Source organism: Peromyscus eremicus, chromosome 3, assembly GCF_949786415.1.
Source record: "Peromyscus eremicus chromosome 3, PerEre_H2_v1, whole genome shotgun sequence".
In the NCBI taxonomy this organism is placed as follows: Eukaryota; Metazoa; Chordata; class Mammalia; order Rodentia; family Cricetidae; genus Peromyscus; species Peromyscus eremicus.
Window position 1 is genome coordinate 78,846,189 of NC_081418.1, and position 127,878 is coordinate 78,974,066.

At 40.4% G+C, this 127,878-nt stretch overlaps 1 pseudogene; it reads right to left on the reverse strand.

Moving 5' to 3' along the window:
- Positions 1 to 49,771: 49,771 nt before the first annotated feature.
- Positions 49,772 to 111,288, reverse strand: LOC131906307 (transcription factor Spi-C-like; annotated as a pseudogene).
- Between the last annotated feature and the right edge of the window lie 16,590 nt (positions 111,289 to 127,878).

Sequence of the window (127,878 nt, forward strand, 5' to 3'; positions counted from 1 at the left end):
TGGCAACAGAAGCCTCAGACATAAGTGCAGACCCTGGCTACAGTAGGGCCACAGACCCAGACATGGCTCCAGCCACAGCTCAGGTCCAAATAATGACCTGGCCCAGGATGGCAGCACATGTCATTCAGGTCTGTATGGGTCCAGCAGTAGCACAGTTCTCAGGCACCATGGCGCTGGGTGGCGACATGGGTCATGCAGGTCTGTATGGTGCCCTCAGCAGCTAGACCCTCTAAGACTGACGTGGCCTGTGAGTCAGCAAACACTTGCAGGCCTCTGCACGGTTCTTGATGGCCATGGATGTCTACTCAGAGCCTAGCTACAGCAGGGCCACAGACCCAGACATGGCCCTCGGCAGCAGTCTGGGCTATGGATGTATTTTCTTAATTGAGGTTCCCTCCTCTCAGGTGACTTTAGCTCTTGTGAAATTGACATAAAACTGTCCAGAACACAGGGGAAGCAGCACCCTGTGCATCATTCACAGCATTAGACCATCTCTTTCTGCCCTGCTGGTGGCCTGGACAGCTACAATGGAGCTCTCTGCATACTACTACTAGGAGTTACCTTTCATCTCCACGATGAAGGGATACTGCTTCCCCTAGAAGATAAAGCTGGGAGATCCTGTTCACATGCCCAAATCCTGCTTTATCAGCTACTAGAGAGTTGTTTCTGCTACTTGAACTCTGGGCTGAGATCTCCTGTTGTTTTATTTTTAAACCTTTAAAAAAGATTTTTCTTTTATTTTTAAGTGTGTGTGTGTGTGTGTGTGTGTGTGTGTGTGTGTGTGTGTGTGTGATAAATGAGTGCAGGTGCTCATGGAGGCCAGAGGCATAGGATATCCCCAGAGCTAAAGTTACAGGTGGTTGTGAGTCACTCAATGTGGATGTGAGTCACTTCAACTTGGAAGAGCAGTACATGCTCTTCACTGCTGAGCCATTTTTCAGCTAACAAGATCTGTTATTTTCAATTAAGATGTTTAAACACTCAATAAAGTAAAGAAACAACCTACAGAATTGAGAACTGCCTGCACATGCCTGGGAAAAGAATATATATTATTGACACAGTATATAATACTGGTTATTATATTAATAGTATATATTGATTATATAACAGCTGTTACTACAGTTGGAAATTTGATTCTACTTCTATCATTACATGCACATCAGTATTTCTTCACTCTCCTGTTAAAGATATGAACAAGAGTCCTTAAACTCTGCAACTCAATGCCAACTTAAAGCACTAGCATTTCTTAAGAAGTGGAAATGTTGCCACACACAAACATTGGGTAAGGAAGGGTGTATGATCAAGCATTAACAGCAGTTGACAACAGTTGACAGAATAATAGGATGGACAGGTGAGTATTGACAAGCTATCAGGTCTACCTTCAAAGAAAAACATAATTTCTTCCTGTAAAGATCAACTTGTGGCATTTATTAAATGCTGCGAGGATTGTCAGTGCCTCAGAGATGTAGCCAAGCCTTGTAACTCGAGAGTTCCCTTGATGGTTACCTTTGTGTGTCAAACTGCCTAGGTCATGGCAGTAGTTGCTTATTCAAATGCAGTCCTAAATGTTACTGTGCAGCACCCTTTTAAAAAAGCCACAATTAACATTTAAGTCAGTAAGCTCTGAGAAAAGTGACTTGTTTTATCTTTATGATCATCACCACAGGGTTGGACCTTGTCTTAGGGTTTTTTATTGCTGTGAAGAGACACCATGACCACAGCAGCTATTAGAAATAAAACATTTACTTGGGGTGGCTTGCTTACAGTTTCAGAGGTCCATTATCATCATGATGGGGTGCATGGCAGCACTCAGGCAGATGTGGTGCTGGAGTAGTAGCTAAGAGTCCTACATCTTGAGGGCAACAGGAATTCAACTGACATCATACTGAAAGAAGCTTGAGCAAATGAGACCTCAAAGCCCATCCCACAGTAACACATTTCCTCCAAGAAGGCCATGCCTCCTAATAGTGCCACTCCCTTTGGGGGCTGTTTTCTTTCAGACCACCACAGGACTGAACAGGTGGTGTAGTAAATTCTCAGAAGGCCACCTGAGCACTCCCCACCTACCCCTCACTGTCCTGTGGAATTTGAGCTCAAAGGTGCAAAATCAGTCTGACTCAAATATCCAGCTTGCTGGTCTGCCCTACGGGAAAGCTAATGCCTTATAATACACCTACCTTTCCATTCGTCTGTGTCCATGTCTGTATCTGTATATCTACTTGTTGATAATTTCCCTGTGAAAATCCAAACACAATGTGGGGAAAAAAACCTTCACTCTGTAGTAAAGACATGAGTGAAAGTGAAGCAGTTTTTGATACACCACTCTGCAACAAGGGACACCATCAAGGCAAAAAGGCAATCAATCAATCAATCAATCAATCAATCAATCAATCAAAATGGCTGGCATGCTGATTTGTCACAAGACAGTGGTTTTCTCACCCTGATGGTGAGAAAATTTTTACCTTTTTTTGCCCATATGCTTGTCATTTAGACAGTCACAATCTTTATGTATTTCTACCATAGCCCCCATCCTTAATTCCTCCTCCTATTCAGGGCACAAAGTCTTACCTGACAAATGCTCTAAGCCTTGAGACTACCCCTTTTCTCATCATGGGCTCAGTCTTAATAGTTCTGAGACAAGCAAGCACGAGCCACCAGCTGTGGTAGACAGACCCAGGGCATCCTGCTTATTTCATCTCTGTGATGAGCTCCAAGCACATCTCATACTGAAAAGGGACCATAACAATTTGTCCCCTACATTTATGGCTTCAACTGTTGGTAACTCCCTCTTCAAAGATAGAAAGATGCAACTTGGCCCATGGACTGTCGTAGACCCCTGTCTTCTTCAGCTTGTAACCTGGTTTTCCTAGACCTGGCTACATAGCCTCCACTTTCTATCTCTAAATACAAATACAGATTTCCTTTTCACTTGAATTGACCCTCTGGTTTTGACACTTTTTTTTTAAAAGAAAGTTTCATTGGCAGTTGGAGTTCTTTTGTGTGTGTTTGTTTGTTTGTATGTTTTCAGACAAAAATCTCACTTTGTAGCTCTGGCTGACTTGGAACTGATCTTGAACTCTCAGAGATCTGCTTGCCTCTGACTCCAGAAGGCTGGGATTAAAGGCATGTGCTATCACAACTGGCCTCATCAGGAATGTTTTTCCTTGTTGTTGCAGACTTTCTGCTTTTACACTCATTTTCTCATTTCAGACTTTTGAAACAAAAAGACCATAGGATAGATAGCTTAAGGAGTGCGTTTCTTAGAGTTCCAGAGGCTGTGAAGTCTAAGATCAAGGGGCTGGCAGAGCTATTGTGTGGTGAAGGTCCATTTCCTAGCTGGCTTTCTCACTGTATCCTTGCGTGGCCTAGAACTGAGGAATAAAGGGAGGGAGGGAGGGAGGGAGAAAGGGAGAGAGGAAGGGTGAGGGAGGAAAAGAGGGAGAGAGAGAGAGGAAGAGAGAGAGTTATGTTTTCATAAGACCTCTGATCCCATTGTCAAGGACACCACCCTCATGGACTGATCACCTTTTAAAGACTCCTTATACTACACTGCAAGGGTTACAATGTCAACATATGAATTTCAGGGAAGTTCCTAAGTCAATCCCTATCATTTAGTTCTCAGTAACCTCACAAGCAGGGCTCTGTGGACTGGACTGCAGGGATGAAGCTGAGCTAGAACCAGGGTTGAGGGCTCCCAAGAACATTTTGACGTGGAGACCATGCTCAGAAAACACATCCTCCATATGGTTCTTACAGATTTCAAGACGCATGACTTCCCATGAACGCATGATTTCCATAAGAAAATGAAGCTTCTATGCTTTGCTCCTGTAGTCTATTTAAGACATAACACTATTAAATTTATTTATTCTTTAGCCTTTGTTCTTAATTAGCCTAAGCATCTCAGAGACTGGGAAAATATCGTTGTAGATAATAAATATTTGATTAAATTTGCAAATGAATGATTATCATCAAAGTATATATGAAGACAGAAATATCCACATTATGGTAATTGTGTCCACTTTGTATATACGAGGATGGGACTGGCTTCTGGAAGCAATATTTGATCAGTTAAATTAGAAATTCTTACAAAAACACCCAAAAGCCAACTCAAAGCAATTAAGAGTCCCTGGATAGTCACTTCCAATGGTTCATCAGAAGCTAGTTCTGAGCTGGGTGGATGCTGAGTGCTGCATCCCATACACTACAGGATAGTTGTACTGATGTGATTCCAGAGACAATGTGTGGCATGTGTGACTTTTCCAACAAGGGACTGTATTTTCAGTACAAATTACAGAACTCTAAACCCCTGCTAAAAAGAATGTAAGACATACCTTCTTTCCATAGCTGGAGAGATTATTAGGAGAGAATTAAGCTTGGAAAGGGAATCTAGATGCAGGAGAAATTTGCGAAGGATCCTGAGAGCAGTTCAAGCTGAGAACATTTGTGGTAGCTCAGAAGCAACAAGTCACATAAGCAAGTCACATCAGCCTGTCACACACACACAACACACACACACACACACACACACACACACACACCACACACACACACACACACACACACACACACACACACACACAGTGTTTTCTGATAATGAAACTTTGAAATATAATTTCAGAGAAGTGACACTGTTCTGTTATTTCAGACTCCCTAGGAAATGATGGAGCAATGATGGGAAGAAGTGTTTTAGGAGCGGATATTCACGAGCTGTCATGGCAAGCTGTGTGAGATAACCAGGAGGCTGGATAGCTGTGTGCTGGAAAGCTAGCTTTTGTGTACTTGGGGTCATTCATGGAAGTGGGAGCCAGTGATTTGTGCTTGGTGTGTGTGTGTGTTGGGGGCGGGGGCAGGAAACCCAGATCTTTCAGTATCTGGAAAAAGTTTACTATTGTCCCAAAGTCTTCTATTGCTAGCTAATCCTCTTCAGTAATCTTCCAAGGCCACTCTTGTGTGGCTGGAGGATAAAAGCACATGTGTGTCTGAGTTCAGATGCTTTGTTCTAGCCAGTTGTCTTATTCTGATAATTTAACTGCATATCTAAAACTCTGCATCTGAGTTAATTACACACCACAATGTGTGGCCCCTTCTAATAACTACCTTATTCTTCACATTCTAATGTCATTCTTCACGTTCTCTCCACCGCTGACTGTTAGGGGTGCCTACTGATTTCCTGTGTAGACAACCATCTCTTTCAGGTTTAGTTTACTCTTTTTTTTTTCAGTTCTTATGGCACCCTTTCTCTCTTTTTAAAAATGATAATGTTGCTGGCTAGCACCATCACAGGAAAATCAGATAGAAATGATGGTGGAGTTTCTTTCTGTATGGTTCCCACATTTAATGTTTCATCAGCAGGCACAAGGCTTCTCACAGTATTTTCTTACATAAGCCTCAGAAGTTGAAGATCCCTTTTCCTGGGAGCTAGGAGCTTTGTCAGCTGCTGAGTTGCGCTGAGCAAACTCTAATACTGCAGAGATAAACATATGATGCAGCTCCTTAACTTTGCTAATGTGGTAAATAGCAGGGAGTCAATTTTGTGTTGCTATGTTTTCATTGTAATCCCGAGTCATCAGGACTTGGTCATATTTTGTAGACTATTGAGTGAGTTATCTAATTTTTCTGTTTAGTATTTTTATACTTGTGCCTTACTTTGATAATATTCTATTACCCTTACCTTGCTTTTGGCATGAGTTTTGTGCAAATGCATTGTAAATTAAGTTGGTATCAGGTTAGATGTCTGTTATGAAGTGTCTGTAAAGTCCTCTGGGACTCTTTGACTTGTGTGAAGACTTTACTGTCATGGGGTTTCTATTTCTGTGATAAACACCATGACCAAGAGCGACTTGAGGAGGAAAGAGTTTATTTTAGCTTACAGCGCTAGCCCCCCACTCCCTCACTGACGGAGATCAGGGAAGCAACCTGGAGGGAGGAACTGAGTCAGAAACCATGCAGTGACACTATTTACTAGCTTGCTCACCAAGACTTGCTCAGCTTTCTTTCTTATATACCCCAGGACTCCTGCCCAGGGGTGGTATCACTCACAGTGAGCTGGCCTTCTTACATCAATTACAAATTAAGAAAGCCCTACAGACTTGCCTACAGATAATCTGATGGAGGCATTCTCTCAATTGAAGTTCCTTTTCCAGCTTGTGGCAAATTGGCAAAAGAAAAACAAACAAACAAAAAGCAAAAACAAAAAAAACCAAGACGTTGACATTCATAATGGCTCAGTCTAATCACATATTATAATGTTTTATGGTTGTTTTGATAAAATTTATTTTTCTGATGTTTTAGATTCATAGATGACATTTTGCAAGGGGTTTTATTAAGAAGGGTAGTATTATATGCTATATATAATTAAAATGCTTTCATTTAGGGGCCTTGTAAAGTCATTTTAAAGTACCATCTATCTTTTATTTATTCTTTAACATTTTGTATAGATTTGTTTATATAATGTATTTTGATCACATCTATTCACCACTAACCTCCCTCCAACTTCTTCTAGTGTCCCTACTCCAAATCCCTCCCAACTTGATGTCTTGTTATTAATAATCCCTGAGTCCAATTAGTTCTTCCCATATATATGAACATGGGTGTGGGGCCATCCTCTGGGGCATGGGCAACTTACCAGCAAACCAAGCCCCCAAAGGAGTTGACTCTCTCTTCCTCATTAACTATCAACTGCCAGCAATCTTCCTCCAAGAACTCCACCCTGAACCATGATGAAATTTTGACAGGCTTGATCTTGTGTGAATCTTATGCAGTTAACCATAGCTGCTGTGAGTTGATATGTTCTCCCCCTCTGCCAGTTTTTTTACATTCTTTTTGTTCTTCTTCCATAATGTTCCCTGAGCCCTGGATGGGAAAGGTGGAGTCAGAAGATTCATCTACAGCTGAACTCTCACAGTTACTTACACTTAGCACTGTGATCATGGGTCTCTGCTTTCCATTACAGAAAGAAACTGACAAAAGTTGAGAATAATACAAATCTATAGGAATAAAACAAATAGAATACAATCTAATGGCATGGCAATTTAGCAAAACAACACCAAGGCTGAAGGGCTTCCCAGTAATGGGCTTTTGACCAGGTGTGCAGTATCCAGCATGAAATCTCTCCTGTGATGCAGGCCTTATAGCCAGTCAGAAAGGCACTGGTTACCCCCGTAACAATAATGCCATTACTGCATCAGTAGGCACATGCAGGGTCTAGTTCTGGGTGATATTGATGTCTTTTCTCTTGCAGCAGTCTACATAGCACCTTCTAGCATTATATAATCTAGCCAGAGAGAAGAGAGTTGCCTGGAGAGTCAAGGCTGATTTATCCATGTTGTAAAACTATTTCTTGAAGGAAGGAATATTGACTGATAGCCTTTATCAGAACCGAGAGCCTTTTCTTGTTTCCTTTAAACCATAATGCACAGTAATTCAATTCACTTCAAATTGCATTTACCAACAGTCATATTCAATCCTGATAGTATTTTGTGTTTCCTTCCTCATGCATTATTTAATTTTTATCCTTTGACATCTTTATTTTGTTTTCCCAAAATGAATGTCAAATCATTTTGAACAAGGCTCTGGAAAATTCACTATGAATAGTTTGAGCTACGTGTATGAGTTCATGTTAAACAGAATCAAACCCCTGGGTTCAGAGTTACTCATCTTTATTTTCTTTTTGTTTTTCATGCTTTTTTTCTGAAGCTTTATTGTGCTGGTGTCTCAGTAGCCTATGTCATCCAAATAGGAAGGCCGCAACAAAGCACTGGTGTGCTCTATTTAGAGTTTATCCATGTGGTCTTGAGAAAAGAACATGTGTATGCCTTGATTTCTTATGGGAAACAAAGAGATAAAACAGCATTACTGATTTTGGGTATGATTTTTAAAGCATTATTTAATAGTAAGCATTCAAATTTATCCATTTATTCTATAAATCTCTTAACATCTAAAAATCAAATCTTTTCAAAGCTTCTTCCATGTAGTTTGGTGAAATCACTGTGGTATATAATTCTATTCCAAGTCAAATTCATGGAAGCTCTTTTTATTTTTGTGGCCACAATCACACTATTAAATTACATGCCACCTAATCTTTTCCATCTATTTACTTATTTATTATTTATTATTTTTTTTCAAGACAGGGTTTCTCTGTGTAGTTTTTCGTGCCTGCCCTGGGTCTCACTCTGTAGACCAGGATGGCCTTGAACTCACAGAAATACACCTGGCTCTGCCTCCGGAGTGCTGGGATTAAAGGCCTGTGCCACCATCGCCATTTATTTTTTTTAAAAGAATTATTTATTTATTATGTATACAGTGTTCTGTCTGAATGCATGCCTGCCAGAAGAATGGATGGATGTGTGGGTGGATTGATGGATGCTAACTTAGAGAGAAAACTTCATTGAAAAGATCCAAGGGCTTCAGCCCATTGTAACCTCTCTTGGTGGACTGAAAACATGATCTCATTATAGATGGTTGTGAGCCACCATGTGGGTCCTGGGAATTGAACTCAGGACCTCTGGAAAAATAGCCAGTACTCTTATCCTCTGAGCCATCTCTCCAGCCCTCCATTTATTTTTTTAATAAACTCAAATATTTGTAACCGTTTTAGATGTCCGGCAAAACTAGGGAGAAAACACAGTTCTCATATACTATACTTGCCAGACTAATATTGTCGTGGGCCACTGAACTATAATTATAGTTTCTTGTGAAAGCATTTTATTTTATTTTATTTATTTATTTATTTATTTATTTATTTATTTATTTATTTAGTTTTTCGAGACAGGGTTTCTCTGTGTAGCTTTGCGCCTTTCCTGGGACTCACTTGGTAGCCCAGGCTGGCCTCGAACTCACAGAGATCCGCCTGCCTCTGCCTCACGAGTGCTGGGATTAAAGGCGTGCGCCACCACCGCCCGGCATGAAAGCATTTAAAAGAATACTTTAGGTCCTAAAACTATCTTGGCTAAACTGATCTCTAGTCATGTAGATCAACCATAAATTCACTGGTCATGTAGACATGCCATAACTTCCTAGAATAAACTGATCTTTGGCCATATAAACTATTGAGAGTTGCTGGTAGCAAAAGGCCACAGGACAACTAGTGTTCATAAGGTCAACCTGTCAGATCCAAGGGTTCTATTGGAAGAAACCATCACATAAGGCATTTTGGAATTATTGCCTTTTGAATGAATTGACTATTTCTTGTTATAAACTTCTTATGCAATTACAGCTATGATATCTTCCCATTACTATGCATTTTCATAAATGTATGTATGCAATCTCATGATTACATCTCAATCTTTTTTTTTTTTTTTTTTTTTTTGGTTTTTCGAGACAGGGTTTCTCTGTGTAGCTTTGCGCCTTTCCTGGAACTCACTTGGTAGCCCAGGCTGGCCTCGAACTCACAGAGATCCACCTGCCTCTGCCTCGCGAGTGCTGGGATTAAAGGCGTGCGCCACCACCGCCCGGCTACATCTCAATCTTATGGGCATATATATCTGTAAGTGGTCAGGAAGATGACTTTTCATTTAGCTGTATAATTTTGATATGTAGAAAGTATACTAGGATATGCTTCATAGCCAGATCCATTTTCCCATGAGACCTCAGACACTTAAAGGCTGCTTTGTTCCTTTTGCTCAGACTGACACAGAAAAAAATAATCTCTCCTCAGTCTAACACAAACTGCACACATTTAGCTCATTTTTACCTCAGAGCAAGTTCAAACTAGACTAAAGGCCTTTGTAAGTAGACCATAAGTTTAAAACTTTACAGCTATGCACAAGGTCAGAGTTGCAGGTGTCTACCAAGGTTACTAACACAAAACACCCTAAGAAAAGCCCGCCAGTTATTCACTTGCCAAGTCTGCTGAAAAAAAGCTATATCTTAGAGTTTGTGGCGCTTGGCACTGCACCCCCTCCCTCTGATCCTGAGACCTTGGAACTTTGTGTTACTATGGTAATGGCTCTGCTCCTTATCATCTATTCTAGGAATGTGCTATGACCAAGAGGATTTTGCAACTTTTCTCAGGATTGCAAGGAGTCCCCTGTTAGAAATGTGAGGAGTCAGGTAAGAGAGGAGCTAAGAGGGTGAACCAATTTAGAACAATAAAGTGAATGGACTGAAAGAGCACAGTGTATGTAGATTCTTTTGATATTCCTAAGATTAGATTCCCAGCTGGTTGTAGATTCTTCCATGAACCCTGGGAGGAAATTATTGGAATGGGACCTAAATAGTTTTCCATAATAAGCCAGAGATAAATTCATTGGCCATGTAGACCACCCATAAATTCCTGTACAATGTGACCCTGACCTAAAGGTTGTGAGAACTGCATTACCACTTAACTGCTATCTCTCCTTTTCCATAAACAACGCTTGCTTGCTGCAGGTGTCCACAGCTGCCTTTCTATCTATGTCACAATGGCAGTTTTTTGCCTTTAAAAACTCAAACAAATTGGGGATCATGACTGTTTCCCGCTACTCTGCCCGCTACAGCCCTGCCAGTGGTAAGTAAAGGTCCTTATCCAGACCTTTCTGGTGGTCTGTTGTTCAGGTACCTCATAACAGTATTTCCACCAATATGCACACATCTTTATCATTCAAAGCCATTGCTTACTTTGAAATTCATTCTTGATGTTGTGCATTTTCACAAATATTAGTCTCCATGCTCCTCACATTTTATTTTGTTCCCCAATTCCACCTACTCAAAAGTGTTATTTATGTGTTAGCCATGGTGGGAGTGCTGGGTTATTGAGATAGAATATAATTCTTGCCTCAGTTACAGTCTAATGTGGAAGACTGAAAAACAAATCAGGAAAATGGTGGTTGCATTAAATGAGTTCTATGAATTAAAATGCATAGTGTTATAGGAGGTTAGATGGTTACATGTCCAGGCACAATCCAGGGTCTGGAAACCTAAGGGAAGACCCGATAATATCAAAGCTCGCTGAAGAATTAGCTAGAAAAGGAAGACATTTCGTGCAAATAGAACAGAACATGCAAGAAGAGAGATGAATTCACATAACAACAATGGTGAGGAGGAAGCGTCCTCATCAGAGGAAGAGATGCAGCTAGAGACCTGTGGAAGGACCATGACAGAAGAGGTCCACAGATGATAATAAGCCCCTGTGCTGGGTGATTCCAGCACTCACTGTGAAATTTTATGCAGAGAAGTAACACTATTAGGAATTCATTAAAAAAAAAAATCCTGTGTCCTCAGCAGAAACATGAGAAAGTTGCGTGCGTGCATCCTTGCGTGTGTGCATGTGTGTGTGTGTGTGTGTGTGTGTGTGTGTGTGTGTACACAGATGTGTGTGTGAAAGAGAGTGTTCTCAAAACACAGCTCATCTGTAGAGGTCAGAGCACAAGAAGCTTGCAAGAAGAAACAGCGAGTTCATTCATTCCATAGCACCTTTCGTGATAGTTTCCTCTAACAGAACCCTTAGTTCTGATAGGTTGACCTTCTGAACTCTAGTTGTCACCTGCTGTATACTCCCATGGTCTTTTGCTACCAGGGGCTCTCAATACCCCTGGCTCTTACAATCCTTCTTCCCACTCTTCTGGTTTCCGTGAGTTCCCCCTAATGTTTGGATGTGGTTCTCTGCTTCTGCCCCCATCAGCTGCTGGAGGAAACCTCTCTGATTTGGGCTAGGCACCAATCTATGAGTATAGCAGAATATTAGGAATCATTTCACTGACTTTTTTCCTTTTGGTCAGTGGTGTTTGGCTCTACCCTAGGTCTCTGAGCCATTCAGCTTCCAGTTTCTGGCCATCCAGGCAGTGTTGGGCATGGGCACCCTCTCATGGCTTGGACCTAGAGTTAGACGAGTCATTGGTTGGCCACTCTCAGAAGTTCTGAGCCACCATTGCCCCAGCACATCTTGTAGGCAGGGCAGGTGTGGGTTAAAGGCTTTGTGGCTGGGTTAGTGTCCCAGTCCCACCACTGGGAGCCTTGCCTCGTTATAGAAGATGGCCAGTTCAGGCTCCATATCTTTCATTATTAGGAGTCCTTGCTATAGTTATCCTCATAGATTTCAGGCAGTTTCCACTGCTCCAGGTCTCCACATTGCCCCCTAAATGTCCCCCTATTCCAGTCATCTCTCTTTGTACTCTCTCCATCCCTCCCTCCCCATCTGATCCCCCCTGTTCCCATCCCTGCCTGACCCTAATCCACCAGCAAAATCTACTCTGTTTTAGGAAGATCCATATGTTCCCTCATAGAGAGCCCTCCTTGTTACTTAGCCTCTCTGAGTCTGTCAATTATGATGCTGTTATCCTTTACTTAACAGTTTATATCAACTTATAAGTGAGTAAACCTGTTTGTCTTTCTGGGTCTGGGTTGCCTCACTCAGGATGATTTTTCTAGTTCCATACATTTGCCTATAAATTTCATGATGTCATTTTTTTTTTTCTAACAGCTGTAGAAATTATCCATTGTATAAATATACCACATTTTCTTTGGTTGACAGATATCTAGGTTGTTTCCAGTTTCTGGCTATTATGAATAAAGCCATTCTGAACATAGGTGAGCAAGTGTCCTTGTGGTAGGATGGAGTGTCTTTTGGGTATATGCCCAAGAGCAATGGAGCTGGGTCTTAAGATAGATTGATTCCCAGTTTTCTGAGAAACCACCATATTGATTTCCAAAGTGGCTGTACAAGTTTGCATTCCCACCAGCAACGGAGGAGTGTTCCCTTGCTCCACATCCTCTCCAGCATGAGCTGTCACTTGTGTTATTGACCTTAACCATTCTGACAGGTGTAAGATGGAATCTCAGTGTCATTTTGATTTGCATTTCCCTGACGGATAAGGATGTTGAACATTTCTTTAAGTGTTTCTCAGCTATTTGAGATTCCTCTATTGAGAATTCTGTTTAGATCGGTATCTCATTTTTTTTTAATTGGATTGTTTGGTTGACACCTAGCTTCTTGAGTTCTTTACATAATGATGATGATTATGATGATGATGATGATGATGATAATTTTCAGTTCAGGTCTTTTTTTTGTACCAAAAGAAATCCCAAATTGTTCTGATAACCCAAGGTCTTTTTTTTTTTTTTTTCTGGAGCTGGGTAACTTAGGTCTTACTAATCAGCCTGCTGAGCTTTTAGGCACATAGATGCCATCCAAAAATGTTCAGATAGCCTTGTTTTTGACTGTTGTGCCCCGCTGAATCACAGGCATTGAATTTTAAACAAGTTCAATGTCATTTCCTTCAAGGATTAACTCATCCTTCTGGACTTGAGAAACAAGTAATGTCTGTCCTCATCTGAACCCCGTGGATCTACTTCTCACTCAGGAAACCAGATTCCAACTAGAGATACATTCTTCTGAATAATGATGGTGATGGTGAAGTGAGTATGCCCAGACCTCATTGTAAGCTAGGGCACAATGAAAACCCTGAACTGGACCACTCCATGGATAGAAAGAAACGTTTATTTAGGAGAGGTTCAAAGCTGCCAAGGCTATTTATCAGGAAGCAGAGAGAATAGCAAACTGGCAGCTGGGTGAGGGTTGGGAGTAGGGAGGTGTGGGATGGTGCCAGTTTTTTTTTTTTTTAAGAGACGGGTGTTTCGGTTATGGGACAAAACATATAAGCAGGAGCAGTATGGAAGTTTGGGGGTGGGTGGGTGGGCAGTTTGTGGGCCAGAAGAGCTGCCAGCATGGGGACTTATATTAAAATTTTATTCTTATTTTTTATTTTGTTGTTTTTGAGACAGGATGTCTCTATATGGCCCTGACTGTCCTGGGTCTACTCACTATGTAGACCAGACTGGCCTTAAACTCACAAAGATCTGCCTGCTGATGCCTTTCAAGTGATAGGATTAAAGGCTTGAACCACTGCACTTAGCTATGTGGGGACTTTGATATGTGTTACAGGTATGAGTTAAGAGACAGAAGAGCCTGGGGGCTAGTGTGGGGGACTATTAGATGTTTTTACAGATATGTGAGTGTTAATAGGGAACTACATGCTGTAGGGACAGATAAAGGAAGTAGTGGCTCTTCCTGACAGATGGAAACCCGAATCACAAATTTCTGAGGAATGTTGATTTTTAGATTTTAGGCTTTTTGTTTATCTGCGAGCAATCCTTCTGTTTATCAGGTCAGACTTCAGCCTGAGCTGAGACTGTAGTTGAGGCATTGTTGGTGTCATGGCCATTTTGGGGACCCACTTTGGACTAACACTCATCCTGTAATGGAAGCCCAGGGTAGCATCCTGGGTCATGATCTGAACAGGCCTGTAGACCAGATAGTCTAGACAGTAGCCAGTCCCTTTCTGTGTCCTCACTTGCGCCAACCCGGAGCCTTTTCTTTTTCTTCCCAAGGAGACTCAGCTTTACCTTGCTGAGCTTGAAGTCCCTCTAAAGCAGTTGTTCTCAACCTGTGGGTTGCGACCCCTTTGGGGGGGTCAAAGGACCCTTTCACAGGGGTCACCTTAGACCACCAGAGAGCACAGATTCTTACGTTATGATTCATAACAGTAGCAAAATTACAGTTATGAAGTAGCAATGAAAATAATGTTACGGTTGGGGGTCACCACAGCATGAGGAACTGTATTAAAGGTCTGTATTAACTAGGAAGGTTGAGAACCACTGCTCTAGAGGGTTCCTGTGGCCCGCTCACTTTAAGAGTGCACTTCTTCAGGGCAATGCTGGCGTTTCTGGAAGTCACAGTCTATTTGCTGAGAATGGCTGCTGTTCTTGCAGTAGATGTGGCAAAGAGGGACTGGCTTTCATCATCAGGTTCTTGTAATCCCTAGTAACAAAAATTTTAAAAAGCAGTGTGGACAATGTGGAGAAGAGTTTTCTTTGTGTTTCATTCCTTCTCAATGAAATGATATGTTTCTAATACCATGAAAATCTTTTCAATATTTATGTAGCTCAAAAAAAAAGCCTACAAACTGAAACGAAAAACAGCAAATTGCTGTTAGCCTTCTTATTGCATACACAATGACTCCCAGTGACAATTAACAGTACATAAGATTTAGTGCTATGCAACTTGTACAAATATGTAAAAATACAATGCTGCCTGGAAATAAATTATCTCAAGACTACAGCAGTGCCAAAGTTATCACATAGCATTTGTCATTCTATCATAGAGTATCACACAGAACACATATTGTGTGTATGATTCAGTTTAGATTAGACAATGGAACTACTTCTCTATCTTGAAGATGAATGTGAACTGCGTTCAATGAGATTTAGTTTTGTAAACTCTCTTTGCTGTCTTAGAACTGGTGATTTATCACAGCAAGGATTCTGACTGGTTTTTATTTTCGTGATAATTCTTTTGGAGATAATTTTTTATGAGGAACTATTTATAATGGATATATTTTATGCACTAGGTGTTTATTTCCTATCACAGCAGGTTTCTTTGCTTTATAGGATGGATATAAAAACAATTAATTGTTTAAGCCACTTTTCCACTGTGTCTTATTCCAGATTCTTAGTGGTGAAAAAAAAAAAGCCTGTTTTATTAGTTTAGAGAGAACATACATTCATTAGGGCAAGTTATGTGACCCACAGACATCGCTGGCACATTGGGAAGCAGGGATGCCACATCATCTGTCTTTTTGATGAACGGATGTTACCCAGATCCTCCCTCTTCCTATTAGTCTGGCCCTGAGTACCCACAGCAGCTCCCTGAGTTCTGGCAAAGGTATCTTTTTTTTTTTTTTATTAAAAGATTTTCTATTCATTTTACATACCAACCACAGATTCCCCTCTCTTCCCTCCTCCCGCTCCCCAGCCTTCCTCCCCAACCCCCCCCCTCATTCCCACTTCCTCCAAGACAAAGTCTCCCATGGGGAGTCAGCAGAGCCTGGTACATTCAGATAAGGCAGGTCCAAGCCCCTCCTCCCTGCACCAAGGCTGCACAAAGTGTCTCACCATAGGCACTAGGCTCCAAAAAGCTGGCTTATGCACTAGGGACAGGTCCCATTCCCACTGTCTGGGGGCCCCCTAAATAGTTCAAGCTAAACAACTATCTTGCCTACCCAGAGGGCCTATTCCAGTCCCATGGGGGCTCCTCAGCTATTGGTCCACAGTTCACACATTTCCACTAGTTTGGCTAGTTGTCTTTGTACTTTTTCCCATCATGGTCTCCATGTCCCTTGCTCATAGAATCCCTCCTCTCTCTCTCATTGATTGGAGTCCTGGAGCTCAGCCTGGCACCTGGCCGTGGATCTCAGCATCTGCTTCCATCAGTCACTGGATGAGGGCTCTATGATGACAGTTAGGGTATTCAGTCATCTGATCACCAAAGTAGGCCAGTTCAGGCACCCTCTCCACTATCGGGCAAAGTTATCTTAAGGAGGTTAGACTTCTGGGGCTGCAAGTTCCTGTTCATCATGAGGATGTGCAGTGCGGACATGCAGCCACAAAGTGTGACAGATGCTTGCTCTTCAGTATTCTCTGATAGAGGAAGCAACTGGGCACAGACAAGGGGAAATGATTCTTTCTGAATTTCCTGTCTGTTCCATCGCTGCTTCTATCTGGCTCATTTTTGTTTTTTCAGCAGGTCAGGAGTGAAAAGCTAATGCAACTGTGATAGAGGCCCGTGGACATTTTGATCTTGATTGTACTATCATGATTATTAGTTTGCACATCAAGTACAGGCATGCCTACCATGAGGTAGAGAATGTATACAACAGTAGGTAAAGCAATGTGAAAGAGGATCTTCAAGATTCTTCCCCAGGCAGTTTCACAAAGCAGTCTAAAAAATATTGGTTGACTTTTTTGCTTTTTTGTTTTTTGAGACAGAGTTTCTGTGTGTAGCCCTGTCAGTCTTGGAACTCACTCTGTAGACCAGGCTAGCCTCAAACTGGGAGAGCTGCTTGTCTCTGCCTCCCCAGTGCTGAGACTAAAGGCGTGCTCCACCATTGCCCGGCTGACTTTATTCTTTTTAACTGAACCTCACCTCTGCAAAACTTTCAGGAATAACTGGCTTCATCTGCACCTTGCATCTCCCTTTCAGAATTCCAGGTCTTACTCTGGAGCTCCTGCAAGCAGCACTGAAACCACATGCTCCACCAAAAGCTGCTAAGGACCTTCCTGGACTTCATCACAGCTGGTGAGAACAGGTTTCCTACCAAGACCTACAATTAGATTCCTTCCCTAAATAGGAAGAATGACTGGATATCATGTGGCTAAAAGCAATGGTGTCAGCTTTGACAAATGTCTCACACTTTTTCCAATGTCACCCTTGAAGACCCTTATATTAACTTCACACTTAACTATTCCACATTCAGTTTAGGAAATAGACGTAAGTTTACACAATGTACCCAATGTGCTAAAGTACATTAGATTTTGTCTCAAATATTTGTCATGATCTAAAGTATCAGAAGTAAAAATCTCTAATCAAGATACATTCTGTCCTATGAAACACAGTCTGGACTATACAGATATTTGAGTATAGTTCTCTTATCTGACTAGGTCAGGCCTAGAGGCTGACTTTAATCTTCTTACAGGGACTTCAGACAGATCTTAGAGAATTTCTTTTAGAAAGAAAAACATAATCCAAGAAATAGTTATCAAATCTCATGCATTACAAAACTTCATGAAGCTAAGCTTGCTCCAGGTTATGGTTTGTGAGTGCCTTTGATAGAGTTTTATATATTTTATGTATATAACCATTAAGGGGAGAAATGAGGTATAACTTATTACTAGGATAGAATGTGGTCTGGGAAAATGTTGCAGTAACAGCTTTTTTTTGGGGGGGGATTTCCTACGACCCCTTTAAAACACTGCTGATAATCACTTTCCATTCTTGGGGTTTTTACATATGTGTACTGAGGGAGTCTCTACAGGTGTCACATACAGAGAAGCAAACCTTGAGAAGAGATAAGAGTAAAAATCCAGTGCAGACTGACTTCATCCACCTGGATCAGACTTCAGAGAGTCTAATGCCTGGTGATTCACTGGTGGCATATTTAAAACACAGTGCAAGTTGGAAAAAGATTTCCAGGCAACAATCAGTCTAATCAGTCCAATTCCAGGTGCATAATAAAGTTTAAAGTGTGACTACATAGAAACTCTTTACAAAGTTCATGTGACCAGAAGGGTGGGTTCTACAGCTAAAAGGCCTAGAACCTAGTGTGGTCTCACCTATATTATAGAGGTCAGCAGGCCATAAAGTATGTGTGACATCTTCCCTAAGGATGGGTAACAGTTCAGGGAGGGAGGAGTCTGGAATAATCATTCTGGGGAATTTGGGTGAGGTCTGCCTCCACAGAGAGCAAAAGGGGGTGAGGTCTGCTTCCACAGATAGCAAAAAGGTCACCAGGTTGCAGTGGGTAGCTAGCTGCTCCAGCTTTGACCTGGAAGTACTACTTCCAGTGATGCTTCCGGTAACTGTCATGCCTAGCTATGACCTACCCCTGAGGCAGGGCCAAGACAGGAGCCCTTAAGACCCGAGATCCAGATGTGCCAGCTCTCTTGGTTCCTGGTGATCCTGGATGCTGGATGGTAGACTGAGCAGAGTTCTCCAGAGAACACCACTGGACTGCACTTCACCTCTCCCGGATCCTGTAACCAATCCCTTTACTTGCTGTAAGTTACCCCAAAATAAACCTCCCTTTTAACTAACTAACTAAATAAATAAATAAAAATTGTGACAATATACAAAATAGCTAAAGCTATTGATTATTGGTCTCATTTCCATTTCTGGAGAGAAAGCGTGAGGAATTTCTGAAAGAAAGAAAATGGCAGATTACCCAGTTTCAGACTAGCAACTAAAGCAGGCGAGTGTTCAGCTGAAGGAAAGAAATGCTGTGTGGGATCTGGAAAGCTGAATGAAGCTGCAGCTGTCACTAGTCATCAGTAAGGTCCTGGCGAAGCCATCCCACCTTCCTGCACCTTACTTTCATCCTTTTCAAAAGGGAACAAAGAACAGTAGACTCATTATTCCTAAAACCACTTCCAGGTCTGACCATGAGACACGATTGACAGTGGACAAAAGCGCCAGACTTAACATGAGAAGACCAATGTCATTGTCCTGCTTGGTTCCTAATAAATGTGGCTGCAGTGAAGCATTTGGTCTGCCCCAGAGCTGAGCTCCCTCCTCCATCACTCTTGGGACCAATTCTGTACTGATACTCAATAAGCCTTTTGCTTCAGCTCCAGCCTCTTGAATTCTTCCACATACAGAAAGGAAATAAATTTATTTTCCTAGAGAATTTTCATTTTTGTTTTAATATAAAATATTTGCTAATGACACTGGAGTAGGTATAATGAGATGTTCACTTAATAAACTTACAAAAAACACACTCCTTTCTGCATTTTATTTTTCACTTTCCTCAAAACTCAGCCTCTTTGCCTTGCCATAGCAACCTACAGTCCACGACAAACATGAAGAAGGATAGGAAGAACAAGCATGTAGTCCGTGCTTACATGTTATCATTTCAAATGAAACATATCTTCATTAAGGGCACTAAGCGTGCTGTACAGAGAGCCTGGGTTCCTTTGTATCTTGGCACAAAGGATATCGCTTAGATCTTCTCATATACTCTTGTTACATAGTGAACAAATCCCTAGTAACCTAAATCTCACAAGGGTGAAATAGAAGAGAAATTTTTTTTATAATAATTTATTTATTTTTATTTTATTTATTTGTTTTGCCTGCATATATGTCTGTGTGAGGGTGTCAGATCTTGGAGTTACAGTCAGTTGTTAGCTGCCATGTGGGTGCTGGGAATTGAACCCAGGGCCTCCAGAAGAGCAGTCGATGCTCTTAACCACTGAGCCATCTCTCCAGCCCCGAAGAGAAATATTTTAAGTACAACGATAAGAACTACAGATTCTGTGTTCACATCTCAGATATATAATATCACATACATTAGTGGTGTCCAAGGCAGGTTAACAAGACTCTCTAGGACTCAATATCTCAACTGTAAAGTGAGGATAACTTTATAGTTATCCTTTATAGCTAACCTTGCTTCACAGGGTTGTCCTGGGAATTAAATGTTAATTCTCTCTTAGAGCACAATACACCAGGCATGATAGGTTTGATTGCAAATTCTGGCCGAGTAGGCAGAATTCCTCTGTATCTGACCCATTCTCTCACTCTTTCTATACAATCCCCTCTGTGTATCAACCTGTTGGCTACCTAACTGGTACCCCTCAACTGTTTTCTTTGCGAACTTCCACAACTGTCCTCAAGGTGGCTCCACCTATACGTCATTACCACTAACGAGCTTGTTTGGTATTCTGATAGCCTCAACAGAATCCTTCCATTCTTGCCTTACACTGACTTCATATGCTTATGTTTTAGTTTGTCTCCATAGAAAAGGCATCCAGGTACCATACCACCTTCAGATTTACATCTGTAGATCTTATAGGAGAGAGAGAGAAAAAAAAAAAAACTTTCTTTCCTTTGAAGTATGGGTAACTGAATCTATGAAAAGTTGTAGACAGATTAGCAAGAGGAAAATGTGTGTGCACTTATGGGAGTCTTACAAAATAGAGGTTCTATGAAGATCCCAATGACTGAAATTTAAGTAGCATCCTTAGCTGTAGAATGGAAGAGAGGCTTAGCACTTCTGCAAAGACACCGTGATACACAGGTAGAAAATCTCCCAGGTAACAGGTGAACTCAGTGCATCTGTTACAGATGCTTTACTCATGCATCTTTTCTGGATTGATGTAAATTCATTTTACAATAGGACAGCTTTTTAGAGATGGCTGTGCAGTCCCTCCAGATTATCAGCTTAGATTATGTGAAAGAAGGACACTCCTGTTTCTGCAGCAGGTCTGCAGTCGTGTTAGGACAAAGGAACCCAGGGCCTGGGTAATGATGGTAGTAGGACTGAAGGAAAGAATTCTAGATGAACATGGGCCTGGGTTAAGGCAGACAGTGATGGGGAGGGGCAACTTTAATCCGAGCCTCCTGCAGAACATTCGTAGGAAATAAAAGCTGGTATTAAGGAAAGGTTTTGCTGGGAGAGGGGTAAGAAGCCATTGAAATGAAAGTGAGGCTTGAAATCCTGACTGTGATGGTTTTGTAGAGATCATAAGTGAGAAAAAAGCCAAATAGACAAGAAAAGAAATGTTGAATCCTAATAATTAAGACAGGGTTCTCTGAAAAAAAAAATATTGAACCACTGACGATGCTGCCATGAAGCGACTGCTCTTAGAACATATTCTGCAGGAAATATGGGTGACATTTGAAGACACATTGCAGATGCAAAGCTCTCACCTTAGAGTAGGCGAGCATTTGTTTTGAAGCTAAATTTGAGTGGCCAGGGCTCACGAAAAAAGGAGCTCTGTTATCCTGGGTTCCATGCTAAGCAGTTTCATGGAGTTGTGTAGCAGCAGAATAAAGAAAGTCACAAATCAAGGCAACTTAAAAATACAGTGATGGAAACCTCAGAGAGGAGGATTAAAGCAAGATAGGGGACTCACTTCCATAGGCCTCAGATGCTAGCGGGTGACAGTCTCAGCTTTTGGGTTGGTAGAAATCAGTGGTCTGCTAAATTTAGCTTCCTCAATAGCAAAGATTATTATCTATTAGTCACAGGATATTAATGTTGACACAGACATAAATAAAGGCTATTTAGGGGGCTAAAACTAGCCCCAAGTAAGGTAATTAGGCTCTGGACCTGCAACATCCCTACCTCTCCACATCATAGCTGTTCTAATCAATCAGTCTTTGCAGATACAGCTTCATTCAATGAATTTTCGGTCATAACGCCCTTTAGATCTAAGCATGAAGATCATCTTTACAATGAAAACTTGGGGAATGAGGTCTATGTTATTTTATAGATGAGAGGCCTGGAGAAGGTTTAGGTACAGGAAGAGGGTCTTTTCAGAGTAGTTGTTGCTCTGTATTGTTTGGGGCTAATGATGCCAGATTTAGTGACGCCTGGAGCCATGTGACAGAGGCTGTGGTTCCAGATTTCAACATGCATTCAGCAAAGTGGAATGATCTTAGTTTAGTCCACCACTGTTAAGTAATCAACTCCTTTTCCACCTTATGGTCCTTGTAATGAAATGTAGAGGCACTGCAAAATTTTTCTTTTATCAATCAAAATCCTAGGAAATGCTGATAGTTAAAAAAAAAGAATGGAAATCAGGTAAGAAGAATGAGAAGAACCAGACAGAGTGAGGTGAAAACTAGGATGTCTGATGTCATGGAAACTGAAAAAGCAGTGTCACAGTTCCTTTTTCACTGCTGTGATGTGTTCTGTATGGCAAATGTGTTGCTGATTGGTCAATAAAACACTGATCGGCTGTGGTGGTATTTTACTTGTACTGAAATGTGATTTTAATTGTATGTTAATAAATAAAGAAAGCCAAGAGGTCAGAGCTAAGAGCCTCATCCTTCCTGCTTCAGTGATCCTCTTCAGTCAAGAAAGCTCTCAGAAAGGGATCTACTTTCTGTGTGTATGTCTTTATATAGTCTAGCTGTTCTGCCTTCTCATTGGTTGTAAACCTAAACACATGACTGCCTTGTCACTGCCTGTATGTACTGTCCTCCAGGTCCTTAAAGGCGTGCGCCACCACCGCCACGCACTTGCTATGGCTCTAATAGCTCTGACCCCCAGGCAACTTTATTTATTAACATACAATTAAAATCACATTTCAGTACAAGTAAAATACCACCACAATTGGCCATTGGCTAGGTAGGAAGTATAGGCGGGACAAGGAGGAGAATAAAGCTGGGAAGTGGAAGGCTGAGTCAGAGAGACACTGCCAGCTGCCATGATGACAAACAGCATGTGAAGATGCCGGTAAGCCACGAGCCACGTGGCAAGGTATAGATTAATGGAAATGGATTAATTTAAGCTGTAAGAACAGTTAGCAAGAAGCCTGCCATGGCCATACAGTTTGTAACCAATATAAGTCTCTGTGTTTACTGGGTCGGGTCTGAGCAGCTGTGGGACTGGCAGGTGATAGAAATTTGTCCTGATTGTGGGCCAGGCTGGAAAACTCCAGCTACAGTGATGAAACACCAAGACCAAAGCAACTTCTAGAAGGAAGGGTTCATTTGGAGCTTACGGTTCTAGAGGGATAAGAATCCTTGATCATGGCAGTGGCAAGAGGATGGCAGCAGGCAGGCATGGTGCTGGAGCAGTAGTGGAGGGCTTACATCTTTATTTTTTTAAATTTTATTTTTATTTTGCAATACAATTCAGTTCTACATATCAGCCACGGATTCCCTTGTTCTCCCACCTCCCGTCCCCCTCACCTTCCCCCCAGCCCGCTCCCCATTCCCATCTCCTCCAGGGCAAAGCCTTCCCCGCAGATTGAGATCAACCTGGTAGACTCAGTCCAGGTAGGTCCAGTCCCCCCCCTCCCAGGCCGAGCCAAGCCATTCTGCATAGGCCCCAGGTTTCAAACAGCCAACTCATGCAATGAGCACAGGACCCGGTCCCACTGCCTGGATGCCTCCCAAACAGATCAGGCCAATCAACTGTCTCACCCATTCAGAGGGCCTGATCCAGCTGGTGACCCCTCAGCCATTGGTTCATAGTTCATGTGTTTCCATTCGTTTGGCTATTTGTCCCTGTGCTTTATCCAACCTTGGTCTCGACAATTCTCGCTCATATAAACCCTCCTCATTCTCACTAATTGGATTCCCAGAGATCCACCCGGGGCCTAGCCATGGATCTTTGCATCCAGATCCCTCAGTAGTTGGATGAGGTTTCTAGCACGACAATTAGGGTGTTTGGCCATCCCATCACCAGAGTAGGTCAGTTTGGGCTGTCTCTCGACCATTGACAGCAGTCTGTTGTGGGGGTATCTTTGTGGATTTCTGTGGGCCTCTCTAGAGGGCTTACATCTTGATCCGCAAACAGGAAGCAGAAAGTTAACTCAATATGGCTGTCTTAGTTAACATTTCTGTTGCTGTGAAGAGACACCATGACCACGGCAACTCTTAGAAGTAAAATATTTAATTGGGGAGGCTCAATTACAGTTTCAGAGGTTCAATCCATTATCATCATGGTGGGGAGCATGGCAGCATGCAGGCAGCCATGGTGCTGGCTACATCTTGGCTTGTAGGCAAAAGGAAGTTGACTGAGACATGGGGCTACCTGGTATCCTGAGCATAGGAAATCTCAAAGTCAGCCCCCACAGTGACACACTTCCTCCAACAAGTATAGGGGTTGATGTACCTGCCCTCTGCCCCTACCCAGGTTTCCTTAAGAGAAATGCTTCCAGGAGTGAGGAGAAAAGCGGATTTCCATAATATTTCATACACATGGGCAAATGCTCTTCATTCTATGTGCTCTTTATTCTTCTATCTTTTTTCCATCTGTATTCTTCTCCGAAGTTCAGCTAGACACACTGGTATTTGCAGTATGAGGGGATCACAAGGGTGTGCTGAGAGCCAGAGGACAGTCTTGAACCCATGAGGTGGTCCCATGAGTTCTGTACTAATTCTTTCTGATGGTGATGCTCTGAGTAACCTAATGACTCATTTATTCTTTTTGCTAAATATAGGGTTTCAGGTAGTCCTGCTAGCCTGGAATTTACTATGTAGACGAGGCTGGCTGTGTGGTCCTGAACCTTCTGCCTTCTCCTCCCAAGTTCTAGGGTTAAAAATACTCCACTGCACTTCAATTGATCCCACTTCTTAAAAGCTTTACATTTCACATCATCATTGAGGATCAGGCCTCTAGCACATGAGCTCTTGGAGTGTAAACCACACCGTAACCAAGGGGTATGGCCTTGAGGTTTTTATCGTCTAAGAACTAGAGCAGGTGATGCCCTAAGCTGAAACGCATTTGGGCAAATGTTCCAATGTAGCTTACAAAAATTTGAGATATTAAAGATATCTACTTTATAATGTTATGAAAAATGATATTTGTAACAAACATCTGCTTATTATTATTTTAATTCTACTACATTTGTAGTTTATGTGCCTTTTGTAATTCCTACTACTTTTTATTTATGCATTTGTTCTTTTTGTCAGGATGAAAAAGTTGCAAAACAGCAGATTTGGTTATTTCAGCTTTTAAACAGGATCTGATGCTGCCTCCTAATGATCATAAAATAATTAGAAAAGGATAGGCCATAAAAAGCTATATTCCACACATCCTAATGTAGAGCCAGAAACAATGGCATTTGAGCTCTTTAAATATCCTGTATTTGACACCACATTGTAATCACATGTAGGTCTCACGTCAGCTCTGTAGTGAATTGTCCTATATGAAAATAGAGTCAGAAATGGGCATTAGCTGGACAACATGGAGCAAGATGGCAAGCACCTACCTTGTAAATGGCATAATGGAGAGTGAATTAACTGCATTTGTATTTTTCTGTTGCATTTGTCTTGGGTCATGGTATACCATCTCCAAGTAAAGGTAGAGATGAGAATATTAAAAAATGCTTTCCCTAAAAGCTAGAGTTGATTTGCATTGACATTTGCCCCTGTGTTCCAATCTCCTTGCAATCTCCTTTAGAGAAGGCAGTGAAGAGTACTTCTTTCTTAGGAAAGATAAACTTCCCACTCTTACCTCAAGTAAGTGTGCATGACTAAGGTAGGGAGCTCGGATACGAAGTTGGTTCAAAGTACAAAGTGTGGTGGCTCTCCGAAGTTCAGCTAGGCACACTGGTATTTGCAGGCTGCATTTTACTAGCTTTGTCAGTGAGAACCAACTTTAGAAACCACTGTTGCCTGACTTCCGGGCTGCAGCTTATAGTGAGGTACTGCGGAAGTCTGCAGAGTAGTGATGGTTACTTCTGCTCTTCTTCTGATTCTTTCTGTATGAAAATATTCCACATGACAAACACCGTCTGCTAGGGAAACTATCAATTATCTCCGTGCTGACTCATAATGATGACAAAGGTGGGTGTTGGAAAAATTCTGGAAACATTCTCAAAGATAGGAACCTGATTGCTTATCTAACTTGGTTGGATAGAAAGGAATGATAATCCTAGAAGCCTGTAAAATAGAACACCAGGTATCATGACACGAAGTCTCAAATGTTTACTTAAATTAGTACCTATAGTCACCTAGAATTTGGCAAATCTAGAGGCTTTTGTGTTTAAATACAAACAATACAAAACTGTGGAATGTGCTGGCTACTCCTGATGGCACTAACGACAGCCCAAGAGGTTCAAACTCTTTGCTGAGAAGGTTGTCAAGAGACCAAGGGAGGGGCTGGAGAGATGGCTCAGTGGTTAAGAGCACTGTCTGTTCTTCCAGAGGTCCTGAGTTCAACTCCCAGCAACCACATGGTGGCTCACAATCGTCTCTAGCAGGATCTGATGCCCTCTTCTGGCATAAAGTTGTACATGCAGATAAAGCACTCATATACATAAATAAATAATAAAAAAATCTTAAAAAAAAAAGAGACCAGGGGATTACCATGGTTAGATACAAAGGTTTTGGTCTTTTATAGACTAGGGTTGGTGTGGTCAAAAGCAGATTTGGGTCTGATCTTAAGGAGTGATATCTAAGAATTAGGACAATGATAGAAAAAAAAACAATAAGGTATTTGCAATGGAGGGGCTGTAGAGGGCTTGCTCTGCAACATTGAGAATCTGAGTTCAAATCCCTAGAAACCAGGTTTTAAAAAGTGGTCACGGCCACTTGTGTACCTGTAACCCCAGTCCTGTGGGAGACAGAGACAGGAGAATTACTTGAGCTTGCTAGCTCCAGGCTCAGCGAGAGACAGTAAGGTAGAACTAGAGCAGGACATTCAATGCTGTCTTCTCTAGTTTTTCTACTTGCATGGGTGCGTGCACCTATATAACATATACAACATGCACACACATATACAACACATATACACATATATAACCACATATTTACACAGACACATACAATATATATACACACACATACAACATATATAAGTGTACACACAACATATATACACTCAGCATATATATTCACAACATATATACAAATACAACATATGTACACATACAGCACACACACACACACACACACACACACACACACACACAAATTAAAATGCACTTGAAATGGAGATATGTGAGTAGATTCAGATGACTCCAGGTTTGCGAGTTCTATAGAGCATCCTGAAGACAAGTGATAAGAACCTGCCAGGAGCTGCCAGGAAGAGAGAGAGTATGAACACTCTGGAAGTGATGTCCTATCACTATTGCTGTATTCAGTTTGATGGAAGAAAATTATCAGGTCCAGTCCACCCTTATGTGGAGGACATCTCTTACAAGAAGACACACAACATATATATGAGATTTTACACAACGGTTTTATAAAATTTTTCAAAATCAAAAAACATTTAAAATGAATCATTTATCATTAAGGCCTTTTTTAAAAAGTGAAACTATGAAGAAAAGCATGATATAAAGGTCACTCATCACTTCTTTACTTCTGAGGAGGAAGAAGGATAATGTCCCTGAAAAGTTAAAAGGCACCATGTCTTAATGTAGACTCCATAGCAACTGTGTTTCTCAGGCCACCATGTTAGCACACAAGAGACACAAGTACAGTCCTCTATCATCCCTTGTGCTCTAATGCATGTGTAAGGTATTTCGTGATGGCAGGCTATTTTATTAGGTTTTTTTTTTTTGTGTGTGTGTGGTGTGAATGGTGTATATGTGGACGATATATGTGTGGGTGCAGTCTATGTGGTATATGTGTGGTGTATGTGTGTATAGTATATGTATATGATGTGTGTGTCATACATATGTGCATGGTATATGTATGTGTGCTGTCTTGTGGTGTATGTATGTGTGGTATATATATATGTGCTATATGTGTGTGTGGTATATATGTGTGGTGCATATGTGGTATAAGTGTGTGGTGTATTTATATGGTGTGTTTGTTATATGCATGTGATGTCAGTGTGTTGTTATGTGTATGTGGTTTATGTGTGTGGTGCGTGTATATGGCATACATGTGTAGTATGTGTGTGTGTGTATATTTGTGTGGTATATGTGAATATAGACTATGTACATGTGTGGGCAGAGGAAGTGTTCTAAAGTCTGGACCACTGGGTGCTGGCTTTCATTCACTCAGGCTTCTCCCATGAGACTATGATGTTAGCATCATGGATCCCAACATGGATCTTGGGATCACTGTACAGTTGGGAAGCGAGTGGGCAGGCCTGAACCTGGGGCCTTGAGGCCTGGCATAATATCAGGTATGGACATACAGTGCACAATAAAGTTGCATGCTCTTTCCTTGCTCTTTCTGCCACCTAGATGCCACTTCTGTACCTGACTGCCTACATGAGGGTGTTGTCAGGGATGCACTTGTAGAACTGTTCTCTCTCCATCTGCAGTGCATCTTTTATCTAGGTTGTTATGTTATCATCTGGATGCCTTAGCTCTTAGGATGCATGTTCATATTGATGTTATGCGAGAATTTGAGCACAAAGATCCCACTCTTGAAGTATCCTGTCTTTATTTGTTTATATCTCATGCTGTACCCTATGATATGATTTAATAAAGTTTATAAAGATGTAGAATGGCATTAAGGAAAAAATGAAGAAGGAAAATGGAGGTCCAAAGAAAAGCAAGGTGAAGCTATAGGTACATGGAGTTTGCAAGGCACATTGTAATTGATCAACGCAGCTGTTCGGTAGGTGGGGACACCTGCAGGGATTTTTGCAGCTTTTAAAAAATTTGTTTATGCTTCATTTTGCTTTGAGAAATCAATATGAAGGCAGCTATGGAAGCTATGGCATTCATGATCTATAAAATAGTCATTACTATTGTGCAGAAGTATAATGATGTCAGTCCCTTGAAAGATTTACATTATTTTTAGAACTTTAGTATCATATTCTGTTAATTTTAATACATACTGAGAAACATTTAAACATGTAGGAAGAATTGAGAAAAATATAAGCAGATTAAATAGGAATTTGTATGACACAAACTCATTGAATCTTTATCCTAAAGGAAATTTGGCCATCTAGTCAACCTCCTTACCTCACATATGAAGAAACTGATAGATATAGACAGAAATATGTCCAGGATCATGCAAATTGTCACTATACTAAACTCTAAAACCCTCAATGCCACTAACCAAATCTAGGGTTGGGACATTTTCAGTGAAAATAGTGAATGGATGAGGTCAACACTTGCAGTCTTGAAGGAAAACCAAAGGTGAATATCCTAGTTTGCCTCCTGTTGTGATAAACACTGTGATCAGAGGAGGCTGGTGAGGAAAAGTCTTACTTGACTTATAAGTTGGCTTAAGGCAAAGAGTGGGTTGATGTCAGTCCACAAGTCTGTCATGGAGGGAAGTTAGGGCAGGAACTCAAGGTAGGAACCCGGAGACAGGAACCGAAGCAGACACCATGGAAGAAAGTTGCTTCCTGATTTGCTCTCCATGGTTTGCTCAGCTTACATTTCTATGCAAACCAGAACCACCTGCCCAAGGTGGTACTGCCCACAGGAGACTGAACTCTCACATCAATTGTTAGTCAAGAAAATATCCCAAAGACATGACCATAGACCAATGTGATGGAAGCATTTTCACAAATGAGATTCCCTTTCACCAGAGGATTCTATCTGTGTCAAGCTGACAAAATCTAATCGCATGATGAATTTATTACGTTTTAGCTAAGGAAGAATTGGTTAGGTTAAGTTTTATAAAATAGGTTGATATTGTATATAAGAATTGAGGGAGTATTTGTTTAGGACTTAGTGGGTTTATGCCAGTCCAATGGGTACAGTTGAAATCTTAAACAAAGAAGTGAGCTGACAGTATTTGGCCATCAGCCTTTGAGGCAAGTTCCATGGAGCCAGATGGTTGCCAAGTGGTAGGTTTTCAGAGTGTGAGATGTCACTGACTTGGCCTTTAGAGGCCAGTTTCCTGAAACAAGTTGTCACTTACTGATTAGGAAGGTTAAACCAGCTCTGATGGTCCTTTATTACTATGGCTACAAAATCATCATCTCACAAGAGTATGGGGTTTTTGTTTTTAAAATAAACTTCCAGAAGAAAAAATATTCAAGATAGAGAATATGTAATTATGTAGAAGAGTTTGATTTCTTTATACCACACAGAGAAAAATATTGAGAAACAGAAGGAGGCCTAAGAAGAAAGCAGGCACAATGTTTCCTTCCAGGAGAGAGACCATTTTCCTCCTGTACAAGCAAGGAGCTGCAAATGGAGCTTCTTTTCTTCTAGTTGTACACTGGAGACTTACAATTTCTTTGCAATTGAGCCTTTTGGATCTTGGCACTGAATGCATATTTCTGCCCTGGACTCTCACTGTGCTTCTTCCAGAGGCATATTCAACATTCACTTGTCATTTTACAGAAGCATCCTAGGTCACAGCAGTGAATCAAGCTGCAGTCCTCAGCAGAAGATGCAAAAATGCATCTCTACTCTGCACTTTTCTTCTCGCCCAAACCTACTTCATGTAGTTCATAGCACATTGAATTAGACGTATCATCTCTGAAGTTAATCACAGAGAAGGGACTGCCGTTCTTCTTTCTTCCATGACTACATTCACCTAAGGGGCATGGTTAAAATATGAGTGACTTCCTGTGTCTAGTGTTTTACCCAGGTTCTTTGGTGATTACCCAGGTTTTTTGGCGAGAGCATTTATGCTCTTATCCAGCCTTCCGTGATTAGGTCTACATTGGGCTCCTTTTCATATCAAGAACCCATGCCTTCACTTTGAGTTTATTCCAGCTCCCACTTGAATTGATACCATTTCCCTTGTGTTTATTATCTGCTTCACTTAAGATGCTACAAAGAAAGCTGGTTTTGGTGTTGGTGGATGACGTGGCCACTTTCCTACACAGGGCTGTATTTTCAGCACCAGAAGCTTTGAAATCTGGCTTACAGACTTTACTCAGGTATTTTAAGTTTTTGGAAGCCCAAATTCTCTCTTTCTCTTGGGACATATACTATGACAACACGTAGGCTAACACATTAGTGGTGGCAAGTATGTGGTAGATGGCCAGTTACCTCAGAACACCAGTGCTAAACAAAAATTAAAGGAGACTGATGTTTTGAACTGACATGATTGAACTAGACACCATCATACTAGATTAGTTTAAAAGGGAATAATTCATACTAAATGCCATGTGAGCAAATGGAAACTTTAAGGGACATTTAAAGTCTATGAAAGAGACATATCCCTGCCCTGCCCCCAAGATGGGAGGTTCCAGTCTGTTTATCCTGCATAACAGTAGTCTTCCTTTTTTTCCTACCTGTGCAAGCATGCATGCACACAGGTGCACGCGCACACACATACACATGCTACACACACACACACACACACACACACACACACACACACACACAGAGAGAGAGAGAGAGAGAGAGAGAGAGAGAGAGAGAGAGAGAGAGAGAGAGAGAACTTGAAGTAACCACTACAGACTATAAAGTAGGATACACAAGGAGTCAAAGCTAGAAGATACCCAACTAAATAAGTCACACAGGGGCCCCTTTCTCTTCAAATGACCATGAGCATAGACTATTAAAATTTAGGAGCCTTGCTGGAGAGATGACTCAGTAGTTAAGAGTACTTGCCACTTTTACAGAGGACCTGTTAATCTCAATTCCCAGCACCCACACAGTAGCTCACAACCACTTGTAACTCCAATTCTAGCAGATCTGACACCCTTTTCTGACTTTTGTGGGAACTAGGCACACATGTAGTACACATGTAGAAAAGAAAGTACATGAAGGGCACCAGATCTCATTATAGATGGTTGTGAGCCACCATGTGGTTGCTGGGAATTGAACTCAGGACCTCTGGAAGAGCAGCCAGTGCTCTTAACCTCTGACCCATCTCTCCAGCCCTAACTTTCATTTCTTTATATCCTAATAGTTGGTAATAATAACATTCAAGGATCAGAAAATTGCATTGTTAAATGAACGGTATAAGTACAATTAGAAATATACATATAGCATTTTCTAACAATATCAATTTCAATATATATAATTTGTATACAACATAAAACAATCCAATCCAATGTAAAGTATTTAAAACTAGTAATTGTCTTTTTCTTCTTTTCTTTCTCTTTTTTTAAAAACAGGAACCTTAAATCTAATCTCCTTTGCTTAGCCTTTTTCCTAACACTTGACAACAATTTGTTACCAACCCCCCTAAACAATGAAAACTATCCCAGACCCAAAACCCATTAAAAAGACCAAAAAACCACTCGCCCCACACCACCTCTTTGGGAATGTGGGCGTCGTATTCTTAAAATTGCTTCTTGCTGGGTATGGGCGAAGTTATCTTTATCCTGAAAGAAAAATTTTAGGTTAATTGTCAAATTCTAGGAAAGGTAACTATATCCTTCATTATCCAGTCTGTGTATAATGCCAAAGTTCAGGGTTTATCTCAAGTCCTTATTCAAGTAGTCTTTGAGACTGGATCATCTCAGCTAGTCATCTCAAAATTGCTCTGAGCACCTTGTAGTTCAAAGCTGATCTGTAGATGATGTTTGTCAGCTTAGTGATATTATTATTGTCCACGTGGAATTGTTGTTGTTGTGGGGCCCCATCTTCCTCCTGGAGACTTCAGTTGATGTTAGGCCTGGCCGTGAATTCCTGCAGAAAACTGATAAGAGACTCGAACACAAAGAATCTCGAACACAATATATGCAGCTAATTGAAGCCTTTTTTCTAGAATTAATTAGTACTTTATATGACCATTTATATCTTAACAAAGTTTAAAATGTATATATATCTATATATATCTATATATCTATATATATTAATCTTGTAAATTTTGATATAAAATTTACACTTTAAGGAAAGTTTAAAGAATCAGAATAGAATCAAAGAGTTGAGATTAGTAATAGAATAGTCCCTTAATTAATTTGGCTTTTCTCCTGTCCCATAGCAGAAGATGGCTCTTTTATTCTGGCATGATACAGGGAGTTTGCATTTTCCTTTTAACAACATGCTTGAGTTTAAAGGAGAGAGCCATTCTCCAACTCCAAAGTCAGCTTTAAATTTTAATTGAACTGGGACTATTAGAAGACCAATAGTGCTAAATCTTTAGAGAAAAGCAGAAACAAACATTTAGGAAGACATAACATTTTTTAGATAATATATACTCATACGCCGTTTCACTCTGTTTCCTGGGATAGATGATTTGTCCCTTTTCTTCAGTTGTCTCATTTGTCCAATGTTCTTCAGATTCCTTAACCTTCATTCTCCTAAAAGACAAAAACAAAAACCTTTCCCCAAGACTAATTTTGGGGATGTTCCTTTTTGGCAAGTTATTATCTGATTAAATGAAAAGACATGTGTTACTGGTATAAGTTAGTTTAAATTGGATGTTCACGCTAGTTGAAAAACTATCACCTCCTCTAATTAAGAGGTTTCTCTTGTTCAAATCGAACCTTTATCAATTTTGATGGTACCCACAGCTTATCTTCTCCTGTAGAAACAAAAGCAAAACCTCGTCCCCAATGTAACACATACCCTGGTTTCCATTCTGAGGTCAGCACATCCTTAAAGTATATAGGCTGATTTAATTCTGTAGTTTTTTCCTATTATCCAATGTCTCTCTGCAGCTGTTGTTCCTTTCTCATTGGCATTAAGAAAATTCCAATAGAGCATTATGCAGTCTATTTCTGAGGGTTTTTGTTACCCCTTTCTGTTTATTTAGCATATCCTTTAGAGTTCTGTTTGATCTTTCTATAACTGCTTGGCCTGTAGGATTATGTGGTATCCCTGTAATATGCTTTATATTGTAATAAGCAAAAAACTGTTTCATTTTAACAGAGACATATGCTGGAGCATTGTCAGTTTTGATTTGTGCAGGTATACCCATGATGGCCATAACTTCTAGCAAATGAGTGATTACAAAATCAGTTTTTTCAGAACTCAAAGCAGTTGCCCACTGAAATCCTGAATAAGTATCGATAGTGTGGTGTACATATTTCAGTTTTCCAAATTCTGCAAAGTAAAACATGTCCATCTGCCAGATTTCATTCCTTTGAGTACCTTTTGGGTTACATCCTGCTGGTAATGGTGTTTGATTGTAGAAGGAACAAATAGAACATTTCTTTACTATTTCTTTGGCTTGTTGCCAGGTTATGGAAAAATCCTTTTTTAAACCTTTACTATTGACATGATGTTTTTTATGAAATTCTGAGGCCTCCAACACATTTTCTAACAATAATTTATCAATCTCATCATTGCCTTGTGCTAGAGGGCCTGGCAGACCAGTATGGGATCAGATGTGAGTTATATATAAAGGATGACTCCTTTTCCTGATTGTATCTTGTAATTGAATAAATAGTGAAGTTAATTCTGAAGCATCAGGGATAAATTCTGCAGTCTCAATATATAATACTACTCTTTCAGCATACTGAGAGTCAGTTACTATGTTGAGAGGTTCTGAAAAATCCATTAATACCAACAGAATAGCATACAATTCTGATTTTTGAACTGAATTATAAGGACTTTGAACCACTTTACTTAAATTTTCTGATTTGTAACCTGCCTTTCCCTGTTTGTTGGCATCTGTATAAAATGTACGAACTCGAGATATGGGTTTTTCCCGTACAATTTGAGGCAAGATCCAATCAGCTCTCTTTATAAGATCAATTCTATCGCTTTTGGGATATTTGCGGTTAATTTCTCCCAAAAAATTACTGCAAGCTCTTTGCCAAGGTTCACTTTCTGTCCATAATTTTTCAATGTCCTCCTTAGTTAAAGGTACGACAATTTCTGCTGGGTCTATTCATGCTAATTGACAAAGTCTCAATTTTCCTTTCCAAATCAAGTCAGAGATTTTTTCCACATAAGTTTTTAATTTTTTATTTGGTTTATTTGGTAAAAATATCCATTCCAATATAATATCTTCCCTCTGCATTAATATTCCTGTAGGAGAATGCCTAGAAGGTAAAATAACCAAAATGCAATCCAGCTTTGGATCAATACGATCCACGTGTCCTTGAAAAAAAAAAGGGGGGGAAGTGCTGTGGGATGGTCTGTTTGTCAAGTGTGTTGCTGATTGGTCAGTAAATAAATCACTGATTGGCCAGTGGCTAGGCAAGAAGTATAGGCGGGACAAGGAGAAGAATAAAGCTCGGAAGTGGAAGGCTGAGTCAGAGAGACACTGCCAGCTGCCATGATGACAAACAGCATGTGAAGATGCCAGTAAGCCGTGAGCCATGTGTCAAGGTATAGATTTATAGAAATGGATTAATTTAAGCTGTAAGAAAAGTTAGCAAGAAGCCTGCCAAGGCCATACAGTTTGTAACCAATATAAGTCTCTGTGTTTACTTGGTCGGGTCTGAGCGGCTGTGGGACTGGCAGGTGACAGAGATTTGTCCTGAATGTGGGCCAGGAAGGAAAACTATAGCTACAAATGGTGTCCAACGTGGTGGCAAGAGTTTCCACCTAAAACCTGAGAAAAAAGATTCTAAAATGAAGCTAAAAACAGTTCCTAATTGTCTCTCTCAAATGAGTGGCAGCTGCTGGTTTGAGCTACTTGTGGGTTCCTGGCCTGCGCGCCCAACCTGCTGTATGGCGGGAATGAGGCCTCTGCAAGTGGCACATTAAGCTGCATGGTGGATTTAGACTTTGCTAGTATAAAACAAAACAAAAAAAGAGGTTTCTGGGCTACACGTTGCTTGGATAAAAGCATAGACCCACGATAGCTCCCAGAGCTGGTGGAAAACGTACCACCGCCATGTTGCCATGTTGGGAAGCTGAGGTGGGCGGAGCTAGCAGACACAGCTGCTGCAGTTTAAAGCAATAGCTTCACAATAAGACAGATTCAGATGTAATAGTTTACAATGTGTGTAAAACATACGTAGGCTTGAAAGAGACAAAAAAGGTGATATATACAGTTATATAAACAAATATATAGTTTTAAAAAATAAAGTCTTTAAAGAGACAGTAAAATTAATATATAAAATAAGCCATGTAAAGATGAATATTACACAGAGAATCTGGATTGTGTTGTCTTTGGGATTCTTAACTGCAGAGAGATATTTGATTGTAAAGGAAGCTGAGTTAAACTAATATGTATATTTTAAAGATACCTTGACTTCAAAATTTGGATATAAGGATATGTTGCTTTGGAAAGGAGGCTCTGCTTTTATTCCCACAGAAAGCCAGAGGCTATGGATTTGTTCCAGTTTAAGATACATCAGGTTTGACCAGCCAAGACCCCCTGAAAGGTCTCCAGTGACACCATGGCCCAGATGATCCAACATCCAGAACCATTTCAAGGCAACTGGCTCAGACGATACACCCTCACGGACTACTCCATAATCCTAAAATTTTCTTTGTGTCCCCATAAGATACAGCACCCCCCTCCAGCAGGAAGTAGTAAGAGAAGCTATGCCCAAATTCCCAAATTATATGTAATTTTACTTTGTTAAGGTTAAAGCCTTCCTTTTTGAAAAAAAAAAGGGGGGAGGGAAGTGCTGTGGGATGGTCTGTTTTTCAAGTGTGTTGCTGATTGGTCAGTAAATAAATCACTGATTGGCCAGTGGCTAGGCAAGAAGTATAGGCGGGACAAGGAGGAGAATAAAGCTCGGAAGTGGAAGGCTGAGTCAGAGAGACACTGCCAGCTGCCATGATGACAAACAGCATGTGAAGATGCCAGTAAGCCATGAGCCATGTGTCAAGGTATAGATTTGTAGAAATGGATTAATTTAAGCTGAAAGAAAAGTTAGCAAGAAGCCTGCCAAGGCCATACAGTTTGTAACCAATATAAGTCTCTGTGTTTACTTGGTCGGGTCTGAGCGGCTGTGGGACTGGCAGGTGACAGAGATTTGTCCTGAATGTGGGCCAGGAAGGAAAACTATAGCTACAGACATACATGCAGGAGAACACTAATACACAAATTAAAAATACAAAATATTTAAAATAATTGGCGGGCCTGGAGGGTAAATGTGTTTTCTTCCAAGACTGACAACCTGAGCATGATCCCTGGAACCCACATAGTGGCAGGAAAGAAACTACTCCTGCAAGTTGTCCACTGATCTTCACTGTACACACACACACACACACACACACACACACACACACACACACACACGTAGCTGAAGTTTTCCTATGTCTCTCCCAGTCTGCAGCTGCTCAGACCCAGCTAAACACACAGAGGCTTATATTAATTAAAACTGCTTGGCCATTAATTCAGGTTAACTACTGACTAGCTCTTACACTTAAACTCAGTCAACACTCAAACTCAGCCAATTTTTGTTAATCTATATGTCGCCATGTGTTCCGTGGCTTTATCTGTGTGCCATCACATGCTGCTCCCTGGACAGTGGGCTGGTGTCTCCTGACTCTGCCTTCCTCTCCTAGAATTCTCCTTGTCTGCTTGCCTGCCCGTACTTCCTGCCTGGCTACTGGCCAGTCAGCATTTTATTTATCAACCAATCAGAGTAACACATATTCACAGCATACAGAACATCCACAACACACACACACACACACACACACACACACACACACGCACACGCACACGCACACGCACACACACACACACACACAGTTTAATTAAGGGGGGGTCAGTGAAAACATCTCATTTTTTTTCTTATCTCTATCTAGTGGGTAGCCCTTGTCACAATTATGGGCTTTGCTTTCTATGCAGAGGTATTTGGCAGAATCTTTTTGCTTCTGATACCAAAAACCCTTCTTGCTGGGCGGTGGTGGTACATACCTTTGATCCCAGCACTCGGTAGGCAGAGGCAGGCGAATTTCTGAGTTCAAGGCCAGCCTTGTCTACAGTAAGGTCCAGGACAGCCAAGGCTACACAGAGAACCCCAGCCTCAAAAAAAAAAAAAAAAATGAAAACAAGACAAACAAACAAAAAGAACCCTTCTTTGGTAACCTCTTGGCTGAACTTATGTTTTGGTGGAGCTCGCATGAGTCTCATTCTATTTTGATTCTGACAAATGCCCTTTGGTGTCAAGGAACTGTTTTCTCAGAAGATATCATTGATCAACCCCATGTGATCTGATGTTGATTGGCCTTTCATGCTGGGATGGACTTACTCTGATTGTTGGTCTGATGTGATCTCATACTGTAAGGGGGTGACAGACAACTGGAAGTCAAAGTCAAAACTCTTTAAGCCAATGCAGGCAACAAAGAGGTTTAGAAGACGATGCTCTTCAGCAGAGTTCGTCTGGAGTCCATTATTAGGCTGAACCCTCTCTGTCCTACAGACGATGGCAAACACTGTGCTACCACAGTCATACTCTCCAGATGAAAAATCTTACTGTGACCTTGCAAGTCATTTTGCTCTGAGAAGATTATATATGTTCCATACCTTAAGTTGCTCATTGACATTTTAGAATTTAAATGAGAGATTATACAAAGTACTTAGTTTTCAATTAAGAATGGCAAACAAAAACAAGGACACACATAAGCTCTGATCATGTAGACTGTTAAGATTTTAGACTGTTAATAGTGAGACAGAGTTATGTGGCAACAATTTTTTTTTAAGGTATGAGTGCTCTATCTGCATGTATGCCTACATGCCACCAGAGGGCTTCACATCACAATATAGATGGTTGTGAACCACCATGTAGTTGCTGGGAATTGAACTCAGGACCTCTGGAAGAGCAGCCAGTGCTCTTAACTACTGAGCCATCTCTCCAGCCCATGTATGGCAACAAATTTACCAGGCAGCTAAATGCCAATTATATTCACCACAGAATGAAACAAGGTCACCTGCCTACATCACCTGCCAAAACCATAAGGTTCTTGTTTGCAAGTCTTATATAAACATTAAATCAATGTTTATGTTTTAGATGAAGCAGTTTACACAGTTGCTTGTTTTAGCCTTGCACTTTTTTCTTCTAGGTGAGAAGTGAACAGTGTAACTTAGATGTTTAGATTCTAGCTAGCGAGGGCTAAAACAATAAACTTGAGCAATCCTGCATAGCAAACCCACCTTCATACAAGTAGAAAATCAACAGAAGTGGTAAATGGATAGATAGCCAAGAACGGTTTCATGTTAACTCCGATGTTACTGTTGAGACCCCAGGATCGGGCCTCTGGTTACGTTCCTTCTGTGTTCCTTACACCCCAGATATGTTTGTTTCATCTGTGAAATAAATGCTGCTTAGCAACTGCAATAAGCAAAATGGGTTAAAAAGCACTGATCTATTATTTATCACAGTTTCTTGGATCAGTTGTTTGTTTCTTTTGTTGGGTTAACCAAGGATTTTTCACTACCTTGGGTGGCAAGTGGCCTGGAAGGTCCAGAGAGGCTTATTTCCATGTCCTGCTTTTCACCTGAATTCTAGGGATTTGAACTCAGGTCCTCATGCTTGCTCAACACGTGCTCTTACCTACCAACTGTCTTCCCCTTTTAAAAATTTTACTTTCTGCCGGGCAGTGGTGGTGCACGCCTTTAATCCCAGCACTCGGGAGGCAGAGCCAGGCGGATCTCTGTGAGTTCGAGGCCAGCCTGGTCTCCAAAGTGAGTTCCAGGAAAGGCACAAAGCTACACAGAGAAACCCTGTCTCGAAAAACAAACAAACAAAAAAAAAAAAGAAAAATTTTACTTTCCAAATATACTTTGTGTACACCTTCTCTACTCAGTGTGTCCAAGGAGGTATTATCTAGTCTGTCTCAGTAGCTTCCAGTAGTGTATGCCAGTTCTACTTTTTCTACACTTATCTCTCCATACACACACACACACACACACACACACACACACACACACACCACACATGCATGTACTCATGCACTCATACACATGCATGTGAACTCATGCATATCCATGCACACACACATACATCCCTGCACTCACTACACATCCACCCATGCATGTACACACACACAATATGTGCACACATGCACCTCACACACATGTGCACACACACACACACACACACACACACACACACAGAGTGATTCTTCTAAATATATCAGATCATGCACTTTTCTTGTGCAAAGCTTTCCAGTGGTGTTTCCTTCTTTTTAGAACAAGATGTGACGTCTGTGCTAACATCGGGAGTCTGTGCATTTCTTCTGTTCCTCCTCATCTCTGCCTTTGATCATTCTCTCTGATCACTTTATTTCTGCACATTCAGCTGAAGCTCAGGGAACAAGACGTTCTGGCCTATTCTGTTTTCCTGAAGCTCTGAACATCTCACCGTCTGTTTTAACTTTGGGCCATTCCTTTGAACTTTCTGCACTCAGCATCCCATTGGCTCATTCCATTCCTCATGCATGTCTCACCAGATCAAACGTGAGCTGGCAGGGGGCTTTTGACTCTTTGAAAATATTTATTTTTCTTTTTGATACCATGTTTTATTTTCTCCAGTCTCTTTTTACCACCCCACCTGAGCATGCACTAATACATGTGATTTTTTTTTACCTTGTTAATAATACATTTAATGTTCTGTAAGATCAGGGCAAGAATTTTTTTTTTTAAAGATTTTTTTGGGCCCTTTCTATCCCGAGCATCTTGAACTGTGCCTGGTGCATGCTAAAACTTCAGTGAATTAATGAATGAATGAACCTCTCTTAGGTGATTCTCTGTATTATAGAACCCAAACTACCATTTCCTCTGCTATCAATGGGCAAGCCAGTTTAATGCACATAGGATGGCGCTGGGGGGCAAATCCTGCTCATTACCTTTGAAGCACACTGGAAGCCAGGCAGCTCCTTCATAACTTGCGATTTATCCTAGGAAAACTATGTTTGAAGTCCTCACCTCCATATTTCAAAGGACTGATGTAGGCGAAAATAAAGTAACTTTCAAGCCTCAGACAAAATTCCCTGTAAACCAGACACTACGTCAGCACTTTCTGTCTGCTTTAGTCATGATGAGTTGAAAACATGCGTTGCTGGCTAACAGATTGTCTGCAGGATCATGGGTTACCATGACTATGACACTTTTGAATAAAATAAAGGCACAAGTAGTATGTGCCTTTATGTTAGGAGTCCTAATATCTCCCTGGGATTTGTCTAAATGGTTGACAAATGTTTTAAGCAAGATAATTCCTTTACTGTAAAATCAGAGAAGTAACAAATAAAAACAAGACCTCTTTTTAGACATTATTTGAAATTTATTTAATTAAAAAATTATTTTTAACATGTATAGATATTTTTGCCTGCAGATATGTCTGTGCACTACCTGTGTGCCTGGTGCCTGCAGAGGCCAGAAGCTGCCATTAGAGTCCCTTGAACTGGAGCTGCAGGTGGTTGTGAGCTGACATGTGGGTGCTGGGAATCAAAACCAGGGTCCTCTGAGAGAGCGGCCGGTTCTCTTAACTGTGGATCCATCTCTCCAGCCCCATACATTTGTTTGATTCTTAAAAGCCTCAATTTTCCTTTAAAAGATGGCATACTCCTCCTGCTCCTGCCTGACTCTACCGGCTACCTCCTATAATACCAGGGGTCTACGCACCAGCCAGCACTGTGCAAAGTGAGGTATGCACTTGACACCAATAACCCTCTAGGTATTGTTTTTACTCTTGTTTTGACACAAGATGACTGAAGTTTCAATTGTCAAATTAACTTGCTCAGACTTCCCAGTGCAGTTAGAGTTTAAATCTCGACTTGTTTGATTCATTACAGCACAGGCCACAAAACCTCATACGATGTTGTTTTAACTTATTTTTCAAATGCTGAGATAAAGCACTCTATGGAGTGAAGGATTATTTCTGGATCACAATCTAAGGTATAATCCATCATGACAAGGGAGTCGAGGCAGCAGGAGCCTGAAACAGCTTGTCACATCACATCCACAATTAGGAAACAGGGAGAGATGAATTCATGCTCAGCTCCCCTTCTCGATTTATACAGCCTAGAATCCCAGCACAGGAATGGGGACAGTCACTGTGAGAAGATCTTCTCATTTTAATTAAGGCAATCAAGACCCCCCACAGGCATGCCCAGAGGCCCAGCTCCCAGGTGATTTTAGATTCTGTCAAGTTGACCTTTAATACTCACTATTACATATGTGTTTAGGTTAAGAACATAAATGATGCGAAGGGAGCATCAGGTACTATAGCCAACCTGTAGGGCATACAGCATTTTTAGAGGCATCTTGCTGTGGGAATCTTTTGGAATAAGTATGGATGAGAGTGGAAGAGAGATGTCATGGGTGGACTGAAGACAGGATAGCTCCTGAAAGGCCTTAGTATAGGATCCAGTTTTCATTTTCATTTTGTACTGGAAAACCATAAAGTGGGGTGGGTAAGCAAGTGAGATTCTACCGAAGTGTACATGGCTATCAGCAGGTTGTTAAGGGCAACAGCCCATTGTTTCAGTTATTTCTCCAGGCCTGTCTGTTCCAGATAGCAAGTGAAGTTGTGCTTGGCAATAGGCAGTACAGTCAGTGCTTTAAGTAAATCACTAAATCAGTACACAATAATTGGTTTTCTCTATCTTATTCTACTTCAATCCCAAATGAAATCAAACAGCTATAACAAAACTTCTGTACTATAACAGAAACACAGACCACTATTTGGAAACCATGTGGCCTGGAAACTGTTAAATACTGACCTTTGTTCACCATTTTATCCTCAGCCGTGATCACTTTGCCAGCATGCACATACTAGTGCTAAACAAGTACTTCTCTTTTACTTTTTTTTTTTGCCAAGTAAAAATGTTATAATTACTAATGACATGTTCTATCTATCACCACATGGAGGAATAAAAATGGCCAAGGTCCTTTCTCCAGCACATCATGGATTTCAGCGTGAGTGGGCCTGGGTGAGAAATCCAGGAGACAGAATGAACGGAAACCACACAGTTCTCCTAATGCAGGTGAAGGCAGGAACATGATGAGGGAAACCCTTCCTGATTCGGTGCGTTGCAGCCCTGTATCCAACCACAGGGCATGCCAGCTATGTGCTTTTAATTCTGGTGAGTGTCTGGCTAAGTAAAGTCACCACCAGTGCTTAAAGTAAAGAAACCAGTCTGAGCATCTTGCCCAAGCACAGGAGGGGCTTATTATTTATATTTATTTATTTATTTATTTATTTATTTATTTATTTATTTATTTATTTATTTATTTATTTATTTATGTTTTTACAGTGCTGGGTTAGAACTCAGGGCTTTGCAAATATTAGGCAAACATTCCACCACTGAGCTGCACCTTCAGCTCAGTACAGGATTTTTTTTTCCAAAATAATATTTTTATTTGTTTTTTTTTGGGAATTTCACATCAAATACCCTGATCATACTCACTTCCCAGTTCTTCTATGTCTGCCCCCTCTCTTGTGAACACCCTTCCTTGTGATTTTGGAGATTCAGCTGTATCTTAAAGCTATACTTTGACTGATCAAGGGTCCATCAAATGGGAAGCCATTTATCACAGAATATTTGGCATTATACAGCCTTAATATTCAGCTGCGCCTTGCTATGAATTTCTTGTGGACCCATATATTACTAGGCCATTTGGCAAACAGTTCAGCTCCTCAGACCTGCTGAACCTCTAGGTAACTAACTCCCCCTCTGAGCCTAGGAGACAAGCAGGCTGTAGATGCATAGCTTTGCTTCTTGTGCAAAGGAAGCTCAGACCATCCCCTTCCTTCAGGCCTAGGGGCATGGCAGAGAGATTGATTGAGGACAAGAGGGTTTTTTGCATAACCAGGTACAGTAAGGACTGGAGCGGAATTCCACAGGCAGACACAGAACTGCAGCAGAGAGAAGAGAGGAAGACAGAGATTCTGTAGAGGGTAAAGCGGATCTCTTGTAGAGTTTATCAGGGCCAGGGGTAAGGCGCCAGGAAGGATAGATGGAGGATGAAGGAACAGAGGACGAAGATGAGACCAAAAGCATAAGGACTTAGTTATGACCAGGGCTGTGAGGGACAGAAAAAGTAGGTACAAAGAGGAACTGAAGCTGTGTAGATAGAGTTTTGTCATAAAGGAATAAAGTAAACAGACAAAAGAGCGTAGTGTACCTAGATTCCTTCCCCTCAGATACCTCACGCTGGTCATAGCATCTTTCCTAGGACTCTGGGAGGAATTTTCTCAGGGCTGGAACTTGGGAAAATTCCGCTATCCCTCCCTCCCCCGCCCCCAACAAAATAAAAAATAGTAGTAAAGCAAGTCCAATTTGTGTTGTCCATATACTCACCGGAGTGTGGTCAAACTCCCAGTGGCCCACCCCCTAAAGACAACCGAGTCCTTTTCCACCCACACCCTCACCGGAAGTCATCAATTGTGGAGAGCTACACTTCAGCATTCTTATCACAATTTTAAGGAGTTCTCTTTGATGGCTTCCTTTTTAGGCTGTTACTTGGGGGCGGGGGAGGCTGGGGAGTAGGGGTTGTCACAGAAGCCTTTCATGTCCCTCTTTCCCAATTGCCACACAGGATTTTTATGAGGCAGAAGCAGTCCTTAAACTTCAATGTGCATGGGTCTGATCTCTTCTTCCCCAGTGAAGGGTGTGTTAGCTTTCCAGCCCTGTGACACAATACCAGAGAAATTGATTAAAAAAAAAAAGAAACAGCTTATTTAGGCTTTGTTTTCTACAGGTTTCACTCCAAGAACATTTGACTTGATTCTTTTTAGGGTTGTGGGGAGACAGTGTATCATGGTAGAAGCATGTGGTGGGGGGAAGAGAGAAAAGAGAGGTAGAGAAAAGGGGGCAAGGAACAAAATATACCCTTCAAGGGTGTGCTCCTCATTGCCCTACTTCCTCCAACTACAGTGTGCTTCCTAAAGTTTTCATCACCTCCCACTAGCCTATAAACCCTTAACTACATTCATGCATTGATGACCAGGTAGAATGAACTAAGGTGTACTTATAGATAAGTAGATTTATTAGAGAGCCTTACAGGCTGTGGTCTGAATAGTCCAAAAGTGGCTGCCTCCAAAGGAAAGACCAAGGATCCAGTAGTTGTTTAGTCCACAAGACAGATGTGTCAACAGTCCAATCTGCTGTTGTGGTACCAGAGAGGTCCTGGAGAGCTGCAGATTTTCAGTCTACTTGGATTCCTGAAGAAGTGGGTTCTCACACCAGCAAAGGAATGACTCAGGAACAGGATTGTAGCTGAACTTTTCTCCGGTCCTGCCCAGCCCATCAGCTGCTTATAAAATAATCATTCAGAAGCTTATATTAAATTATATTATATTAAAACTATTTGGCCATTAGCTCAGGCCTGTCACTGACTAGCTCTCACATTTAAACTCAGCCCATTTCTGTTAATCTATATGTCGCCACATGTTCTGTGGCTTTACCTGTGTGCCATTACATGCTGCTCCTTGGACAGTGGACTGGCATTTCCTGACTCAGCCTTCCTCTTCCCAGAATTCTTCTTGTCTGCTTATCCCACCTATACTTCCTGCCTGGCTACTGGCCAATCAGCATTTTATTTATCAACCAAATCAGAGCAACACACATTCATAGCATACAGAACAACATATCCATTATTTCTGTGTGTTTACTTGGGTCTGAGTGGCTGCCAGACCATGGGGCCAGGGGGCTGTGGGAGCCAGGCAGGACCAGAAAAACTTTCAGCTATGCAGGATAGATGAACTTGCCAGTGCAAATTAAGGGTGGGCAGGCAAGCAGCAAAAGCCTTCTTCTTTCATGCCCTTTTATGTGGGCTGCCACTAGAAAGTACAGGCAAGATTTAAGGTACATCTTCTGACCTCAGATGGTCCAGATTTAGGGTAGGTCTTCCCACCTCAGATAATCCAACCGAGAAAAATACCTCACAGGTGCATCCAGCTGCTTGGATTTTAGTTAATTCCATATGTGGTTCAGTTGACAACCAGCATTTACCATCACTGACCAGTCTGTGCCTTTCTACACAGTGCTCTCCTGGGTATTCAAGTTAAGAATTTCATCATTGGCTTTATTGACTTCAATTACTTATTCAAATTCTGTAAGAGTACTTTAAAACTTAGTACATTAGTCTATCCTTAATGATTCAGTGCTAACCCAGAAATACATTCTAAATAATACTATAATAGGGTGACAACATCAAGGTCAACTACTTTTGGAACCCAGTGAACTTACTACTCACTGAGTGTTAAGAATATCAACTGGAGAGCTGAGTAGTGGTGGTGCATGCCTTAATCCCAGCACTCAGGAGGTAGAGGCAGGCAGATCTTCGTGAGTTTGAAGCTAGCCTGGTCTACAGAGAGAGATCTAGGACAGGCACCAAAACTACACAGTGAAAACTTGCCTCAAAAAAAAAAAACTAGAAAAGAAATAACATACAAACAGTAGCTGTCTTAGTTACATATCTATTGCTGTGATAAGTCATCTTAATGAAAGCAACTTATGGAAGAAAGAATTTATTTTGGCTTCAGTTCCTGTGGGATTTGATCCATCAAGCATGGAGGGCATAGCAGCAGGAGCAGGAGGCTCACTTGTGGTGATATTTTGTTTGTGCTTTTACAAATAAATCTTTCTTGGAGATCAGAGTGTGGAGCTAGCCACTAGAGGCCAGGCAGTGGTGGCACACACCCTTCAATTCCAGCACTTGGGAGGCAGAAACAAGAAGTGATATGGCTGGGCAGAGAGAGGAAGTGATAAGGTGGATGGAGACAGAAGTTTGGCCCCTTTCAGGCTGAGGATTCGGTAGAGTTAAGAAGTCTCTCTAGCGGCTGGCTCCTTTACTGATCTTTCAGCATTTACCCCAATATCTGGCTCCAGGTTTTTATTATTAAGACCAATTAGGATTCGTGCAACCCTTGCTGGTCATGTTGTATCTGCACTTAAGAAACAGAGAGTGAACAGAAAGTGGAGGCTGACCATGGAGACTTCAAATACCACCCCAGTGATCCCACTTCTTCCAATGAGGCCCTACCTCCTAAAGGTTTCTCAGTGTTCTCATATAGAACATCAGCTCGGGATCAATTGCTCAAACATGGGAGGGGGACAGTTCACATTCAAGCCACAACAGTACTTTATATAAACAGCTAAAGCTATGATCCAAGGATCCCAAAATCTTTGTAAGTATATATTTCAATGAGTCTTATACTAGAATTTTTAGAATTAAACTGTTTTTGTTGCAAATGTTTAAATTTTATTAGCATGTATTAATTGAATAAAGCAATAGGACTTACTATTATATTTTTATGTGTGTCTGTTAGAGTTCTCTAGAGGAACTTAAGTGATAGAATGGGCATATATTACAAAGGCGATTTATTAGACTGTGTTACATGGTATGATCTGGGTTGTCCAAGAGAGGGTGTCTGCATGCTGTCAAGAGATGTTGAGCCAGCAGCTTCCCAGTCCCCGAGACTGGATGCCTTGGCAGTTTCAATCTGTGCTGAAGACCCCAGGATTTCCAGAGAGCCACTAGTCTTCCCTTCACATTAGAACACCACATCTGGGTTCTGATGGCGGCAAAGGCTAGCATCAGTGGCAGCAACAGTGTGGATGCACACTCCAGCAAGGTTGAAGGTGGGTAAGCAAGAATCCCTGCTTTCTCCTCAGCTTTCTGTTCAGGGGAGGATCTCCCCCAACAACTCCTAGGGAATGCTTCCTAGAAACATTCTCACAGACCTGGTCCAAAGGCATGTATGTAGCTGACTTGATCCCAGATTCAATCAACTTGACAATCAAGATTAATCATCACATTGTATATAATTAACTTTTATTATATTCACTCTTCCTCTCACTGTTACTTTTCCTCTTTCCTAATAGTTACCCCTCTACCTTCATGTCTGCTTAGTTCTTTTAAGGTTAAATATGTATATGCTTGTATAAACATACGTATCTCATCAGAGTGATCTCTTTGGCATGGTGATTTCAACTACTTTGGGAATACAACCAAGAATAGGATTGCTATATTGTACTGTATATGGTAGCTCTAAGTTTTATGAGGAAATCTCACACTATTTTCTATCGTTCCTGTACTAACTTACATTACTGCCAACAGTGTAAGAGTTCCCTGTTCTCCACATCTTCACCAAAGCTCGTTATCTTACAAAAAAAAAAAAAATTCTAAAGAGGCTAGCAGCAGCAACAAATGCCTAGTTAGAAGTGATAAACAGAAAGTAAACTTAAAGAAGCAACAGCAGGGGCTGAGATTGTAACTCGGTGGTTCAGTACTGCTCGGCATGTGTCGAACCCTAGGCTCAACCCTTAGCAACATAGGTACACATGCATATACATACACACATATACATGTGCAAATCAGTAGCATTTCCATAAACAACAAAGTAACTGAAAGAGAAATTAAGATGATAATCTCATCTATAACAGCCTAAGAATAGAATAACTAACTGTTTAACCAATCATTTACTTCTAAAGGACCTGTCTACTAAGAACCATGAAGCATAATAAACATAATTAAAGCTTATAGAGCTAAATGGAAAGATCTCTGCTGTCTGGCAACTTCCTCTAAATTGCAATATTCCCTTTAGGTTAGAGGTTCATTAAGACTCAGGAAGTAAAGGAAACTTAGAAGTCTCAAGAAGTAAACAAAAATTGCAAGTCTCTGGAAGTTTTCAAAGCTTAAAAGAGTCACAAAACTCCACAAGGGTCACAGTTGCTGAAGACAGGAGACACAGATAAGCTACCTGGAAGTCATACAGGGAACTTCATTGATACAGCTCTCATGTGCTGTCACACATGGCGAAAAGGGCTTTTCAGTGATGCATCTATCCTTGAGTCATTATTTACTAGATTTCTTCACTCATACAGTTGAGGGTCCAGCTTAGGGGATGGTGCCATGCACGGTGGGTGGATCAATTAACAACCAAGACAACGTGCCCCCCATTGAAATGCTCACAGGCTAACTTGATCTACATAATTTCTCAATTGAGATTCTCTTCCCAGTTGATTCTAGGTTGTGTAGAGTTGACAGTTAAAACTAGACAATCTCCTGCCTTAGCCTCCCAAAGAGCTGGAATTAGAGGCCTGAGTCAACCCCAGCTCTTTAGACATTCGTTAATCCAATCAAGTTGACAATCAAAAATGACAGTTTCAATACAGAAGAAAGACAATGGATCCTTATGTATAAGAATCAACTCAAAATGGATTAAAGACTTAAACATAAGACCTAAAACTAGCCAGGTGTGGTGGCACACACCCTTAATCCCAACACTTGAAAGTTAAGAGGTGGTGAATTAGTGAGTTCCTGGGCAGCCAGGGCTGCATAGTGAAAAACTGCCTCAAGACAAAACGTCAAAATAAAATACTCATGTCTATAAATGGAAAATGCAAATCAAAATGACAATGAAATCACCTTACACCTATTAGGTTGGATATTATAAAAATAGATAATCCACTGTGGTTTTTAGAGCCATGAATTCACTTTGGTTCGACTTCTGTTTCATAGTTTTTTTTTTTTTTTTTTTTTAACAGCTGTTAAGTACATGCTGAGTGAATTTTCCTCTGAGTACATGACAGGATGTATAAATCTGGTGTGGTGGTATATACCTGTTATCCCATGAATTCAAGGTCAGTCTGGGATGCCTAGCAAAACACTCTCCAAACAACCAAATCACCCTAGAAAATCACCCTAACTGACAAGAAAAGTGTTTGCGTAATAAAAGGCATTTAGTCTATACATTCAATTGTTAGAATGCTTGAAGTAAAATTGTTCACTCGTAAAATTACTTACTAGTGCAGTGCATTCTGTTTTACAGAAAGCAAAAAGTACATTAACTGGAGTGTTCCTCGTGTTACTTCTCTCTCCCTCAGCATGTCTTGGAAACTGGCTCCAGGATGTCCTTGGATACACAATTCATGGATACTAAGTCTGTTATAAATAGCAAGGAATCTGCAGATAACTCATAAGCATCCTTCTCAAACATCTTTAGGTTCCTTTTAACACCAAGATAGTGTAAACATCATCTAAAACGTTGTCACAACCAAGAAAAGGCTGCACATGTTCAGTACAGTTTTCCCTGGTGTTTTTTATTTATAGGTATGGCACCTGTGAATAGAGAGAGCAGCTGTTTGCTTTAGAAAAAAATCTGGAACCTTGGAGTTTTCTGAGGCTAGTAAAGCAAGGAATGGGAGAGTTCAGTTAGAAGCAAAGGTAGCTCAGCTCACGGTCATTTGTGTATGCATAGTAATTTGCATTCCAGTGGTTTAAACTGAGATATTCCTGACCAGGCTGGGCATACTGTGGGTGGAAGTAAGATGGAGAGAGTCTCTGGAGAATAGCCCCACTCAACTGGCAGGTCAGCTTTCTCTGGATTTGGGGCATTTCCCCAGTCCTGATGTATTTCCCTAGAGCTTGGCCATCTTCTGGTAAGTCGTGACCTTCTGGTTGCTTTTTCTTTTCACTTAAAGTTCAGCAAGCTTTTCTTTGTTCATGTTGTTGTTATTGTTTTAATATATATATTTAATATATATATACACATATATACTGAAAGATGCCTTTGGTTTTGTCAGCCCACTGAATACGAGACGCCGTCTCAGAGCTGCACAGGGATTCTTAAAGGTATTCCAACTGTCAAAACTTCCTCCTGAATTTTCCCCCCCTTTGCTGGAAAAGGACAGGTTTTATAGCTGGGTTTCAGTTATGTTCTGCAGGGATTGATGGAGTCTTTCAGTTACAGTTCTAAAAACCATTTGTTACACTTCTCCTATTACAAGCAGGTTCCTTTGCAGGTGACACTCATGTCAGCTGAAATTGCCTCTGACCTGAGGATAATGGCTAATGAAAGTTATGTAATTTTTGTGTTCCAAGGAGTATTGAAGCTCTCCAATCGAATGCTGTCTCGATACCTCAAAAGTGTCTTCAAATGCTTGACCCAGCTTGCTCAATGCAAGTCCTTGTTCATTAATTATTGTAGAGTATTGGGCTGAGGGTGAAACTCAGTGGTAAAGCACTTACCTATTGACAGGCACAAGGCTTTTGGTTCTGTCCAACACAACGTGCGCTTGTACAAAGTTATATTACAGAATTTAAAAGTATGTCTTTTCATGAAATACAAATGTTCACATTATTAGGAGTGAGTGTAAGATTGCATTAGCAAAGAGAAATATGGTTTAATGTTAAGAGAATTGGCAGAAGTATAGTTATCTGTCTCTCATAAAAGATCAGGAGAGAATAACACTGATGAAAATAGGCCTGAATTACAAACAGGAGGCCCAAAATACTATTAGCAGTATAACAAGGGTGGAATGAGGTTTTGTCTGAATTGGAATTTATTGTGATGGGCTATTTCAGTTTGTTTCATCGAAGGTGAATGATTACCAAGACTGTAACACCAAATGGAAAAATAAAATGGAAGTCAAAGAAGAGTGTTAAAGGAATCTTATCAATTGAGAATCCTCAGAGTTACTTGACTAAGCACAGATGATGAAAGATTTGTGGTAATAGTAGCTCCCCAAAGGAGTATTTGCCATCCCAATAGAACACAGCCTACTATAAATGATGCCAGTATAACTGAAATACTAAATGTAATTCCAGGCCTCCTGGTTTCTAGAAATGCATATAAGCCACAGTACAATCCTTGTCTTGCATGGATAAATGAACAGATGAAAAATATGAAAGTTTCACTTGTGTGAAGATATGGAGTGATTTATTCATAGCTGACCTCTTGGCCATAGATGGCTACCACTCTTGTGTATGCTACACATACAGTACATTGCCAGGAAAAGGCCTGGATCACTTACAGTATTAAACAGATGCCCACCAAGGAACCCAATTTATTGAAATATTAGAATTTTTAAATTTGAAAAATTAGAATTATAAATATTGAAATATTAGACAGTGATAGTAAATCAGTGAGTGAGTGGTTACTAGTTTTGATGAGAGGCAAGTTTTTCAGATGTTGGTCATTAAAGTTTCCATAGAAAAACAATGGTGGTTTTCCATACATAGTCATAGTTTAGTAGTTCATGTAGAAATTACAGAAAGGCACAGTGATTATTAATGGTGATTTTGTATTATGTTTGGTGGATTTTTTAAATAAAGAATTAATCACATTTTAATTAGTTTGGGTGTGTGTGAATCATATTTGAATATACTATGGCAACAGAGGAATATTCTGAGTTATAGGGGTCAAATCCAGTGATTTGAAGACTACCAGTATTAGGGTTTTCCCTGGAGTTGGCCATAGTCATGTAATTAGAAAATTATAACGAGATATATGTTGCTGAATTTAAAAATATTGGAGACTGAATAATGTATGGGGATGAAAAAAGTGGTCTTGATGGGTGTGCTATAAGTACCCCTGTGTTATGTAAGGAATTGATTACTAGTTGTTGCTGGCTGGTCTTTATTTATTTTTAAGTATTTTTGCTGTTACTAAAATACTGAAATTAAATGATAATGTGATAGAAAGTTATACAGTAAATAAAGGGAATAAAGTCTACTCATTTTGATTTGATGTGATTGTTGTGGCAGATATTTGAATAGTTTTAGGGATCACTTTTCCCAGTCACAGCTAAATTTGATGCTGTATTTTTAATGATCATAAACTTTTAAAATAATGAATTTTGGTGAACTACAGTTGGAAAAGGCTTAGGAGGTTAGAGAGGTTACATGTAGATGAAGATAATTTAGTTGTGAGAGGAAAGATTATTAGCTTAACTTCTTTGGCTTTGGTAAAGCCAAGGGTAATAATGAGAGCTGTTAAAGTAATTGGTATAATTACTTACTCAAAAGCTGTTTAATAAAGTAATATTGTTTAACATTAAGAATTCTACAAACATATTTCCAAATTACAAGGTATTGAAAAAGGTTAGTTTTCACCAATGTTAGTATATTAGTCAGGTTTCTCTAGAGGAACAGAACTTTAAGAGTGAATATCTATCTATCTATCTATCTATCTATCTATCTATCTATCTATCTATCATCATCATCATCTATCTATCCATCTATCTATCTACCTATAATCTCTCTCTATGTATAAAATCTCTCTATATATACTATATATGTGTACACACATATATGTATTTGAAAGGAGATTTTTTTAGACTGGCTTAGAGGCTGTGGTCCAGCTAATCCAATAATGGCTGCCTATGAATGGAAGGCCCAAGAATCCAGTCTATGAGGCTAGATGTCTCAGCCAATCTTCAGTATATGCTAGCATCCTGAAGAAGTAGGCTCTGATTTCAGTGAAGGAGTGGACTAGCTATCAAAAGTGAGAACAAGCAGGCAAAAAGAGAGAGCTTATTTCTTCTGTGTTCTTTACATAGGCTGCCAGCAGCATTTGTGGCCCAGATCAAATGTGGATCATCCCACCTCAAAAATCTAGATTAAAGGTATATCATCCCACCTCAAAGATCCAGGTTATACGTGGGTCTTCCCACTTCAAATGATTTAATTAAGAAAAAAATCCCTCACAGGTATGCTCAGCCATTTGAGTTTTAGTTAATTGCAGATGTAGTCAAGTTGACAACCAAGGATAGCCATCACTATTTTAAGGGTAAAAATCAAGATGACCCCCAAATAACAAAAAAAGCACTTCATGTTTCTGTCATACAGCTGTTTGGGAACTGACAATGAATCCAATTAGTAGGAAGTAGTTATTGGTGTGTGACATGTTGGCACATTCAATGTTAAGGTCATTTGTCATATTAAAATGGTATTCTATGGTATTCTAGTAAGTAGTAGTCTTTCTCTTATTAATGAGAAAGGAGTGCATGATATATTTTTGACTGTGCCTCCTATTTTTCAGATTATATTGACAATGTAATTATGTATCCTTAGAATTAAAATAAGTCTTTTAAAAACATATGTATGTGGACATGAAAAAGACTAACATGCCATGCTGAAAAAAAGTACCTCCATGTGATAGAGCGTAGATAAGAAATATGGGTTAATTTAAGATGTAAGAGCTAGTTATCAACAAACCTAAGCTACCAGCCAAACATTTATAATTAATAGTAAGTCTGTGTTTGGTTATTTGGGAGCTGGCTGGTGGAACAGAGATGACCAGTGGTCCTGATGAAAAACTTTGCCTACAAATGGTACCACATATATTCACATAAAATCTAAAAAAGCTTAAGAAAAGGTTCCAAACACACAAAAAATGGAGCCAAACACAGTTTCCTAGTCCCACAGTCTCTCATGAGGATCACAGTTCAGAAAGGCATGTCACAGCTGCTGCCTGCAGGCTTGAGCCATCAGTGTAAGCCCTGCCAGCATGCCCTGAGCTAAGCCACATGGTAGATTTAAGTTTTGCTCCTGTAGACAGAAAAGATTACAGATACGCAGTAAGACAAATCCAGACCTCCCCCTCCCCCCAAAAACCCTCTAAGTGGGTTACAATGTTTTTTAAAATGTACATGGGCTTGGAAGAGAAAAGAAAAAGGGTATAGACAGTCATAGAAAAAATAGTTTAAAAGTAATAAAGTCTTTAAAAAAATAATATAAAGGAAAAAAGCCATGCAAAGATGAAAAATACATGGGGAGTCTGGGTCCTGTATGTTATTGTATTGTCTTCAAAATTTTTGATTGCTGATGAATAAGGAATAGCAGCTGCTAAGAGACATTGGATTATGAAAACTGCTAGGTTAAACCAACCTATATTTAAAAAAAAAATATCTTGACTTCAAAATGGAAGTCAAAAGATATGTTGCTTTGAGGAAGAGGTTGTGCTTTCATTCCCATGGAAAATGAAAGGCTATGTCAAGTTTGAAGATGATCAGGTTTGATCAGGGAAGACCCCCTGAAAATCCTGGCTACAGTCACATAGAAGTAAACCTAAAAATAACTACAAGGCACATAACATATATTTTACTTGTTCTAATATAAAGCAAAAAAAAAAAAATCACCTTTAACTGACTTGCATATACCACACATTCCATACTTGTGTTAATGCAAATATGTATGTTACCTTTGACAGTTTATATATTTTCAGAGCAAGGGAACTAAACACCAATGAAAATAGATGACCCAGGTGATCCAGTATCTCAGAGTGGCCCTGTTACAGATCCCTCAGAGTTCTGTATCCAAAATAGCTTCAAAGCTGCTGGCTGAGACAGCCCAGCCTCACAGACTACTCCAGCCAGGACTTGACCACAATTCTGATTTTTTTCAGTGTCCCCTCTAAAGATGCCAGCACCCTTAAAAACAACAAACAGTCTAGAGAAAAAAATACCCCTATTCCCCAAAGATGTACTATAGATGTTTGTTGTCATTTAAGGGGGTTTGTTATAAGTTGTTATTAGTTATGGTCAGAAAAAAAGCTAAATGAATAAGTTAAATTCAAAGATCTCCTTCTAAAGGAAAAAAGGGGGTATAATATAGAAATAATGGAATAAAAGGGTAGATTATTGAATCTACTTTAATCTAAAAAGCAACTGTTAATCTCAAATTATTTTACATTGGCATGGATTTTGGTTTATTGATACAAATTTAAAGTTATTTTTGTTATACTGTATATATGTTTCTACTCTTGTTTTGACTATTGTACTTAGGCAGCTCATTTAAAAATGTAATGTAAAATTAAGATATATACAGGTTAATAGTTAATTATCTATAATAACCAAACTTGTAGTCATATTAGGTATTTTCAAGGTTAAACAGATATATTTAGATAGATGGAATGTCTTCAAACACTTCAAAGATGTACAGAATATGGCATTTAAGGTTTTTAATAACCTAAGGCTTTTCATGACACCGAAACACATCTGTAGCACCAATTTACTTCAGAAGAAGATGATGGGCATTGAAAAACCTCCATATGGAGTTTGCTTTCTTAATGGTAAAAGCTAGCCATTTGGGCAAGAAACTTCCCTTGCTTCAACTACTGACAGTATGCTGTCCAAACTGGACCAGCAAGACACAAATGAGAGCAACTATCAAACTTTACCAATACAAGGTAGGACAGTCCTCCAAAATTTCTTGCTTCTCAAAAATGTCTGTCAGATGTACCACACCTGCAGGCCAAAGTTGGATGCCCCAATGTTGCAGAGGAACTTTGGGTGAGTGTCCAGGCAGCCAGATGTCCCTGTCATTAGGTACTATTACACCCTTCTGGGGTCTTCGATGGAGTTAAAGACTAAATAATTAGACTTAAAATTTTCCTTTGTTATGATAAAAGGAAAATTAGCTATAAAACTTTAGACTCACAAAGATAAAATAGATAATAGAGGATTTTCTCTAATTTTGCCAAATACAAATGAAGTAGATATTATAAATTTAATTCTTACTTGATAACTGTTTTTGTTACATATAATTTTTACTATGCTAAAGTTAAAAACTTCCTATTTAATTAAGCAAGAAAGGGAAAATATTATGGAATATATTTTTGTATACTGTGAAGATGTGTCTTTGTCAAGGTGCCTTCTGATTGGTTTAATAAAAGGCTAAATGGCCAATAGCTAGGCAGGTAGAAGTTAGGTGGAACTTGAGGATGCAAAGAGAGCAAGCATGGGGAGGAAGAAGGGGATGAGGGTCACCAGGCAGACACAGAGGAAGCAGGAGATGAACATGCCATGCTGAAAAAAGGTACTGCCACGTGATAGAGCTTAGATAAGAAATATGGGTTAACTTAAGATGTAAAAGTTAGCTAACAACAAGCCTAAGCTATTGGCCAAGCATTTATAATTAATAATATCTATGTGTAGTTATTTGGGAGCTGGCTGGTGGGACAGAGCTGACCAGCAGCCCTGACAAAAAACTCTGCCTACACGGCTATGAATAATATTGTTAAGACAGCTGCATACAATGAGGGCTTGGAATGTTGAATTGTCATTTAATAAAGGATAAAAATGGATTGCCATGAAAGTCCTTGCTATACTGGAGGAAAGCAGGGCTGATATTGGTGTGAGATTTTCTATTGTAGAGAGTAGTCAATGCTGAAAATTTAGTTAATTTTCCAGTTGTTGCTGAAAGTACAACAATCTGTAGGTGACTCTTCAAATGTTAAAAAGGATACTGAAATTCTCATGAATTATTGTTTATAAGAAATCATGCTACAGATAAAACAAACCTAGCATTTCAATACATGTATAAAATAGTTTGTAGAACTACTGTGTTAATATCTATTCAGCCATATTATCACCCAATGAATAAGAATAACAGGACTCCCATGATTCTAAAATAATAAGAATGATACTCTTTCCCATCACCAAAGGGTTAAAACAAATCACTAGCAATGATTTAGGATGAATAATAATAAGGAATGTATGTAAACATTAAATATTGCTTGGTGTTATGTTCAAGTGTCTGTATTATAAACAGAATTCTCTTGTGATAAATAACACTACTGGTATAGTTACTGAGAAGTAGTCTCATTTAAAGGTAGGGGTTATGTTTCTACTTTGAATAGTGATTCATTGTCTATTGGGGATGATTGCTTTCTGACTTGAGGTAAATTTTAATACAAGAATCATACAAAAACTAAATGTTCATTTAATGGAAGTGTTACATATAGCTGAAGTAGAGTTTTTATAAAGATTTGTAAATAAAATTGTAACTGTGTGTAGATAATAAAGTACTTTCTTGTGAAAAGAATGGGTTAATTTAGCTTTTTGAGGGTCCACAAGAACCTGCAGTAGATAACTGATATTCATAAGGTCAACTCACCAAATGAACAGCTCTCTGATGGAAGAACCTCTTTAAGCAAGGTTTATGAGACCATTGCCTACGAATAACTGACTTCTGTCCATAATTCTCTTGTGTACTACCATAATTCTCCCTTAAAGTAGCCATGGAGTTCTTCCCACAACTGTTGGCAGTGTGTTCCTTATTTACTGAGCACTGTCATTCCTGTGAATTAATAGAAGGATGACTTCTTCCTAGTCTGTGTAATTTTGGTGAAAAAAATAAGCCTTCATAGTTAATCCTTTTAGCTGTATGCTGTGAATATGTGTTGCTATGATTGGTTAGTAAAGAAGCTACTCTGGCCTGTGGCAAGTCAGGTTATAGCCAAGCAGGAAATCCAAGAGAGATAGAGGAAGAAGAAAGGCAGAAGCAGAAGAGATGCCAGCCTGTTGCCCAAAGAGCAACATGCCAGCAGACTGGTAACACCACAGCCATGTGGCAAAACATAGATGAATAGAAATGGGTTAATTTAAGATGATAGAGCTAGCTGTCAAGAAACTTAAGCCATTGACCATGCAGTTTGTAATTAATGTAAGCCTCTGAGTGATTATTTTATAAGTGGCTGCAGGACCACTGGGCTGGGTGGGGCTGGAAAAAACTTATGGCTACACCTTTGTTCCACAAAATGGTAAGAAACTTAGAAGCCTGTCTTTTATACACAAAAATGACCTAAATTTCTATGCCAGTTTCTCTTGCCAGGTCTAGCTGATAACATGGACCAGCAGCATTCCCTACTCCGATTCTTTAGCAATTAGCACTCTGCACGAACTTCTAATCTTAGTGTATGGTAAAAAATTCAAGACTCAGCTAACTAACTTTTTATGTTTAAATTCTAAAATTTGTGGGGGTAACAGAAAAAGCAATTAACCAATTAACCCAGTCCAGAGAGAAACAGTGTTATGCCCAAATACTGTGTGAAAGGCTTCACAAATAGCCAGGACTATAGAGGGTGGTCTGGCCTCACAGCCTTGAATGAAAAGTTAAAAGTTTCCCTCCTTGTGCTCTGGGGTTGCACGCAGGATAAGAAAATGTATTTTTATACTTGGAACAATTTTCAATGTCAGTCCTTGTTGGAAAGTGCCGAAGCATCTCAGCACCATGCACCTTCACCCCTTGTTTTACAGCCTGCCTCCCCCAGGTTGCCATGGTTACTCACAAACTGTGTAGCTATTAGAGCTGTAAGAGAAACTGACACCTTTATGTTTTGCTAATCACATAATGTCAGTCTATATTGTTAGTTACACTTAAGGAATGTAGACTTGTACACGACTTCTTTATTTTTTCCTTAGACCTCTCAATAGTTTAGCCTTTTCCCTCTATAACCCCTTGTAGGCTATCTCCTTAGGAGACAGCATTACAGTCGAACTCCCCTCCACTAATCAGAAAGCTGACAAGTTTATTTTTCATGTGTCCCTTATTGTTTACTCAAGTAATGCAACATGACCCTCAGATGGAGCTTTTGCAACCTTTTTTATTGCCTAAAGTTTGCTGTTGGATGTGTGTATAAGCTGTGTAGAAGCTGGAGAGTTAGAGCTGGAGAACTGGAGCTGTAAAGAATAAAGCATATAGCCCTCAGTGCATGTATGAATTTTATTTCCTCAGACAGATGAATATTTCTATAGTCTTGCTACTCTGAAGGCATTTTCCTTACAACTCTGGTGCAGTTCTGGGAGCTGGTCTCTCAGGCTGCATTATAGCTTATCTGATGTACAAATTTTTCACTGCAGTTGGTGAGTAGAGGGTATAGAGCACTGCGCTGTAATAAATATATTAAGATTTGTTAGGAATAAAGTGCAAATGATCAAGAGAATCATGATAAAAATCACAAATAGTTCACCAACAGTGAATGGATCCATGGATTGTTAAGACTGGCTAAGTTTGTTAAAATGACATTAATGGTAAAATTGTATAATCCTTGGTCTAGTTCGGCTGTGAATTCATCCATAATTTGAATTACTGAGTCAAAATAGTACTGGTAATGTAAGGGCTATTTATTATTAAGGTCATAGGCCCTCTGAGATGTTAATAAGGATAGCTACAATAGTATGTGTAGCTAACAGAAGAATAGGTAATTAATAATTGTAGGTCTTTTGATATAGATGAATAAAGCCCATAACTATATATCCTAAAGATAATTTTGAACAAGTATGACCTATTATTAAAAAGACAGGCTTCAGAATAAGGAAGGTGTAGATTTAAACTCTGACTCTGCCATTAATATAGGCAAATTCAGCCCAATTTCTTGACCACTCAAGCCTTTATTTTCTTCTTATTTAAACAGATTGTTGGCATAATTTATTTTGTAACTTATAATACTATAGAGATTGAACAGATTGAGTGTGAACTGTGATTGTCCTGAGCTGATGGACATATGGCCATCTTAGTTCTACTGTGCTGTAATGATTTCAGAGAATGCATGAAGACTGCAGCCTAGCTTAGACTGAATCAGACACTGAGTATTTTCAAGTTGTGTTGTTAGTACTCACTTCCCTCTATTCTGCTTTCCTGGACCACATGTAGACTCTCATTAATATCATTTAGCCAAAGCTATACTTCTCCTTGTGATTTCCTAAATTCTTCTTTGGACAAACACTCTGAATCACAATGGATAGAAGGTGATGTAATAATTCTGCCCATGGTTACTGGACTCTCTCACTTCAGTGTGGCCCAGATAACCTCCATTTGACAGAATTTTTCTCTGTGCTTGTGTGAGACAAACTAAAAGAACTCTCCATTGGCTTGTAAGACTCAATGCATCAATATACCATTCTGTCTCTGGTGGAATGGTTCTGTGGTGTGGTGTTTCCAAATCAATAGGAGTTAGCTCCAATACCCACTTCTGTGGTTGGTCAACTGTGGACTGTACCTTTTCATTGTGTCACTCTCCAGCCCCATTATCATGTTCTCTCTACCTTTCAAATTCATCTGAATTTTTGTCTTAAAAATTCTGGGAGAACTCAAGGAAAGATAATGAGACACACTATTATTGTGAGTTGTCCTGGGTAGAAAATAGAGTTTTAGTCATTTCCAGTAGCCCCAGTGGAGACAAAAAGGTGGATGTTTAAAATTTTTCAATGCTGTCACAATGATAGTAAAATCAAGGCCTTAGGTTTCTTGTTTAGTAATTAAATGAAAGCATATCATGTCTTGAATAGCACTTCTAAACAGCATGGATCTTTCTGTCAGGCAGTGTTCATATCATGATGCATCCACCAATCAAGAATCAGGATGAGAAACACTGAGAATAAGTAAAGACATTACAGAGTGTTTTCTCCATTTTTCATGCAGTTAAAGTGCTAACTGTGATGATCACTTGGAATCAGTGTTCCATGGAGTTGTAATCACAGTTTATTTTTTTTTATGTGCAAACAGCAGCAAAATAAATAATATACAGAAAAGCAAAGTACTTTGGCATACACAATGCTCCCACTAATAGTGTGCTTCTAGTTTTCTTTTCTGGCATGTGTTAACTTTTTCAAATGCTCTTTATCCACCAAAAGCCCTATGAAACCTGCCTTTCTAATTAATTGATTTATAGACAGTTTCACTAGATAGTTTTGGCTAGCCTGCACTAGCTATATAATCCAGGATGGCCTCAAGCTCAGAGATATGCCTGCTGCTGCCTCCAAAGTACTGGAATTAAGGCATGCACCTCCATACCCAGCCAGTTATCTTTATCTCTATTGTAAGCCCAACAATATTCACAGAGATATGGACCAACTTTTCTTGGATGGTGTGATGGTTAGTTTGTCAACTTGACATAATCTAGAATCATATAGGAGAAAGATCTCTGAGAAAGTCTGTAAGGGATTATCTTAATTATGCTAATTGATGTGGAACAATGCACTCACTATAACTTTAGGGTCTTATTCTGCGTAAGAGTTGAGCTGAATACTAGCATTCATGAATTAATTCATTCCTCTCTGCTTCTTGAGTATGCATACAATGTGACCAGTTGTCTCTAGATTTTTCTGCCATGACTTCCCTACAATAATGGACTATTACCTGGATCTATGAACTGAAATTGCTTTTGTCAGGGTATTTCATAATAGCAACAGAAATGAAAAGTTAAGAGAGATGACTTAGCCTATCTGAGATTCTGGGTTCTTTGCTTTTCTCACTTCCAATTTTGTGTTCTGACTTCAGACTTGGTTATTGCCTCTCAATGGCATATCTACTAAAGTTAATGGAAGGTATTGTAGTATTTGTCCCATTCAGAGAAAAGCAATCTTAAGTGTTTATTACCCATTCTTCCCAACAGTATTTCTTTAGCACTTATTTTCTGGAAGCTTCTTTGTTCAATAGAAGGATCAAAAATAATCTTAGCTTATGCCTGCAAGTAGTAAAAGTTTAGTTGGAGAGCTGAACACATGAACAGGTAATTATTAAAAAAAATTTTGGACTTAAAGTAATATGCATTGTGAGTGCAGAGAAAAGAAAATATTCTTTAGATGACACATCTGTACTTCATCTTAGATTTGTCCTTCCTGGAGCAGCATCAGGATAACTGTACATGTCCCTTGGAGATTATCTTATTTCTTTTCTGAATTCAAACTCTCTTTTTCTGTGTTGCAAATCTCCCTTACTTTGCCCAGGCAATTAATCACTGGAAAATCGTGATTTGCTTCCCTTCTGGGATGTGCATAGAGGAACTGAAATTTTAGTCCACACAGAATTTTGTACATGAAGGTCTGTGTGGTGGTGTTATTCATAGTAGGAAAACCATGGAACCCAGTCAAGTAATAAAAGCATAAACAAAAGTAGTATGTAGGGGAATAGAGACTGAGCTGAAATATGAAGATTAACATATGAAAAGGCCACTCTGCCAAGGAAGCCTGGAAGCTCTTTCTTACCTAGTCTTCATCTAAGGAACAGAACATGAGCAAAAAGAGCCCTTGAACTACAAATGGGAGCCAGAGGGGCTATAACAGTCTATACATTGTGTAGCTGTGTGGTTGATATATTGTGCACCCCAATAAACTTATCTGTGGGTCAGAGAACAAAACAGCCACTATATTAAACACAGGTTTAGGCAATGGTAGTACACACCTTTAATCCTAGCATTCCAGAGGCAGAGACCCGTCTGGATCTCTGTGAGTTCAAAGTCACACTGGAAACAGCTAGGCATGGTGACACACTCCTTTAATCCCAGGAAGTGATGGCAGGAAGCAGAAAGGTATAAAAGGCATGAGGACCAGGAACTAGAGCCCTTTTAAGCTTTTAGCTTTTAGTAGCAGTTCAGCTGAGATCCATTCAGATGAGGATTTAGAGGTTTTTCAGTCTGAGGAAACAAGATCAGCTGAGGAATTGGCAAGGTGAGGTTGGATGTGGCTTGTTCTGTTTCTCTGATCTTTCAGCGTTCACCCCAATACCTAGCTCTGAGTTTGTTTCTATTAATAAGAACTTTTAAGACTCGTGTTGCATAGTAGGATGCTTTGGGGACTCTGTTCTCAGTTCACTAGACCACTTCCATTCTTGGGACTGCTTTTCCTTTTTTACTAAGCTGTCTCTCTTTCTATTTCTAATCATGTGTCCTGGTGCAGTCATCTCCCCTGGGATACAAGAGCCTGAGACTAGATGCCCTCTGAACTCAGATACACAGCCAGCACTACTAAATACATTTTCCTTGACATGCTGAGCCTTCTTATTGTTTCCTCTGACTTCCATGACTGACTTTAAAGGCATGAATTTTTCTTTATCACTTTCTTCCTGATGGCTGTTGGGATTTCCCGCTTTTGCCTAGATTTGTTTTTCCTCTCAAACTCTAACGTGACTGACCTTAAGATTTCTACTGAATCCATTTTATTAAAATTATTTTGCTAATGAGACCAAGAACCCATGAAGAGGAACCCATGTTTCCTGAATAACAATATGTCAGTATAATGTAATATCATATAGATATACAATGTAGATGAACATTATTGCTGTGGGATCTCATTTTATATGCTGTGAATATGTGTTGCTCTGATTGGTTGATAAATAAAATGCTGATTGGCCAGTAGCTAGGTAGAAAGTATAGGCAGGGCAAGCAGAAAGGAGAATTCTGGGAAGAGGAAGGCTAAGTCAGGAGTCACCAGCCAGACACAGAAGAAGCAAGATGACAAGGCAGAATTGAGAAAAGGTGTCAAGCCATGTGGCTAAACATAAATAAGAATTATGGGTTAATTCAAGTGTAAGAGCTAGTCAGTAATAAGCCTGAGCTAATGACTGAGCAGTTATAAATAATATTAAGCCCTTGTGTTATCATTTTATAAAAGGCTGCAGGACTGTAGGTGAGAGATTTGTCCTGACTGTGGGCCAGGCAGGACACAGGAAATCTTCAGACTACACATTATACTAATTGAAAGGAAAAAAAATCACAGAAACTATTTACTGTATAGTTCCATTTACATGAAATATTCCAAATGCACAAATCCATGGACATAGGAAGATTAGTGGTTACCAGTGGTAGAGGGAAGGGGGAAATTAGAAGTCACTGCTAATAGGCATGAGATAGCTTTGTAAAGTGATGGAAATGCTTAGAATGAGTTCCTGATGATGCTGTCCAAACATGAATATACTAAAAACCATCAAATCACAAACTTCTAAAGCTAAATTTTATGGTATGAATTTCATGATTTTTTTTAAACATAAATTTTCATGATGGATACTAGGAATAGGTCCCTCCCACATAGTTAGTCTACAGCCTGTTTTTCAAATGAGATTGGAAAAACAGAACTTTAATTACTGGTCAGAAGAATAGGAACTGAACCATATCTCTTGTTTTGGGAAGAGATATGACATTCTGAACTGTCCAAAAGGACTGTAATGAATGACTATGGAAGCCTGGTTGAAGGAGGCCTGGATTTTATAAGATTACTGTGTAATAGGAGGTTTTCAGATAAAGAACAAAGACATACATTTGCCACCTCCTCAATGGACAAAACTAAACAGCTATCAATCAACTAGACAAAAGGAATTCCCCCAAGAAAAGCTACTTGTTCTAGAAACTTCAGAAAGTAGTATAAAGTGAACTGAGAGTGTAGGTCAGAACAGCGATCAATTTGTCCATTTTCTGCTTTCACTCCTTGAGAGTGTGTTTTGCTTACTTAGTTCTGTAATAAACTCTCTTTTCATGCTATGCTACACTCTTTGTTCTGGATCTGAATTCTTTTGATGGTGGTCATAAGGACCAAGGAATCAGGGGACTCCAGATCAAGGTCCTAGTGACATCCACACAATGGTTATCTTACAATATAGATTTGAGAGTTTAATACAGGGAAACATACTGTGTGTGATTATACTTCATGTTGCTTCTCTTCTCCAACCAAACATCTGTGTATTTATGCTCCATGAGAGCAGGACTCTGCAGAACTCACATGTTCTCTAGAGCTCCTTTAAAATATGTCACAAAATTGTTTAGAAAAGCTCCAGTGAAGTGGATGAAATATATAAAAAATAAATGGTAACTCCACTATAAAAGTACATTTACAGAATTTAAAATGAATTTTGTTTATTTAATTTTTTTGTTTGTGTATTCTAGATATTAATCCTTTATCATATGTGTAGCTAACAAAGATTTTCTCCCTCTCTGTGGTCTTTCTCTTCATTTGATTGGTTTGCTATAGTTTTATGAATTCCATTTTTTAATTGGTCTCAGTTCCTGGGCAAATAGAGTCCTATTCTGAAAGACCATTCCTCTACTCTTATCTTGTAGGATACTGTCTATGTTTTCTTCAAGAAGATTCAGTGTTTCAGGTTTCACATTGACGTCTTTGATCTATTTGGAGTTGATTTTTGTACAGGTGATAGATACTGGTCTAATTTCATTCTTCTAAATATGGACATCCAGTTTTCCCAGCACCGTTTGTTGAAGATACTGTCTCTCCACTAGTGTCATTTTTATCAAATATGAGATGGTTGTTATTATATACACTCATATTTGGATCACCTCTTCAGTTCAATTAAATCCATATGTCTGTTTTTGTGCCAGTACCATGGAGTTTTATTATAGCTCTGAAATACAGACTGAAATATAGTATGGTAACATCTTGTCTTAGTTAGGTTTTCTATGGCTGTGGGGAGATGCTGTGTCCATAGCAACTCTTACTGAAAAAAAATTTAATTGGAGCTCGCTTACAGTTTCAGAGGTTCAATCCATTATTGTCATGGTGGGAAACAAGGCAGCATGTGGGCAGACATGGTGCTAGAGATGTAGCTGAGAGTTCTGTATCTGGATCCGCAGGAAACAGGAAGTGAACCAGGTACCATGTTGGGCATAGCTAGAGCATATAAGACCTCAAAGGCTACCTCCACAATGACACACTTCCTTCAACAAGGCTATACCTCCTGATAGTGCCATTCCCTATGAGCCAAGCATCCAAATACACGAGTCTATGGGAGTCATACCTATTCAAATCACAACACCCCTCTAGCACTGGTCTTTTGTTCAGCAATACTTTAGCAATTTGGAGGCTTTGAAATTCCATGTGAATTTAGGATTTTTATCTATTTCTGTGAAGAATGAGATGTGGCATTTGATTGGGATTGCATTTAATGTGTAAATTGCTCTTGGTAGGATCATCATTTTTACAACATTAATTCTGAGAATCGGTAAGCATGAGAAGTTCTTCCATCTTCTACAATAGTATTCAGACTTTTTTTTTTAACCAGAGATTTGAACTTTTCATTGCAGAACTTTTTAAAAAAAGGAGAATCAAGAAAATAAAGGGCCCAATTAAAAAAGGGCTGCATATCTGCACAGGAGATTATCAAAATACCAGAGAAGTTGTAATTAGCAAGTGGGGAGATCTCAGACCAGAAGTGATAGCAGAGTGGAGTTCACACACATATTTCCTCTCACGGAGAGAAGTACACTTGCCCTGAGTGACTGAAATAAGCAGAGCTCCCCCACCTGTGAAGACCACCACAAAGACAAATGACCAAGGAGAAAACACACTGTGCCAACTAGGAAGAGATGTTGATGCTGACTGGGGTTGGAACACCTACTTCATTTGTATTTCTTATTTTAATCTGAGCTTTTGTCCTTAATTGCTTGGTTTTAGTTTTGTGTTTTAGCTTGCATTTCATCTAGTAGGCTTCTGTGACTCTCCTTTTTTTCTCCATACCTACTCACACAGCAAAGAAATTTTAGAACGTGAGACAACAGCCATCATGTGGCCTCAGTATTGGATTGGGAGACAGAGACAGCTGGATGCCTGGAGTATATTGGCTAGCCTCATTGATTTGATGAGTTTGGGTTCAGTAAGAGACCCTGTTTCAAAAAATAAGGTTAAGAGAGATCAAGGAAGACAGCCAGCCTCAATCTCTGGACTCCCCATGCAGGTACATACATATGCACATGAACATTCATCACATGCTCATACACCTTCTAACAAGCCTACAACGTGTTAATTAAGGAAATTATTAATCAAGAATATGTATAACAATTGTGACTGTTTATGCATCAAATACTGGGGCTTCCAATTTCATAAATAAACACTAAAAGGCCAGATGTGTCTGGATAAATTATAGTACTTTAGCAGCCTACTCTCGCTGTTAGATCTTCAAATTAAAAATCAGTAAAGACCCCCCCCCGTCTCTCTCTCTCTCTCTCTCTCTCTCTCTCTCTCTCTCTCTCTCTCTCTCCCCAATAAAGCTATGAAAAGGTAAAAAAAAATCAGTAAAGAAATTTTAGAGTTAAGCTTTACTCTAAATCAATTGCATTTAGCAGATATCTACAGAGTATTCCACCCAACAGACATGAAATAGACATTCTTTTCAGTGACTCATAGCACCTCCCTTAAAGTCAATCAGATTATAAATCATGAAGCAAACCTTAGCAGACAAAAATGACTCTTTGGACTTTATTAGAGCCTAGTGGAATAAAAATAGAAATAAGTAGGAATACACCAGACTATACAAATACTTGAAAAAACCAACAGTTGGCAATTGGAAAAATCAGAAAAAATATTAAAATTTCCTAGAGTCAAGTGAAATCAAGGCACAGTTTAGAACTTTGAGGATCCAGCATGCAGAGTTCTAGGAATAAAGGCTATTAATGTTGTCAAAATATTAAGGACCACTCAACAAACTATATACCTCAAAGCTTAGAAAAGCAAGGATGAGCCAAAGACACACGAGGTGGATGGCAAGAAATAATGAAGACTAGAGTAGAAACTAACGAAACAACAGCTAAAAGACTAGTACATAGACTCTGTCAAAGTGTTGGTTCCTTGAAAGGATAAGTAAGAGTAATAAACCCCTAGCTAAACTAACAAAAGGCAAAGAAGACCCAAGTCAATAAAATCAAAGGTGAGAAGATGTCACAGCAGAACCCAGAGAAATCCAGAGGATCACAAATGGAATATTTTGACAACGTTAGTACAGAAATCAAGAACAAGTGGCTAAATTTTTAAGCAAGTATGACCTACAAAAATTGAATCCAGAACATTAATAAGCTTAAACCAACTCATAACAAGTTATGAATCTGAAGCAACAATAAAGTCTCTCCACAAACAAAAGCTCAGAATCGGACAGACAGATTCACTACTGAATTCTCAAACTTTCAAGGCAAAGCTCATACCAATAGTTCTCAAGCTTTTCCACAAAATAGAATGGGAAGGAATACTACCAAACTCTTTCTGCAAGGTCAGCATTACTCTGATAAGGATACAGCAAACCAGATAAGGACACAACAAAATTAAACTACATGCACTAATCACCCTGAGGAAAATAGACACAAAAATTCTCAACAAAGTACTTGCATGTCAATTTAAAAACATTGCAGCCAAGATAATATACTATGGGCAAGTAAGTAAAATTTCAAGGATTCAAGGTAGGTTCAGCATATGCAAATCAATAAATGTATGACAGAATATAGAGTTAAAGACCAAATAATCATTTCAACTGATATAAAAAAGCCATTCAGTGAATTTCAACGTGCTTTCACAACAAAATTCTTGAAGACATTAGGATTAGAAGGAACATGTCAACAACATGATAAAGGCTGTGTGCGACAAACTTATAGTCAACAGTTTACAAAGTAGGAAAAAACGGAGAGCTTTTCCTTAAGATTTGAAACAAGTCTGTACTGATGAGCTGGCCCCTAGAACATGAGCATGGGAGATCCTGCCACGCCCCTCATATGGTAACATGGACAGGGGAGAGATATCCTCCACCCTGAGCCTCTCTATGTCTGAGGCAGGTGGGAGAGCTGCCCCTACCCTCACCAGCTGCAACACTTGGGAGAGCAAGCCCTGTACCTCGCCTGGGCAGCACAATGGAGCCAACCCTGTTGACAGAGGTGTGGGTGAGCCAGCCCGGAAGTTGTGAGTGTGGGAGAGCTGTCCCTACTACTTGTCTGTAATATGGCAGTGTCAGCAGGGGAGAGATTCCCCTCTCACCCCTTCCCCCTTGCCCCTCACCACCTGTGACAGACGAGGGAGCTGACCCTTCCACTTACTAGCTGCAGCACTCAGGAAAGCAGGCCCTGCTCCTCATCTGGGCAGCACAGTAGAGCTGACTCTATCGACAGGAGTACTGGTAAACCAGCGGGAGAACCATCCCTTATCTGCTGTATGCCAGCATGGGCGGGGAGAGATGCTTCCTCTCTCCCGAGTGGGAGAGCTGTCCCTGAGGTCGTAAGAGCAGAAGAGCTGCCTCACCAGCTGCAGCACTCGGGAGAGTGGCCCCTACACCTCACCTGGGCAGCAGAGTAGAGCTGGCCATGAAGGTGTAGGTGTGTGACAGCTGACCTGGAGAGCATGAAAGCAGGAGAATGGACTGCCCCTTGCTCATTGCTGTAAGAGGTGAACAAATGCTAGAGAGTTCACCCTGGTGGTGAAGACAGGGGAGAGCTGGCAGGCTGACCAACCCTGCAAACTACCAAGGCCCAGAACTAGGGTTATGAGTTGGTCTACCCCAACATCCACCCCATATATGATCTGCTGGAGCATGTCCTGTAGACCAAAAGTTGCAAGATCTCCACAACACGGAGCAACAACAGGATATCCAAGAGGAGTCCCAGTGAGGGCCCAGCATTGATAAGGTAGCAGAAACCAGAAGCCTCAAACCAGACCAATGACTCTTTGCAATGAACACTTGGAAGTAGAAGATATATGGACAAAAGGGTTTACTGCATGACTCACTGTGTCACACTGCAGCTTCCATAATGAGATTTTCCCTTTATTTTCCTTTCTTCTCTTAAATTTTATTTTTTTGGTGGGGGAGAGGAAGGTGGGGATGTTGCAGTGGCAGAGGGTGGATACAAAGGGATGGGGAAATGAATGGGATCGAGATGTGTGATGTGATAGACAAAAAGAATAAATAAAAAGGAAGTTAAAAAAATCTGAAATAAGACAACAGTGTCCACTCTCTTTACTCTATTTCAATATAATATTCAAAGTCTTTGGTAAAGTGATAAAGCAAAAGAGAGAAATAAAAGTGAAACCAATAGGAAAAGAAGAAGGCAAATTATTCCTATGCACAGATACTATGATTCTTTATGTAAGAGAACCTTAAAGACTCCACAAGGAAAATTCTAGCTATGAGAAATACCTTCAGCAAAGTAACAGGATACAGCAATCAACATACAAATACATTCAGCACCTTTTGTGTATGACAGTAATGAACTTGCCAAAAAAATTAGGGAAAATACTGTATTCACAATGGCTTTGGAAAAAAATAAACAAATAATCCTAACAAAGCAGGCGATAGATGATAAAAGTTTTAAGTGCTAAGAAAAATTAAGACTCTAGAAGATTTAAAGGCCTTCTGTGCTCATGAATTGGCAGAATTAATATTGTGTAAATATTTACATTGTCAAAACAGTTTCTATGTAACGTCCGTCAAAATTACATGTCGGTCTTCACAGAACTAGAAAGAAATTAAATTTATATGGAAACATAGAAATCTCAGAACAGTCAAATTAATCTTAAGAAGAAAGAACAATGCTGGAGTTATCACATTGCCTCATCTCAAATTATGTTATGGAAGTGTAGTGACAAAGACAGTGTGAGGGTTTAAATAAGAATGGCTCCCATAGGTTCATGTATTTAAATGCTTAGTCATCAGGGAGTGGCACTATTTGAGAAGGATTAGGAGGTGTGGCCTTGTTGCAGTAGGTATGGCCTTCTTGGAGGAGGTGTGTCATGGGGGTGGGGGGTAGGGAGGTGGAGTTGGAGGTTTCACAAAACTCACTGCAGGCTCAGAGTCTCTCTCTCTCTCTCTCTCTCTCTCTCTCTCTCTCTCTGCCTATGGATCAAGATGGAGCTCTCAGATACTGCTCCAGTGCCATGCCTGACTTCCTGCTGCCGTGCTCCATGCCATGTTGATAAGGGACTAAACCTCTGCAACTGCACGTAAGCCCCCAATGAAGTGCTTTTTCTTATGATAATCGCCTTGTCCATGGTGTGTGTCTCTTCATAGCAATAGAACAGTGACCAAGACCGAGAGCATTGTAGTGGCACAAAACATACGTGTGACCAGTGGAATGGAATAAAAGACCTAGAAATAAACTGGGAGGGAGGAATTAAAAAAGAAGACAGTGGAACTCATATGTCACAGTAGCGGAAGGGTGCTATTGTGGAGAGGGAAAGAGGCCTAGAGGAGTGGGGCCAGGAGAAGGGCAAGGGTAGATTCACTGGTGAGATAGACTCCATCACAAAGTTAAATTCCATGACTTTGCCACATTCTGGTCATTAGACCCAAGGCTTTGTTTACAGGGAAGGAAGGATATTATACTAAGGTGTGGCTATCAGGAGGCAACGTCTTGGGGGTGGACTTTCTCCTGACCTCAAACCCAAAGTGTTTTTTTGCTGTAATGTAAACCCTGTTTGTTTTTGTTTTGCTTTTATTGATTCTTTGTGGATTTCACATCGTGCATTCTGATCCCACTTATCTCCCCATCCCCCGGCATCTGGCCTCTGCCTTTGCAACCTCCCCGCTAAAACCAAAATCAAATTTAAAAGAAGAACGAAAACTGAACAAAACAAAGAAACAGAACAAAACAAAAACAAAAATAAAAAACAAAACAACCATCTTGTAGAAGCTGTAGTGTGGCCCGTTGAGTCACAGTTTAGCCTTTAGCTCATTCGTCTTTACTCGAAGTGTTCAGATTCTGTTGGACAGTACCACCATACACTGACTCGTTTTGCTGAGCAGTTGTCCAATATAACTTTTACCATGGTTTTTATGTTTCAGTTAGGTAAGTCTTTGTATTTAAAATTTATATGACATCATAAAATTTGCAGGCAAATGGATGGAACTAGAAAATATCATCTTGAGTGAGGTAACTCAGAATCAGAAGGACAAACATGGTATGTACTCACCCATAAGTGGATACTGGATGTAAAGCAAAGGATAACCAGACTACAACCCACAGCTGCAGAGAAGCTAGCTAACAAGGAGAACCCTAAGAAAGACATATCGATCACCCTGGGAAGGGGAAATAGATGAGATCTCCGTGAGTAAGCTGGGGATGAGGGTGTGAAATAGAGGCTAAGGGATGGGGGATGAGAATATAAGGGAATGGAATGGTTGAGCTGCAACAGGGACAAAGTGGGAGAGCAATGGCAGAGATATCATGATAGAGTGAGACATCATAGGGATAGGGAGAAATCAGGTGCTAGGGAAGTTCCCAGGAATCCCCAATGATGACCCCATCTTAGACTACTAGCTACAGTGGAGAGGGTGCCTGAACTGGCTTACCCCAGTGATCAAATTGGTGAACACTGTAGCTGTCATCCTAGAGCCTTCATCCAGTAACTGATGGAAGCAGATCCACAGCCAAGTGCTGTGGGATGTTCTCTATGCTGTGAATATGCTGCTCTGATTGGTTAATAAATAAAGTACTGATTGGCCAGTAGCCAGGCAGGAAGTGTAGGCAGGACAAAGAGAGAGGAGAATTCGGGAAACAGAAAGGCTGAGTCAGGAGACGCTGCCAGCTGCCACCATGAGAAGCAGTTGTTTTGATACTGGTAAGCCACAAGCCATGCGGCAACTTATAGATTAATAAAAATGGGTTAATTTAAGATATAAGAACTAGATAGCAAGAAGCCTGCCACAGCCATACAGTTTATAAGTAATATAAGCTTCTGAGTGATTATTTTATAAGTGGGCTGTGAGACTGTGGGGGTTTGGGGGGACCCTCTAGATACAGCCATGCACCAGGTCAAGCTCTAGGAGTCCAGTCAAAGAGAAAGAAGAGGGATTCTATGAGCAAGGGGCATCAAGATCATGACGGAGAAACCTACAGAGACAATTAAACCAAGCTAGTGGAAACTTAAAAACTTTAGACCAACAGCTGTATAGCCTCCTTGGGACGGGACTAGGTCCTCTGCATAAGCGAGACAGTTGTGTAGCCCGATGTGCTTAAGGGACCTCCTGGCAGTAGGATCAAGATCCATCCCTGGTGCATGAGTTGGCTTTTTAGAGTCCACTACCTATGGTGGGACACCTTGCACAGCCTTGATGCAGGGAGATGGGCTTGGATCTGCCTCAACAGAGTGTACCAGGCTCTGCTGACTCCCCATGGGAGGCCTTACTTGGTCATAGGAGGGAATAGGGGGTGGGTTGCGGGGGGGGGGGGGAAGGCTGGGGGGCAGAAAAAAGGAAGAGAGGGGGATATGTGGTTGGTATATAAAATGAATAAAAATTTCTCAATAAAAAATTACTAAGGGAAAAAATAAAATTTATATCTCATCTTTTATTTTCTCTGCAAACTCTGTTCTTCAATTTTTTTTCCTGCCTATGTACATCAAATATCCTACACTATTCATTTTGAAGTCATTCCATTAAGAATTTTTAAGAGCCACTTTTAAGTTCTTGAATACACACGGTCACTTAACTAATGTCAGTGTTCTGTGCTGGAAGCCACCCACTCTAGTTCACCTTCCCCTTTGCTAGCCTACAGTGGCTTTTAACGCTCTGCTGCTCCAGTCACTATTGTCCTTATCATTGAGTGGATGCTCATCTATGCATAATAACATGTCTACCGTGTCTCAGCCCACTGCTTCTTTTAAATGTCACTCTTCCAGCTTCCGTTTCTACTTTATTAAAAAAAAAAATTTTCTTTCGGTAAAATTGATTTAGTGATGAATATTCTCAATATTTGCTCGAATGTCTCGTAGTCATTTATTCAGGCATAGACTTCTGCGTTAGCTCTGTTTAAAAGTGATTGTGTCACAGTTTGGATGATCTATCTCTAGCTAACAAGTTGACTGACAGTACAATTGTCATTGTTTCTTTCTTGTTTGTTTGTTTGTTTGTTTTTTCCCAGCAAGGCTTATATAAGTGGAATGGTTTTCTTTGGAGGCTCTTTTTTTTTTTAATAAGAGATTTTCTATTCATTTTACATATCAACTTCAGATTCCCCTGTCCTCCCTCCTCCCACACCCTAGCCTCCCCTCCCCAACCTACCCCCATTCCCACCTCCTCCATGGCAAGGTCTCCCACAGGGAGTCAGCAGAGCCTGGTACATTCAGTTGAGGCAGGTTCAAGCCCTTCCTCCCTGCACCAAGGCTGTGCAAACATCCTTCGGAAGCTCTTGTACTAGTGTTTCTCCCTTCACTGAAGTAAGTCAAGATGGAGATTGGCCCACGTGCACCCTGTTCTGGTTTAAGATACTTCTACCAATCAGACAATTTGTTCTTCTTTACAATTCTAGAAAAATCTCTGTGTGTGCAAACACATGAATATATGTCCAGTGTCCCACACTTGTATACACATGCAAAGGTACACATATGCAGATGTATGTATGATGTGTGTGCTTGTATATGTGTGCATATATAACACATTTGCATGCATGTAAAGGTATATTTAATGTTCTAGAGAATAAGCTGATGGTTTAGAGAAAAATTATTTGGCGAGAACCCGAAAGTGTTTTTGTCTCCCTTATCTCTCTGCCTCAATGCTCTATAGTGTCCTTTTAGATTTATTGTCCTATTTGGATTTATTGACAGTTCTTTCTGAAGTAGAGCCTAATCTGCTGCTTGCTGAGTTTAACTCTGCATGGTTCTGGGAACTGGACTCAGAGGCTTTTACAGGACAGACAAGCGCTCCATCCACTGAGCTCTACTCTCCACTCTAAATTTAAATTTTTCCTAAGATTTATTTTTGTCATTTTGATGTGTGTGTGTGTGTGTGTGTGTGTGTGTGTGTGTGTGTGTGTTGGGGGGGTGCATGCATGTGAATCCAGGTGCTTGTGGAGGTTAGAAGCATCAGATTCCTTGAAGCTGTCATTACATTTGTTAAGTTTGACGTGGGTTCTGGGATACAAACCCAGGTTCTCTGTTAGAGCAGTACATGCTCTGAATCACTGAGCTGTCTCTCCAGCCCTCGAATTTAAAGTTTTTAATGACTGTATTTTTGATGTGTAAACATCTGGTACTAATACCTGCATCGGTCCCTCCAGTTTCAAGAGACTAATCCCTGTCGATAAGCCATTCTTGTTCCTAAAGATTTCCTTTTCTTTCTGTGAGTATTGGTCATACATTGACTTCTCTACATCTCTGGTCAGTTGGATGTTCTGTCTGCATCAGCTCCTTGAATTATATATACATATATGTGCGTATATGGATAATATATCTCCTGGGCTGTTGCCACAAAGTACCACAAAGTGAGTGGCTTAAACCAACACAAGCCTAACATTTGCACAGGTTGTGCTGGGCTGCGCCCCTTCTGGAGGTCCCAGAGGACTCCATCCTTGCTTCCCCCTCAACCCTGCTGCTACGGAAATCCTGGGTGTTTCATGGTTTGAGGTTACAGCTCTCCACTCTTTTCTTCCCCTGACAGCAATGCTGTTCTTCTTGATGTATCTCCATGTGCACTTGTTCCTACTTGTAAGATGCCGAATATTGTGTTATGGCCTGCTATTGCCCTGTATGACTTCACCGTAATTGAATTATGTCTATGAAGACTCTATTTCCAAACAAGGTCTTATTCAAAACTGAGTGAAGGCTATGACTTCATCATGTATTGTGTATGTGTATTTGTGTGTGTGTATGTGTAGGATATGTAGTATATTGTGTGTATTGTGGTGTGTGTGTATGATATGTGAGTGGAGTGTGTGTGTGTATGGCGTGTGTGTGTATGTGTGTACAATATGTGAGTAGAATGTATGTGTATGTGTATGGTGTGGTATGTGTGTGTATGATATGTGAGTGGGGTGTGTGTATGGTGTGGTGTGTGTGTATGGTGTATGTACAGTGTGTTTGGTGTGTTTGTGTGTACACGATGTGAGTGTATGTATTGTGTGGAGTATGTGTGTGGTATGTGTGTATGTATGAGGTATAGTGTATATGTGTGTGTGTACTGTATTATGAAGTATGGTGTGTATGTACGGCCTGTGTGTATGTCACGTTTGTGTGGTGTGGTGTGTATAGGTGTGGTGTATGTGTACATGATATGTGTGTATGTATGGTATAGAGTATGTGTATGGGGTGTGTTTGTATGGCATGTGGTGTGTGTGTATGTGTGTAGTGTACATATGTGAATATTCCGTGTATGGATGAGGTGGACTGTGTGTATGTGGTTTAGTATGTGTGTAGTGTGGTATATGCAGGTGCATTCACCTGAGTATATGCCTGGGAAGGCCAGAGGAAGAGGTTAGATGAGACAGGGTCTCTTGCTGATCCTGAAGCTTGTCCTTTTGGTTAGGCAGGCATGCTGTCTAGTTAGTACCTAGAATCTGCCTGCCCCTACCTCTCAATGCTGGAATTACAGGCATAGCTACGCCCAGCTCTTCTCTGTAGGTTTTGGGGATTTCCAACCACGCTTACGTATCAAATGCTCCTACCCACTGAGCCCCTCCCCAGCCCCCCTCAGCATACTTTAATCCTTAATAGCAAGTGTGTTCCTTTGTATTCTTTTAAAAACCAGAAACTTGTTGTTAATATGTATCACATTGATTTATTTGTGTCATCCTTAAACGTAAAACCTACCAGTAGTTGAGACTAGAGCAATGGTGAGGATAAACTACTTTCCAGAACATAGAAATGACCCACTCCAGAAGAAAAGACTAAACAGAATTAAACTTCAGACAAATAATTAAAACAGCCAATAAAATGATGAAATTGAGAACCCTTAATGTTTAATAAAGTTGAAACTAAAATTTCTGCTATGTTTCATTTCAAGATGTGGGTAGCAGGCATGTATTTATTTCAAGACTGTCATTGTGTTATGCTCTTTATTCTCCTCTATCTCCAGTCCCACGCTTTGGATAAGATGAGAGCATTTGGTAGATGCAGCCATAAGAATGAAGCGCCTCTTTGCACATAATGTGGCTGGCCAGTTTCTGAGAATTGATTTTGCTCTGCAGCATGGGCTGAAGGGATTTGGTGCATGAAGTTATTATTTTGCTACAATCAATCTATTTCAGACTCCATCATGGGAGCATGAGAGGAACAAAGGCAGTACGGCTTAGATAGTTGTTTTCTTCGGAGAACCAGAGCAGGGCTGAAGGTTGTGAACAGCAGCAGTGGAAGACTGTTAATAATAACAAATGAAGGCAATGCTGTAATAGTATGAACCCTTGGAGCGATATGCTAAGAAGAAAAGTAGTTTTTCTTTAGGGGTGATTATAAAGAAAGAATTAAGGATAAAATGAGAAACTGGTTGGAGAAAGAAGGAAGGTTACCAAATGCAGGCTTTTGTGAAGGCTTGGTGCCACTCTGAACAAACAGAAATTTTTTTTTATTGTAACTCTTCAAGACAAGTCTTAATATTTACACACCTCACAATCCTCCACAGGACAAGGGGTGGTTTCATCATTGCTGTGGCAATCTTATGTTTCCTATTTTGCCATGATATTTTTTTACCCTGGGTTTGAATTGTCGTCCATCTTGACTTCTTAGTGGTCTAACCCATTGCACAAAACCACATTCTCTTAGAAAAGAAATGAACAAAATGACAAAAAATTAAAAATTTGGAAATAATAGGAGGTAAAATCCTGTGTTTGAAAATTTTAACATAAATAAGATTAATAATATTTGGCTAATCTTCACAATAAGGCTCTAAAACCAGTTTTGTTTCTTTCTCTAGGGCTATTGCTACTAACACGGTTCATTTGCAGATTACAAGCAAGCAAAGTTGAGGTCTTTGAGTAGGAACCTAGATGGCCAGGAGATTTTTACAAATCATCATTAAAATTTCTCAGTTGCCAGTTTACAATTCTGAAAAGAGACTTCATGTCCCTAGAGGCCAGACAGGCATCTGCAGGGTGGGTAGAGAGGTGTGTGTGTGTGTGTGTGTGTGTGGGGGGGGGTATTTTCTATTATTCTGCATCATAATTTGATAATGTAAATATCTGAACTCTGTTTTAATGAAAATAGTTACATTAAAAAAGGCTAAGTAACACATTACCTAGGAGTCTCCAGTGTATATACAGGAGGAGCAGGGTTTTAAGTGCTACACAAAGCCAGTACATGTGAAAGGATGTTGTATAGGTTTTATTGCTACCAATGAAGCCTAAAAGGGATCATGGAGTAAAAGCATCCTGTTCCTTTAATTAAACATAAGACTTAGATTTCCTTTTCAATGTTTTCTCCAAAAGAAAAAAATTTAAACAAATTAAATTTAGTAGATTTTGCTTGAGCAAAGAATAATTCAGGAGTCAGGTCTCTGCATCAGCTGATGGAACATGAATGGCTTCTTTTCCCTGGTGAAAATATGTTTGGCCAGAATCCTCAAAGGCCTGGTGGTGCAAGTCATGCTGGAGTTTGTTAAAGCAGGAAATCCATGTGGCTTTGTTATTAGAGGAAGAAGACTAATTATAACTGTTTTATATGTGTTGATTTCTGCTTTCCATGGAGAGTGAATTCAGTTCCTACCAGCCAGCAATCGACCAAGGTGATTCGACTCATTGATTTTTCCCAACGTCATTTTATTTGCAATTCCTGTATGCCCGAATGTATCGCCTGAAGTTTTTTTCTCTTATCATATCTATGGATTTAACAAACCAAGTATTGATTAATTAAACCACTGCAGCAATTTTAGAAGTCATCTCATCTATTTTTTTCACAACTTATGCTATTTTTCATTATATAATGTAATTATTTAGAGGGTGAAGATCTTTCAATGCAGAACTTTACAGACACAGGAAGGATCAGATAGTCACCTCAGCTCCCCATGAGTCCACTGCAATCCCTCCCTTCTAAAATTCAACTTTATTTTTCCACTCTGTTTGCACAGCACTGTTCATTAGGTTACCATTGCCATTTTGACTTGAGTCTACTTTATGGAGTTCATTTAAATTCCAGTTCATATCATTTCCAGTGACTGTTGACTTCCAATGAAGCTCTGTCAGAGCATTTCCCTGTGCTCTGCTGATGTGAGGCTGGCAGTTTTATGAAAACCACCAGTTTCTGCCTTGGAGTTTGGGAACTGCCCACCCAGCCCAGTGGTAGGACTGTGGAGCGTCAGAATCCTTTCCACGAATCTCCTCGAATTTCAAGACAAGTAGTAGAACAACAACAAAAAATGAACTCCTAGAATTTCAAGACAAGTAGTAGAACAACAACAAAAAATGAACTATTTGTGTGTAACAAAATATAAAATGAAAATAAAGGTCAAATGAGTCTTTGCAATAATGACAGCTGAAGGGGGATTTGGTTATTTCTATGGCACACAACAGTTTTTGATACCTATGATTGTGAGTGATAACCCTACAACAGAAACATTAGATTTTATAAATTCCATACAGTTTCTCAAATGTATGTTAATAACACAGCCCATGAAATATAACTCAATTCTTCTCATATAATTTAATATACCACGTAACCCAATTAGTTTAGTATCTTCTTCAGATACATTTCTAGGACCTACCTGGAAAAATCCCATAATTAATGTTAAGAAAAAAAGGCTTAATTTAGAATTTAATTTTGGGAAATTTACTGAGAACATCAAGGGCTTAAAACTCCTAATCGAAATTCAATCCATAAATACCAACAGCCATTCACTGAAGAACTTCAAGGTAAAATACAGAAAATTACAGTGTAGAAAGTTATCTTAGTCATCTTAGAAAGGGTTTAGTTTTCTTAAGTGATGGAAATCTAACAAAGACCACATAAGGTGCAGGAAATTATTTAAATGAAACAATCTTTGTTTGCTAGGCCAATTGCTTAAAAGGTAAAGAATCCCCCTCCCCTTTTTTTTTCCAATTTCCTACTGAGAATAGACCTGCACTTCAAGGAAACATTCTTGTTATGAAGAAGACCCGATTCTAATTTTGCATCAATCTACCTATAAGATTTATAGTCCTATTTTAGAAAAACATTATAAATGATTCCCCCAAATTTTAGGCTGTTTGACCATACATAAAATCTCCCTCCAAAATGTCATCTTCCAAATCTGGACTATTGTGTCATTCAATTTGCTGTCCCATTGCATTTTTCTTTGTTAATTTGAAACACCATTTTATTCACCACAAAGTTAATCTCTCTCTTAGCAAAATAAAATGAAAAGCAAAAGAAAACAAAAGGGACCTTTATAGTTCTTTTCTTTTTTTTTTTTTTTTTTTTTTTTTTTTTAATTTTTATTTTGCAATACAATTCAGTTCTACATATCAGCCACAGATTCCCTTGCTCTCCCCCCTCCCGCCCCCCCTCACCTTCCCCCAAGCCCGCCCCCCATTCCAATCTCCTCCAGGGCAAAGCCTTCCCCACAGACTGAGATCAACCTGGTGGACTCAGTCCAGGTAGGTCCAGTCCCCTCCTCCCATGCTGAGCCAAGGGACCCTGCATAGGCCCCAGGTTTCAAACAGCCAACTCATGCAATGAGCACAGGACCCGGTCCCACTGCCTGGATGCCTCCCAAACAGATCAGGCCAATCAACTGTCTCACCCACTCAGAGGGCCTGATCCAGTTGGTGACCCCTCAGCCATTGGTTCATATTTCATGTGTTTCCGTTTGTTTGGCTATTTGTCTCTGTGCTTTATCCGACCTTGGTCTCAACAATTCTCTCTCATATAAACCCTCCTCATTCTCGCTAATTGGACTCCCAGAGATCCACCTGGGGCCTAGTCATGGATCTCTGCCTCCAGATCCATCAGTAGTTGGATGAGGTTTCTAGCACGACAATTAGGGTGTTTGGCCATCCCATCACCAGAGTAGGTCAGTTCGGATTGTCTCTCGACCATTGCCAGCAGTCTGTTGTGGGGGTATCTTTGTGGATTTCTGTGGGCCTCTCTAGCACTTTGTTTCTTCCTATTCTCATGTGGTCTTCATTTACCATGGTCTCCTATTCCTTGTTCTCCCTCTCTGTTTTTGATCCAGCTGGGATCTCCCACTCACCCAAGCTCTCTTTCCCTCGACCCTCGCCCTTCACTACCCCCACTCCTGTCCAGGCTGTTCATGTAGATCTCATTCCATTTCTCTGTCGTTGGGCGATCCCTGTGTCTTTCTTGGGGTCCTGTTTTCCAGGTAGCCTGCCTGGTGATGTGAGTAGCAGTCCAGTCATCCTTGTTCCACATCTAGTATCCTGTTATGAGTGAGTACATACCATGTTTGTCTTTCTGAGTCTGGGATACCTCACTCAGGATGATTTTTTCTAGATCCATCCATTTGTCTGCAAACCTCATGATGTCATTGTTTTTCTCTGCTGAGTAGTATTCCATTGTGTATATGTACCACATTTTGTTTATCCATTCTTCAGTTGAAGGGCATCTAGGTTGTTTCCATGTTCTGGCTATTACAAACAACGCTGATGTGAACATAGCTGAACAAGTGCTCTTGTGGTGTGGTTGAGCATTCCTTGGGTATATGCCCAAGAGTGGTATAGCTGGATCTTGGGGGAGATGGATTCCCAATTTTCTAAGAAATCGCCATATTGATTTCCAAAGTGGTTGTACAAGCTTGCATTCCCACCAGCAGTGGAGGAGAGTTCCCCTAGCTCCACATCCTCTCCAGCATAAGGTGTCTTCAGTGTTTTTGATCTTAGCCATTCTGACAGGCGTAAGGTGGTATCTCAGAGTTGTTTTGATTTGCATTTCCCTGATGATTAGGGATGTTGAGCAATTCCTTAAATGTCTTTCAGCCATTTGAGTTTCCTCTGTTGAGAATTCTCTGTTTAGTTCTATAGCCCATTTCTTAATTGGACTGTTGGGCATTTTGATGTCTAATTTCTTGAGTTCCTTATATATTCTGGATATCAGTCCTCTGTCAGATGTGGGATTGGTGAAGATCTTTTCCCATTCTGTAGGCTGTCGCTTTGCTTTGTTGACCGTATCCTTTGCCCTACAAAAGCTTCTCAGTTTCAAGAGGTCCCATTGATTGATTGTTTCTCTCAGTGTCTGTGCTACTGGTGTTCTATTTAGAAAGTGGTCTCCTATGCCAATGTGTTCAAGACTACTTCCTGCTTTCTCTTCTAGCAGGTTCAGAGTAGCTGGATTTATGTTGAGGTCCTTGATCCACTTGGACTTAAGTTTTGTGCACGGTGATAGATATGGATCTATTTGCAGCCTTCTACATGTTGATATCCAGTTTTGCCAGCACCATTTGTTGAAGATGCTTTCTTTTTTCCATTGTGCACTTTTGGCTTCTTTGTCAAAAATTATTTGTTCATAGGTGTGCGGATTAATATCAGGGTCTTCAATTCGATTCCATTGGTCCACATGTCGGTTTTTATGCCAGTACCAAGCTGTTTTTATTACTGTAGCTCTATAGTACAGCTTGAAGTCAGGGATCGTGATGCCTCCAGAGGTTGTTTTATTGTACAGGATTCTTTTGGCTATCCTGGGTTTTTTGTTTTTCCATATGAAGTTGAGTATTATTCTTTCCAGGTCTGTGAAGAATTGTGTTGGTATTTTGATGGGGATTGCATTGAATCTGTAGATTGCTTTTGGTAAGATTGCCATTTTTACTATGTTAGTTCTGCCTATCCATGAGCATGGGAGATCTTTCCATTTTCTGACATCTTCTTCAATTTCTTTTTTCAGGGACTTAAAGTTCTTGTCATATAGGTCCTTCACTTGCTTGGTTAGTATTACCCCAAGGTATTTTATGTCATTTGTGGCTATAGTAAAGGGTGATGTATCTCTGATTTCCTTCTCCGCTTTTTTGTCCATTGTATATAGGAGGGCTACTGATTTTTTGGAGTTGATCTTGTATCCTGCTATGTTGCTGAAGGTGTTTATAAGCTGTATCAGTTCCTTGGTGGAATCTTTGGGGTTGCTCAAGTATACTATCATGTCATCTGCAAATAGGGAAAGCTTGACTTCTTCCTTTCCAATTTGTATCCCCTTAATCTCCTTATGTTGTCTTATTGCTCTGGCTAGAACTTCAAGTACTATATTGAATAAGTATGGGGAGAGCGGACAGCCTTGCCTCGTTCCTGATTTTAGTGGAATTGCTTTGAGTTTCTCTCCATTTAATTTGATGTTGGCTGTTGGCTTGCTGTAAATTGCCTTTATTATGTTTAGGTATGTTCCCTGTATTCCTGATCGCTCCAAGACCTTTATCATGAAGGGGTGTTGGATTTTGTCAAATGCCTTTTCAGCATCTAGTGAGATGATCATGTGGTTTTTTTCTTTGAGTTTGTTTATATGGTGTATCACATTGACAGACTTTCGTATGTTGAACCATCCTTGCATCCCTGGAATGAATCCTACTTGATCATGGTGGATAATTGTTTTGATGTGGTCTTGGAGTCTGTTTGCCAGTATTTTATTGAGTATTTTTGCATCAATGTTCATGAGGGAGATCGGTCTGTAGTTCTCTTTCTTTGTTGTATCCTTGTTTGGTTTGGGAATCAGGGTAATTGTAGCCTCATAGAAGGAGTTTGGTAATGTTCCTTCTGTTTCTATTGTATGGAACAATTTAGAGAGTATTGGTATTAACTCTTCTTTGAAGATCTGGTAGAATTCTGCACTGAAACCATCTGGTCCTGGGCTTTTTTTGGTTGGGAGACTTTTAATGACTGTTTCTATTTCGTTAGGGGTTATTGGACTATTTAAATAGTTTATCTGGTCTTGATTTAATTTAGGTATGTGGTACCTATCCAGAAAATTATCCATTTCTTTTAGGTTTTCCAGTTTTGTGGAATAGAGGTTTTTGAAGTATGACCTGATGATTCTCTGGATTTCCTCAATGTCTGTTGTTATGTCCCCCTTTTCATTTCTGATTTTGTTGATTTGGATGCTCTCTCTCTGTCTTTTGGTTAGTTTGGATAAGGGCTTGTCTATCTTGTTGATTTTCTCAAAGAACCAACTCTTTGTTTCATTAATTTTTTGTATTGTTCTCTTTGTTTCTATTTTATTGATTTCAGCTCTCACTTTGATAATTTCCTGGCATCTATTTTTCCTGGGAGACTTTGCTTCTTCCTGTTCTAGAACTTTCAGGTGTGCTGTTAAGTCACTAGTGTGAGATTTCTCCAGCTTATTTATGTGGGCGTTTAGTGCTATGAATTTCCCTCTTAGTACTGCTTTCATAGTGTCCCATAGGTTTGGATATGTGGTGTCTTCATTTTCGTTGATCTCTAGGAAGTCTTTAATTTCTTTCTTTATTTCTTCCTTAACCCATTGGTGATTCAGGTGGGTATTGTTCAGTTTCCATGAGATTGTAGGTTTTCTGTAGTTTTTGTTGTTGTTGAAATCCAACTTTAGACCATGGTGGTCTGATAGAACACAGGAGGTTATTCTAATTGTTTTGTATCTGTTTAGATTTGCTTTGTGACCAAGTATGTGGTCGATTTTAGAGAAGGTTCCATGGGGTGCTGAGAAGAAGGTATATTCTTTTTTGTTAGGATGGAATGTTCTGTAGATGTCGATTAAGTCCATTTGAGTCATGACATCAATTAAGTCCTTTATTTCTCTGTTAAGTTTCGATTTGGGGGATCTGTCCAGTGGTGAAAGTGGGGTGTTGAGGTCTCCCACTATTAATGTGTGGGGTTTTATATGTGCTTTAAGCTTTAATAATGTTTCTTTTACATATGTGGGTGCCCTTGTGTTTGGGGCATAAATGTTCAGAATTGAGACTTCATCTTGGTGGATCTTTCCTGTGATGAGTATGTAATGCCCTTCTTGATCTCTTTTGATTGATTTTAGTTTGAAGTCTATTTTGCTGGATATCAGGATGGCTACACCCGCTTGTTTCTTAAGACCGTTTGATTGGAAAGTCTTTTCCTAGCCTTTTATTTTTAGGTAGTGTCTATCTTTGAATTTGAGATGTGTTTCTTGTATGCAGCAGAAAGATGGGTCCTGCTTTCGTATCCATTCTGTAAGCCTATGTCTTTTTATAGGTGAATTAAGTCCATTGATATTGAGGGATATTAATGTCCAGTGATTGTTCATTCCTGTTATTTTTTGGTGGTGATGTGTGTGTACTTTTCTTCGTTGGGGTCTACTGCTGTGGCTTTATCTATTGCCTGTGTTTTCGAGGTTGTATCTGACTTCCTTAGGTTGGAATTTTCCTTCTAGTGCTTTCTGTAGGGCTGGGTTTGTGGATAAATATTGTTTAAATCTGGCTTTGTCATGGAATGTCTTGTTCACTCCATCTATGACGATTGAAAGTTTTGCTGGGTATATTAGTCTAGGCTGACATCCATGGTCTCTTAATGTCTGCATTACATCTGTCCAGGACCTTCTGGCTTTCAAAGTCTCCATTGAGAAATCGGGTGTTATTCTGATAGGTTTGCCTTTATATGTCACTTGGCCTTTTTCCTTTGCTGCTCTTAATATTCTTTCTTTATTCTGTACGTTTAATTGTTTAATTATTATGTGGCGAGGGGACTTTTTTTGGGGGTCTAGTCTGTTTGGTGTTCTATAGGCTTCCTGTATCTTCATAGGCATTTCCTTCTTTAAGTTGGGAAAGTTTTCTTCTATGATCTTGTTGAATATATTTTCTGTGCCCTTGAGTTGGTATTCTTCTCCTTCTTCTACCCCTATTATTCGTAGGTTTGGTCTTTTCATGGTGTCCCAAATTTCTTGGACATTTTGGTTCATGACTTTGTTGACTTTAGTGTTTTCTTTGACTGATGAATCCATTTCTTCTATTGTATCTTCAACGCTAGAGATCCTCTCTTCCATCTCTTGCATTCTGTTGATTATACTTGCATCTGAAGTTCCCAATCGTTTTCTCAGATTTTCTATTTCCAGCATTCCCTCTGTTTGTGTCTTCTTCATTTTTTCTATTTCCCTTTTCAGGTCTTGGACTGTTTCCTTCATTTGTTTCATTGATTTTTCTTGATTTTCTTTCAGTATTTTATTGTTCTCTTCCAGGACTTTATTGATTTCTTCTAATTTGTTTGCCCTTTCCTCTAGTTGTTTACAGCGTTCTTCACATTTTTTTGTCTTTTCCTCTACACGAGCCTCTAGCTTCTTCATGATGACATTCATAAGGCTATTTTCTTCTGCTTCTTCCAATTTCTGATGTTCAGGTCTAGGTGTTGGAGGAGGGCTAGGGCCTGGTGATGGTGTATTACTATTCATTTTGTTGTATGTGTTTCTGCCTTGACGTCTGCCCATCTCCTTGCGGTTCGTTCCTGGCCTTATTCGCACACTTGGTTCAGAGCTGACAGATTCAGGAAGTCTCTCTCTCTTGTCCAGATGGGAGCTCTCTTGTCCAAATTGGAAGTCCGGGACAGGATGGAAGCTCTTGTTCAGAAGGGATGTCCGGGGGAGGATGGGTGCTCCCTCTCTCTCTCTCTCTCTCTCTCTCTCTCTCTCTCTCTCTCTCTCCTCCAGATGGGAAATCCACGGCAAGATGGGAGCTGGGGGCCAGCCTCTAAGTCTCAAGAAGAGGCTTGGGGCTCAGGCGGATGGGCGTGGGGGCAGGGCGTGGAGACTGCAGGGTCTGCCAGGGGTCTTGGAGAAGGAGATCCTTCCCGGTGGGGCTAGAAGGGCACCTGCCCAGGGACCAGAACCTGGGGCCAAGTTGGGCAGGTCTTCCCTGGAGTTGCTGGTGCCCAGGGATGGGGTCCGGGGCAAGCTAGGGCACTCACCTGTGCTTCAGAAGGGAAGTCCTGGGCAAGATGGGAGCTGGGGGGCCTGGCCTCTAAGTCTCAGGAAGAGGCTTGGGGCTCAGGCGGATGGGCGTGGGGGCAGGGCGTGGAGACTGCAGGGTCTGCCAGGGGTCTTGGAGAAGGGGATCCTTCCCAGTGGGGCTAGAAGGGCACCTGCCCGGGGAGCAGAACCTGGGCCCAAGTTGGGCAGGTCTTCCCTGGAGTGGCTGGTGCCCAGGGATGGGGTCGGGGGCAAGCTAGGGCAATCACCTGTGCTTCAGAAGGGAAGTCCTGGGCAAGATGGGAGCTGGGGGCCGGCCTCTAAGTCTCAGGAAGAGGCTTGGGGCTCAGGCAGATGGGCGTGGGGGCAGGGCGTGGAGACTGCAGGGTCTGCCAGGGGTCTTGGAGAAGGGGATCTTTCCCGGTTGGGGTAGAAGGGCACCTGCCTGGGGACCAGAACCTGGGCCCAAGTTGGGCAGGTCTTCCCCGGAGTGGCTGGTGCCCAGGGATGGGGTCTGGGGCAAGCTAGGGCACTCACCTGTGCTTCAGAAGGGAAGTCCTGGGCAAGATGGGAGCTGGGGGGCCTGGCCTCTAAGTCTCAGGAAGAGGCTTGGGGCTCAGGCAGATGGGCGTGGGGGCAGGGCGTGGAGACTGCAGGGTCTGCCAGGGGTCTTGGAGAAGGGGATCCTTCCCGGTTGTGGTAGAAGGGCACCTGCCCGGGGACCAGAACCTGGGGCCAAGTTGGGCAGGTCTTCCCCGGAGTGGCTGGTGCCCAGGGATGGGGTCTGGGGCAAGCTAGGACACTCACCTGTGCTTCAGAAGGGAAGTCCTGGGCAAGATGGGAGCTGGGGGCCGGCCTCTAAGTCTCAGGAAGAGGCTTGGGGCTCAGGCAGATGGGCGTGGGGGCAGGGCGTGGAGACTGCAGGGTCTGCCAGGGGTCTTGGAGAAGGGGATCTTTCCCGGTTGGGGTAGAAGGGCACCTGCCCGGGGACCAGAACCTGGGCCCAAGTTGGGCAGGTCTTCCCCGGAGTGGCTGGTGCCCAGGGATGGGGTCTGGGGCAAGCTAGGGCACTCACCTGTGCTTCAGAAGGGAAGTCCTGGGCAAGATGGGAGCTGGGGGGCCTGGCCTCTAAGTCTCGGGAAGAGGCTTGGGGCCCAGGCGGATGGGCGTGGGGGCAGGGCGTGGAGACTGCAGGGTCTGCCAGGGGTCTTGGAGAAGGGGATCCTTCCCGGTTGTGGTAGAAGGGCACCTGCCCGGGGACCAGAACCTGGGCCCAAGTTGGGCAGGTCTTCCCCGGAGTGGCTGGTGCCCAGGGATGGGGTCCGGGGCAAGCTAGGGCACTCACCTGTGCTTCAGAAGGGAAGTCCTGGGCAAGATGGGAGCTGGGGGCCGGCCTCTAAGTCTCAGGAAGAGGCTTGGGGCTCAGGCAGATGGGCGTGGGGGCAGGGCGTGGAGACTGCAGGGTCTGCCAGGGGTCTTGGAGAAGGGGATCTTTCCCGGTTGGGGTAGAAGGGCACCTGCCCGGGGACCAGAACCTGGGCCCAAGTTGGGCAGGTCTTCCCCGGAGTGGCTGGTGCCCAGGGATGGGGTCTGGGGCAAGCTAGGGCACTCACCTGTGCTTCAGAAGGGAAGTCCTGGGCAAGATGGGAGCTGGGGGCTATAGTTCTTTTCTTATACAAATGTGTCTTACTTTCTTTGTGCAGTTGCATATAAAAATTTCGCTTGTCATTTCCAGTACTTTTAATTAAATGGATTAATTATAATCCTTCAACTTTAGTGACCTTAATTTCTAATTGATTGTATGCAGTTAAATAAATTATCTGTCAAAGAGTTTGCTGCTGGCATGATTACTTGATGCTCAGAACCACTGCTTGAAAGTATTCTCAGACTCTCCAGCTGAAGGTAGAGTCTCAAACTTTAGTATGTGGATGGGTATTCTGAAGAAATTTCATAAAATTCAGACACACTGGGTACAGCTGAGTTGGTCTGGAGAAAGATTGGCCATTTCTAGTCAATTTAAAGTAATTCAAGGCTAGGGCACCCTGAACAACAGCAAGCCAACATGACTGCTCTCAGCCATGGCTGCATACAGGCTCAGCTGAAGAGCTTTAAAGTGCTGTTGCTTGAGTGCCACCCCTGGATGTTTTGGTGTAGTTATCTAGAACACAGTCTTTAGGTTTCCTCATGCAACCAAGAACCACTGAAATAAAACCCACAGGTCCTTCCAATCAGCTTCATAGTTTCAGGTTTTACATTCAGATCTTTGATCCACTTTGAATTGATTTTCATGGGGGGGGTGAGAGATGTGGATCTAGTTTCATTCTTCTATATGTGAAAAACCAGTTTCCCCCAGCACCATTTGTTAAAGAAGCTGTCTTTAACACACCCAAAACTCTAAATGAACCACAGAGATATTTGCACTGTTAAGAAATGGAATCAGTGTGAATGACCATCAGCAGAGGAATGGGAAAAGGGAATACGGTACATTGCACATATTGGTATTTTATGTAGTCATAAAGAAAATTGAAATCATGACATTTGCAGGGAAATGAACGCAACTGGAAATCATTATGCTGAGTAAAATAAGCCAGATACAGCACCTAGAATTGTGTGTGTGTGTCTTTATATATGTGTGCATTTGTAGGTTACAAAAGCATAAAAGAGACTATGAAAGGGTGGAAGGATCTTAAGGGAAGTGAGAACTAGAAAAGGTGATAGAACACTTATAATGGAAGTCAGAGGGGACTGATGGGAAGAAAGGGAACCAGTCATAGAGGAGAGCAATGGGGAATGGAGAAGAATGAGAAGAAAGCATAATGATACATGTATAAAGACATCATGGTGAAAGTCATTACTTCATGTGCTAACCAAAAAATATTCATTAATAAAAGAAAAATCTGTGGGTTGGGCATGGCCCTTGGGAATCTGATGAAACCTCTCACAACAAAGTACGCTTACAGATTTGATTTTGCGTGCTGCTCCCTCTGGTTTTCTGAATCTCCTGGTGACCTGTGCCGACTCCCTTTCCTGAGAGCCATTTTTTTTTTTTTAAATTTTCCCTTTCCTCCTACATGTAAAGACAAACCTTTGACTTCTCTAGAGCAATCAACGGGTCATGCTACATGAAGGTCCCTCCATGTTAGACTCTTTATGCCATCAGGGTAGTAATATGTGTAAATTATTTCTCTCATTTTGGAGAGCTTCATCCACTACATGCTACAGAGTGGTTTCTGTGGCTTTTTGCTCAGCCCCTTCCTAACTTCTTCACAGCAGGTTAAATGGGCCTGGGGCAGCACTTTCCCAGGGACCTCTCTGAAGAGACCCAGATGTGTTATCTGACAATATTGCACACACAGGCTTTACCGATGTGTGAATCTATGTTCAACTGTACGGGTCACAGGGCTTTAAACTAATTTTACCATCAGCCTAAGACGTTGTATGATTAAAAGCAAAAATAGAAGACTGTAGTATGTTGTTGTTTGGTTTTACTCTTCTGTAGGGCCTGCCACCCAGCTCCCAAAGAAATGACACATGGAGGCTTATTATTAGTTTCTTGTCAGCTTTTTCTTAACTTTAAATTAACCCATTTGTCTCTTGCCTCTGGGCTTTTCCTTTTCTCTTCCTGTATACCTTTCTTAATTTCTTACTCCGTGGCTTGCTGTGTAGCTGGGTGGCTGGCCCCGGATGCTCTCCTCCTTCTCTTGTTCCTTCTTTTTTGATCCACCTAGATTTCTCCTTCTATATATTCTCTCTCTCTGTCAGCCCCGCCTATCCTTTTTCCTGCCTTGCTATTGGCTGTTCAGTTCTTTATTAGCTCGTCAGGTGTTTTAGACAGGCTTCACAGAGTTAAACAAATGCAACATAAAGAGAAGTAACACACCTTTAAATAATATTCTACAACAATAGTATTAGAAAAACAAGGGTTAAAGTTTTACTCATTATTTACTAGTTCTGGGAACTTTTTCCGTCATATTATCTATAAAGTGTTAATTTTACCTTGGGAAGGGTGAGGATTAAGATATGAACTTAAATCATGCTAAACAATATATTTATATCATCCCATTTAACCCATATCAGCCCATTTAACTATCCTACCGAGTTGGGAACGTGGTAATTGCCATTTTGCAGTTAAGCAAACAAGTTAAGGTGGCATGCCCACATCATCCAGATAGTATGAAAATTTGTACATAGAACCTGGATTTGCAACAGCAAAATGGAAAGTTACAAAAGAATATGGAGAAAAAGAACAAGTCTTTTAATACCAGGCTTCTCAAGACTCAGACACTGTGTTTCTAGCAAAGGCTTTGTAACTAGGCTGTTCAGTCTGTCTGTGTGCGCTTTGAATGTTAGCACCAGGATTCTGCATAATCCTCTCTGAGAGCAAGAACTGAGCACGGCACAGTCAGCGAGGCTTTGGAATAGTGTGTGGAACTTTGATGCAGTAGTGCTCAATGTTTTTTTGTTACAAGCTCGGTTTAACTGGGGTTAATATGTCAACCTTTATCGTCGTGCTTGTGATGAGTTAACTTAGATTAACACACCAACTTTTATTGTCACACTTGCTTCTAAAGAAGCACAATCTAACTCCTGTCTTAAATTCTTCTTGTAAGAGATGTTTCTTACCAGTTTCTCAAGCCTGGTTAGGGCAGAGGGAAGCTCCTTCACAGACTCCTGGCAGATAGATGCTTGCCTGATAGTGGTTTTCCCCTGGAAGGCTCCAGACATCTGGTCAAGCACAGAAAAGCCTCCTCATAGCTTGCCAGCATAATGTAACTCTTGTAATCACTGACTACTGGGTTGTCCTAAGCAGGTGCTTCATAACTGATGCCACACAAAACAGGAAGGCAGTGGTGGCCATCTTGTGAACATTCATCCTTTTTCTATATCCCTCTTTCTTGTGAGCCTAAAAGAAAAAAAAGTCTATTCCATAAGGAACAATGTAGGTCACAGTTTGTTTTGATGATAGCTGTGGGCTGTTTCCAAGGCTGTGAATTCTCTGTAACATTGATTTAGATATTTCTCAGGAGAATGTGCATTGGAATACAGAATTGATTATAGAGTCATCAGTTCCCTGACCACCCAGCACCTACCTGTACTTTATCTGTGAGGCCTTTTAGGTAAAATACTTACTTTGATTTTATCACTAAGACTGAGCCTATGGAACCTCATCAATTAAACTAATCAGAAGAGACATCTTCCCTTGATCCTTATGTTTTCTATCTGTGATATGGGAAAAGTAGGTGACATTTGGCTGATTTCTATATCTCTTACCTCCTAGGGGTCTAAAAATTCCCTACTATTCTTCTGTCAATGTATCACATGCACTGTGGATTAAAACCTCGTAGATTTGCCATCATAGCTCTGGAGGTTAAAACTCTAGTATGGCAGTGAAATCAAGGGACAAATAGAATGGTATTCTCTCTGGAAACTCTAGAGACCTAGTGTCAGTACTTTTCCAGATGCCAGCGGCTACAGTATCCTCCCTTGTAATTGCCTTCCTCCATCATCAAGACTGACAGAGCAGCTTGTTCAAGTCCCTGCGTCTGTCCTCTGCTTTTCATTTCATATCATCTCTGAGTCTGACACTCTTCTCTCCAAACATGGTAAAAAGCCTCTTGTGGTAATATTGAAGCCACTCAAATATTTCACAACAGTCTCTACCTCAAGGTCTTAATCATAGCCACAGAGTCACTTACACGATGCAGTGATGGATTTCAGAAACTAGGATGAAGACATCTTCGAGGAGTCATTATTCTGCCTGTACATACACACTGTCTAAAGGTCCATGAGTTAATGCATACTTAGATATATGTATATGTATGTCTGTGTAGATTTTTTACACTTAGTAATGGTCTGCTCTGCTATGCTGGGGCAGAAATGCTTATAAGAACTCAACTACTGTTACAGACCATATGGTTTCAGTAAGGACAGATCTCAACAGAGGACTTTATGAAATGGGTTTTTATGGTGATATAAAAGTGTTCCATTCCTAGAATAAGTAAATGTAGCATGGGATCTAATAAAGTGTATTTAGAAAGCAAAGAAATAAAATTTCATGGGTGGCACACAGCTGTGTTTTAGGATAGTACTGAAGTTCCTTTAATTTTGAATGTTTTCCTCTCTTGTTTTGTAGACTACTATGTCAACTCACTAATGTTTTCATGCACTGAAAATCTGTGCCTTTTTATATAGAGCAATATCCACAACAGCCTTCTGATGTTAATACTTGTGGAATAAGAGATTTTTTTTTTCTGACAGGGAGGCATTACAGTTGCACAAAGACACACAAAAGCTAATTAGCCTATGAGAAGTCAAACAGCTAGAAACATGCAAATAAAACGATAGGTGGTTACCTTTAATATTAGAACTTTATTCTTATAGTGATCCGATGAGAATAAGTGTTGGTTTCTGAAATGCAAGCGTGCTTCTGTCCTGTTTATGCTGAAGTACCATAGTAGTAACAATGAGGAACTAAATGGGGCACGGTATTTTATGCAAAAATTCCTAATCCAGATGTCTGAAAATTTAGAGTCAGTGTGTAAGAAAACTATTACATGAATCATAGTTTGGTAAAATTATCATTGCTGCTGCTTACACACACACATACACAAATACACACATTTCTTTTTTCTTTTTATTAAAGTTCCATTTCCTTTACAGTTCAAACTTTTTGCATGGAAAAAAAAAGGCCAGGGGTATACAGTTGATTACCAAGGAAAATTGTAAAATTTTCAATATTTTCCTCTGAAAAAATGCCAACTTCTTGGGATCTGACATTATTTTCATGCAAGCAGAGCACCCCCAGGCTTTGCCAAGCATGGGAGCAGATAGGGCAACCTTGACACTGAAGGTCTGAACACTGTAGTTTTTTGTCTGTGGTCTATAGCCTAGAACACTGCCCTGTGAGACCACCTCTTTATTCCTTGGCTCTTTCTCCAAGGGAGTCTCAGTTGTGTTTGGAGCTGAGCTGAGCACTAGGCTCATATTGCATATTTTCCTGCCTGATGCTTATACCTTGTTCTTCTCAAAGCAGAAGTGAATAACGTTCCCTAACCTCGTCTGGGTAACACATGATTACTGATTTCTCACAGCAGCACTTGGTTATCCTACCTGTGACAAATGCCCCTGGGAATTCATTAACTCTGCTCACCCTTTTCCCTTGCCTCCATCATCTTGGGATTAAAAAACACCGATAACTACTTTTCTCCAATTATCTGCTTTCCCAACTCAGGGACTAACATAAGCCCCTACTGCTTGCACACAGTCACCAATGTGCGTTAATGAAATACTTAAAAAATCAGTAAAGGTGAAGATAGTTGAAAGCTACCTCTTATTTCTGCGGGTAAGTGAGGATGGGGCTCAGCGGAGATGCATACCTACATGGTGATGTAAGTGACTACGTCATAATGTTCATAATGATTTCTGAGTGGTGGGAATAAAATGCTGGTCCAAGATGTTACTCTTCATAATGATTTCATGTTACTCATCTAACTGAAGCTTCCTTCACCACTGACAGGTAGAAGTAGACAATATTCACTAAGAGAACCAGAACAGATGTGGTAAAGCAGTAGTCTGATATCCTTTTAAGAAAAAAAATATATCCTGTGTTGAAAATATTTTTAAAATAATGAAAATCTGAATTAAAACTTACCCAGTAAATCCTCAATTAAAAACAGTGTTTTAGTGCTGTTGAGATGGCTCAGTGGATAAAGGTTTCTGTTAGCAAGCCTGAGGACTGAGTTCTAGCCCCAGGAGCTGCACAGCAGAAAGAAAGAATGGACTTCCAGAAGTTGGCAGTCGTATATACACCAAGGCAAGCATGCGTGCACACACATATACACAAATAAATGAATAAGTAAACAAGTAAGGGTAATAAAATTTTTTTTATTTCTTTTTAAAAAAAGGGTAAAAAATGTTTCCCCCAAATTAGTATCAAGTCCATTTTTTTCAATTTAGATATTTCTATTTAAAAATCTTGTGTGTATAAGTGCTAGCCTATGTATATGTGTGCACATCATGTTTACCTAGTGCCTGTACAGGCCCCGAGAGGCCAGAAGATGGCATTGGATCTCCTGAAACTGGATTTACAGATGGTTGTGAGCTGCCACATGGGTGCTAGGAACTCAATCTGGATCCTATGCAAAAGTAGCAAGTGTTCCTAACCGCTGAACAAGTTCTCTATCCCATTGGCCCTCTTTTAAAAATATTTTTATTATTATTTATTTTATATGGTATATTTTGATCATATTCACTCCTAGACTTCTCCCATAGTGGCATTAATTCATCTACCCAATCAACTTCAAGTTTTCTTCTCTTAAAAAAAACGAGTCCAATTTATATTGTCCAATTATTCTTGGGTGTGGGGCCTTCTCTGAAGTATGGTCCACATACCAGAGGCCACACCACTAAGAAAAACTGAATTTCCCTCTCCCAGCAGCCATTAAATGCCAACTGCTCCTCTAATGGGACTTTTTGACCACCTCCCTGCTGTGTGCTGGGATTTGGGCTGGCTTGAGCTAACTCTTGTCACTTCTGTTTGGGGGATAATATCTAAGCATCCAGAATTAAAAAATGATAGTATTCTTGGTGTGGATATATTCTTGCCTTTGTTCACTGAGTGATTGGATATTTGTTTTTGTTACTTCAACTTGATAGGTTGTGGACCAGCTTAATGGTACTTGGTGTTCCACTGAACACTATTTTGATGTATGAATATAGTATCAGATGTGATGTCAGCTCAGGTAGGGGTAGATGTAACTTCTGAGCTTATTGTGGGTGGGGAGCCTGGGTTATATAAGAAAGCAGGCTGAGCAAGCCATAAGGAGCAAGCCAGTAAATGCTACTTCTCCATGGCCTCTGCATCAGTTCCTGCCTCCAGTTTCCTGTCCTGCTTAGGTTCCTGTCCTGACTTCCTTCAACAGTGAACTGTGTGGTGGTTTGAATGAAAATGGTCCCTGTAGGCCTATAGGGAGTGGCACTATTAAGAGATGTGGCCTTGTTGCAGTCAGTGTGATCTTGTTGGAGGAAGCGTGTCACTGGGAGGTGGGCTTTGAGGTTTTAGGTGCTCAAGCCAGGCCCAGTGTCTCTCTTTCTCTCTTCCTGCTGCTTGCTGATCTAGATGCAGAACTTTCAGCTCCTTTTCCAGTACCACATCTGCTTGCATGCCACCATGCTTCCCGCCACCATGATAATAGACTAAACCTCTGAACCTGTAAGCCAGCCCCAGTGCTTTCCTTTATAAGAGTTGCCGTGGTCATGGTGTCTTTTCACAGCAGTAGAGACCCTAACTAAGACAAACTGTAATGTGAAAGTGTAAGCCAAATAAACCCTTTCCACCTCAAGTTAATTTTGGTCATGGTGTTTGATCACAGCAAAAGTGACCCTGATTAAGACGGAGACAGAATGGCTTTGTGGATCATTACCGAGAGCTCTGGCTTGTATTTCACACAGTGTCAAACAAGAGCAGTGGGTTGGGTGGATAACAGGCAGGCAAGTAGGTGAGCTTCCAGTCTCCCTTTTAATGTTCCATAATATATATAAAATACATACAATAAAACATGTGAGCAAGTGAAATAGGAAGACCCTGCGTCACAGATATCAGGCAGTGTAAACTGTTTTTCTAGATTTGATTTCAATTCTTTGAAAACATTTTCTTTCCTTCCTAAATCCTTCTTGGAAATATATCAAACCATCTTGACTCCTGTTGACATTTTCAGTTTCTTTTTAACTAGCCATATGTAGATATCCCAGGGTCTCTTTTGATCTAGCTCACTTCCTGTTCTCAATCTCTGAGTCACTTCCTTCGGCCGCTTGGCTGTGAAGTATTGGTCTGTCTTACTGAAGCAGTAGGCTTCCCAAAGCTCTGTTTCCACAGCCCGCAGCTTCCTTCACTCTGTCTTCCCATGTATGAGCAGTGTGCAGATTCCAGGCACACCTTCCCTAGCTGTTACCCGCAGATTTCTTGCTCTGTGTTCTTCTCATTAGGGTTTTATGTTAGCTCTCTCCCACCCTTGTGGTCATGTCATTTGTTCCTGTCATAGCTTGTGATAACATTCCATTTTTGTTTCTTTGAGATTGAATTCAGGGCTCTCAAACACAATTCACTCCTCCTTCCTTCCTTCCTTCCTTCCTTCCTTCCTTCCTTCCTTCCTTCCTCCTTTCCTTCAAACAGAGGAGTTTTGAGTTGGTCAAAGGAAAACAATAATGAGAAAGGAAGAATATTCCTCTGTCCTTTTAAACACTGTTGACATATTTATGGGTGTGTCCCCTGTAGCAGACCCTAGCCACAATAAATGAGCTGTTGTCTTTGCTATCTCAGACGGATCACCTTGAGGGAGGAGGGTTTGTGCCAAGGAAGGTGCATGTCAGGGGAGTACAGTGAAGTTTTCAAAGCAGACAGGCCTATCAATGGATTTGGAAAGTCAGGACAGGTCTTCCTAGTGAGACCAACTTCTGAACCCACAGGCCTGTTTCGGGAGAACCAAACAAATCTGAGGTGAGATAGAGCCTGAAGAACTCAGATTTCTGAAAGAACAATGTGGTTGAGGCAGAGGCTGCAAGGTGTGACAAGCAAAAGGGAGCAGGGCTGGGAGGGGAGGTTTGCTTCTGAGGGAGATGCAGTTCTGCACGCAGAGAGGTGACATGATCCCTGAGAGATTGTACTGGATAACGGATTGACCTGGAAATCAGGAAGTGGTATTAGAAACAAAGACACCAGGGAGGGGTTTGGGCAGAAGACCAAGGATTAGGAGATAACTCTGTGGTGCAGGTAACAGGCAGAGGGATGTTCTTGACTGTTCTGGCTCCAACAAATAGGTGAATGTTGAGTGACAGCACACATGAGAAAGACCGGGATATATAAACTGAAAGATGCTGAGGTTTACTTGTTTGTTGTGGGAATAAACTCAGAGGTGAGCATCTATAGATCTGGAGTCTAGGGATGGGGATGCGGATTAGAGGCTATTGTCAACTGTAGCCGGTGTGAGTGTGCAATTCCTTACCCACAGTTCTAAGGCTTAAAAGCTTTGAAAATTGATTTCAGGTTTCATGCAAACAAACACTGACACCAGTGTTTCAAACTGGTGTGTATGTGTGCGTGTATATACTTGTGCACGTGTATGTGTGTGAACATGTGTGCATGCACATGGGTGAAACAAAGTAGGAATTTGTTAAGAAAGATTTCCTGACTAGGCTAGGACAGTACACACCTGCATGTGGATGCGGCTTCTCACCTAAGCTGGGTTTTTGTTTGTTTATTATTTTTGTTTTAAGAAAGGATCTCATATAGCCCAGGTTGGAGAAAAAACACTGAGCTGTTCTGTCTGGGGATGTTTTATGCACTTATGGTAGAAACTGGACGGAGACCAGGGTAATTTTTGTTTAACTTGTTGGTTTTCTGGATTATCATGGTAAAAACCAACAGAGGGCCCACAAGCTCTACGTGTGTTCTCCTCACCCAGCTAGGGAGAAGAACATGTGTTACATGCTGTTTATAAAGTACCCTTCTACTTAGGGGTGTTTGAAACCCCACTCTGTTGATCTCCGATTTCTTTGTTGACTGCAGACATTGACTGTGTGCTAGCCATTAGCCCTGCCCATCACTGCTACTGTTGACTTTGCAGGTGTCATGCTGACTATTAATTAAACTATACTCTCTTTGTTCTCAAATTCACATGGCCACCTTGTATTTCCACCATAGAGCTGACTTCTGTTGTAGCTACTAAGATGAATCTGCAGTCTTTCTTGGTCACCTTAACTACTGTCTGTGGAGTGGTCTGGGATGGTCTCCTTTCTGTTAGAAGCCACCCTTATCTGCAGGTTAGTCGATTACAATTAGCAGCCTTAGAAGTGAGAATATTAGAAGTGAAAAAGCAACAGTTCCTTGCTCACGTTCCACAGAGTGTTGTGGGGGCAGGCAGCTGGATGGTCATCACTGTCTATACTTCCCAGAGCCCTGTCTTTCCTTTTGTCTCGTCAGTTTAGTTGTCTCATAATAAGCAGGGTATAAACAAGACTTCTTATTTAGCTTCTCCAGTGGTTCTGACCTCTCTGTTTAACCCTAACCTTCCTAACCTTAGCATCTTTTATTACCATAGCATTTGGATCAATATGTAGCTTTCATCATGAGGTCTTTCCTCATACCACCTTTAGCTCCTGCCTCAATAAATTTGCATAATTTAGTAGAATCAATATTTGCACCCAAATTAAATAATGGGAAAGTTTACATCATCAAATATGTAACTAGCATTGCTTTCCAAATGGATGCTTACTGGCTGTAAATATCTCAAAACAAAGCAATATTTTGAAAGTCCAGCTCAACAAGTTGCTTGCATGTTACCAAGCAAAGACTGAGCTCAGGCTCTGGTGTACTATCATGGTGACAAAAGCTAGCAAATGTTAGAGAGATGGCTGGTTGTCTTAGATTTCTACTGTGGTGACCAAACACCATGACCAAGCAACTTATAAAACAAATAGTTTAAATAGGCTTACAGTTTCAGAAAGTTATGGTCCTTGATGACAGAGCAAAGGCATGGTGGCAGAAGCAGGTGGGAGTTCACAACCTGATCTATGACTAGGGGGCAGAGAGAAGCATACTGAGAATGGTGTGGTCTTTTGAAACCCCAAAGCCAGCTCCTGGTGACATGTCTTTTCCAACAATGCCACACCTTCTAGTTCTTCCCAAAGAGTTATACCAACTGGGGACCAAGTATCCAAACAAGAGACTACAGGGGGCATTTTCATTCAAAACACCACAATCATCAAGATATAGTAACAGGAGCCCAGTCTCCTGCTGTAAGGAAGTGAATTTTTAGTGTTAGACTCAGTATGATGAATCAGCATTTTAAGCCATGTATGTCCATGGACTCACACATCATTTCATCCATCCTCAGAGGCAGATGAACTCCAGCCATTCTATGGGAAGCACCACTATATTCTGTTTACTGGATTCTCTTAAATTGTGTCCTTGCAGTAAATTTAAGGCACAAGTGTAGATTTGGAGCCTTGCCCTCCTTTGCCCAGCTGTGCAGCCTGAACCCAAGCTGAGGGTCCTACAAAAGGTAAACAACTCAAAATAGCTGCAGGAAATACCTGAAGCTGATTAGATTCATTAGATCCCTTCTTCCCCAAGTCTATATGAACAAAACAAACTGCTGAGCATCACTCAGACAAGCCATGCTGCAAAAGAGACTGTGAGATCAGACCAGCTGCCAGGAAGAAGCAGAGACCATCCAAGCTATATGGAAAAGGTTTAGAACAACCGAATCACTTAGAAAGGACACTCTCCAGCATACTGAGCTGCCTGCAGGCTGTGCAGTTTGCTCCAGGTTTCCAGCTATGGTGATCTGGGGTGACATTTGGTGATGAGGTGTCTTTGAGTCATTTCTGCTCCTATAAGTAATCCACCACCCATATTTCTGTGAGTAAACTCAATAAAACTCATTGTTACACAAAGTTGGACTTCAGTGGTATCCATACTTTGGTCTCTCTTGGAGCCCTGTCTGGGTTGAGCAGATGTGTGTGTGTGTTGCATCTCCCCAGAAAAATGTCTTATTGTATGACATGTATACATTGTATTGGGATACCCCCACCCCCTCAAATTTCTGCTGAAGCCTTTCTTCTTCTCAACTAGTCCTCTTCTTACTCATGTGTCTTTATTTTTGTGACACTGGATTTAGTCAAGGTTGTTTGCCTAAGTATAGGTGGCAGGCTATTTGTTGGAGCATGTGCAACTTACCAGTGGCTGTACTGCTGGACAACATTATTTGCTTTTCATGGTAGCTGTTATCTGCCTTTGAAGTATCTCAAGGAGTAAGGAGTCCCATAAGCTCCTCCATCTGGGCTAGAATGTTGATGTTGAAGGGCTGATCTTGTGTAGGTCTTGTGCAGGTAACCACAGTGAGTTCATTACACCAGGGACTCACATGCCCCTATGAGCTTTGATAACAGCCATCGACACAATAGTACCTAATCAGTCTTTAAGCAAACACTATGCACGGATATTTTCTAATTATTTATCATACTTTCAACTGCTTAAGGAAACCAAACAACAAGACATCATTTTAAGCTTAAATAGTATGTTCTTCTTAATAGAATTGCTCCTAGCTTTAAAGAATTACTACTTTAGAACATAGATATTGCAGCAATTATCAACTGTCTTGTATAAGGAAAACATTAAGTATAGAATAAACTGCTTTCCTGTGGGAGACTGAACACCCAGGAGGATGTTGGATTCTATCAGAGGCTCTTCACCGTTGATTGACTTTCAACTCTTTCATTATTGTGTACATTGTAGACAGCTAATAACACTGGAAATATTTTTTTTTTGGCCATAGCCATTTAAACAAATTCTGTCTGGCAGAAAAACCCACTATTGTCTATTTCACTATTTTTTTTTACTCCATATTAATGAAAATTCTTTGACTTTTTCTTTGATTGTACTTCAATACTGGTCTGATTCCCACTTGAATTAATGAGTGAAAGTATTTGGTGTTTCATTTTATATATGTATTAGCATCACGACTCTGTTATTCTCTTTTAAATTTCTCTAATTAACTTTCTGGCATGGAATTTTGAAATTGAAATTTAATTTTTTAAAAACGTACTGGCATGGGATTTTTTTTCCTCTTGACTTGCAGTAATTTGACAAGACAATTGCTAATATTTACTCAAATCCATTATAATTATTGCTGAGATTAAACATCTGCAAAGAACTGTGACTTAGCTTGCTGAGAAATGAAGAAAGAATATTTTCCATATAATTACCATAACTGTTTATATAATTGTGTTCTGTGAGGAATGTAATGGGTGAAGTGACTCCTTATTTCCATTTTTGCTGTTGACATTCATGTTAGGACACCTTTTGTTGTTTTAACAGAATCCACAAACTGGGTATTGATCTCTCTCATCTGGAATATTTACAGTTGTGCAGTGGAGGATCATAATACTAAATCTGGTAAACATGATTTTATGTATGCAAAACTTTATGTAAATTTTTGTAACCACAGAAGTTTGTAGCCTGTTGCTTGGATTGGAGAAGGGAAGCAAAGGAGACTCTTCAGACAGGTTCGTGATGTGTTGAGTCAAATGAGACTGTCTCAGTAACAATGATAATGATTCAGACTCAGTGCAAGTGAAATCGTGATTGTATCTACAAGTATCTACATCCACTAACTTACTAAATCAACATAATTAGTAATATCTATATAAATATTTGTCTTTGAACCCACAGAAAAGTATAGTCCTCACCCCTCATCAAGGAAACCTCTGTTTGCAGTAGATGGAGAACACTATAGAAAACCACAACTAATCAGTGCAGAGTTATCAAGCCCAGTCCATCAGATACATCTACAAAACACTTCCACACTTAGGGCTCAGGAAACACCGTGAAAGAGGGCGAGGAAAGATTGTAAGTACCAGGATCAGGAAGTCTGGTATGAGACTGGGTCTCCTTGTAATGTCAGATGCTACACCCATAAAGCCTCAACACAACTGCCCAAACATGAGCTGAAGAAGGAGGCCAACATCAAACATGCCAGACTGCATGGAGAAAAGCCCACGAGGCTTTAACCGTACACCAAAAACTACGGGCAACTGAGGAAAGCCGGGAACAGGAGAGGTGGCCCTCCCCAGGGAAGAGCACATGAGTTGGTTGTTAAGTGCCAAACTGTTAGCCCTGAAAATATGCATACAAGTAGCATTATATGAGTGCATCAGGATGTATTTAGGAACATATATGTATGTGCATGCAATTACAATGAAAAAACAGGTCATGAATTTGAAAGATAGTGGGGAGGGTTAGCATAAGGAGCCAAGGGAAAATGTTGTAATTAAATTATAACCTCAAAAATAAAAGAATATCACACTAAAACAGCAATTACAATAATGATGGTTACTTATAAAAAGGATGATAGTGATTCAGAACTAGATTGGTCAGGGCTTTCCTTCAATCACTGCCAGTGGAAGGGGCTAAAGTGACCTCAGTTTCTTTCAGATCTCCGGATGTGGGGCTGTTAGAATTTCCAATACAACCTCATACACCTGGCACAAAGAACCAAGCAATCTACTTGACACTCAAAACTAAATTGCTTCCTCTCTCCTTCTAAGGCCACCTTTGTGCCAAAGTCTTTATAGTGACAAGTTGATTTCCTTGTTGAATATGTTCTTAGCATGCCCACACATCCTCAGTTCAAGCACTCCTCTCTCTACAGTGCGGGTAGAAGGAAGAACTAGTGTATCCTGCCATGTTCTGGCTACGATCTCCAGCAGATGTGCTGCACAGTGCTGGAAGTCTTTCAGGCCTTTGTCAGCCCTCTAGGAGTCCTTGCTTTTCTGACTGTAAGGAAATTATCAAATTCAACACTTCCTTGCAAATTCACCACGTTCTCCTACACTGTTACCCTTGGGTTGTGTTATCATATTGATACAAATGCATAATGCCTTTAAAATACTTTTAATTGCCTTTACTTATTGTGGGAAGAGTGTGTGCATGTGCTGTAGTGCATGTAGAAGTCAGAGGGCAGCTTACAGGGGTCGGGGTCAGTTGTCTTCTTTCACTATGTGGGACCCAGGGATCTCCTTAGCCATTTCACCTGTGTCAATACTGCCTTTTAATAAATTTTACCTTTAACAGTTTCATACATGCACACACATATACATACACATGCTGTGGGATGGTCTGTATGTCAAGTGTGTTGCTGATTGGTCAATAAATAAATCACTGATTGGCCAGTGGCCAGGCAGGAAGTATAGGCAGGACAAGGAGGAGAATAAAGCTGGGAAGTGGAAGGCTGAGAGAGAGACACTGCCAGCCGCCACCATGACAAATAGCATATGAAGATGCCAGTAAGCCACGAGCCATGTGGCAAGGTATAGATTAATAGAAATGGATTAATTTAAGCTATAAGAACAGTTAGCAAGAAGCCTGCCACGGCCATACAGTTTGTAAGCAATATAAGTCTCTGTGTTTACTTGGTTGGGTCTGAGTGGCTGTGGGACTGGCGGGTGAGAGAGGTTGGTCCTGACCTTGGGCCAGGCAGGAAAACTCTAGCTACACACACATATGAACTTTGGTCCTTTTTACGTCATATTAACCTCTCTCATCCCTGCTGAACTCCTTTTTCTTCACAAGGACCCCTTCTTACTTTCACGGTTTTTGTTTGTTTTGTTTTTCATGATCTTTTAAGTTTAATTAGGATTGCTTGAATAAGCATAGGTGTGTAGTTATTTCCTAGAACACTAGTGACTACACCATTTACAAAAACTATTTTCTCTCCTAAAGCAGTCATTTACTTCTAATAGGTCCTCAGGGACAGATGGGGCTTTTTGAGCCCATTCTCCACCCGTGATGGAATGTTGATGGGCAAGTCTTGTGTAGGTAACCAGTGTCCATGAGTTCACAAAGGCAATGGCCACGCCCTGCCCAGAGGATAGCATTTCATGGCATTCCTCCACAACCCCCGCTCTCACATTCTTTCAGCCTACTCTTGTGTGATGTTCTCTGAGACGTGTAGAGGGTGATATAGATGTCCTATAGGGATGAAACGCTCAGCATCCACTTGTTTTCTGTATTTTGATCAGTTATGAGTGTCTGTAAGTAATTGCTTCATTGTTTCCCGCCGCACGCAGAAGCTTCTCTGGCCAAGATGGAAAGCCTCAGTAATCTAAAGCCGTGGACACAAATCTCGAGAAGGAAGGCTGACAGTGTGTTCATTTAGAAAAACAGCATTAGAAGATTCTCTATGGCCTTTCTAGCTGTAAGCTTTTGGCAAGGTTTACAGTATCAGACTTGAATTCTATCCTGTGAAGTGGGCCTCCTTCAGTTCATGGGCAGCTAGACCATGCCTACTTCTTAGCTGTTATGAACAGAAGGGCAATGAACATGGATGTGCAAGTATCTGTCACAAAATATAAAATCCTTGGGAAATATGACCAGGAGTGGTAGAGATAAACCATATAACATTTCTATTTTTTGCTTTTTTGAAAAACATCCACACTGATGTCCATGCAGCTACACTAGTTCACACTCCCACCAACAGAGATACATCTTCCTCTTTCCACACAAGCTCACTAGCGCTTGTGTGTGTTTTCTTGATGGCAGCCAGTCTGAGAAGGGTGGGATAGACTTGCAAAGTGGTTTGACTTTTCATTTTTCTGATGACTAAGGATGTTGAATACTTAAAAAATATATTTCATGTGTGTGGATGTTTTGCCTGTGTGTCTGCCTGTGCACCACACGCATGCCTGGTACTTGTGGAGACCAGAGGAGGGCATCAGATCCCTTGGAACTGACTTATAGGTGGCTGCCAGCATTGTGTAGGTGCTGGGAATCATGCCCAGGTCTCTGGAAGAGGACTCAATGCTCTTAATTGCAGAGCCGTCTGTCCAGGGCTGTTGAACACTTTAAAAATATTTACTAGCCATTTGTATTTCTGCTTTTGAGAACTCTGTGTATTTCTTTTGTCCATTCAATGGAGTGTTGTGTTTTCTTGATGTTATTTTTAAAGTAATTTTATAATCTAGATACTAACCCTTCGATTACATGCAAACTTTTTCCTGAGTATATTTCTTTATCTGTTCTTAGTGTTTTGTGCATCCATATAAATTTAAATTTTTTTTCTATTTTAATGAAGAATAGTGTTTGAAGTTTGATAGGGATTGCATTTACTCTGTAGATTGTTTTTAGTGGGACAGCGATTTTGACAATATTAACTCTTCCAATCTTTGTTAGGAAGAATTAAAGAGGCAAAAGAGAAAAGCTAAGTACATGTATGACATGTAAAATACTAAGTATTTGTATGACATTATCAAGAAGTAAAGGATTTTAAATATATTAATGTTAATTTTTATTTTATAAAATATAGTCTAAATGTATCCTCAGATACACAATCAGAATATACAATTCAGAAGAAAAGTGAACTAAATGCAAATACAAGTGAGTTTTAATAAAATATTTTCACTTTTATTGATTTTAAAATTTCCATCTGATGACCTTGAATATTATTCTTTAGGTTCCATTCATCTGGGGGGGAAATACATACATACACACATATATATATATATATATATATATATATATATATATATATATATATATATATATATTTTTTGAGACAGGGTTTCTCTATGTAGCTTTAGAGCCTATCCTGGAACTCACTCTGTAGACCAGGCTGGCCTCAAACTCACAGAGATGCACCTGCCTCTGCCTCCTGAGTGCTGGGATTAAAGGCCTGTGCCACCACTGCCCAGCTTAAACTTATATTTTTAAATTTTTATTTATATATTTGTTTATATGTCTTGTATGGGTGCCTATGGAGGCCAGAAGAGGGCATCAAATCCCCTGAAGCTGGATTTACAGGGCTGTTGTGAGCCATCTGATGTGGGTGCTGGGAACTGAACTCTGGTCCATTGCAAGAGAACAGTGTGTTCTTAACAGCTGAACCATCTTTACAGCCCCCTACATTGATTTTTGAGACATAGTGTCTCATTAACCTAGAATGTGTCAAGTAGGCTAGGCTTATCAGCCATTTAGAAGCAGAAATAGACCTGTCTTCTTTCTCAGCACTGGGGTTACAAGTGTGCTACAACACCCAGGTGTTTTTTTATGGGTTCTGGGGAATCAAATTCAAGTCCTCAAGCTGGCACTTTACCCACCTAGTAACCTCCTCCGTGTGATTTTTCACATCTTTATTTTATTTATTTATTTATTTATTTATTTATTTATTTATTTATTAATATATTTTTAATTCATTTTACATACCAACCTCAAATCCCCCTCTCATCCTTCCTCCCAATCCCCCACAGCCTCCTCCTCTCCCCTCTCTCTTTCAAAAGGGTAAAGCCTCCCATGGGGAGTCAGCAAAGCCTGGTACATTCAGTTGAGGCAGGACCAAACCTCTCCTCCTACATCAAGGGTGAGCAAGTTGTCCCACCCTAGGTAATGGGCTCCAGAAAGTCAACTCATGCACCAGGGATAGATCTTGATCCCACTGCCAGGGGCTCCTCAAACAGTCCAAGCTACACAACTGTGTCCCATATGCAGAGGGCCTAGTCTGGTCCCATGCAGGTTCCACAGCTGTCAGTCTAAGTTTGTGAGTTCCTATGAGTTCAGTTGTCTCTGTAGATTTCCCCATCATGATCTTGACCCCCACCTTGCTCATAGAATCCCTCTTCTCTCTCTTCAAGTGGAGTCCAGGAGCTCAACCTGGTGCTTGGCTGTGGTTCTCTGCATCTGCTTCCATCACTTACTGGATGAAGGCTCTATGATGACAGTTAGGGTATTCACCAATCTGATTACCAGTATAGGCCAGTTCAGGTACCCTCTCTGCTATTGCTAGTAGTCTAATCTGGAGTTGTTCTTGGATTTTTCACCTCTTTAAACTGTACATTGGATAGCATGAAAAAAAGTACAGTTCCTAGTCTATAAACTCAAGAAAATTAAATCATGAAGAAATGGAAAACCTAGGCCAAGATTGAATATAAAAGTTGTTTTATTTATTATTTTTTAACCAAATACATAAAATAAAGTTAGCAATTTGCTAGCTATTTCTGCTTTTCTCTAGACTCAATAAAATTAATTATTCTTGTAAAGACAAAACTGACATTTGGTCTTATTGTATTATTATATCTCTGGCTTCTCAGACATTTGAACCATTAATCATAATTTATTAGTTCTGAATCCCCTATGTAAGAACTTCAGAGACTACATGATCATAGCAATTAAAAATTTCCAACTAAGCAGAAGAAAGCATGTTTAATTTCTGATTGCTTGCTTTCTAATTACTTTCAGTACATGGGGAATATACTAGAATGCTTATTAATCAATCTTTTAGGAATGAGATTCATTTATCAAAACATTTTTTAAATTTGACATACAGTAATGCTGCATGTCCACAGGGTAAAGACTATTGTTTCACTACCAGTAAATGACGTACAGTGATCAAATCTGTGCACTTAGCTATCCACCTCTTCAAACATTAGCATTTCGTTATAGAGAACATTCAGAATCTTTCCTGATAACGTTGCTAAGTATACCTTACATTGTTAGATGGAATCAATCCTCACAATAGAACACTTTAACTTAATCAATCCTACCATCTGTGACTCTGACTATGTAAAGCTACAAACCAAATCTTCATAAACATACGCTTAAAAGACATCAGTAACAGGATGACCTTCATTAACTTTACAAACCCGTAGGAGTTAGCACGCTTCTGAACCACTAACTGTGAAAAAAGAACGTAAAAAGTTTGGGGCATATTGTGTGAGAGAGGCAGAAAGACTGTAAGAGTCGAAGGTCAGGAAGACAACACTCACCTCCTCTACCCTGTAAATTCTCCAGAAAAGGCATCATCATTTCTTGGACCAAATGATGATGTGAGGTTTTTGTCGTTCTATATTCAACGGTCAGGATCCTCCATAATTATTTAGCATGAGAAATAACATCCATAGAGTCCACACACGAGTCTTTGGGAGTCACTTCTGCCTCTTAGCAGAACCCCTGAGCTCTGGGTGCCCATCTCTGCCCGGCGCTCTCGGTCAGTTGTTCCTTGTTCTGATTCTAATTGTTTTTCAGTCTGTTCCTACCCACAGGCATTTTGTTACTTTCTGCTACCCCAACTCAACGTTTTGAACCCAGTGTCTGTTCGAACTGAAGTTCAGGTGGAAGCTGAGCTTTGTACCAAAGCTCCCAGGACATAATGCACCTTCTGCTGCTGCTTAAATGTTCTAGAGGAAACACTGCTTCCTAAAGCGGAGCAAGTGGAAGGGCGGGCCCTGGGCAGCTATCTGGAGTCTGTGGACATGCGTGATGCCGTTGAAATCGCCTATCTGCAGCAATTATGTAAAAATTGCTTATAAAGATTTAAACTTACCATCAGGGTTCAAGGAGACCACAATTGAAACTAGGAACCTCTAGTTTTGTTTTGTTTGTTTGTTTGTTTTCCCAAATCAGTGTACTCACTGGTATGGGTCCAGCAGCACAAACACTGATTTGCCAGGCTCATCTTAGCTCTGAACCCTTTTCTATTTATCCGTGTAGACATACCAAAAAGCAAAACAAAATAAAACAAAAAAAAAAAAACCAAAACAAAACAGAAACAAACAAAAAGCAGCAGCCAGAGCCAGTTCATCTGTAGTGAGATTTCTGTGAATCTCACTAATTCAGGCTAATTGCTGTGATCAGGTCAAATTAAACCTCTTAATGTCAGGTCCAACACTACTTCCCCATGCTGATTAGTTCTTAAGTGATTAAATAATTGATTCTGTAACCTTGAGGCTGCTGGCCGAGGTTGGAATAAAAACATTGACTTCTTTTTTCTTAAAGGAAGGGAGACTTTTGAAAGGCTCCAATCTCTAGTGAAGGGAAACCACTGAAGTGCAAGAACACACCGTGAATACATGTTCTCTCTTTTAAGGAAGTCTTTGTGAAGCAATAGAAAAAAAGTCATTACTAAAATATTCAAGTCTCCCGAAACATCGCTGAAATATTCAGGTAACTAAGATAACAAGTAGGCCTCTAGTTTGAAATATTCACCATCTTTCTTTTACGTTCAAGGAGAAAGTGAACACCAAATATCTAAGGTAATTGATTATTTACTTACAAAAAAGAAAAAGAAAACAGAAGGAAAAGGGAAGTAACCAGTTGTTTTGTAACTTCAAAATGAAATTAATAGTAACATAAAGAAAAACGTACTTCAGTTTTAACACACTTCCACAGCTAACCTCCAATCCTTGGTCACTTTGACCTGTGGGGAAGCATTCTTTTATTCATTCATCCAAAATAGTTTTGAAGTAGCTAAAATCATTGAAAGTCTGCTATAGGTTACAAGGAAGCTGTGAAGAAGATGCAGCTGGAAGTCACTGGGTGACTTAGGCAAGAGACTTAGTGGTGTGACAAAGAGGTCCTATGACACTGGATTCACTTGGAGTGTGGAAGTCTGATTTCTACTGCTTGATTACCTGGGACTGGGTAATTTAATGAGGGATGGGATTTATTTTGTCTCAAAGTTTTAAACTCTAGACCTTCAAGACCATGGCACTGTTGTTTGCCCAGCTTCTTAACGGGTATCCTGTTTTTATGAGGACTCTCTTCTAGTGACTGAAAAAGCCCTCTCTTGGCTCTGTCTCCTCCATACTACTGCACAGAGAAGCATGGATTCTGAGACACTTAAGCCATAGAAGAAGCTTTGCTGAGGACTTTGGGCTTTGAGTTTAAAGGGAAAACATTGAATAGGTTTTAAGAGGGTAGAGAGACAATCCCATTTACATTTTGAAAGACAACCCTAGTTACTATGTAGGAAGAACTGGTCATAGAGAAATGTAAACAGCACCCCCACCACACACACTAAATGATTGCAAAAGTTTAGACGAGGTATCATGGTGACTTGGATTGAACTGGGGCTGTGAATGATGACAGGGAATAATGGGATTGGGAATATTGGAAGTAGAGCCCAAATGGTTGTGTTGTGGGTTGAATGGTGACCCTTAAAAGATGTATGTCCTTCCTTATCTTAGCACCTGCAACCTGTGAATATGACTTTATTTGGAAAATGAAGATTTTATCAAGTTCAAATTTCCAGGATGATATTATCCTGGATTATCCATATGGGCCCTAAATTCAATGATACATTTCTTTATAAGAGAACAGAAGAGAAGACATACTCAAAAAAGAGAAAATTTTAATTTAAAACATAGTTATGGCAGGTATTATAGAAAGGGTATTTGAAAGAACTGAAAATGTATGAAGTAGATACCATTACAATTCCCATTTGTGCTGAGGAGAAAGTGGGTCTGAGAGATGAAACACCCTGTCAGTTTCTCAGCAAGACTGAACTTTGTACTATTTTTAAAAAGTACTATGCTTTACTTTTACAGCTCCAGAGTCCCAGAGAGGGTAGGTAATAAGGAAGGCCCAAAGAAGGACACATGGATTTCCCTGGAAAGAGAAATAGAAAAGATCTCTTGGGTAGACTGGGTAGGGGAGGGCATGAGGAATGGGGTTGGGCAGGCTGGGGGCTGGACAGAGGGGGAGAGTAATGAAAGTCTTGATGAGGGGAGCATTTTGGGGACAGGGAGAAACCTGGTGCCAGGGAAACTCCCAGGAATCTACAAGGATGACCCTAGCTAAGGCTCCCAGTAGTAGTGGAGAGGATGCCTGAACTGGCCTTCCCCTGTAATCAGAATGGTGACTACCCTAATTGTCATCATAGAGCCTTTATCCAGTAACTGATGGAAGCAGATGCAGAGATCCACAGCCAAGCATTGAGCTGAGCTCTAGGAATCCCGTCGAAGAGAGGGAGGAAGGATTATACGAGTCAGTGGTGTCAAGGTCACCACAAGGGAACCCACGGAAACACCTGACCTGGGCTATTAGGAGCTCATAGACTCTGGACCAACAGCTAGGAAGCCTGCACGGGACTGACCTAAGCCCTGTGCATGTTTGTGACAGTTGTGTACCTTGGTTTTGTTTGTGGGACTCTTAGCAATGCGATCAGGGTCTGTCCCTGACGCTTGAGTTGGCTTTTGGAAACCTATTCCCCATACTGGGTTGCCTCATCCAACCTTAATACAAAGGGAGGAACTTAGTTCTACCTCAACTTGATATGCCATGCTTTGTTGACACCCAGGGGAGGCCTGCCCCTTTCTGAACAGAAATGGGGGAGGAGTGGATTGGGGGTGGAGCAGAGAGGAGGGAATGTGAGGAGAGGAGAGAGGGGAAACTGCAGTCAGGATGTGAAACAAGTGAAAAATTTAATTAATAAAAGTAAAAAATAACCCTTTTCATCATAATGTGGAGACTACCTTAGTTTATTCTTACTGAGTAGTTATAAAGACAAAACCAGAAAATTGAATATATTTTCCATGAAGAAATGATGAAAGTGTAACATGGTTGATTATCAGACCTAAAATATGTATGAACCAAAATATCACATTTTACTTCATAAATACATATAAGTATGTGTCAATCAAAAATAAATATAAACAAAAATGATTCAAACACTATAAAATAGTACAAAGGGACTACTTGGTTCAGCATCTACAGAAATTTAAAATACTGATAAATGGTGAATGTGAAATACACACACACACACAATTTTATGGGTATGGATGCTTTACCTTCATGTACGATATACACCACATGCATGTCTGGACCCTTCATAGGCAGAAGAGGACATTTTCTGGATCTGGAGTCATAGGTGGTTGTGAGCTGGGTTGGGTCTCTTGGCTAAGCACTCTTCTGCAAACAGACACAGAAATCTTGGCTCCTGTGCTGACTTGGAAGTTCATGGTGTATTGTCACACTGAAAGAGATGAAAATGTAGAGACACAAATAGGAAGGTGTCCACTGCTCCTGTCACCTAAAACTGGTGCTGCTGCTGTACAAGGCTTTGCTCTTCACCAGTCAGGAATGGCTGAGGCTCTTAGGACATCCAGGCCCCTGCATGGCCAGCTATGTCCAAGTCAGAGGGAATATCAAATTGGAGATGCTGTGAAGAATATTTAAAAAGCATCTCTGATCACATGCACTCCATTGCTCTTTATTTTCTATCTCCCTTAAAATCCTCTTCCCCTTTCTCACAATCTCCTTTCTAATTGCATCACACACACACACACACACACACATACACACATCATGCACTTATAAATACATGTATATCTATGCCCAATTTAAAATCTAGGTTCCACATATAAGAAAAAATGTGTAATTTGTCCTTTTGAACCCAACTTCTTCTACTTGACATTATGATCTTCAGTTCTATCCATTTTCTTGCAAATGTCATGATTTTATTTACCTTTACCTACTCATAACACACACACACACACACACACACACACACACACACACACACACACACACACCTTCAATTTTTATTGTCCATTTATCTGTTGATGACTAGCTGGTTCTATTTCCTGGCTCATGTGAATATGGATGTTCAAGTGTCTGTGTGGTATATTGTCAATAGTAGCACAGGTGGACCACAGAGTTTTTTTTTTTTGTTTTTTGTTTTTTTAAATGAGGAACTTCCATGCTACTTTCCATAGAGGGTGTACTAGTTTACATTCATCCTCACAGTGAACATGGATTCCTTTACCCCCACATCCTCACCAGCCTTTGTTGTCATTTGTTTTCTTGATGACAGCCATTCTGATTGGAGTGGGATGGTATCTCAAAGCAGTTTTAGTATGTATGATGATGCCATGCTGAAACTCAGCACTCTGTGTTCTAACCTAAAAATTAATTTAAAAAGGAAAAAGCATTCTACAGCAGTTTGACAAGTATTGATTTGCAAGTCTGGATTTGTTTAACCATTCAAACGGACTTGGAGAGAAAGCACTTTAACGTCCTCTATGTGTAGAAGAACCTTGGTACAGTCCTATAATGAGGAAGACAAAGGATTCTTCCCTTGTGTCTAGTGAATGCCGTGGTACGCCTCTCTTCAGGCTTATGAAAACAAATTATAGAAATCTTTTTTTGCTCATTGTCCCACAATGGGACTTTAAGCAGTTTACAATTTTCTTGACAAAAAGTTGTTTCTATCCAAAACACTGCAAAAGATTTGGTGATCTGCTTTGCTGAACTCAGGGACTGTGCCACTGTGGGGTTCTCCAGTGGAATAAATACTATTTCAGGGTTGTTTGGTGGTGGTGGTCTCTCTGTAATCAGATTCCGCTGTGGTAAAGCATTTCTTTCCATTGGACAATAGAACTATTTGCTATTTAGACTCCAAATTGAAGAAGATAGACTTCTTGTTTCATGACATTCAGCATTTTCTGGAAAAAGTAGCATTAATAACTGTTTTTGTGGCAGTGTCTCAGAAATGGTAGTGGGGCAGAATTTCTGTTTAACCTAATAGTGTGTAGACTATGCTATCCCAGGGATATCAGCAATAATGTGTTACCCTCTGATAAGCCAACCAAGGGGAATAATAACAGCTTATGATCACAATCTTTGCATGAGTATGCACACCATTCTGAATAGAGCAGGCTTGCCCCATTGTGGTTTCTTTGACAAAGTATCCATCCAACGGATCCCTTGTTCCAATGCATTGGCCGTGATTTATTAGCTTACACAGTTTTGTGGTGATTCCCACAGGATGACAATCCATTAAAGAAGCATTATGGATTCAATTCTATCACATCTTAAATCGAAGCCACAAAGCTGATTTCTCCCAATTGGTGCTATATCTGGTTTGTTTAGGGATCATTAGTGAGCAGATTAAACTCATCTATGACTTCATTATCCAATTGCCTGTTTATATACCCCTTTATTATTAAAATGAAGGGAGTCATTGTTTGCATAAGTGATTCTCAAGCTTGATTACCCATGAGTCATCAGGGGAAACCTGATATCCACACTCATCCAAATCGGGTACATTAGTATCTCAGAGGGTGGGGTTCAGATTCCATATGCATTAACATTTCTCTGGCGAGTCTAACATGTACCTGAAATTGAGAAGTACTAAATACTAAGAGATTGTTAAATGACAATATAATTTAATAATACTTATAATAAGTAATATTCACCATGTTTCTGCTATGTATCAGGCAACAGTCTCCTGTTGTCATAAATCATATCAATATTATCTACTTTTTATATTATAATTAATATTTGAATACCCCTATTCCAATCATTTTTATATCCCTCTGGTACTATTCCCATCTCCATGTTAGAGCTGCCAAAAATAAGGCCCAGAAATTAGCTTGGTTAAAGTGGCACACATTTTAAGTGACAGTCATGATGTTTTTGCTCCATCAGTTTGGCTGTGAAGTCCTATTGTTGCCCCTCTGTTCTTCTACCCCAGAGAGTGGTTGTGGCCATGGTGACAGCAGGCACTCCTGAAGTACCTATATTAAAGGTTCACTTCTCAGTGCTTCTGATGTGGAAATGAGCAGTGGGGAAGAAAAGCCACCTGACACAAGCCAGCTATGATTGGAAACTGCTTGGTCTGATGCCATTTATAAGTTGTTCTTCCCTGTGAATAAACTTTTTTACTTCTCACCTACAGTCTCAGGGTCATAGGAATTTAAAACTGCTTCCTAGGAAATCTCTTTTATGCTACCAGCTTCTTTATCGTACGCTAATTGAAAATTACCTTTCTAACGTTCTCCATGGGCCTCCGATTAGTTTCCTTGACCACTGGCCTTGAAACACTGAGAGGAGAACTGGCTTTTTAAAAACCTGATGTGTGGAATGAAGAAGAAAGGGCCTCTCTTAGCTGTAGACTTAAGAAGTGGAGCCTTGCCGGGCGGTGGTGGCACACACCTTTAATCCCAGCACTCGGGAGGCAGAGCCAGGCGGATCTGTGTGAGTTCGAGGCCAGCCTGGTCTCCAAAGCGAGTTCCAGGAAAGGCACAAAGCTACACAGAGAAACCCTGTCTCGAAAAACCAAAAAAAAAAAAAAAACCAAAAAAAAAAAAAAAAAAAAAAGAAGCCTCTGACTGCCCTTTCTATTTGGGATCTACAGACATCTTCATTTCAGGAAGATGCTAAGTTCCTCTAAGCCCATTATAAGTTCACAACATTGTATTTAACATGCCTGTCAGATGTCACTGGTTAGCACACTGTAGAGAAGGGGTTGTCAATTCTTTAGATTACGGAGCTGATGAACCTCGCTTACAGCACTGCCTGAGATCCTGGGAAGAGAGCACACGTACTGCCAGCCGGGGAGCTCCAAGTGCTGTCTCATCAAAATGGGGCTGGCTTTCTCATCACTGTAAAATCACAAGACATTGGTGCAGGGACTGGGATAGCTACATCCACATGTGACATGCTTATCCTCAGTGCCTTGTGAGCCACTGGCTGGCTCCCTGATGTGAGACCCCCTGTGAAGCCCCTCAGCTGGTGCTACTGAGTTGCAGCTAAGCTGATGCCAGCAGAGCCCAGCTGTGATGCCTGGAGTCAGCCTTCTGTGAGAGGAACTGAACAATTACTCAGTGTAACCGCACATGCACTATGTCATTCTTGATTATTCCTCGTCCTTTGGCCTACTCTCAAATGGTCTGTTAACTCGGTTCTTCGCTATACTTTCTATCTTAGCCTTAAGAACTTGTCTTCTCTTTCCATTTGCATTACACTTACTTTCATAGTCAAGAGTCTCCCATAGCCCAAAGCCAAGCCAACGGCCCTTTCCTAGTCTCTTAAGTCCCATTGGATTCTGTCATCCAAGTCCCTAATTTTAGCTTCTAGTTTAGACTTGCCACCTGCTGCCTGAGCTCCCTGATAATTATTTATTCATGGCCCTGCTCCTATTGCCATGATATCCATTAGTTCATGGCCCTGTATAGGCCTATTGCCATGGAAGACATTTTCATGGCCCTGCTCCTATTGTCATGGTAGACATTTTCATGGCCCTGCCCCTATTGCCATGATGGCCGTTGTTTCATGGCCCTGATCTCATTGCCAGGCTGCTGTGATCATCTGAGACTTTCTGGATGGTTTTTACTTTATTGTTTCTACTGTGATTTGTTGTTCTGATTTTTGTCTGTTTTGAGATTCTGGAGTATTTCTGCCTGTTGGTGTTCTCTATCCAGATCCACTACATGGGACTTTTCAATCTGAGGTTTGGTAGCCTTCTCTCCACCTAAGCTAGAGTTTGTAATAAAATATTTATATCCATATAGAAGTTTGTTTTTACTGGGCTATGTCACAAACTTTTAGTTATTTTCCATGCTTGTCTGGGGGCAATACATACAGTTAAATTCTTTATTCAAGGGGTCAGGTCACATTTAGTAAATCATATAAGCACCTTATTTAAAAGGAGAAAATTTTGGCAGTTGAAATGGTAAAGAACATGCAGAAAAACCCCCACAACAACCTTTATTTTAATGCCCAAAGCCTCGAACCCACAGTAGAAGAAGAGAACTGACTCATGACCCTGACCTATATTTGTCCTGCCTATGTCTTGCTCAAGCCCACATTTATGCACTAAAGAAAAAGTTAAAGCGGAAATCTGCAGGCGTACAATAATTCTTAGGGCACCAGCATCACAGAACATCACTTCCCATGCACACCGCATTCCGCATCCTTTCCAGGATCACTGATGAGCCTTCGATGCAGGCTCATTATTCACTTTGCTGTGCGACTCTCCTCCTTGTGGCTTTGTCAAGGTCGTTTTCTAACCAATATTCGTTCTTCAGGCTGTGGCTGCAAACTGGAGTTTCACCTGGTTCATTTTACATGAAATTCAAATGTAGCAGGAGAGATTGGACATTGATGGACTGATTCTAATGAGGCTTTGAGCTTGGCAACCTTAGACTTGGGAATATTCAGGCTTCCTTATTTCACAAGAAAGTGAAAGCGCCTCTGCCATCCAGAATTGTCACTCTATCCTTTTATTCCTAATATATAACATTCCATGTGCCATAGTTTGGGAATATCCATGGAAGACAGGAAATTACTAAAGGTCCACAAGGAGGGGCTTTAACAAGACCAGAGATAGAATGCACTGGTATAAGGTATTAAAAGAGAGAAATGAATTGTGGTGGGGGAGGGGAAGGCTGGGAAGAAGAGGGAAACTGGGAAGGATAAATAGAACTGAGGATATGGGGGAGGGGGTCTCTGCAAATACCAGGGCCAGCTGAGTGTTGACCTGCATGAGGCAAGAAGGAAATCCAGTTCAACACAACTCAGTAGCTGGAGTTGGTTCAAACTTCCAGAGTATGACACCAGGTGGTTTATTTTAGGCATATTTAAGCACAGCACAATTTTGGGGAAAAGTTTCCTGATGATAACTCAATACTGTTTGTACAACAAAGTTTAAGACATGTTTACATTGAAACTCTTCATAAAGTACATATGACCTCTTCCAAAAAATGGCTTCTATTTAATGAGAAACAATGCTCAAGGCAAGGGTCTAGGGAGAATGACTAAGACTAAACATAAAAGTCTATGGGAGGCAGGAGTGGCTTGGCTCTACAGATAGCGTAGAGGTCATAGGCTCTGCTCCATTTGTAAAGCGCATTACATCTCCCATAAACGTGGGTTCTATTGACTGAGAAACAATGCTCAAGATAAAGGTCTAGGATGGAAGAATCTGGGATACACATGAACGTCTGGGGAACTCAGTTGTTGCCTGGCCCTACAGATAGCACAGCTCACCAGGCTATTAACTACATCCATTTCTAGCCTTCTGGGTGGAAAACAGGTTATACATCTCTGCTGTTGAACAGACAACTTGTGTGTTTAACATTTCTGTTTTCCCCAGTGCTCATCTGTGTGTATAAGGACCTTGTGCCCTCTGCATGAAGACTTTTCAAAAAAAGTTATATGGAAATCTACTACTGAAGAAGCTTCCTAAAATATGTCTATACACATACAAAAAATTAAAAGCAGAATTACCCAATAGTAGAGCAATAATACCCCTACTAGACACCAGTGATTAACAAATAAAAGGACAAGTCTGAGGGAATGCATTGCTTCTTTTGGATTTATTGGCAAATAAGATTCCACTGATCTCCAAATATTAGAAGCCATTGCCAATAATCTTGGTTGCCCTCCAGAACATGACAGTAAAATCCTACTGCTAAACATATCTCATCCTTGAGTAACAGAACATGGAGAAATCAAGCTGCTATTGACCCAGAAGCTTCATCCTTACTGCCTAGCTTTCATATATTGGAAAGTGATGTGAACACTAATGGAAGGAGAGAAGGAGGGGCGGGTAGAAAGAGTGAATATCTATTTCTGGGGAAAATGTCACTTAGTTCTTTAGTTAACGTAATAGATCAATTTATTAGAACTGCTCTCAAAGGCATGGTTTTAAAATCCACATTTTCCTTTAGGGGGAAATTGGGAATTTGTCAATTTGCATACATCTAGTTTTCCTGGACTTCTGGTTGTCAGAAGATTTTCAGAAATAGCTCTTCAACTGTGTTGGATAATTTTTCCTTATGCTTTATAGTAGCACAACCTCTTTCCATCTCCATGTAGAATCAAGGAGTTCACAGTAGGCCAACTCAGCTTAACCCTTTAATTCTGTGACAGATCTACTCACTGCTGAACATACCTTGTCCAGAATCCAAGGATCTCTTTCTAGTCATCAGCAGAACTTACTTATCCCAGATAGAACATTTGCTCCACAACTCTTGTGCTCAAACCTGGCAAAGATAATTTATATTCAGGGCTAGTAGTTTATGAGATGTGAATGGTTACATATTTTCTAATTTTTTTCTAATCGTGTCAAATCATCAGAAAGCAGCATACCTGCTTTGAAAGTGAAACGTCTCCCTCAGGCTCATGTATTTTGATCTCTAGCTGGTAACAATTCTTTAGGCAGTTATGGAGCCTTTAGAAGGTGGAGTTTTACTGGAGGTAGGCATGGATGTCTTACAGCCTGGCCCCATTTCCTGACTACTCTCTGCTTCCTAACTGTATATGCAACTGACCATGCACCTCAGACTCCCACAACCAAGATGGACTGAATCTTCCCCAAGGAAACTCTTCTTTCTTTCTTTCTTTCTTTCTTTCTTTCTTTCTTTCTTTCTTTCTTTCTTTCTTTCTTTCTTTCTTCTCATTGGGTATTTGCTCACTGTGACAAGGAGGTGGCTGCTGCACCTACTTTATCTTATTCTGGCTCCCCATAGGAATGATTTTTCAGAAGCATGATTTGAATTAGGCCATCAGCTTACAACGCGGCACGCTTGCTTTTAGAAATGACTCACTCCCGTTATATAATTCACAGTTTCTTATACAAAAACTTAGCAAGGTCAATGCCTTCCAGGGGTCAGAGCTAGAGAACTGTTGGCCTCTTCTGGCATGTCAGTTTGTCTCTTTAGTTTTCATATAGTGAGGTCTGCATTGTTTCTTTATATTTCCCATTTGATCTCGATTCTTCATCAGAAGTTGTGAGCTGTTGTGTGGTGTGTTCCTCCAATTAGTAAGACTCCCTCCAAACTGAAACTTCCTCTGGGAGGAAAGGAGGCTTTGCTAGCCTCAGGAGGTAAACAAAAAAAAAGTCATGTATACAGGAGAAGAAAAACTTGGAAGATTCTCAAAGGCTCCTACCAACAATGTGTCTATATATGTATTAATACATAATATATATATATATATATATATATATATATATATATATATATATATATATTAAATGGTTGCTTGGAGTGGAGACTCTGACCAACTGAACTTTAGGAAGTAAGAGATGTTGGGACTGTTGAGCTTCCTGCAAGCTATGTGTATACCTCCAAGGCTGCAGTTTTCAGGTATCCTCACCTGTGTTGGGGTGGGCTTTCTGGTGATGAATCTGCTTTTGACTTATCCCTGTTCCTAGTATGTAACCTTGCACCCATACTCCTTTTAGTAATCACTGTAAAAAACTTACTGATTCACAAAATTGTACATTAGGAAAATCACGACTTTTGGTCTGTTGTTGGTGTTTTTGCTTTTACTCTTTTGGCTCTTTTTCTCTTTGGGGGGTGCTCTCCACCCAGCTCCTAAATAAGTCACACATGGAGACTTAGTCTTAATTATAAATGCCTGGCCTTAGCTTGGCTTGTTTCTTGCTAGCTTTTCTTAACTTTAATTATCCCATCTACCTTTTGCCTCTGGGCTTTTTTCTTTTCTTACTTCTGTATAGCTTACTTTCACTCTTACTCCATGGCTGACTGTGTAGCTGTATGGCTGGCCCCTAGCATCCTTGTCTCCTGTTCTCTTGCTCTTTCTTTTTTTTTTCCTCCCAGATTTCTCCTTCTATTTATTCTCTCTGCCTGCCAGCCCCACCTTTCCTTTCTCCTGCCTCACTATCAGCTGTTCAGTTCTTTGTTAGACCATCAGACATTTTAGACAGGCAAAGTAACACAGCTTCACAGAGTTAAACAAATGCAACATAAAAGAATGAAACGTCTTTACATCATTAAAACAAATGTTTCACAGCATGAACAAATGTAACACATCTTAAAATAGTATTCTACAACATTGATCTGTTATGGGCTCCCTGTTTGCAGGACAGCTGACTGTGTGTTGTGTCATTCCAGGAAAATTCTGTTGCTCAGTTGCTATAGCTTCCCATAATCTAGGTTTATAGGTGGAATTATCTGCTTGGCTTTTTCTCTTGTTTTGTCCTTTTGTGCTTTTTAAATACTTTCTAAGTTAGTAATCAAGACAATGTGGGCTGGAATCTTAAAGAATGAATTACCTGTCCTTTCCCATGTGACCTGAAGTTAAATTCCAGTTGAATTCTGTATCTTACCTTTTCATCTGTAAGATGAGAATAGTAAAACCTCTCCTTTTCTTCCACTCAGTATTTCTCTTTATTGAATTATTTTTTCTTCCTTGGTGTTTATTTGTGTCCATTTTTTTCAATTAAATATTCTTATAATTACTCCTTTAAATTCTTTCTCTGGGATTTCATCTAAACTGCTCTCATTGGAATCAATTTCTGTGGAACAGGTTGCTGTGGGATGTTCTGTATGTCAAATGTGTTGCTTTGATTGGTTAATAAATAAAACACTGATTGGCCAGTAGCCAGGCAGGAGGAAGTATAGGTGGGACAAGGAAGAAAAGAATTCTAAAAAGTGGAAGGCTGAGTCAGAGAGACACTGCCAGCTGCCACCATGACAAGCAACATGTAAAGATGCCAGTAAGCCACGAGCCATGTGGCAAGGTATAGATTTATAGAAATGGGTTAATTTAAGATATAAGAACTAGATAACAAGAAACTTATTGTGGCCATACAGTTTGTAAGCAATATAAGTCTCTGTGTGTTTATTTGTTTGGGTCTGAGTGGCTGTGGGACTGGCTGGCGGGTGAGAGAGATTTGTCCTGACTGTGGGTCAGGCAGGAAAACTCTAGCTACAACAGGTATTTTATGTTTTCTGGTTTCTTGTATCTCTGCATTGGGACTTGCACATTTGGAATTATTTCACTGGCTGGATTTTTTTAATATATACTAGTGGTATCATTTTAGTTGAGGTATTTGCAATTCTCATTTTAGGTTATGTTGTAGTAGGGTTGAGGTGTCATTCCTATACAGATCACCTAGAAAATTGAAGAAAGAAAAGTAGATAAAGGATGGATTTGGGATATTGTTGGTATCATCAGAGATTAAGGAACAGTAAAGTTATTAAAAGTTTTATATATATATATGTATATATATATATATATATATTTTGAAGGAAAAGTTCATTTTTCACAGGGCTCTGGTAGTCTCCTTCTGTGTTCATGACCACAGTCTTCACATTTCAGATCAGGCCAGTTTGGATGTAACAATTACATGGTGATGTTCAAGAATCTATTTCTAGGCTTTCGCATTGTCCTTGTCACTAGCTCAAGCAAAGACAGGGCTTCTTGGGGTGTCACTCCAAAGATTTGAAGACTGTTCTGAAGACATTTGTTTAGATTATTTATTTTGTACATCTGAATTTGCCAATCACCACCATACTGATAGATATTTATTTCCTTTCCTACAATAATGATAATTGGAGAACATTTTCAAGTTACATATGACATATGTATTTTTCAAGAAGATAAATACCATACATTTTATCATTTTTTAGTTATTTGGGCATTTCATACATATTGAATACATTCAGGTCTGATTAGCATATTTCATCTCTCAGAAGGACTGAGATCTCCAAAAGAAATGAAGATAATATCTTATTCCCAGAGATTTAGCTGCAGCCTGAGTTATCTGGAAAACCAAGAAAGGATCATTATCACTTTGACGAGCTCCTTGGAGGCAAAAATGGAGGACATGAAGTGCAGCCTGAATAGCTTTAGTAGTGAAAACAACAACAACAACAACAAAACTAGTGTAATCATGTTTTAGTTCTTAGAGTTACTTTATGGTACAAGACGTGGTAAGATTTCATTTAAATAGGCTGAAGGATACGCTTTGAAGAGCTGATTGGGCTGGGAATCTGATTCTGGACTTTTTAGGAGTGCTAGCTAAGATACCACAAATATGGCTAGACACTGTAGAAATCCATTAGCTTTTTTTTTCTTTTTTTCAATTCTACAGTAACTGGCACAGTGTTTAGATTTTGTCATAGTTACTTTCCAATTGCTGTGCAGACGCCAAGATCAAGGCAATTATAGGAGGAAGAGTTTATTGGGACTTCGCTTCAGAGGATTAGTTAGAGCCCATGATCATCATGTCAAGGAGCATGGCAGCAGACAGGCAGGTACGACATGGCACTGGAGCAGTAGCTGAGAGCTTACACCCTGATCCAGGGAGAAAGAGATAACTGGGAAATGGTGTGGACTTTAGAAACATCAAAACCCGACACTAGTGTCACACTCACTCCAACAAGGCCACACCTCCTAATCCTTCTCAAATAATTCCACCAACTAGGAACTAAGCATTCAAGTATATGAGCCTATGGTATCATTCTCATTTAAACCACTACAGAGTCCCCTTTAAAATATAGACCAGTTTATTTGTTTGTTTGTTTGTTTGTATTTGTATTATTACCAACTACTTCATGCTGCGGCTACTGGCTACTATTGGGTGTTCAAGACAATGTAAGTACCTGGAATTTAGGGATTATGCCTAAATATTTATAAAGAGCCTTCTGTACTCTTTTATGTTTTTTACCTGCCAGTTTTGTCCTATGTTGTTCAGGGTCATGCAGACCACATGGTTTCACTTGGTAACATTAAAGATATTTCCCTTTATAATGACCCTCCTCTTTGCAAAATACACACTGGTTAGATTCCAACTTTGGGTGTCTCCAGGGCCTCTCCTACCAAAAGGATGATGACGACTTACTGACTTCTTGAAACACTTTAGAAAGGCCTATTATTCTTTAGAACAGGCAACTGGGAGCAGAGTCCAAGATACTAGTTGTTCTTTTTAGCCTCTTTGTCTTCAGAACTGGCTTTGACCTCCAAGCATGATGGCTGAACATCCAGAAGGCCAGATTCTCTAGTCCTGAAGAAGAAACTGTGGCTTTTAATTCCAGTTTATAGCATTTAGCAAAAGCTTGACAAAACAAGTGGCTTTTTTGAAACAAGATTTTTTTAAAAAAATGTTTATTTTCTATGTATTGTGTTTTGCCTTCACATATGTATGTACACCAAATGCTTGCCTAGTGTCCAAAGGGGTAGAAGAGTATCCCCTTGTACTTCAGTTACAGAAGGTTGTGAGCTTCCTGTAAGTGCTCTTAACTGCTGAGCCATCTCTCCAGCCTGCAAATAGCTTTTGAAATACATCTTGACTCTGGTAAGACTCAATTTTCTGATAGTTAAAAAGCCCATCAAACTCAGTACAAAAAAATTATAAGTATTTTGAAAAAATACAAAATCATTGAGTTGTTTAATATTAAGGTTTTTTTTGTTGTTTTTTGCAAATACCATTAAAGGTGCATCAATATTTTAGGAAAACATTATTGTAAATAAAGAATTTTGTTTTAGTGAATCAAATATCAGTTTATTACATTTTGACCTGAGGAATTTTTAATAGCAAACTTACTACAATCCATACCAACCTTGTATTTGTGTCATCTTTCACACTTCTTTTGTTGTTGTTTCGTTTGACAGTGTTTTTCTATGTAACCACCCTGGAACTCACTCTGTAAATCAGGCTGGTGTATATGAATTTCTAAATGGTCTTATTAAATAAAAAACACGGAGCCATATATAGGGATGAAAGCCTTAGAGAGATCAGGGAAATAAAGAAAGCCACCAGCCAACCTTACCTCACCAACTCTGCAGCTTCCAAATGCGAGTTACTTCCTGTTTATCCACATCTATATGCCTTGCTGTTCTGCCCTGTTCTTGTACAATCTGGATGGCTGGTGACTGCTCTTTATGATATCCCCTAATATTTCTCTCAGAAACATGTGTTAGTTTATGGTTTGTTTCTGAGGTTGCAGGAATGTTAATCTGAGTATTCCATTGTTATATAGATCACGGCCCCATAAATTCATAGCTATATTAGCCACATATGGCTTTAATTTTCCTCTCTGTCCTTCTGGCCCTATACATTCGAGCCATCGGCTGGCCTCAAACTCACAGAGATTGGCCTGCCTTTACCTCCTGAGTGCTGGGATTACAGGTGTTTAATTGCCACCATGCCTGACCACAAACTTTTTAAAAAAAATATATATATTTTAGTTTGATATTATTTATATTAGAAGTAACATTTTTATTTTAAATTTTTATTTATTATTTGGGAATCTCGCATCATGTACGCCGACCACACTCACCTTCTAGTCTTCCCATATACGCCCCCCAGATCCCTTGTGACTCCTCCCCGACACACAAATGCATTGTGTGTTGTCCATATATTCACTTGAGTATGGTCAAATTCCTAGTGGCCAGCCATCTAAAGGAGGATGAATCTTTCTCTGCCTGTATCTGTGCCAGAAGCCATCAACTGAGAACTGTGAGGTGGCCTGATCAGGGTGGGGTCGACTCTTCTGTGCCCACACCACAGCCTGTACCACAGTTCTGTGGGCCAGCAAGGGGTGGAGCCAACTTGCCCACACAACCGCTGGAGCCCTAGCCATCGGGCAGGACCAGCTCTCCCTCGCTCAAGGATATTAACATAGCTTCAAGCAGTAGCCCAGACCACAGACATTCATATGGGCTTCAGTGGTAACACAGCTGCAGACATCAATTCAGCCCTTGAGCATATCAGGACAACTGACCCACTCATCACCCTCAATAGCTGCATGGGCCATAAGCTTCGACCTGGCCTCAGACGATTACCCATGCCACACATATCAGCATGGCACCCCGAGGCCGCAAAGCCTGAGGACATCACCAAGGCCTCAGGCAGCAGCACAGACTGCATATGTCCACAACATGGCCTCATTGTGGGCCACAGTGGTCCTTCGAGGAGGTTCAATCCAGAAAGTGAACCTTTCCTCATCTTGGGCAGATGAGGTCATCACCCAGAGCCAGGAGGATCCCGTCGCCCAGTGGCAGGTTTGGGGATTGAGTCTGCATTTTCTGTCTTTCCCATCTCTCCATCACATATCTGTTCTTTGTAGTGGCGTCCACTGCTGCCCTCGGCCATGTGGCTGGGGTGGGGTTGGCTGTCTTGACCTGTGACTTTGTCCTAATCTCTATTTTCATTTTGGAGTAATCCTTAACTTGTAGAACAAAATTCCATATTTTATTTTACCCTGTAAAATATTTTTTATGGCAAAGACAAAATTTTCCTTTCACCAGAAATATATCTACACATCTGTGATTGTTTAATTTCTTTCTAATATTTGTTGGTTTCTGTCTTTGCTTTATAAAAATTTTAGTGTAATTTGAGTTTTTAAGGCCATAAGAACCTATACATAGGGCAGATCTGACCACTTTTTTGTCTTTTTCCATCTAGCTACAGAATCACACTGAACTTTAAAATGCCAGTTAGCAGGTTTACTCTAACACGTAGTGGGTGTTGCCTGGACCAACTGTACACATTGGGGACTTCTACCTTAGTTGACATCATTTGTTCAGTAACTTAAGAAATCAAGAAAAAGTCAACTTTTCAGGCCAGTTAACCAGTTTTTCTTTTAAAATTAGGAATCAAAATAAATCCTCGCTCTGGAGGACACTTATTAACAGTGAATCAATGGGCATCAAAGGGGACTTTGCAATCTAGGAGAGAAAGGAGGAATGCAAGGTGCTCATGGAGACGACTTCTGCCTGAGTCTTGTAAAAAATATGAATGTGGCCGGGAGAGATAACTCAGTGGTTGAGAGCACTGGCTGCTCTTCCAGAGGTTCTGAGTTCAATTCCCAGCACCCACAGGGCAGTGTAGGCCTGTCTGTAACTCCAGTTCCAGGGAATCTGACACCCATACACAGATATACTTGCAGGCCAAATACCAATGCACATGAAATAAAAGTAAATAAATTTTAAAAAATAGAAATGAATCCTTCTGCCACCTGGGAGCCTGAGAATTGTACGTAATGCACCTTACTTGATTCTGGAACTTTCTTGACTGATAGGAGCCAACTTCTACAAGCATAGCCTGGGAACCACGTGAAATGTGCTTTGCCCAATTCTGAACTTATCTTGACTTGTGAGAGCCAAGTTCTGCAAATAAAACCAGTGAAGTATTGTGTTACACTCCTCTCATTCAGGAGCTCCATTCATTCAGAATGGGGCATTGGGTACCTTGTCTTATTCCAGAAATTTATTGGCTGGTAGACACTAAGTTCCATTTTTTGGGAGAGGGGGAGATTCATGGGAAAAGTATAGTTGAGTTTTTCAGATGTAGTGTGGATTTTTCCTGTTAAGCTATGAGGATTTCCTGTTAAGACATGTGGAGTATTCATTTCTTCAAAAAGGGAAAACAACAAAGAAACAAAAAACAAAAACCTGCATGTTCTAGATAATGACCACAGAGGAACACCTGTTCCCTTTCAGGACCCAGACTCACTCAGCAAGTATGTGGTGAGTGCAGACTCCCTATTGGAAAAGGGCGCCTGCGTTGGGTTAACATGGAGGTGGCAGAAGACAGAAGTATCAATGGAGCTGGAGCAGGTGACCCAAGGCTCATCTGAGGCACATAAAGCCAAATATAGGAAAGAGGGAGAGATCTCATAGCCAGGCATAGATGTGCACACACAAAGGACATCATGAGCATAAAGGGACAGAAAATTCTATGGGCTCACCCCAAAGAAGGTGAGTCTGTAACATGGTAAGTACAGAATAATGCTGGCCAGGATGGGGCAGAGGCTCTAATGGGTGGTGGGTCTCATTCTGCACTCCCCTTGGCTCCTTGCTCCTTTGCTCTCCCTGAAGAGTATGGAAACAAGAAATACAGGGTGTATATGCAAAGATAAGCAGAATTATTGCAATGTAGTGCCAAGCACACGTGGTGTCACATGAGCACATTAGTGGATGACATTGGATAATGCTCAATGAAACATCGTGCTAATCTATATTCTAGACAAATATAGGAAAATTTCTAAATTCTTCAGATCAAGCAGCCTTTTCTGAGGGACTTTGTCTTGTCTAGGTGATTGACAGGACCATTTGATTTGACTCTTATAGGAGACATCTTGCAAGGCTCAGGGCTCCTGCAATCAGGTGTAGATAGGTTTTTTGTTTTTTCTATCAATGATCTTCCAGGTAGTTCAAGATGTCACATCTCTTTCTAGGACCAGAAAGAACTAAGGTCTCATTCCTCTACCAGTAATTAGGATCCCGCTGCTTCAGCCTTTGATTGTGAAGGAAGAGCCCATCCTCCACGCCCTCCAAGCCTGATAATATCCAACCAGCTGGTAAGCTACAATTCCATCACCAATTCTTTACTTGCTGGTCAGAATTCAGAAGACAGAGCTAATTCTTCTAGGGGAAACAAGTATCCTTCCTCTTACTCAGTATAGTCTTCCTTCTAGGCCCATCCGTACTCTGCTTTCTTTATGAAACATCTATGGTTTTGTCTTGGTTTAGATTCTCACAACACACCTTTTATGCCTACTCATTGAACTATGGATATTGACATAGATATGTACCCACTCTGCCGTACTGACAGTATCAGAGACTGGTAAATGTTTTCTGGAAAGCGTCAAATAAGGAATATTTTCTGCTTTGGGGCTTTTTCACAAATGAGCAATTAATATGCAATTATTGTATAAAATACAGTATAGACAATGTATGAATTAATGACCAGGGTATATTCTAATAAAACTTTAAAATTTTTATAGACATAGAAATTTGAGTTTTATGAAACAACAGAGAAAAATCGGGCTCCAGACTCCCAAAGTTCGATGACATCTTAGATACCTCTAGGAATACACAATATGGTAGACAAGGAAACTGAA